This window comes from Conger conger, chromosome 12 (genome assembly GCF_963514075.1).
Source record: "Conger conger chromosome 12, fConCon1.1, whole genome shotgun sequence".
Lineage (NCBI taxonomy): Eukaryota > Metazoa > Chordata > Actinopteri > Anguilliformes > Congridae > Conger > Conger conger.
Window position 1 is genome coordinate 3,892,754 of NC_083771.1, and position 144,179 is coordinate 4,036,932.

Genomic DNA, 144,179 nt, shown 5'->3' on the forward strand with positions numbered 1-144,179 from the left:
CCAGATTCGGTAATGAGTTTAGCAGGAAAAAGGCTACCACTGTGCCGGCCAAATTCGGACTGAACTAGAACCTGTATGAGTTGTAGAAATAACAGTGAAGCTTTTCTACTGTGTTGAAAAACATGGAATCCGAGGAGAAGTTTATCCAGAGTGCAACACCTCCTCAGATTAAGCAATATTGGCACCCGTGCTGTATGAGAACTGTGTGGGTATGCCAGTGTATGTGTAACACCTCTGTGTGGAAAATATACGTCTGTTTGGGCATGTCTGTATCTCCCACCTGTATGAAGTATCACTTTCTATTTAACCCCCGTTTAAGTCCACTTTCAGTCCAGGGGGATCATTTATGAAACGGTCACGGGCGGTAAAAAGTCGGGAATAAGTGATATGTTTGAAGGAGCCTGAAAGGGTAAGTTGACAGAAGTGTGAAATGTTTTTATGATTTATGGCGTTATGCAATAACAGCCTCGCGGTGTTCTGGGCCGTGCAGCTCCCAGCTCCATCCTGGGCAAGGCTGGGTGTTGGCTGGCAGCCACTGTACGCAGTGCCGCCCCGCCCGAACACACCCTGGATTTCACTGCTCCCTCGCACGCGCATACCTTTCCCACTGCCGGCCTCTGCGATGGTGCTGAGTGCCCGCTGCCTCCCTTCAGCCTGGGAGCTGAGAGCCAGCCCAGGCCCTGTTACTTCACAGTGACTCGAGCACACTGTGTATGAACCAGGCCACCGTCGCAATGTCATCGAAAGCACTGGTTTTATTATTACCATGGCTAGAGCAGATGGGCTCAGCCCAGAACCCGGAAGATCTTTCGGATGTGACCAGTACCTGGTCAGGGTGGTGATAAGATTTAGATTTGGGGGGCGAACTGCAGGGGTTGGGTGTGAAAAGCGGCGTCCCTCCAGAGCAGCGGTGAGAAAGCGATGTCTCATCGCTGTCTCACCCAAGATAACACGCAGGGGAATGATTGGCCGGTTCGTCAGCCGCTGCGGCGGGGGGGGTTGGGAGTTCCCTCCCGACGGACAGGACAGGAAAAACGTGTTTGGCTCTTTCTCCTCCCTCCTGCCCGCCGCAGGGCGCCGGGTCCGCTCCCTCAGGAGCCTCAGTCTCGCCCTGACAGACAAGTCTCTCCTCGCACCTGAGGAACTGTCTTCATCCCACACACGTCTGCACACCGCCCGGCAGCGAAGGCAGGTAAGGATCCGCCAGGCTGGGGCACATCCTGCTGCCTGGGTTCTGCCCAGGTAGATGCGGTTTGGTTGTGCCCCGTATCCCCTGGAAACCCCCTCTGGCTCAGCTCTGATTGGACCGTGTTTAGCGTGGGACATTCCCTTGATTTCAGTTTCATGATTACGGTCATGTTTTCTCACGTTTTTATCGCTTCCTGTGGGTGTCCCAGATTACCCTCGCGCAGACTTCCTGTTAAAAAACGGGGCTTTTTACTCCTGCCTTTTGTGCAAATTGGAATATTTTTGATTGCCATATCTCCTTTTTTATTGCATGATTGCTGTTTGATGAGAGATTGAGTTCCTTCCAAGTTGTTTTCCCTTGTCCTTGTGATGAGGACATAGTTCCCAATGTAATAATCAAGTGTATGTGGTTGTCGGATCAGGCAGGCTCGAACCGTGGGAGATTTCGCGCAGCGAGACAGCAGTCTGTTGATAGCCGTTTGGAGTGAAAGCGAGCAATTAATTGAACTATTTCATCCCAGTGTGGTGTCCCATTTAAGAGCTTTCTCTTTCGAATTCTCCTAGAAAACAAAATGCCTGTTGCTTTCCTGATACTTCACTGGGTCGCCTCGTGTGATTGTTTGATTAAGTCTTCAGTTTTATGCTTCAGGCTGATTTATCGTGTGGAATCACTGGGGAATGCAGGGAGTCAGCTCTGACCACACATTCAGAAGTAGTATTGACAAGATCAGTGACTGGTGAAATAGTGTGTTTGATTACCTTTCATCCCTTATCAGTGTGTTTGTTTAAAGGTGGATGCAGTGAGATATGTGTATTGATGCAGTGGAGAGAGCTCTCCTGTGTGTGTGTGCGTGTGTAGCTATTTGCTTAGCCAATGAAATCCGTGCCATTTCTATGGCTTACATTTCTCATTTCACATATTATCCATTTGTACAGCTTTATACTGAATCAGTGAAGTTTTGTGCTTTAAGGTACGGTGGCAGTACCTCATGTGGAATTTGAACCTGCCACCATCTGAGCACAAGCAAACTTTGCCTTCCTGCTAAAATACTTGCTGTATTTGTATACCCTGGTATTTGTATACCATGTACAAGAAGAATTTGTTGGGAGCTTTTACAACATCCTGTGTATTGTGAAACCGTGTATGCATGCATGTGTGTGTGTTGGTCTGTGTGTGTGCGTGCGTGCATGTGTGTGTTTGTGGGTGCATTTGTTCTGTTCAGTGTTTTGGGATTTTTCAGAAGTAATCAGGAGTGCTTACTGTCTAGCTTTTCCTCCAAAGGAGCTCTTTCATTTTTCAAGCCCATTCCATTCAAATAAAAAAATACCAGGCAGCCTTAAGGCCATTATGAATTCCTCTGGAGTAACATCAAACACTCTCTCCATGAGTATGAATAAAACAAGGCTGACCAGATGCCAGCCAAACTAGTGGACCCCCCCGCCCCCCCACCACAGAGAAGGCGTGCACTCAGTACCCAGGACACTGATTAACCCCGTCAGTCAGGTGAATAAACAGAGCTAGACATGCTGTGTGGGCCTGGGCCTCGTTCTGGCCACTTTGGCCAATGGGACCACCAGAGCTTAGCCAATGTCGGTCACACAGCAACAGGACCACAACACAACAACACCTCTCACTGAAAAGGGTCAGTTGTGCTGCGCCGACGGCCCAAAATCTGAACTTTTTAAACATTTCCCACCATGAACCTCGAGGCCCCATCTAGTGGAATTGTAAGTACTGCTATTGCATGATGGTTCCGCATCAATGTATTCTGTTATGTTTTCCGGTGATGAGGAAGTAGAGGACGTTTTTAGGACATTGAGACAAATACGGGCGGGAGATCGTGATTCTGTGTGCTGCATTGGTTAGAAACGGGGAGGAGAATAGGTGTAAGAAGGTGTGAAGAAGTGTGAGAATAGGTGCGAAATGTAATGAGTTTCAATGGAGCATAAAGGACTGGTTCAGTTTTTGCTAAATAAAACTCCTGGACATTTTTAATCTGGTCAATCCCTTGAAGTTTTACCTTGAAAGTAAGCATATTTTATGATATTTTATTTATTTTCAATGTATTAATAGCCCTGGTGTAAAACCCAGCTGCGACCAGCTTGAAATGATCAGCTGCCAGCTGTTTCAAAACATAGCTTGAGCTGGTCAAACCATGTTGAGTACACAGCCGATTTGAACTGGTCAACCAGCTGTTTCAAAACCTAGCTTGAGCTATTTCTTTTTCAGCAGGGGGGGTAATATTAAAATATAAAACCCAAAATATGAGTAAAAATAGACTAATGTTATATGCAAGGAAAATATCCTCATATTAATGCCATGAAAATGGTACAGATTTGGGTAAACATGACCTTTGTACATTTCAGTAGCTGCTCCGTCTTTAGTATGTCATCTTTGCCCTGTTATCACACTGATTCATTGTGACAAAGTCCCTTTAACAGGCTCACAAGCCTTGTGGCACATAATTGAGCCTGTTGTGACGTCCACAAAGCACTTCCTTTGATGCTGTCTCAACAGCACAAGATTAATTTGACAGTGTAACAAGTTGTTTGAATGGTTTTTCATGAATGTTATGTAATTCAGATGAAAAGCATTATATTTTCATTCATACTGAAGTGAAAAGACCTAAAGCTAGATAAGACCTGAACAACTGTGTTTGTTAAGTCAGTCAAGTGATATTACAATTTTATAAGACAGTAAGGCATATCTTTCACTTATTTTGAGACAAAATACTTACTCTGTCAACAATCGTTTTTTTATAAACTTCCATTATGAGATGGAACAAATCCAATCTTTTGAGTGTTTAGGAAGACACATGTTGTGAAGATTTGCTCGTGGTAAGAAATTAAACGTGACACGTATTATTAGTGATGTGTAATATGGCCTGGTATCTCTTTACCCTTGGTGTAAGTGGTAGGCTTCAGCTACATTTGGGCTGGGCCCCCCCCCCTACTTTTTGGGGGCCTTTAGAGAAAGATCCATCCATTTTTTAGGGGGCTGCAAATAAGGAATTATCTACGACCCAGCATTGACTGCCAGGAGGTTAGATGATCAGTGGTACCAGAGCATGAAATGTGCCTCTGATTTGAGCTTAATTCTTCCTTAAAGCGCAGTGTGCTCATAGCTCTGCCTACCCCCCTTGATGGCTGTGCTAATGAGACTGATTGCAGGTAGCATGTTGTTGCTGCTTGATTACACAACCAGTTTAAATCAACAATGAACATTTGCCTGCTCTGTTTTTTTAGTGTGGTTAATTGCCTGAGAATCAGTTTTGGTCTATTAATGGACTGAGAGTGCTATTCTCTTGGTTATTTTTAAATTGTTCACACTTTCAGAATTCATATAGTTGGTCTACTCTACATTAAGATGTTTCATTGCATTCTGATAAGTCAGACTTCTGTTAATGTGTTCTTAAAAAAAGAAAAAAAGAAAATCCAATCACTTTCTGAATACCGGGTGCTTTTGACTGTCGTGTTGGCCACCATCTCCTGACTGTTGGGCAGCTCATTGAGGTGAACTTCATGTGTGTCCGTGCAGTGCACACAGACAAAGACTGGCTGGCCTCCTTCATTGGCTCAGCTGACACAGCTCCTTGAAAACAAGGTGGAAATCTTCCAGAAGACGGTGTCCACTGAAGAGCAGGTGACACTCAATCTCGGTCAAACACACTTATGTCTGGCTAGATTTCTCATCCCAATTCCAGTAACCTGCAGAGCACTAAAATCCCACAAAACATTTTCTGACCAGCATCGGTCATGAAGGTTGATTACGTTGATTACTGGGGTAGAAATGAAAAGCAGACTAAGATGTTTAGTCTTGTCTGGTGTTCCAGGGTTACGGCTGAGTAATTGAACTCTTTGCTTAGACTTTTCTCCAGTTATGGGGGCCTCTTTTCAGGTACCCGCTCCAGACACAAGGCTAGACTTCTAACCTGCAGGCCTTTACCTAAGCCTCCCAGTCATCTCTCTGATTCAGACACATCCCCACTGATTAATGACTATGGTTTCTGACTAACAAAGGCAATCCTCGGTCTGTGGAATCGTGATTGTAGTTGAGTTACTGGTTGATGGTGGAATGTAGAGATAAATGTGTCACAGGTTTCCAGGTTTAGTGTCCCTCATCATCTTTGCCAAGAATGCAAGTAGGCTAGTTTATCATGGTGAGGATGTGTCAGTTGCATTCTGGCAATCAAATGTGGAACAATGTGTTGTACCTGAAGTGTCCAGAGGAGAGATCTGAATTAGTGATAATTGTGTGTATGAGCCATTCGGTGCTTCTCGTTTATTGATTGTCAATTAAACTATGAGGTGAGAATGGATTTGTGCAGACATTGGACTTTAATCAAGTTAATCAAAGAATCATAGATTTGTTCTCCAATTTTTCATGTCAGAAATGTTGGTCACTGAATGTATGTTTGAGTGATCAAACTGTTGAGTGCATTTGAAATTAATATTAATGACCTACCTTCCAATATACCGGAACAGATTTTAAAATGTGATACTTTTGAAATTCATATTAATAAATTGTACTTTGTCAGTAAAATGTGAAAACTCTTACTTTAAAATACATTCGTTAAAATATGTATGATGTAGATATGAGGAGTGAGTCATGGGTAACAGTATGTACAGGTCCTTGTTTCCCAAATTGTTCTCTACAATCATTGAATGTGTTGTCAAAAGAATCACCCATTGAATTGAAGTGCAATTCATACAGTGAAAGCAGTTGAAAGTTCTGTGGACAGATTGACAGTCGCACAGCAAGAGCCTGCCTGCTTCATGCCCCAAACACACCCATCTGGGTGTATCCCACATGCATTCAAACAGCTTTCAGGCGTTAGTCATCCCAATTGCAGTCAGGTTTCCATGAAATGCCATGAAATACCCATGACTAAGAGAACGCTGAACTTATTCCCTATTTAAACACATAGGTGTCATATACACTGCCACTTTCCTAATGCACATGTAGTGGTAAGATAAGTGAACCTTTTTTATGTATGGTTTATGAAGGTTAATACATTGCATTAAAATATATTGCATCGGACATTAGAACCGCTTGGAGCTAATTGACGAACCATTTGCTGTTACCATAGTGAACAGCTGAAGCTGTTCTTTATTCTGAAGCTGTAAGAGTGTGTGGCAATACGTATGTATAATTATATATGTTTACATATATACACACATATCTACGTAATTGTTCTTAAGTTGTAAAACATGATTGTATGTATATATGCGTAATTATGCTGAAGCTGTAAAAACATGAGTGTGCTTACAGTATATACAATAGGTGTTATTATTCTGAAGCTGTAAAGCAAGCGTACTTTATATAAATTGCCTGTCATTATTCTGAAGCAGAAAGATGTGAGTGTATATATGTGTCTCCTAACAGAGTTCAGAGCACCGGGATTTCCTTGGGAGCCATTTTGCCCAGAGTCGAGAACTCTCGTCTCACCTGAGCGACTTACAGAGGAGGACAGAGCAGGAAGTGGGCCGAATCCAGCAGCAGTAAGTCCTGTCTCGGGGGTTTCATCCCGACGGCGGTGGGAGCTCGATTGCATAAGAGCAGTTACAGTAGCCGTGCATGGCAATGCAACGCAGATCCTGCCTCAGCATGTCTGAGGGAGCGAGCTGTTCATTTTCACTGTAAATCTACATGTGTCGGTACCGAGAGCCCAAGGCTTAGGTAAATACGGATTACAGGAGATTCTCAAAAATATAGGTGGGGCACTGCTGGTAAACGGACTTGCAGGTGCTCTGACAAGCCGTAATGATTTCATTTCTGTTGTGATTCCCTTGAGAGAAATGCTTTTAGTCTCCTTACATCCGAAGGTTCAAATGCTGGAGTGTTCTTGAGACAGAGCCCAGCTTTTTGGAATGTTCTTGAGACCCAGCTTATTGGAGTGTTCTTGAGACCCAGCTTATTGGAGTATTCTTGAGACCTAGCTTTTTGGAATGTTCTTGAGACCCAGCTTATTGGAGTGTTCTTGAGACCCAGCTTATTGGAGTGTTCTTGAGACCAAGCTTTTTGTAAAACACAGAAACAGAATACTGGTAACAATGGGAATAAAATGGATTTGACTGTGTTGTGTTATATTTGTGTTGTATTCGTAGTTTGTTGGCAAGGGTGATGTAATGGAAAAGATAACGCAGGAAGTGTTTAGCCTTAGGTACTGTATCTATATGGTCAGCTTCTTCCAGAAGTGTTGTGTCAGTCACAGAAAAGGATATGTATGATCCATATACATATGGTTCTGTGGATTATTTCAGTACACCATTATATGGGGCAGCATGTAGCCTAGTGGCTAAGGTACATGACTAGGGCAGCCTGTAACCTAGTGGCTAAGGTACATGACTGGGACCTGAAAGGTTAGTGGTACAAGCCCTGGTGTAACCCCAATAAGACCTGTACAGTTGTTGGGCCCTTGAGCAAGGCCCTTAACCCTGCTTAGTCTGATGTACTGTATCTCAAAAACCTTGCCTGTGCTCACAGAGATGGATTTTGGCATGTTTCCGTTTCTAAAGAAATACACAAAGCAGTGAACCCTGCAGGAACGCAGTTAAAGGTGTGTCAGGTATTTCCAGTAAGCACTTGGAGTGACGGTCCTTATTAAGTGCTAACCGATTCCAGCGTGCTTGCTCAATCACTTCTAATGCATTCATTCTGTACTCATGTTATATCCCTATTTTTGTTTTATGCTCTTTAATTTATGCCTACATGTAGTGAACAATAAAAACGGAAGCAGCAATGTAAAGTTGCTTGGCCCATATTTGACTAAAGATTAAACATACTATGTTAAGAAAATTACCACCAAGGTCATTCTGTTTGGTGTAGAAACACTTTGTGGCTAATGACTAAATAGTAGTTTGTCACGTAGAACCCACACTGTAGCCTGGCTTATACATTGGCCGATATGAAAAATGTCAAAACTTCCACTAAGTACATGAATGGGTTAATAAGGTGTTAACCACTAGCAGTTTTGGGTGCTCGATCCCCAGGTTGGGATTTGTGGTCAGCAGATTTGCACCAGTTTAGTCTTTCATTTCCAGTGAACACGCAGGCGTCTTCAGACTGGAGATAAATCTGGAGAGTCTCGCCCTCCAAGTTCCACACTGACATCACAATACACTTACAGTTAGCTGACGCTTTTATGCAAAGTGACTTGCCGTTGATAAGAGGGGACAATCACCCCTGAACCAATGTGGGTTTAAGGGCCTTACTCAAGGGCCCAACAGCTGTGTGGATCTTATCGTGGCTACACCAGAGCTTGAACCAGCAACGTTCTGGGCCCCAGTCATACAGGTACCTTAGCCACCAGGCTACAGGCTGTCCATAATCGCTGCATCTGGGCACTGTCGATTTTGACACATGAGGCATCAGCAAGTTGACTGATCTGGAGCATTGAAGCTCCAGCCAAATGCAGCCCAACAGTCACCCCTGTTATAAGGACACCGACCTCTTTTAACCATTCTCGACAAACAGATCTGCTTAATTGTCGTAGCCTCTGCTTTGCATATACGTGTTGCACTTTTTTATTCGTTCACTTCCCATATATGCAAAGTTAGCCTTCCTGATTTAACACCAGCCCTGTTGCCGATGAGAGTTTTAACGACATAAACTGACATTTGAGAGCTCTTAAACGATGCGTTTCAGTGCCAGAAACCTCGCTTACATCTGTTTCATTGCATAACAAGCATGAAACGTCTTTCCAGACCCGAAGTGGTAATGCGATCCACCCTCTCCGGTTCAAAGCTGGGCTCCATTCATCACTGCAGCGTCGGTAATTGCGGTTTACACAAGTTGAGGCCTTGTTCAACTCAACGCAATCACTCTGCTTTTTGTTCTCAGTACGACAAAAACAGTAAACTGCCATCTTGGGAACACACACACACACACACAAAGTGTATGGTGCCCCGGGTTCCCGGTACAAGGTACTCCTAATGACATTGGGCCTTTATTTCAGACATATGCCTCGAAAGAACCTGTCCTCCACAGATGTTGAGTGCTGATAGATTAAGAACAATGCTTTGAAGCCTTGCGCTGACACACATATTGGGTATTGCAGTCCCCGTATTGACAATATCCAATTAATAGTCTCATTATTTAACGTCTATCACATCTTATTCACTGCTTCAGCATCTGCGCATTGCAATCTGCCAACTCTGAACTTAAAAGCTTACATTTTGTTCACGCTGATTTATGTGGATACTTGATACCGCATCAGCGTAATTGGAGGGCTTTTACACAAAGCCATTTTGTAATATGGGACTATTAGTTCATGCCTGAAGGGGTACAGAACATTAATCGCGACTACAGGTTTTAGACAATCACTCCAAACATCTTTTCTGTTAATCTACAAATGTTAAAACATGTATCTCTTGGCCATATTCGTTTAATCCAGACAAAATTGCTCAACTTTTGTAACATGGAGGACATCACCACGTTTTACATATGTCTGTGGACCTTATTACCTGTCTGAGACAACATTGCCTGTGATTGAATTTTTAATATTTCAAGCCCAGTGAGCCTGCCATGTACTGCATGTGCTCATAGCAGACAGTATACACTGTACATATCTGTATACTGTATCACCACACCTGCTGTCTATGTCTTTATATACCAAATAACACTATGCCTGCCCTTGACTGTATGTCCTCATAGTACTGTATATACTGTAATGTCCTCATATAACACTACACCTGCTTACACATTTACCTGCTCACACACCTTACTGTACACAGCTTGGGCCAGTTTCACACATACAGATTAAGCTTAGTACTTTTTATATATTTGTATGGAGAATCTCTATTGAAAGTGTAATCAAGGACTAGGCTTAATCAGTGTCAGTAAAGTTTTACTGTAGGTCATTTTACATTTTTTAGCAAAGGTCTTGACAGAGTGGCACATTCTGAAAATGATATTTGCATAGCGGCTAAACAGCAATTAAATACTGTAACAATGGCACAATCTTATGCAGTACAATAGTGTGTTAGGTATCACATGAACCCAGTCATACCTTGAACTTCCAGAGAAGGATGCTTTCCTTTGCTTTTTGCATTTTTGCATGTGTCCTTAGTAAGCCTAATATAGTGACATATTATGTGTACTATATCTGTAAGACAATTGCTAGAGTATTCGTATTGTGTGTGATATAATTCATGATTGCCGGTGCTTCTCTTTGACAGTGCCGTAATCTCTCGTGTTTGATGTTAAATTCATATTCCCAAACCCTCACGCAGTGCAGTCGTATTCTGTGTACATTGCCTAAGTGGGGGCTCTCATTGGGTCTGCCCGTCAGATGTGCAACAGAGCTATCAAAGTAATTCTCCAGCATATGCACAATCAATACTTCTGAAATGAAATCATCTATATGACTGGCAATCTGTGTTTCACTGACTGTCTGATGGCAGACTACGAATATAAAATCATTTTAAAAAAAGGTTAATGAAGAGTACCATGCATTCTGGTTTACCCTTTTAGCAGATGTACGCCGATTTTCACCCGTGCCTTCTAACTGGGCACTTAGTCAGAAGAGTTCTCGTGCAATGACACCTGTGGAACATATTCTCATTCGCAATCATTAAATTATGTCCGACACTTTCCCTAAAAGCCTGTATCTGGCCTCCTGCGGGCAGTATTCTCTGCATGGCTGTGCGAGTGGCATTCGCTTCTTATTCCAGTATTTACACAAGCTGAATCTGTAAAGGTGAATGAGGGCTAGCTGCGCCCTGTTTCCAGTGTATTCCCCTGCATTGTGGACAGATGTATGCGTTTACCGCGGCACCATCACAGCAGAGTGAAAGTGACTGTCCTGCAGTCCGACAGGGCGATGCCATCGGGGATGTGTTAGGTCTGTTCCTTTGAAGACCGCGGCGAACAGGATTTAGTCAAAGCCACATGTGACACGGAGGCAGCTGGACAAACCTGTTCAGGAACGTGTGCTGGAGTTAGGCGTTAGCTTTCCCAATGGCTATACACTTGAGAGAGGGAATATGGTTTGTCGACGTATATGAAGCTGTAACAGTGAAGACTGTCTGCGGTCATGTAGGTCCTGCAGAATGTACACATACAGTGTTAGTAGGCCACTGGACTGTAGATTGTGCTATAGAATTTGACCAGGGTTAGAATTTGGGGTAATACGTTCTCTGAAGAAACAACATACAATTACCTTATACCTTCCTCACGATGCACTTATAATGCACAACAAATGCTCCTATAAGCACTCATAGCAACTCATGGGTTGTTATAACAGTCTTTATAATGTTTTATAAACCATTGCTATGACAAACTACAGTATAAGGGTATAATGTATTGTACCCCTGCACGCTAGCAGAACTGCGTGTAACGGGCGATTTAATGTATTATAACAAACATCTGAATGATATGCGTCATTAATTGTACGCTCCTTAGAAAGTGTTACCGAATTTGGTTATGACTGAATGACCCTGCCTTTAGCTAGGAACGATATTTAGTAAGCTTGCTACATTATGTGTTGTCGAGTTGGCTACGGTGCTTGTAGCAGGTAGCGTCCACAGGAGCTCTCCAGATGTTATGTAATAAAATGGCACCGGAAGCAGTAGGAAGCCATTTTGGAGTCTCAAAATGGGCAAGTTCTTAGCAGGGAGTGTGTAGTGGCTGCAATTTAAATAAATGGTTTTGGCATTTAGCCAACACTTCTATCCAGTGACCTGACTTGCGGAGATTACAGTCCATTTATACAGCTGAATATTTTATTTATTTATTTATTTCTGTACTTCAGATTCAGTGCCTTTCTCAGGGGTTACAACAGCAGCGCACCAACAGGGAACTCAAACTCTCAACATGTGAGCTCCTAATTATTGTACTATACTGCTGCCACAGTTAGTAATGTACATACATGTCTCTACCATTGTGCTGTAAATTCATGTTGAGACACTATAAGAAACTATACTTTGACCGACCATACATTTATTTACAGTATATTATATTAGCAGCCCGGATAACACTGTACATTCATTCTGAAATGAAGATAAATGCTGTGAGCTAAAAAGCCATCTCCACCCATTATGGGAGAGGTTGAGACAATATAAATACGTATTCTATTTAGACCGAAAGGAAGAAATTGCAGTACAGTATGTTCGATATATAATATTGCTGTAGAAAAAGGAAAACTCAAATCTAGTCAAATCAATTTTATTTATCTTGCGATGTTTACAGAAAACTGTCACAAAGACATTTTTCAGAGTAACAAAAGGGCAAAAAACATTACGTACATTATAAATAAAATAATGCAGGTTGTTTGAGCTTTTAAATGAATAATGAATGCACACTAATTAACCAAGTGAACTGCAAAAGATTTCTCAGATTGAGTTCTATATCGAGAACAAGGGCTACACAAGGGCATCGGTTAATGATAAATTCCGTTTCAGCCAGGTTTTTTTTTACAGTGTTGAGGCAAAGAGCCTAGGAGTAGGCAAGTGTAGGCCTGAGAGGATGACGATGATCACCGCAAATGGCATGTTCTCATAATTATGTATTCTTTTGTTCAGATAATGTGACACTGTCATTGCACCATGCAGTTTTATCTGTGCTGTCTGTACTTATGACAAAGTTCAACACCTCTCAAATGTGAAAGAAATGCATAAACACACGTATTGTTAGTGAGAGAGGTCAGAGGAGAGGGGCCAGACTGGTCAAAGCTGACAGGAAGGTGACAGTAACGCAAATAACCACACATTACAACAGTGGTGTGCAGAAGAGCATCTCTGAACAACGCGTCAAATCTCTTAAGTCAATAGACTACAGTAGTCTAATAAATACCTAATAAAGTGCTCAGTGAGTGTATACCAAGCACATGGGCACAGACACTCACACAAACAGATGTACACATACATAGCTGTATCTAAATATATAAAAGTTTTTCACTGCCATTTTAGGTCAGTGGTTCTAATTGTTAGTATCGTTGCTCCCTTTAAAACCTGGTGTACATTTCCACTGAATTGCTGCTTGATATGAGGCACTCATTGCAGTTAATGCTGTGACAGGCCGATTTGTGTAGAATATTCTGTTTGAGTTTGTCGGTTATAATCTACATTATTGAATACCACCCTCTAGTGGTGAACGAATTGGAGGACTAATTCATAGTTTTATTTCAAACCGTGTTTTTGTTCTGCCGGAAATGTGCTCAGGGCTTGCATAATAACCTGCACCGTGACAGTTCCTCACGGTGGAAATGATTAACCACTTACCTGACATGCACTTGATTAAATATCTGGCATGGCTTATCTGGAATGGGCTTTCTCTGGCCGCTCTGTCAACAGGGTGACCGAAACGAAGAGCACTGGATCAGGAAGTCAAAACTTACGTCTGACACTTGTATCTGGAGAGTATTTCATCAGGACAAAAGAGATGACAGGCTTATCTACAGTATATAAAGCACAGGGAGACAAGGGCAGGGAAACGTGACCTTTACGATGGAGGAACTCACTTCACACTGTCATTGTCAAATTACAGTGTGTGTGTGTCTGTGTGTGTGTACGCGTGTGTCTCCGTGTGTTTGTGTGTGGACGCGTGTGTGTGTGTCTGCGTGTGTGTGTCTGTGTGTGCATGTGTCTCTGCGTGTTTGTGTGTGGATGCATGTGTGTGTCTGTGTGTGTGTGAGAGTGCATGAGTATGAGTGTATGAGTGTGCATGCGTGTGTGAGTGTGTATCTACGCATGTGTCTGTGTGTTTGTATGTGAATGCATGTGTGTGGACTTACGTGTGTGTGTGAGTATATGAGTATGAGTGTCTGTCTGTGTGCCTGTGTGTGTGTGTGTGTGTGTGTGTGTGCTTGTGTACTGTATATCCCTGCATACACGTTATGAAAAAAGCGCATGTTTTGAGTGATGTGCGATGTGTTTCAGGCTGGGAGAGTTGAGACAGCAGCAGGACGTGCTGACCGTAGAGCTGAGAGACTGTGAAGCCCAGCAGGCTGACACTGAGGCCCTACTGCAGGGATCCCCCAGCCCTGAGGACAGGACTGTAAGTCACCCGCAGCCAACCGTCGCCCTAAAGGTCCCATATCGTGTGTAAATGACATTTCCCTTGCTATGTGGAGGGTAGTCGAAGGTCCTATATAGACACTGTGAAAGTATCAAAACGCGGTCCCCCCCAATTAAATCCACACAGGCTGTTTGGACTTCCGTGAAGTTATGACATCACAACGATATGCTTGTTTGCTTCAGCGCGGCCTACCTTGTAGCTTGAACGAATCCAAGCGCTCAGCGCAGACAGCGTTCAGCTCATTGGAGCACGCCAACCAATCGGAACAGAGGTAGATTGATATCAGTAAGCCTAAAAGACACAGTCACTAAAACAGCCTGCTCTTGGTAAAGCTCATGAGAGGCACTGGATAATGGGCATGAAAGGCTATTTTTGGTACTTGAAACCACACAAATGTCTTCTTGTGGATATCGGGACCTAAATAATTAGCTGGTAAAGGTGTACAATATGGGACCTTTAACATCTCCACTGCTTCCTCTCAGCTGCACAGGGCAGTGTGTGGGGTGCGCATCGGGAGCGTGGCCTGATTGGGGGGGTGTTTTGTGGGCAGGCTCTGGTGCGGGTGCAGAGGGAGCTCCAGGAGACCGTCAGGAGGAGGGCCGAGCAGGCGACAGCTCTCAGCTTTCAGGAGGAGGGGCTGAGCGCCCTGCAGGTGATGCTGGGTGAGGACCTCCAGAGGTACCGGGAGGAGACACAACGTCTGCACGACTTCTCTGAAAAAATGTCTAACGGGACGCAAGAGGAAAAGCAGCACAACTTTCTGGAGAACAACACGGTAATCATCATCATCATCATCGTATGGTCATCATCCCATGAGAGAACCACCAAGCCACTGCTTACCCTCACTCAGAGAGAGCCGCAGGGTGTGCTGGGGTCCTCACTCCTGGTCCTGGAGAGCCGCAGGGTGTGCTGGGGTCCTCACTCCTGGTCCTGGAGAGCCGCAGGGTGTGCTGGGGTCCTCACTCCTGGTCCTGGAGAGCCGCAGGGTGTGCTGGGGTCCTCACACCTGGTCCTGGAGAGTCCTAGCTTTTGTTGTTACTCAGCACTTAATTAATCAGTGAAAGCAGTTGATTACACAGTTAACTCACCTCACCTGGTTTCTTTGGTCTGAACTGGTTGCTGATATTAAGGCAAAAATCTAAGCCAGCATGCCCTGTGGCTGTCCAGGACCAGGAAGGAGAACCCCTGCTCTAAGGAGAGGGTAATTTCTTTGAATTCAAATACTTTTCTATGCTTTTCTGCACTTGTCTGGTGTACTGGAACCTATGAAATACTGTCAAAAAGTACAAACCCCACCTTGGCCTGGTCTTCTTTGTCGGCTCAATTGCATCAGGCAAGATCAAGTGAGCACAGACATGTATTTGAGTTCAAATTACTGCACGTTTTTTTACCCAGGTCTGAAGGAGAGCCAATGTTCAGTAGAAACTTCAAAAAGAAAGTACCTGCATATGAACATTGTTTACAGAGTGACTCAGACAGTTTATTTTCCTTCAATTTATGATGACAATAGATTTGGACGTGCTCTTCAATGCAGAGGATATGCTTTTCACAGCGAACAGGCGAATATCCTACAGTGTGCATCCATAAATAACAGTAACCCGATATTATTTTTCAAATGGGAAAGGATTCTATTCTCAGCTAAATTGTTGCACCTAAATTGGAGGCATTGTGTGCGGGAGGGAACATCTGTCTCATCACCTGCGTCTCTTTATCACATTGTGCCTCCATCTTGTTACGGGATTATTGTAGATTCAGACGTGAAGCACTCCTGACTCAGCTTCAACCTTTTATTCAAAATGAGCTTGGTGAGAATTATGGGTGGGAAAAATGTTCTTGAGTCCCACATCGAACAGATGAAAAACATGTTCATATTAAAGAACAAAACGGCCTTCATCTGTCTATCAATCAAGTAATGGTCCCAAAATAGCGTATGTATGCATGCCCTGTTATTAATGCTGTGCTACCTAATTTTGAAGGGAAAAAAACACTCTGATGTTGTCAAGACTCGCCAATGCCGAGTGATAAATAACCGAATTTTTTGGCTGAAAAAGAAAGAAGCAAACATCTCTTACGCAGAAGGCAACGGAACATATTGTGTAGCATATTGCTTCGGGCAGAATGTTCCGGAATGTTTTGCCTTGTGCAGAGGAGACACATCAACTAAAGTGTTTTTCTCTCATTGGTTTTGCTGAGGCTGTACACTCAAATATTTCATTCAGCCTGAACGTGGCAGAAGTCCTTTGTTTATAGTTACAAGTCAAGGAAGAAGGCGGGTACGCTGCGGCTTGACTCCTCCATCTTGTCACTCCGCTGTGCTAAGCTCGACTACCGAGGCGTCTGTTCTTGTTTTAAAAGGTGTGGCTTGTGAACATATGCATATTCAATCCTGAAATATTTTCTTTTTCCCAAGCACACCATGTAGTAAACAATAAGTGGAAACATTTAGAGGATGGCAGACACAAAATTTGTAATAAGTTGAATTAATTTAGTATAAAAAAAAAAAAAAAAAGCACAAACACACATACGGCTCGTGTCACTGCGGATCTGGGTCAGGCCATGTTGCAAACCCCCCACCATATGCTGCTCCGATGGGGCTCCGAGGATTTGCGGCTCCCTTCTCCTCCGCTCCCCCCCGATGCCCCCCGATCTGCGCCGAGGGGCTGCCTGCCGTCACTTTGCAGAAACGGCTTGGGGGGGCCTGGATAGACAGTGTGGAGGCGCCTTGGGAATGAGACAGATGTACCGTAACGCTCTTCTTTGGGTGACTCAGCCTGGATGGGGTTTAGGCCAACAGCCTGCAGCCAAGCAGCCATCCGATGGCCCGTTTCAGCCCACCGCTCGGGCAAGCATGCCCCTATGGGCTAGTGTGACCCTATGGGCTAGTGTGACCCCATGGGCTAGTGTGACCCTATGGGCTAGTGTGACCCTATGGGCTAGTGTGACCCTATGGGCTAGTGTGACCCTATGGGCTAGTGTGACCCCATGGGCTAGTGTGCCCCTATGGGCTAGTGTGACCCTATGGGCTAGTGTGACCCTATGGGCTAGTGTGACCCTATGGGCTAGTGTGACCCTATGGGCTAGTCTGACCCTATGGGCTAGCGTGACCCTATGGGCTAGTGTGTCCCTATGGGCTAGTGTGACCCTATGGGCTAGTGTGACCCCATGGGCTAGTGTGACCCTATGGGCTAGTGTGACCCTATGGGCTAGTCTGACCCTATGGGCTAGCGTGACCCTATGGGCTAGTGTGACCCCATGGGCTAGTGTGACCCTATGGGCTAGCGTGACCCTATGGGCTAGTGTGACCCTATGGGCTAGTGTGACCCCATGGGCTAGTGTGACCCTATGGGCTAGTGTGACCCTATGGGCTAGTGTGACCCTATGGGCTAGTGTGACCCTATGGGCTAGTGTGTCCCCATGGGCTAGTGTGACCCTATGGGCTAGTGTGACCCTATGGGCTAGTGTGACCCTATGGGCTAGCGTGACCCTATGGGCTAGTGTGACCCTATGGGCTAGTGTGACCCCATGGGCTAGTGTGTCCCCATGGGCTAGCGTGACCCTATGGGCTAGTGTGACCCTATGGGCTAGTGTGACCCCATGGGCTAGTGTGACCCTATGGGCTAGTGTGACCCTATGGGCTAGTGTGACCCTATGGGCTAGTGTGACCCTATGGGCTAGTGTGACCCTATGGGCTAGTGTGACCCTATGGGCTTGTGTGACCCTATGGGCTAGCGTGACCCTATGGGCTAGTGTGACCCTATGGGCTAGTGTGACCCCATGGACACCTCAAAAAGGACAGTTGGCATAGCAACTGGCATCTTGTAGCTCCAAGGTACTGTTGAGCCTGAAATGCTGGATAATCAACAGTCCTTTTTGAGGTGTTGCTCTGCGGAATTACGGTTTAATTCAGAAAGTAATCTGAATTAAGAATTCCTTGTTTCTGCTCATTTCTGTCATGGAAATTCCACTGTCCTTCCGAGTGTGTTGGACAGCCAAAGCTGGTCATACAGCTGAAAAGGATGAGCGAATGCCAGTGAGCTCATACGTGATTGAGAATGATTTTTAGATAAACTGATTATTTCCGACAATAGCCTTAAAGGAAGAGAGTGATTACCGGCAAGTCTAATTCTGAGAGAGGCCTGGCATGCTCTGCCAGCAGAGCACTCAATGGTGGAGAATGAGGGGCGAGGTCTAGGATTAGCGTAGCCATTTCTCTTCCAAATCTCTCAGGCCGCTAATCAGCTCCTGGACACCGTCCAGTTCATTTATATAACGAGCATTAGCATAATTGCACCATTTGAACATTAATTGGGGCCCGGTTTGAGTTTTTGGCAAAATTGGAAGTTTATTCATTTTTGTCATTCTTGTCTGTTTGGAACTCTCATCTGAAATGAATGTCTCTTTGCGTGTTAGGATGAGGTGACGAGGAGGTTAGATTTGAGATGAACGCGCAGATGTCGAACGCTCCCAATAGGGACTGACATCTAAAGAGTGTCACTCTTTTTAAATTTACCTCCGCTACGTTTTACCGCTGCGCTTTGGGCCTGCTTTCGCACGCTTGGGTGAACCCAGAACGTAAATACGACAGTCATCTCGTTAATTAAACATAACCTGCCAGAGAGGGGAAGACGGCTTATGTAATTTGAATTTGTAGCTTTTTTTTTTTTTTTTTTTACTGTAATCCCCCTAAGCGTGGAAAATATGCGATAATGCAATTACATTAGGCAAAAGAACACGGCCATTGGCTCCGATCTTCCACATGATCACCCCGATTATTGTTTTGAGCTCATGGTCGGTCAGTCAGAATTAAAAGAGACTTACTGTAAACACACCAATACACATTTCTATCATTCATCGACATTATGATAGCCATGTTATGCTCAGGACAGTTCCATTGACCAAGTGGTGTAATTTAAATGAAATTGATTTCCATAGACAGTGATGCTGAAGTGTATTGCCTGTATTAATTTAAAAATAAAATGCATTTGTTCAGTGTAAAATATTGATATGTCATTTGCGATGGGAATATCCAGGATTGCGATCATTTCCCGAAACAAGCCTGTGACATGGTAGGTACAATATGACATTCTCAGTTTTTAAACAGAACCGGTCTGTCTTTAGAAAGCCACATGGCCTGTTACAGAACCTGCATGAGTTTCAGTAAAAGAGTGAGTGGAAGAGGGCGTGTAATAATTCCATCCTCAAACACAGAAGCAACATACAGGTTTTATGCTGCTCAAAAGTTACCGAGTGCATCGCTGTCTCCCACATTGGCTCGACTGATAAGAGATCTTATCTCAGGAGATGTCTTGGCCACAAAAAGGTCAAATAAAGTGCATTGTGTCTGGGTCATGAGGGCTCAGTCTGTATGACATTCTTAGACTGTTTTTAAACACAGCCAACAGAAGCATAAACATCCTTTCATGAATAGGATTCCTGGGGTTTCCTCGTTCTCACATCTCGACAAGGCCTTAAGGTCTTTCTCTTTTTGTTTGTTTTCTTTTGTTCTTTTTTTCTTTATTGTTTTTTGCAACCTGGACCTGAATGTGTCGCACAGCAGTTAGCGAATTTGGCAGCCATACACTAATACAAGTTAAACACTGGTCTTTGCCTTTCATTTTGCTGACCTTGCTGAAATCTGTGAATGCTATTGGTCTTCAGCTGTTTCACACAGATTACTGAAACAGCATGCTGTCCACTGAGAAACAAATTTCAATCCGCAAAAGAAAAAAAACAAAAACCTTTTGTATCGCGGTGGAAAAAACAGGACGGAATTTGGCAGCACAAAAAGGAGACTACAGGCTACAGCCATCCTCTGCATGCCCACTGTTCCCTGTTCCCCTTTCCCCATAGTGCTATTGCTGAAATGCTAGCTGATTTTTCCCCAGGGAGCCGTGCGCAAGGAGGCTCGAGGAATCTCAGGAATCGGCATGCAGCGGTTCGCCAGTCTCTTTAACGAGCGTGCTACGGTTTTGCCGTGGAAAAGCGTACACCCTAACGGACGGTCCGTCATCAGGTCTGAGGACAGAGCTATGCCTGGACAAAGACACAGGACAGGCCCCGGGGCTTCGGGATCCAACCTAAGACGAGCAGGCAGTGTCAAAGATCTGATCCAAAGGTTCTCCGGTCCCGAGAGCGGGCCGACGTCCCCGGGGAGGTCCGCCCCATCGTCACCGACCGAGTCCCCAGACATCAGCCGTGGAAGCGGGACACACACAGGGGAGAGCCGCTTAGACTCTGAACTGACTGTGTCTGAGATAAGACTGGATACACGCCCTTCCTCGTTGAGTAGCGGGGATGGGGAAGTGGCCGTCGGACAGGGCCCTTTACCCGCTACGAGGGTGACGCCTCCACTAGAGGGAGCTCAATCCCACAAGGAACAGGCAACTGGGCGTCCCCGGAACTCAACACACTACAGCTCCAAGAGCGGTTCTGAGAACATTGGGGGGCTCCTCAACGGATCGGTGACTGTTGATGGGGCTGGTTCGGTAAGTCCTCTGGTACCGGACCGGACTTAGACCCGACAGTACACCGCGGCTTGCCTGTTCACAGCCAATGCACAGCCTGTGTTTCCTCTGCACAGGAATCCACCTGCATGGCCTGTTTGTTACTTGTCCTTGTCCAACCCATCCAGTGTGCACTAACCGCAATCACTCAGCCTTAATTGTCCTCCTAGTGGGACCCCTCTCTTCGCCAGTTCCAGGGGCACAAATTTTTGAATGTCACTGTTTGATTTTCACACCTTGCTTGGTCTGATGGCCTACACAGCCCTGCAAAAGGTGTTCATACAAGGTCCTCTGCATGAATTGAATCATTTGCAGGTTGCAAAGTATCTGTGGTGTGTCTGTATGTCTGTCTCTTCGTTTAGTTGCAGTATGTGTCCACCTCACATGCTGTGTTCAGTTTGGTTCACTTGCTGTTTTCCACATTACAAGTTTCTCCCAGTGCAGCATATGGCATGATCAAAAGACATCATTCAGCACTGTTGATTTGGTATTGCGTTAGTCATGGAACTAATGTCCAATATGGTCCTATTTGATGTGTTATAATCCTCCAGGAATCAGACTTTGATCCAAGCAAGCAGCCCGAAAGCCCGTCAATTGAGACGCCATCAACCCCCAAACCCAAACAGAGCCCCAAATATCAGCTGTTCCTGAGCTCGGACGTGATTGGGAACGGGTCCCCGGACACGGACAGAACGGCCAGAGAGAACGGGCCCAGGACCTCCCACTGGGAGAGCAGCAGCGGGGGCTCCAGATTCGGTACAAACTACCGCGGCTCTCTGGAATCTCTGACCTCGCGGGAGTGGGACAACATGTCGGACCGGGTAGGTGTGGAAGCTCGATCAGTCCCCTGCTCTAAGACCAAGTGATTGATCCAGGGGCGTTATCAGTGGCATATGGGTTAGTAGGGGCCTTCTATGTCTACCAGTAGGTTCAGAAAGAGGTTATCATCTATTCACATGATTGGTCAGTGACACAAATCCAAGAAGACTCTAGACTCTAGAAACAGGTGTCTAATCTAATCTCATCCTTATCTATTACACCCGTTTTTTTAATGTTAGCACTCCATTGAATGGGTGTTATAGTGGATCCTGTATTCGTATCGTTGATCAACCATGTGAATAGACGATAACATCCTTCTGAACTTACTAGTAAGCGTAGTAGACTTGTAACAGTGTAGTACACTTTTAACATGAAATGCCCATGTTTCTTTGTTTCAGGTGGGGGGCGTTGAGAGCCCACGAGTGTTCAACAGTCCCTATGCAAAATCCATCGATTTTAACCCCAATTACAGAATGTCAGAGTTTAAGGTAATACGTGTTCAATGTTTTTTGCTTAATGGAAAGTGTTTTTAATTATCACCCTGCAAGAGTCAATCAAGGGTTTTGAATCACCGCTGATGTGGTATGCTAGTCACACAGTTTTCCTGTGAAAAGCTAGCATACGCCCTCACACTGTGTTATTGGAGCTTGTAGTGATTGTGCGCATCTAGGGGATTGTGTTGTGTAGTGGCTAAGGTTCAGGACTAGGACCTAGAAGGTTGGTATGGGGTCAGAGCAAGGGCCCTTAACCCCTACATTGCTCCCCAAGCGCTGCATAGTAGCTGCCCACTGCTCCCAAGTAAATGCTCCTAAGTAACTCAAATGAGGACATATATAACTTAAGCAGATATACATACAGCTCTGCTGAAAAAAACAGCTCAAGCTTGGTTTTGAAATAGCTGGTAGCTGGCTGACCAGGTCAGACCAGCTCCATACTTAATAGCTCAAGCTATGTTTTGAAACAGCTAGGCAATTTCAAGCTGGTCATTGCTGGATTTTACACCAGGGAGTCCATACATATTTCTAGAGGACAGCTTCAAAGTAAAACGCCTTTTATACCTTGAGCCCACACATGTGGTAGTTCAAAGATATGAAGACAAAAACATTGCCCTCCTATCTTTTTTTGTCTAGGATGTGCTTTCCCCAGCCACATCAGAGATCAACCTGTATACTTACAACAGCAGGAGCAGCAGCCCAGTGATTGGATCAAATGCCACCCGGCAACGCTTCTCTGCTTACGACACCCTACGGAAACGTGAGCGTGAGGTGAGTGTGCTGTACATACGTAAATAAATAAGTATTCAGAAATAAAGTGTCAGTGGAGGTACAGTTTTTGTTTTTCAAGGATCGCATTTCCCAAACGTACCCTGAAAGTACAGTATTGTCCTCTCTGGGTACAAATTAGTACATTTTCCAAGCAAAAAAGGGACAAATTTGTTATTGCTGGCTAGGGATACAGTTGTATGCACCTATACAGTGACAAGCATTTGGACATTTTAAGGCACTTTCTTTCGTATCTTTATTCCTGAGGATGCTCTGCCTATGTATGCTTGGTCATAAGCTTAGTAAGCCTCTCGCCTTCGCTCTTTTCTCTCAATAATGTTGTGTGGTCCTTTCCCTGCTCTTCCAGGTCATGCCCAATATGCAGGTCATGCCCAATATGCAGGGCATGCCCAACATGCAGGGCATGCGGCCAGGTGCTCCCAACAGGCGGGACTTCATCGAAGAGCTCACCAAGCAGCTGGATGTCTGTCAGAAGGTCTGAGCTTCAAAGAACATATTACATTACATTACATTACATGGCATTTAGCAGACGCTCTTATCCAGAGCGACGTACAACAAAGTGCAAATTAAACACAAGAATAAGTGCAAAGAGGACCTGAGAGGACAGTATAGTTCCGAGTCCTAGTGTAAACATGCAGAAAATCAGAACCCTTTAAGAGTGACTACATATTCACATTTCACATTTACCTGCAGATACTGTCAGCGCAGTCTGAAGTACATTAGGGGCTGCTCATTTCAAAGCATTTCAGTAAAGGTTATTTTTTGGTTTTTGTGTAGCTCTGTGAATATCTGTGGGAAAAATATCCAAGATTTGATTAGACTGTTGCCAATTGTTGTTTAATTTAAACTCCAGGTATTCTGTGCAACTCCAAAAACAACACAACATTCAACAACAGTAGTAGATCTGCTTTAGACTGTCTGTCTGGTGAAATCCAGTTTTGAAAGGGAAGGTCCTTGCCGCGCGTGTTTTTCAATGGCTTTCCCATGCCCACCCGCACACAGAGGAACCAGTTCCTGGAGGCAGAGAGCATCGAGATGGAGAAGGAGCGGAACCAGATCCGCTTCGAGATGAGGAACCTGCTGGTGACCAAGGAGGACCTCCTGCGGGCCAACAGCCAGATGCAGCTGGAGATGAAGAGGACGAGGGAGATGATGGTGGAGCTGCAGAAGGACAACCAGGCGAAGAGTGATCGCCTCAGGCAGCTAGAGGTACGCCATTGCGCTCTCCCATGCATACAGCTTGAAATACTTTAACATGGCAAAATTTCTTCATGACATTGTTTTGACATTACATGTTGGTGAAAGGAATCATTATATACCATTGGGACTGTCCCACCTTAAATATATTTTCTAACTATAGTAAATAGTGTATCGTTATAATAGTATTGTATTTCTGGCTAAAATTAATTAATTAAGCAAATCAGATTTTATGGAAACAATGGGGAGTGGTATAAAAGTACCCGTATCCAACATTGAATCGGAAGTCCCAAAGTTGACCACCCGTGACAGACAAGCCCTTTGCCACAGTTTGCACAATGTCTCTCCCTGCATACGTGCCGTGTGTGACCTTAGCTCTGCTGTGGTTTTACAGGTGGAGGTGAAAGAGGCCAGAGAGGTGATGGTGGAGGCCAACACTCAGGAATTAGCCTTCAACTACCTACAGCAGTCTCTACAGAACAAAATACAAGATTCTGAGGTATGGCCATCCACGTCTTTATGATCCACACACTACAACAGAGGCCATCTATTCTGACTACATCTATAGCTGCTTGGCTGAGGCACAGCTCAGCGAGCTGGGCCTGAGGTGATGTCTTGAGGCTGGCCACAGGCATGTCCATGGCCTGTTTTTGTGCGTTTGTTGACCTGTTGCTTGGTGTCCATTTCCATTTCATAAGAGTGAATTAGCTGACACCTTTCTCCAAAGCGACTTACAGACTTACCCCCGGAGCAATATGCGGTTAAGGGCCTCGCTGCACAGATCGTATCAAATCTCTTGAACCACCCAGCTTCTGGGTCCCAGTCATGTACCTTAGCCACAAGGCTACATGTGCCCAGCTGAGTGCGGGTGGTCATTGCTGACTCTCGTCCTCACAGGAAGGTCTGGAGAAGCAGGCGGAGCAGATTCAGATCCTGTCGGAGAAGCTGTGGCAGGCAGAGCGGGCCCTGGAGCAGCGCGATCTGGACCATCAAATGCGGGACAAGAAGAACGCCGACCTGGGCAACACCGTGACGCACCTGGAGTTGCAGGTGCGTACAGCGATGAGTCCGGGCGCGCGGAGGCCGGAGAACGCGGCAGCTGGAGAACATGGCCGCTGCCTCAGTGTGTGGTGAAGCCTGGATGGGTTCTGCTCATTCCAAGGCTTTTGGATGGGTCCTGCTCATTCCAAGGCTTTTGGATGGGTTCTGCTCATTCTAAGGCTTTTGGATGGGTTCTGTTCATTCCAAGGCTTTTGGATGGGTTCTGTTTATTCAAAGACCTGGATGGGTTCTGCTCATTCCAAGGCTTTTTAATGGCTTCTGTTCATTCCAAGGCTTCAACTTTGTCTTGTTCTAAAGAATTATTATCGTGAGATGCTAACTGATTTTTGTATGTTCACAACTTCATCAAGTCACTTTGAATCTAAGGTGTCCAGATCCTGTTCAGTTGATTCTTATAGGTTCATATCCTAAATGCTCAGTTGTACTTTCCCATTTCTAGTTCAGTGTCTCTCATTGCAATGTAATAGAATGGTTATGCCTTAGAATAAGGTACATATTAATAGACATGATGGGTTAACACCTTAATTGATACAATGGAGTAACATGCTTTAACATTACAAACTAATTTATTGATTAATTAACTGAACATTAAAAAATGTTACTGTTGCTGTTTTGTGCCATCCCTGTACTTTATAGTATGAGTGGATTGCTTTGCATTAGTATTGTTTTCTATTTGCAGTTGCATTGGTTAATTAAATGTTTTATTATTTTCTGAAAATAATATGAATTCAATCTTGAAATGGGATCAATATTACACAATTGAGGGCAGGGCAGTGCAATACAATATCTTCAGGAAATGCTCCTGGAAATGAGTCTGGTGCATTTCTATTTCAGTGTTTTTTAGAAATATTAATGAGAAATATTTTCCTTTGAAGGGCTTTATTTTTATTGACTTACACATGGGCGAGAGTTAATTAATATAATTAATTTGGTGTCTTAGCCTGACAGAAATGCTTCATTTCACAAAACGATGACCTCCGAAAACTAAAATTTCATCTTGGTTGTGTTTTCCCAGTCCTGAAATCAACCAAAAAAATGTAAATGCAACAAAGTAAAGCTGCTTAATTAATCATTATGTTGCATTGCGAATAAGCCGCTGGGTGTACCCCTCCCTACTGTAATAATAATTGGCGATGCATTTATCCAAAGCAACTTACAGTTGATTTGACTAAGCAAGGGACAATTGTGCCTGTGGAGCAATGTGGGGTTAAGGGCTTTGTTCAAGCTGTGCACATGTTATCGTGGCTACACCAGGGGGCTTGAACCAGCAACCTTCCGGGCCCCAGTCATGCACCTTAGCCACCTGTGTAGGGGCGACATTGTCTCAGGCAGTAAGAGCAGTCATCTGGCAGTCGGAGGGTTTGCTGGTTCGATTCCCGCCCTGGGTGTGTCGAAGTGTCCCTGAGCAAGACACCTAACCCCCAAATGCTCCTGGCAAGCTGGTTGGTGCCTTGAATGGCAGCCATTCGCGGTTTGTGTATGAGTGTGCGTATGAATGGGTGAATGAGAAGCATCGATTGTACAGCGCTTTGGATAAAGGTGCTATATATATTTACCATGTACTGTGTCCTGTGTGTCTGGCAGCTCGAGGAGGCGCGGCAGGTGTCCAATAAGGTGTTGGCCGAGACCAGCCTGCTGGAGAAGCTGAAGCGGGATGCGGAGGCCAGGGTGGAGGAGCTGGAGGAGACCATGATGGAGAAGAACCTGGAGCTCCAGAAGTTCCATCAGACCGTCAGCCGCCTGCAGGGAGAGGTACGCACATTCAAATCCTGCATGTGTGTGCGTATCTGTGTACTTGCATGTGTGTGTCTGTATGTGTGCGTGCCTGTGTGCGGGTGTGCATGTTTGTGCATGTGTGAGTGAGTGTGTGTGTGTATGTGCGTACCTGCAGGGTGTGCATATGCGTGTACGTGCATGTGCATGTGCATGTGCATGTGTGTGTGGGTCCACATTTAGCAAATAGTGTAAAAGTGGCCCTGAATGCAGAAGTGCGCTGTGTGTGTCCAGGTGTCGGGGAAGCTGATCGATAAGGAGCGCTCTCTGGAGGAGGAGATCCAGCTGAGGGAGCGGGCCCAGCTCCAGTGCAAGCAGGCCGAACGGACCCTGGAGGACCTGCGCATGGAGATGCAGACCCTGGCCCAGTCGAAGGAGGACGTGGTGAAGCAGCTCAAACAGGCCCAGGTACAGGCAGGCCAGGGGCCGCGGTCTTCCCCAAATACACTCGGAAAAATTATGAAGTATCTTGGGACGAATATGGTTTGTGTAGAAAGAGTACCCTGTGGTCCCATTCTGTAGAGATGCCACAGTTCCCTACTCTGAATCACTGTCTCTGAGAACGTGCCTAAGACACTGTGAGAGCAGAGTATGTTCACGTTATGTTTGCTAAGACGGTTTGGCTCATCAGATTAACCTACCAGGTCCAAGTTCTTATCTCTCTGGTCATTCCTCGAAGTGTACTTCCTTCTTGGGTTCTTCAGTGCACTTGTCCCTAGTTATGGTTGTGCACTTTCTTGTATGTCACTCTGGGTAAGAGCGTCTGCCAAATGCCTAATGTATTGTAATGTATAGGTGTTCCTCCGTGCTGTTTGTGTAACAGGAGAGGATGATCGACCTGGAGAGTGACCTGGAAGAGATGCATGACAACGAGCAGAGGTGGGCCAGCAAGCACAAGCGGGCCCTTGAACAGGTGAGCACCTCCCACTCCGCCCTCCCCACCATCTTACGGCTCAACTACGCACAATACACCATTCATAATACAGGGGAGACTGCCAAGTGTTTACTGAGCCTCTCACAAAATGGAGGACTTCAGAAGAGCACAGCAGGTGGGCATCAGAATCAACACGTTGAGACGTTGAATCTAAGAGAGAAACAACGTGCCGTTTTGGTGAAGCAAGCTTCCAGGAGTAATGTAAATAAACCTTGTCATATGAGCTGTGATAAAACGACGGTCATGAATTCACACAAGTAGCTGTTGTCCGTTTCTCGCCCATGTAAATTCTGTTCATTTAACGCCTCTGTCGCAGACATATCTGTAGTGAAGCGGTGGATTGTTTTACTTATCCTGTATCCGTGTGCTTTTCAGACTGAGCAGCAGCAGCTGAAGCTGTTGCAGATGAAGGACTTGACCGAGCAGCGGGATTGTGAGAAAGCAGTTCTGGAGAGACAGGTACGCTCCCTACAGCTACAGACATCCACCAAAGCTCAACACCAATACATACTCATAAGTCAGGACAGAAAACATCCTGCAAGAGCTGCATACTGTATGTCCGAGTGTGTTAATTGAATCAATGGAATAATCAGACTCACCCTGGCATACAATGAAAATACAACTAAGGGAACTAGCATTTTTTTTTAAATTAGATCAGTAAATGGTTAGAGCCACCATATAAATCTCCTTTTTGAGAGAGCAATATTTTGTTGTGTTTTTGTACTCTGAGCACATTGACGTTATCAAAGTTTGGACAATGCCAAAGAAGACTTGATGTTATTAATGTAATGTCCCAGTTACTTAATGGCAGAACACATACCTGTGTATTCCATAAAAACAGTATATCAAATTCTTTTCTCAAGATCACATCATGCATTGAAGACTGTTTCTGATACAGTCTTCAATAGTATATACAGTATCCAGCTAACACAAAATGTTGTTACTGGAATGTTTTGCCAATGTTATAATGACATTGCCACTACATACATGGCAGCAACTTTGTGAGAACGTTCTCTGTTAGCAGGGAAATTAAACACGCTGTATGATTCAGAGATGTAAAGGAAAGTGAAGTGCCAAACGGCACTGTTGTCAGGGGTGTGTAGCGGTTGTGCGGAGTCGTGAAGAAGCTTGGTGTCTCTGCTCTGTGACAGATCCGGGACCTGCGTGTGGAGGTGCAGGAGCTGCAGAGCTCCAGGGTGCAGGAGGACGTTATCACCAGGGCTGAAAACAGGGTGAAGGACCTGGAGAACACCATCCGCACGGAGGAGAGGTGAGAGAGGCATCGGTGCGCTCTCTCTGGTCTTAGTCTCCAAAACGCCCGCAAAACGTTCGCAAAGAGCAGTGACGCAGTTGCTAACACTTCCCCCTCCTGCAGCCACGCTGCCTGTTGTGGTTTTTAATTCATATCATTGTAATAGAACAGTGTTCATTTTACATGGTCCCACCCGTAGTAGTTAATAGAAAGTCTTCCTTTCATTAATTCTTTACTTTTTTAGTGTTACTACAACTGTATGCCCAAACTGTAGTTTCGAGGTAAATTATATTTTTGTGAATGCTGGTAAAATCGCTGCGCTGTGCGTTGGCAGGAATAAATTGGCGCTTACGAACGCCATTGGGAAGCTTGAGAGGAAAATCTGTGAGCTGACAGAGCAGATGGACGAGGAACACAAGCTGGCCACAGAGCAGAAGGATCTGGTGAGAGAAGCACTCACACACCACAGGGTGGCGATAGAGAGCTAACTGTAGCTTGCCATGTCTTCTCACTCCTTCCTTGCAGGAAAGAATTGGTTCTGTGTTTCATTGTTCTCTGCTGTCGTAAACTGTATGAAAGTATGAGTCTAATTAAAGTTCATTTGTTTTTCAAAATCTAAGTACATTCATATAGAGCAGTCCTGGAGAGCCACAGGTGTGGTGTGGTGTGCTGGCTTTCCTTGTTACTCAGCACTTAATTGATCAGTGAAAGCAGTTGATTACACCGTTAACTCAACTCCCCTGGTTTCTTGGGTCTGAATCGGTTGCTGATATTAAGGTGAAAACAAAAACCTGCACACACCCTGTGTCTCTCCAGGATCAGGAGTGAGAACCCCTGATGTAGAGTGTTCAGTAAAAGTATGTGAGGGCAGGTAAGTGACCTCTGACCCTTGCGCTTTGCCCTCAGATGGCACAGCGGATCCGCTCTCTGAAGCGGCAGCTGAACGAGGTGGAGGAGGAGGCGAGCCGCAAGGAGACACAATACCGCCACACCGCCAGGGAGCTGGCGGACGAGAGGGAGACGTCCGCCCGGCTGCAGAAACAACTGCTGGACCAGCACCTTAAGACCAAGTGAGAATTTACACACATACACATGCGGATATACAAGTACACACACGTGCACACACACACTCGCACACACAAACGCACACACGCGGATATGCAAGCATGCACACGTGCACATTCACACTCACACACACACACACATACACACGCTCACACAGGCACACGCGTGGATGTGCAAACACATACGTGCACATACACACGCACACACCCATGCTTATACACACAGAGACACACAATCACTACACAACAGCTGTGCAGATCTTATTGCGGCTACACCGAGGCTTGAACCACCAACCTTCCGGGTCCCGGTCATGCACCTTAGCCGCTAGGCTACAGGCTACTGATTTGACCATTTTGCGCAACCACACTGAAATGTGGCCCTGGTGAACAGAGACAGGAAGTGACACGTGTTCTGTGCCCGCAGGCGGAGTGAGGCCCTGTCGGTGAGACAGACGCTGGACAACCTCCGATTGGACCTGAGCGATGACGACGAGCCGGAAACACTGGGTATATCCAGTGCTGTCTAAGGCGTCAGAACCGGGCCTGTTCTCCACCGACCAGTCACATCCTACCCAGTACCTGCAGACCACTGCAGAACCAGCCAATGAGCATGTGCAATATGCTGACCCAAAATCTTCACCATTATCCAAACATATGACAGAAAATTATTTGGAGTGATCTATGATTATCAGGTTTCAAAGTTTGGTATGTTAGAGGAGGTAGGAGTTACGGGGGGGAAAAAAAACATATTTTATCTTCATTTCCTGCCTGTTTGTGTATTCATTTTTCTTGTTACACCACTGAAATGGTTGTATTTAAGGGAGATAATCAGGTTCATTGAAGCCATTAGGGTTGGCTTCATGATTACTGAAAAATAAGCTTATTTTATTTTTGCAGGGATATGTACGTATTTTCTTGTACTCTGTAATTGGATGTAATGGGAAAGGGAGATTGATATTTTGATATTGTCAGTTTTTTTAACTCTACAGATAATGGAGAGGTCTTCATCTGCCTCACTCTGGGTATTACAGTATGTTTGCCTGGGTTACCCATGAATATGCGTATGTACAATAGCTTCTTTAGATTTCTGAAATATTTTGAAATAGGATTCAAATGTAAAGCATTGCAGAGGAGCAGTTCTGTGATTCGGGACTTCCTAAGACACTGGACATCTGATTCGGACGGATTAACCACCCATTTGGCATTGTGGAGTACTAGAAGAAGGAGAGAAAAGTCCTCTGTTGGGCACATGAGAACTTACAGTTCATGGATGTGGACAAGTGGAGTTCTACCACACTGCTCCACAGGAAGTTGAGTCTTTGGGACCACACGCACGTTCGGTGGAGCAGAGTCTTTGGGACCACACGCACGTTCGGTGGAACAGACTAAACGGACAGTGATGCGCAAACTCTGACACAGTGCAGCCATATATAAACACACTACGGGGAGAGGGTGAAATAATGGGTCTGTATCTTATTTTCATGTCACTAAACTCTCTGTATGGAGAGACGGTGTTCCCCTGAAGAAGAACATAGAGTCCACAGCCGTGGATTGTAAGATAAATGAATGTATTTTGAGTATTTTGGGAAGATTTGGTGTATATTACGAGCCACTTCATCTGTTAGACTTAAGATCCTGAAAAGGTTGAAAGCTGCAAAAAATTTGCCTGTGTGAACCTTCTGCTTTCTGTTTACAGTACGTCGGCATTGAGCCCAGCTTACCATTTGTATAAATCAAGTCGAGGTGTTTCTTGTGGTACTCCTGACAGTACCACTGCCTTTAATAGATTTACATTTAACATCAGATGTACACTGGCAACACTATTCCCCTGCACTATCATGCATTTGATGGAAGGAAGTGGTTTATTTAATGTATGAAAGCAACTTTCAATATATTTTATCTTCTGTCAACCAAGCTCTCTAACCTGTCAATTTACATGTACAGGATATCTTGCAAATAATTCTAACACTATTTTCTGTTTTGTACCATTGTAGCAGATATTTTGTGTTTGGCTGGGTATGGTTGTGATTTTATATCTGTATATGTTGATTTAGGGTGGGTGTACATTACGCATTTTGCATTAAGTACTGAAAGCCCATGTGTTTTCAATACCACAAATAACCACAATTGTACATTCACACATATAGTCAAATGTCGAAAAACAACTGATTTAGGAAACAGGTCAAACAGTCCTCTGACATGTAAGGCAATTGGATTTGTCATTTATATTTAACGGATGGACCAGCTTTGGGATCTCATTCTAAGCCTTATGGTCTACAAGGCATATCAAAACATGGCAATAAGCAAACCACTCTCACCTCTCAGACACTTGCACTGTGGTGTTAAATGGTGATAAACAGCTGCAGGTATAACAGTGTAATGGTCTTCATTTGAACAGTAGCTCCTTTCCCCCAAATTACAATCTGAATCTTGAAGCAATGCTACATGAATATAGTGTGTGGAGGGACTTGGACCATGAATTTAAGGATACCTTTATTGTGTATTACAAAAAGGGGCCTTAATGTATTAGGTAGCCAACACAAGGCCTAAAGGGGTACTGTGTAACACTATAATGCTTCAGAAAGCGTTTATGCTGTTATGATAGTTCTTGTACCCATACTCTGTAAAGACATGTTTGTGATGCCTGTTGCTTATGAACATCTGTAAGAATATTGACATTGTTCTACAGATTTTACACGAATGACTATGAACTCTGAAACTGTTTACAAGTATTGTGTGGGCTACATTAAAATGTAAAAACTTTAAACAGTTGTTCTTCTAGGAATGAAGTGCCATATTTGCACTTACATAACACCCATTGTTAGTGTGGTATCAAATGGTTAAGCGTCTTAGTGAATGCTGATATTCAAATGTGTTTGTTAACAGTTTCCATTTGTAAAAAAACAACAACTTTGTTTCCAGATGAAAAGACAATTGTATGAGAAATGAGAATAATAATTACTGGAGTTATGTGATTGCTGCATAAGGTGGCTGTTTGAATGTACGTTTTCATAATGATGGTTGCTTTGTATTAATGTCTGGGGTCAACAAGCCCACCCCTTCCGTACCCTAGAGTTTCGGTTGCGCTTCAGAATCTCCCGCTGGGTTGACGTGGGGGTCGAGATGGGTCACGAATGTCACATGAAAAAAAAAGTCCAGCAGGCAAATTAAACTGCAGTACTACAGCAGACAGAGATGGAGTGTAGCTGTTTTCACGAGTTTAAAAAACTAGTAACACTGTAAACTACAAATCTTAACATATGACAGGTTATGTCTTTATAAGGTACGGGTCTCAGCGAATGTATTGGTTCATTAGGTGTGCCAGGGTTGTGCAAGTCTAGGAGTGGAACTTCAGGGCCGAAAGGATCTGCTTTCTATGAGCTGTGAGGTGGTGGTTTGTCTATTTTGCTATTTTGCCAAATAATAAAATGACTAATTTTGTAAGAATAAGCATGCAGGTCACAAAGAAAAGGAACAAAAGGATAATTTGCAAAAAAAAAAAGGTATTTTTTATATTTAAAGGTCTTATGGCATATTTATTACATTTTTTGGGTGAAGTGAAATAAGCTTTCTCATTAAAGAATTCTAACTGCACTGTATGTTTCCATCTCTCTTGCAACTTAAACTTTTAGCAATGTGTACTCCACACATTTAGATTGGTAATCAAACAATTCACACGTGGCTCACATTCTCACCTCTTATTTAAAGGTATTTTTGTATAAGCCCTACATTTCAGGGCATGTAATGTTTGGGACATATTGATGTTATGTACATAAATAAAAGTAGTCATGTTTAGTACTTTGTTGCGTATCCTTTGCATACAATGACTGCGAGAAGCATAAACATCAGCAAGTGTTGAGTATCTTCCCTGGTGATGCTCTACCAGGCCTGTACTGCAGCCATCTTCAGATCCTTGTTTTAGTGGCTTCTTGCCTTTCATTTTCCGTTCACCATTTGAAACGTGTTCAATTGGATTCGGATCGGGTGAATGTCTTGGCTAGTCAAGCAGTTTTTGGCTTTTTTTGTTTCTTCAGCAATGTGTTTGGGATCATTGATTTGCTGTAGGATCAAGCGCTGTCCAATGAGTACAAGGAAACACACTGTAGCTACTGATAACATGGTAATCTATGATTAAAGTACAGAAATTAATGCAAATTCAGCCAAAAATCTGACGTGGAATCTCTCTGCAAGTGGCTTGGCTTAAATCGCTCTGTAATAATGTTAAAATTACGTGAAAATAATTTACCATTTTAAAGTGCTTTTACGCTAGTTGCTGTAGTTACATTTTTATTGAAATAAGTAAAATTACATTTATGGTCAGTTTTTGACCAATGTGACCTGCTACAATATATACAGCAGTTGTTGTCATCAAAATGAACACATATTACAGAGGACTTGCATCTGCGCCTCTAGTCGCCCGAAGAATACAGCCAGGAGCTCATTTCACCTGAAATCGTATTTCTGCTGTATTGTGTACCTGCAAGTGATAGACAATGACTATCTGAACACAAGAAGCTAGACTTATATCTGGTACTGATCCATAGTGTGACACTGCTGTTGAACTCTCAACATGACGTGAACTGCTTCAGTACACACTGTCTGCATCTGTATAAATGAATTATGTGTGAAATGTGTGCCAGTCACTGTGGATACGGTGCAAAAACAGATACATAATGTTTTTTAAATAACACATGGCACAGTGCTAGTCCTCCAGCTGTCAGATATAACACTGTTATATCTACGGACCCTGTGGAAGTAACACTGTTCTGCGAGTCACAATAACACAGTGGCAGCGTACAGTTCTGATTCAGGCTGCTGGGATTATAGACTGCTCATGGCATTCACCCTCTGTTTCTTAAGGGGACTGTTAGAACCAAATAGTTATTATGAATTTGTAACGACATATGCCGAACATTAATAGTTGAATTATTAGAAGGAAGGCCATTGAATGGTATTATTAGTTATTCATTTTATTAGCGATGGCTCCCCCTTGTGCCTGGGCCTGGTACTGAGCCAAAAGGAAGTTTATATAGGTAGGACGTGAGGCCCACCAACACAGGGGTCCAAGGTTAGAAGGGGGAGCAGTATTGGTTTTTGACACCATTAGCCGTAGTTTATACAAGCAGTGCCAAATGTTTTGTTGCACGATCACGCACACAATAGCCTTCATATTGCACATTATGAAGAATTAGAAACTATTAAAACATATTTAGGTAGAAGGCCTTTTGTTGTATATGCTTGAAAGATGAAGCATCGTTTTGTTTATAAACCTGCGATCTGATGAATTGTTACAATAACTAATGCATTACTGGGGCGCAGTGCTACTGAATGTGTCCAAAACCGCTCCTCTCTCGCCGGCATAATGGTCATATTTATTAGAAAGGTTTTGGAAATTATGCTACTATAACAAGTCCACATAAAACCGGTAGGAAAACTTCGCCAAGGAAGTAAGGAAAGCCGCGGTGCACACGCGAATTACCGCCAAATTTATGAATGATTATCGGTTCGATGGAAGTATGTGATCAAACAAAGGATTGAGTGCGTCAGAAAGTTTTTCGAAAGACGCTTTACGTAAAAAGCAGTCTTATCTATGTGGTTAGACACTTTTGTTTACACTGTGCGGAGGATGTAAACCACACAGTTAAAAGGTACAGCCTATATCTCTCAGCACTTTGAACTTCAGCAATTTTGTTTTGGAAATGAACAATAGGGTGAAGGAGATGTTTTCTCGTGAGGTGACATTTTAATCAGTTCTTCCATTATTGTTGCTTGTTTCATGCACAATCACATAAGGGCAAAACACCCTTTGTTTAGCCTGGGTGTCATAAGTAAATGGTCACACACACACACACACACACCTACAGTAAACACACACACTATCCTGATGCACAACATAAAACCTGTCCCTGAGGTCCTGTGTAGATGTGTGTGAAATTGGTAACAGTTTTCTCCTGTCTCCTTATTTGTATTCCCTAACTAATTGCTAATAAAAACAGACACAAGAAGAGACTGTGCATCTGTCCAACGGCGTACGTGACAAGTTGAAACATATTGTGGGAAAAGACCTCCTTGACAACGAGATGGATTTAATTGAACACAAATCCAGATGGAGGCTGTCAGTCCTTCCCAGCCCACACACGGTGCCACACGCGTGCATACGCACACACAAACACACACACACACACGCAAGCAAGCCATTAACTTTGTTTAAACGCCAAAGACACGTCTCGTCTTTTTAAATGTGACCTGATCCAGAAGAGCCAGTCAGACAGGGAGCAGCAGCACATTAATGACAGATTAGGATTCAGGAGAAGCACATTCCTGTCCCAGCATGCCGGCCTGTGATGATCAACACAGCTATGGGGGAGGCACACAAATACAAAATGGAGTCCGCTCAGAAGGAGAGTCGTCTACCATTGAGAATATGCTCAGACTAGTGCACATGTCTCTCTGTGTAGGGCAGATGGAGGCTGAAATCTTGCGGAAATCCTCCAATGCGGAGTTTCATTTGCAGCAGCCATGGCAAGGCAAATGGCTCCTGTGTCCAATTGTGACAATATTGTGACATACACAACAGTGTGTTTGGACTTTCAGACTAGACATTATGCCAAGTGGCCGATTCCCTGGGAAATTGACAACATAGGCCTTGCATTATTCTGCCTTTTTACCCTGACAAACATCCATCCGTCCATCCATTATCTGAACCCGCTTATCCTGATCAGGGTCGCAGGGGGGCTGGAGCCTATCCCAGCATACATTGGGCGAAAGGCAGGAATACACCCTGGACAGGTCGCCAGTCCATCGCAGGGCACACACACCATTCACTCACACACTCATGCCTACGGGCAATTTTAGACTCTCCAATCGGCCTAACATGCATGTCTTTGGACTGTTTATTTGTCTTTATATTTTTTCTGGGTGTTGTACATCATACGCTTTGAAAGATGTTCTGTGTGGAGTAGGGCTGCGTGATATGACAAAAATATATAAAATAAGACGACAATATGACTTGCGATAAATAAAACAAGTTTGTTGTTATAATGTTGTTCTGCTTTAGGTACACTGCTAACATAGACCCTAGACGATTACTAGCCTATGCCCACTGCATAATTGTTCCAGAAATGTCTTTCTCCTCTGAAAGAGCACGAAGAATACATTGGCAGTCTGGTACATTTTCATTGTCTGATGAGGACTTTGTGAAATCTATGCTGAGCTGATTAGTTTTATTAGACTCCAGTGTGTCACCTGTGGCCATGAACACCATTGTCTGGGAGGCATTGAATGAGTATGCATGGGGACACATTACGCCTTGCACTAAGCATTGGAATAAGTGCTCCAAAAAGCCTCAACTGATTGGATCCTCCACCTGGAAAAACTTCTGTTCAATTCAATTTTATTTGTCTCGTGATTTTCGCAGAGGACTATGACAGACGCTTGACATTGTAACAGAAGGGAAGAAGACATATTATGATATATTAAGATACTTACCAAACACTTTATTAGGAACATTTTTACTTTGTTACAACTACTTATTCATGTGATTATCTAATCAGCCAATTGTGTGGCAGCAGTGCAATGCATACAATCATGTAGATACAGGCCAGGAGCTTCAGTTAATGTTCACATCAACCATCAGAATGGGGAAAAAATGTGATCTAATTGACCTTGACCGTGGAATGATTGTTGGTGGCAGACAGGGTGGTTTGAGTATCTCAGAAACAGCTGATCTCCTGGGATTTTCACACACACTACTCTCTAAAGTTTGCAAAGAATGATGCAAAATTATTATTATTTTTTAATCCAGTGAGCAACAGTTCTGCAGACAGAAACGCCTTATTAATGAGAGACGTCAGAGGAGAATTGCCAGACTGGTCGAAGCTGACAGGAAGGTGACAGTAATGCAAATAACCACAGTGGTAAATGCAAAGAAGCATCTCTGAACACACAACGCATCATAACTGGATAGGCTGTAGCAGTAGAAGTCTAAAAAATAAGTAATAAATACCTAATAAATGCTCACTGAGTGTATATTATAATATCCTTCCCCGATGTTTATAGACCTACGCAAAGGTACATACCAGTTGTAAGATTGGGGGGTTGGGTTCAATATGGGAGGTTTGGAGGCCTTTCAGTGGATGGGCATTAACAATGTGACTATGCAAATGTAAAACAGATTTTTTTTTTTTTATGCAAAAAAATGATACACTATCCTCCGATGAGGTGGTGGTTTAAGAAAATAAAAATAAGAGAGGCTGTTTCCCCTCCTTACCACACGTACCTGTACCTGGTCAGGATGCAGTATTCAGTCTCTCAGCAGGATGAGAAGTCTACAGCAGCTGCTTGCAGGTTCACCAGCTGCATCATTCCAAAGCTGGGACAGACGCATCATAATATCAACTAAATGGTAAATGGTTGGCATTTATATGGTGCCTTTAACCAAAGCGCTGTGCAATTGATGTTTCTCATTCACCCATGCATACACACACTCACACACCAACAGCGTTTGGCAGCCATGCAAGGTACCAACCAGCTCGTCAGGAGCATTACTTCAACACACCCAGGGTGGGAATCGAACTGGCAACCCCCCGACTGCCAGACGACTGCTCTTATGTCACCCCAGTAAGAATGAACTAAGAAATGTTTTTTTTTATCCTCTAAACCCCGTAAATGGTTAGTGATTGCATCAGTGGAAGATTGTACTTCCTTCCTGTTCACTATTTTACTATGTTGAATCTGTTACTCTTGTAGTTGGAATCTGATTGGTCTGGTTTCCTTCTGGATTTTGCTACATAATTCCCAGCCCAGCTTCCTGTTTGTCTAATCCCATTTCATCCCATTTCACTGTATCAGACCTGCATTACTTCCATACTGAAATATGATTCGCACCACCATGAACTTGACTCATATCATCCAATCTTCCTGCTTACCTGCACCAGAGAGATGCTCGCAAATGAAGGATTTATTTCAAAAACGCATTTTTTGTCACCCTTAAGAATCGATTTCAAATCTTTTGTCCAATCGCACTTCTGCAAAATCGCTTCTCTTTAGGTTCAGTGATGGGCCTTTATTTGGGTGGATGGGAATATTTCACTCAAATAAGATGTATGAGAAAAATATGTTGTAGTGAATTTTGCAATGTAAAACAACTGCATCCCTCTAATGTGTAATTAAATTGCAGAAAATTCTAAACAAAACCACCTCCTGCACAAGTGTCCTCCTGGATTATCCAACACCCTCATTTAAATGTTAATGTTTGTTTCTAATCAAGATTGACAACCTGGCTAAGTGACAATGTTTACCGTACATGTGGGTTGTGTATAGCCTTGCTAATGCCTTGCTAATGTCACTTGTGGAAAAACAATAATGGGAACAAAACTGTTGCATGAATTCATTTGTTTTTAGGAGGTGCAAAGAAAGCTACAATAAACAGCATATAATAAGTACATGGCAGTCAGTATTTATATGATGTTTAAAAATACAATTCTTGTAAGAGAGCAAATGGAACTACATAACTATATTCATTTCTTAAATTCTTTAAATAAAAAATGTAATGATCATAATAATTTGCCTAAAAGACGTCTTTCATGGCTGAAGCACGCAGTACCTCTGTTTCCGTACTGCAGACATCTAAAGGTTTGACACACTACCTTTTCTTTAGCACCTTGTAGAATGGAACCACAACAATATCCCATCTAATTGTTTTATTTCCAAATATCTAGAGATCCAGATCTGAAAAATACAGAAATACAGAAATAAAATGGCCAAGTTCACCTCCTGGAATGTGTCAACAGTTCACCCTTTGCCCTCATAGGTACAGTAGATTACCAAAAACACGGCATTAGCAATCTTCACAATCATCTGGATGCTGTAGGCATTCACTTAACAGACATTTGTCAAGATACAGTGTATTAGTTTCAAAGTATCTGTACTGAAGTGTGACCATGATGTAGGTCGTATTGATGTGGCTGTCAGACTGTCTGCCAGAGATCAATATGAATTCACTCATTAAGTGCAAATATCCAGCCAACCACCGCCCTGCTTTTAACTGTGCAGTTGGCACCACATGGAGGATCACCATGGTTTTCCAGCTAAACTTTCATTTAAGCACATACAGGGACTTTCACGGAAATATTAATGCATTTCTAGAACGAGGTTAGTCCTTAGAAGAATGTATAACATTTAAATATTTTAAGAAGGACTTGCAGGAGCAGCTCATTATGATGGTGCCCCTACATGTCTTCTTAAAATATTCACACTTTAAATATTATAATATTTGAATCTAGTAATTTTACATTTACAGCTTAAATATTATACTATTATAATCTTGTCGTCTCACAGTAAGCAGTTTGCCTGAGCGTGATAATAATGCATTCAGGTTGATCGTGTTTTAGTTTGATTTACCTCTCTATGACATACTCTAAAGACAGGGACATCGGTCATATCATAGATGTGCTTGTCCACTGGATAGGAGAGTATACGGTGAGATTTCAAGGGCTGCTGTTCAACTCTCACGATACATTTCACAAAAAACATTCACCCCTTAAACTAGATTATAGAATATGAAACAGATGGATCACTCCATTACAGAATATCTTCAGATAGAATTCAAACTTCCAACATTTAGTGAGTTTTACAACACCGCATTTCCATAAAACAGTGTACTTCCCTTAACCTACACTCAGTGAGCACTTTATTAGGTATTTATTGGACTGATTTTTTTGGACTTATTGATCTTCTGCTTCTGTAGCCGATCCTCTTAGAGTTATGATGTGTTGTGTGTTCAGAGATGCTCTTCTGCATACCACTGTTGTAATGTGTGGCTATTTCAGTTACTATCGCCTTCCTGTCGGCATGAACCAGTCAAAAGCTTTAATGCACTGAATTGCTACCACAGATGTACCTGATAAATTGATCATTTCTGACCTGAAAACTAAATATTTTGAACTGTAAATATTAGACGCGACAAAGGCTCCACTTGATAAAGCACCATGTGGTGTTTAAAACTTTATTTGAGTTTTAAAAAAGAAATAATTTTTGTGTGTCACCTAAAAAAAAAAAAAGAGAAAAAACTAAACAAAACTCCAAACATATGATAATCTAGCTAAACCCACATCTGACTAAATCATCTCACAAAACAGCCTCAAAAACAAGAGGGAAAAGCTGACATTTGCCACAAAACTTCATTCAATCAAGTTAATGAGATCAAGCTAACTGCATTAGTCATCTTCTCTTCAGCTTGCCTTGCAGCCAGTTTCAGTGCAAGTAGCTCCAGAGAGAAACAGACTTCAAGGGGACACACTGATATCATAACACTGGCTATTTCGAAGCTCACTCCCATGCTATTGGTGCATTGAAACATTTAACAACCTGGCAAAATGTCATTAGTGCACACACTTAAGAAACTGCAGGCATGTCAATATTTAAAGCATGTTTTCTTTTTTTCCAATACATATGGAACATTTTTAAAAATAATGCTCTTCAAGATACCAATTCAAACTTGCTATTTAGTTACGTATATCTATGTCAATGCATCATCTCTATATATAAGTATTTATATATATAGTTTTGCTTAGTATTTTTCTGCATTAAAATATTTAATAGTTCACAACCTATACAAAGGATTATACAGGATATTATTGGTCAAAGAGCATTACAGGCACGCAACAGCAAAGAGGGAATCCTCCGTACAATGTAAACTTTCAAAAATGACAAGTTCAAACGACAGTAAGCAAACTGTAGACCTTTCCTTTTCTTAAATCATGTAATCAGTTTGCTCAAAGTTTTGACTGGAAAAATAAATCCACATGCTATGTAATAGTTCTGTAAACATGTGAGCCGTAGGTGGGCGAATAAGACTCGGTTGTCCACTGGGCACTAGTCATAATAACCTTCCTGTTGTTGTTGGCAGAAGGTGCCCAGACTGTATCTTCATACGGAGACTGAGGGCGGAGGAGTACAAAAGCATGGATCAGTGAGAAAAAGTCTGAAATTTGGTCCAAAGATTGTCATATTTAAAGGTATTTCTTACGCTTGACTAAGGAGATATGCCATTCCCCGGGGGAATCTTGCAGTTTTCTGGCTGCACAGTGCGCACTGTTGCAGACGTGAATAAAACCTTTCACAGAGCATGTCAGCATTGAGTCTCATGGCCCTCATGTGACCTGATGCACGGAGATCAGGCCTGTAATGACTTCTTGTGTACCGAAACAACGCTAATGTTCCCGGGAGTGCAAACATGTCACCATGTGGCGCTTTTGGCAGCAGACTGTGACATTTTCACTGCCTTTTTAGTCTCACAACAGTCCTTATTAATTAGGGAAATTACACATACAACGACACGAGTGTTTGAGACTGCAGAAAACAGGCATTTTCCTCCCAACGAGGATGTTAGGAAGCAGAACTAGCTCAGCACGCAGAGGGCAGGAGCTAGGATCTAGATGCTAAGACAGAAATCTGCTGTACATGGAGAGGTGCTTTAGCATGCTGTAAATGGACCAAGTAAACTACAACATAGCCTGGCTATGGCTTAGTCAGCTACAAAACCTTCACTTTTCAAACAAAATGTAGCCAGGTTTTCACCTGATTTCACAGATTTTTCACAACAAAATTGTTCACTGAGATATAACGGTCTCACGGTAAAGGGACCATACTAGATAAGAACTATTTCAGAAACACTGCAGTCTTCCCACATACATTACAAGTGGTCATGGCTGAACTTGTGATCACAACAGACTTTGACTATGGCCTACCAGTCTCTACTGTTTTTGGATCGCTCCCGTGTCTCAAAATGGCGCACGCTTGTACATGGACACGCAGCTGTGTCCGACTGTCCAAGCATGCCTCTAGAACACTCTAGAAGGCTGCTTAATGTTTCCCGGTGGTAAGATTGCTGCTTATTTTAACATTCTGTTCATCTCAATATTTTTTTATATGGATTCTATGCTGTTTATTCATATTTAGATTTAAAAATCCACAGCCGATAACACTTACCTATAATGTGCTTTACATTTATTTGGTCTCGATTCATTCTGTATTGATACAGCATACATACAGACTATATCGTACTGGCTATAGGCCATTACTTTTGTTTCTCCACTAGTTATACTGTATACGGATGATACTGGGCCTAGTCTCATCACATTCACATGCCTATAGGATATGCACACAGTCCAACACATTTATTTCTGGTTCTGTTCTAAGAGAAGAGAAAATTTATAATACATTAGTTCTCAAAGATATGGAAATCTAAGATTTCCATACGCCTTCTAGGGTCATTCATCAATTCTGATTTGGTTGGATAAATTAAATGGAAACTAATCCTTCAGTGTCAGTTGTCACAAATCACAAATCAGGCGGAATTAGACAAGTGAATGTTCAAGGTATGGGGAAGATGTTTCAATCAGATTCTCATATATATTTATATGTAACTAATATTACTGTTATTTTGTGTACAGTTTACAGAAACCCATTTGAAGACAAGCATTCATGTCCCAAACTGGAGGCCATAATTCTGGTAAAATAGTATCTAAAGTAGAAAAATACCGGTGTTCTCATCTTCTTGACATGCAAACAGAGAATATTCAGTGTTTTACTGGTAAAATCCTTAAAGAGAAATAGTCTGTTCAAACACATACAGTTACACATCATGGGCAGCCTGAACAGCAATACTAAAAGAAAAGTCGCACAAACTTTGCTACTACTGTAAACTTACAGTACATCACAAAACTTGGATCTTTAAAAATTTTAAATGTTCTTACATGATTGATTTCACACACAATTCCCACTTCGCCCAATTATAGCACAAAGATTACACTTGAACACCTTTCTTTTCAAAGAAGAACATTTTTCAGAACTGTCATTTTTGTTTTGTCTCCGACGCTTCCACGTGATTTTAAAGTCTCAAAAGAATACTGTAGCTTTACAAAACCGATGCAAGTGAAGGGAGACCGTCTCTGCAGCTGCATTCAGGAATACCATGAGGCGGATGAATCTTACAGTACACAAGAATGAATTCAGGACTGAGGTGTGAGGTTCTGTAATACTTCCAGTGCTAGAGAAAAACGTGTGCAATATCTCCATGCTATGTTGGTTGCTATGACACTGCAAAGGCCTCGTGTACAAAGGCAGATACTGCTGAACTAACTGTAATAAAAATAGGATGAGTTTTGGCACAAAAACAGCAGTTGTCAGTTATTAATCTAGGCAGCTAGAGCTAAAGAGGTCCACTGATTCGGCAGTGTTCCCTTAAGCAGTGACGGACATACAGAGGCCATGTTAAGTCTCTTGGCAGCTTATACATAAGGACATTTAAGGACGAATCACTGTCTTGCAATGATACCCTGTCACACTCTCCTTAAACGGTGGCAGACACAGAGGTTCACTCCATTATAGAACATGAAACAGATGGAATTCTGGGAAACTGTCTTGGTGTCTTTCACATTAAGAAACTAAAGGACAAATCACGGCCCCACCATTGGTTAAAAGCACACCTATTTACAAATATTTAAATGCAAACTGCCTATTGGAGCATAGTCACATGATCTTCATTACATCACAGCGAGAAACGTTAGATTTTTTCTGTAAATCATTTTTAGTAGATGACCTCATCTAATTCCAAGAGATACTGGGTTCCCTAGTGGTCCATGTGAGAACAAATGCTGAAAGTAAGACGATTTTGCCCATATCATAGATCGTATAGTAACACATTCTTGAGTAATGGGCACTAATATATAACATCAAATGCGTAAAAAAACCAAATATAGTATGGAGTCAAATAACAAGGCTGTTTTCAAGTCCTAGAGAGGAAATCTACAGTTTTAGCAGACTGACATGATTCAACAGGCAGGCTCTCATCGTGGTGGAAAACGGCAGCACGATGGACCTCATAACTACTGTTAAATAGTGGCTAAAGCAAGGGGTCCAAACGCACCAAGAAGCCAAGCCCAAACAGACAAGAATCTTTCAAAATGGCCGTGCCTCTGTGGGGTGAAGTGTACGTGTCTCGTGAGAGGAGTGTATCTCTGTACGTGTGGAGGGGAGGGGGGTGAGGGTTCGGTGGAGTGTATCTCTGTACGTGTGGGGGGGGGGGGGGGGGTGAGGGTTCGGGGCGGCGGTGAGGGGGTGTGTGTAGATTCAGCCTAGCATGCACACTTTTTCTCGCTGGGCGGGGGAGCCGCCAGCTTGCTGGCTCCGTCCCCGTTCGGCGCCTCCTGGGCGGGCTTGTCCACACACTGCTCCATGCGCTTCATCACCAGGTCCAGGAGCGTGATCACCGCTTTGTCCACTTCAGAACCCGTGGCCGCGCTCGTCTCGAAGTACGGGATCCTGCCAGAAACCAGAGGGAACGGGGTGTGGACCTCTTGTTCATGTTCTCCGAGCGCTGCTGATGGCTTCGGTACACTACGTGGGTTGTGCACAATACGGCTCTTTTTGCAGGGACAACCGAGTCAATATGAGTAAAGCTGATATTTATTTTCCAGTAAATACTTTCATGGCACTACTTACAAGGATGCTAATGCAGCTAGAATATGCTTAAACGATTAAGTATTGGCCGAATAGAAGAAAGTGCATTTAGTTTTAGTTTAGACTGCTTTCTTTACTCATCCTTATCAGGTGTGGAACATTTTTTGTGTGACATGTTTTCATAGTATTGTTGTTATCATGATATAATCTTTTTTTGATAAATACAGTATGATGCTTATGAGCTTTACAGTTCGTATCTCATACAAAGACACTTTTCCACTTCAAAAATCACAATAGGTTGTAACAAAAGCATTCATAAAGATCTGTAAGCAATTCAAGAAGTTGAGGAAAAAATTATGTGTAATGCGTACCTTGGTGTTGCATTGTAAAAAAAACAAGGAAAACGTTTTCTGGATACTAAACTGTTTTTTTCATATCAGGCCAAATATATAGGATGTCAAGATATACAGTATAATGCAATTTTTTAATATATCTGTTCATCACAGAATGGTTCACTATTGATAACAATATAAAAGGCTTTTAGAATCAATGCCTCTTTCTTTACCGCTCTGGCATTTTCATCATTACGGTTGCTGTGGAAACTGACATCCAACGTTTAAAAGAAGCGTTCTTTTTGTAAATGGTAAACGGTTGGCATTTATATAGCGCCCTTATCCGAAGCGCTGTACAATTGATGCTCATTCACCCAATCATACACACACTCACACACCTAAAAGCGATTGGCTGCCATGCAAGGCACCAACCAGCTCGTCAGGAGCATTTGGGGGTTAGGTGTCTTGGGACACTTCGACACACCCAGAGTGGGCTTGAACCGGCAACTTCCTGACTACCAGAAGAGCACTTACCGCCTGAGCCAATGTCACCCCCTTTTGTATTTTGACAACTAGTCAGTGTCATTCTCAATGGGAAGTGAGAAATGTGCCCAGTTTGATGGGCGTTCAGTTGTATTCATAGTGGTAGAGTATAGGCCCCACTTACCCGTACTTGTCCGCTAGCTCCTTGGCTTGCTTCTCTTGTACTTCTCTCTGATCTGCCAGGTCCGCCTTGTTGCCGACTAATACTATGTCTGGATTTTCACAGTACGCATTGGCCTGGAGCTGACCTGAAATGCACAAATGAGTCGTGATTCATTTGGTTGTTTGAAACAATGATATATAAATGGCATAAAAGACTGAAAAGTTGAAGAAGAAGAAGTGACGTTCCATTTTAAGCAGAGGCTTTCATGGATCTAATATTCCCATTTCTGTTCACAACTCATGGATATAATATACCTGTGCACTGTACTTAAATCATAACAGTCTATCTAACTGTTATTGTTCTGTTATTTAAAGCTAACAAGCTGCATTACCTTATGACTGGAAAGCAAAACGCAAAGGTAAAACATCTTCAAAGTATCAATTTGAAATGAGGGGTGGCACAATTGTGAGGTCAGCTGCACTGTCGCCTCACAGCAAGAAGGTACCCAGTTAAATTCCTGACCAAGCTCCTTTCTCCCTGTGTCAGTGTAGGTTTTTTCTGGGTGCTCCGGTTTCCTCCCACAGTCCAAAGACATGCAGACTAAGCTAACTGTAGACTCTAAACTGCCCATAGGTGTGAATGTGTGAGTGAATGGTGTGTGGGCTTTGTGACTGTCAGCCTGCTCAGGGGTATCCCTCACTCTCAGAAATAAAGGCATAAAAACATGCTGTACATTATGTACAAATGCTCGTGGTAGGGGTATCCGCAGTACCCTGTAGGTGCATATAATTGTGCCATTATCCAGTAATAGAGTATATCATTCATTTGTAAATTATGAAATTATGAAAACCTACTAATTTGTACCCAAAGAGAACATTACTGTACGTCCGGGGTATATTATGTGAAATTTGATTCTTGAAGAACAAAAATGTACCTCCACTGTCACTTTATTTCTGAGAGTGCAGTCTCTTGCCCATTTACTGGGATAGACTCCATCTCCCCAGTAATACTGACCAGGAATATGTGGTTTAGAGGATGGATGGATGATGGATGGATGGATGGATAGATAGATAGACAGACAGACAGACAGACAGACAGACATGAATGAATTTCATGGCCTTAGAAGGCAATGCCAATCACAAATAATTAAAAGCATAAAAGAAAAGTGGTGAAGTAGCATGTTTGACATGCGCTATTTACAGTTGATGACATAGCGTGTTTTGACCCTCGGGCTCTTGCGCTATGTGACTTACTCATCCAGTTCCTGACATTCAGAAAGCTCTGTTGACTGGTGAGATCGAACATAAGCAGGAAGCCCATGGCATCTCTGAAGAAGGCCGTCGTGAGACTCCGGAATCTGAAAGACACGGAGAACAGCTGTCTAATGAAAGGGCACTGTGCCACTCCATAGTACATTACACTGGCACAACCACGGTGGTTATACGGTGTAATCGCTGTTCAAGTAACCTGGCCATGCAAATACACACGTATGGATCATTTCTGAATGCTCACACTGAAGTAATCTGTGTGAGCGGTGTGACAGGAAAGGGCATGTCTCATTCGAGTCCCTATGGAGTCAGTGTGAAATGACTGTAGTGTTTGAACTCCTTCAGAGGAGAATGTTTTTAGCATCCTCTCACTTTTGCACAACAGGGACATTTCGTCTGTGTGCAAATCCTGAACTCGGGAAAATGCACAACTGAATGACTCCAAACACTAGTCAGGGTGGCAGGTTATGCTGCATTTAACAACAAAATGTAAGACCGGTCATACTAAAGTTCTTACCCAGGGAACCTGAAAAACCTGGATAAACCCACCAGGAAAACTTAATGAAAATCAAGATGATAAGGAATCTGAATTTCTCGCTGAAAATTCAGACTAACTGGCCATTAACATACATAGAATTCAGTACACCCAACTTAATTAAAGAAGCTCCAAACAGAAAGTGATTCATGATCACAGTTAAGAGCGAGACAGTGTGAGCCCCTTAACCTCTGCATGTGGGTCGCATTGTGGTCCGGTTCTGACAGTGTGACCCCCTTAACCTCTGTGTGTGGGTCGCATTGTGGTCCGGTTCTGACAGTGTGACCCCCTTAACCTCTGTGTGTGGGTCGCATTGTGGTCCGGTTCTGACAGTGTGAGCCCCTTAACCTCTGTGTATCACGGTCACGGTCCCGTTCTCTGAGGATAGCTACCTCTCCTGCCCCGCCGTGTCCCAGAGCTGAAGGTGCACTTTGAAAGTCTTCCCTGTGGTCCCATTGGAGTTGGTTGCCGTGTATACCTGAACACCCCCAGAGAAACACACAAAAATAATTACATTGCAGTTATTTAGCTGACGCTTTTATACAAAGCAAAATACAGTTGATTAGACTCAGCAGGAGCAATGTGGGGTTAAGGGCCCAACAGCTGTGTGGATCTTATCGTGGCTACACCGGGGCTTGAGCCACCAACTTTCCGGTCCCAGTCAAGCACTTTAGCCACTAGGCTATAGGCTGCCCCAGTCAAGCACTTTAGCCACTAGGCTATAGGCTGCCCCAGTCATGTACCTTAGCCATTAGGCTATAGGCTGCCCCAGTCATGTACCTTAGCCACTAGGCTATAGGCTGCCCCAGTCATGTACCTTAGCCACTAGGCTATAGGCTGACCCAGTCATGTACCTTAGCCACTAGGCTATAGGCTGCCCCAGTCATGTACCTTAGCCACTAGACTACAGGCTGCCCCAGTCATGTAAGTTAGCCACTAGGCTACAGGCTACCCCAGTCACGTACCTTAGCCACTAGGCTACAGGCTGCCCCAGTCATGTACCTTAGCCACTAGGCTACCGGCTGTCCCAGTCATGTACCTTAGCCACTAGGCTACAGGCTGCCCCAGTCATGTACCTTAGCCACTAGGCTACAGGCCGCCCCAGTCATGTACCTTAATCACTAGCCTACAGGCTGCCCCAGTCATGTACCTTAATCACTAGCCTACAGGCCGTCCCAGTCATGTACCTTAGCCACTAGGCTACAGGCCGTCCCAGTATCAACAGCACTTCCAGCGCACTCCAACACCCACACCAGTCTCATTCTTTGCACCAAGATTTAAATAATCAGCTGTGGATTTTTAGCAGGACCTATACTGTAAAGGACTTGCTAGAAAACAGTTCAGATGATGACATTTAAGGTGAGTCTGATTATGTAATGATAACACAAGCAATATGCGGCATATGAAGCACAACTACAGTGCATTTAAGTGTTATTACTGTAAGTTTCAAGAAACCCGTAATTACTAGAGAAGATTTGTTGGAGAATCCCATAATGTCAGAGGTACATGGGTAAAATAAATAAAATAAAAATATATAACACTGTGAATACTATTCATTATTCATACATCACAATGCATGTAGAACTAGCTACGAACAGTCTTGATTCTCCATTTTGTTTCACTATGATTTTTATAAACTAGCAAAAGTAATAAGCACAAAGTGATTAACTTGATTACCGTTATTAGCACACAAATGTCTTTGACTGGAAAGAACACTCAAATTACAATACTGAGTATAAAACCAGAACAGCTTTCAGAAAGCTAATCCTGTTAATTGGACCGGAATAATATTTTTACACTTAGTTCACATTTGTGGGACTTGAGGCAACCCATGTACGTGTTTTCACCAACCCTGCCTACATGATAACCTACAGTAACCCTGGCAACAGTGTGTCACAGACGCATGACGCCAGTGGCAAACTGCGCAGGATGTCAACGGCAAAACATGTGACTGGTGTTATAAGGGAATGCAAATGCTCTCTCATTATCGCAACGTGTGGACGAGGTGCGAGGTACGAGGTTAGTGCGCCCTCTAACACTTTCACTCTGACTGCGGAAACGAGGATGAAGAACGGGAGAATAATAATCCTAACCCGTGAGTCACTGCACTAATGTATTCATCCGTCGAGAACAGGAGGGATAAAGACAGCAATGTTCAAGACTGAAGGCCAATACGGAGACCTACACACACACACAGGTATACGTGCAAGTCATTCCACCGGCTAACTTTGTGTCCGGAAGTAAACCTCTGTTTTTACCCTGTAATTCTTTAGAAGCATCCAGACCGAGCTTCAGTGTGTTCTAATGGGGGAACATTAAGTGCCCAGGCTTGGGAATGTATTCTGAGTCGATCCCCTTGTTTCCATGGGTCTTCTAAATTGTCTTTGCTGTAGAATTGAGTTGTATCTGACACTGTATCTATACCGCACTTATTTTAGTCATAACCTATACCATACTGTACATTGCTATATACATATAAATAGCCATTTGGATGTATACCAAACATTGTTTTATGATCAGTGGTCCAGTGCATGGCAGTGGTCCAGACCACTATGGCAGCAGTGTAGTATAATGGTTGAGGAACTGGGGATGAGAGTTTTATTTCTAACCGCGATCAAGCCTTTCTACAAGGTACTTCTTGTGCAAGGTACAAGATCTGGCCTTGAGGAGGTACTTAGCCTGCATTGCTTGAGTAAAAATACCCAGCTGTAAATGGACTGTATTTATATTGTGCTTCTATCCAAAGCGCCCCACCGTTCAACACAACCAAGGTGGGGAATTTACCTGCTAACCCTCCAATTGCCAGACAACTGCTCTTATCTCCTGAGCTGACACTGCCCCCCTATTAAATGGGTTAAAGGCGTTTTGACATACATCCAAGGCTCTCTGCATACAAGCAACTGCTAAGTCTGGGTTAAAATCCACAGTGATGTTACGCTGAAATGTGCAGACCTGAAAAGACAAAAATGAAGGGAAAAATCCACTTACCACTCTCTTTTCCCTAAAGTCTATTCCCACTGTGGTGATGAACTTGGGGTTGAACTTGTTGTCTGTATACCTGTAGAGGAAGGTGGTCTTCCCCACTCCAGAGTCCCCAAGAGCTAGGAGCTTGATGAGGTAATCATAGTCACCATCAGTCATAGTGCTGACTGTGCAGAACCTGCGCGGAAGAGAACACGGGCCAATCACTGCGAGGTAGAGAACACAGGCCAATCACTGCGAGGTAGAGAACACAGGCCAATCACTGCGAGGAAGAGAACACAGGCCAATCACTGCGAGGTAGAGAACACAGGCCAATCACTGCGAGGTAGAGAACACAGGCCAATCACTGCGAGGTAGAGAACACAGGCCAATCACTGCGAGGTAGAGAACACAGGCCAATCACTGCGAGGTAGAGAACACGGGCCAATCACTGCGAGGTAGAGAACACGGGCCAATCACTGCGAGGTAGTGAACACAGGCCAATCACTGCGAGGTAGAGAACACAGGCCAATCACTGCGAGGTATTCTCTGTAGCTCCACCTTCAATTCAGCAACTAACAGTAGGATGGATTCAAATGTATGTCCATCAAAATAAGAAAGAGGAATAAATACTTGATGAACTTTACTGGGTTTTCTAAATGTTGCTGCATGCGAAGTGTAAAAGGTTGAAGCCAAATTTTGGCAACGCAGAATAATTGCAACATTAGATTACACTGTAGTCATTTAGTGCTTGTCCCTTACAAATAAACCAATAAATCAATTAAGATAATCAGAAGTCATGCCTGTTCCTGCCTAGGAAAAAAAACACAAAGAAAACAAAAAGACATGTAGGTCTGTTTTCTCACAAATGGAGGTAGCTAGAGGTTACACCAATGGTCCCCCAGTCTAGAGAGCTGGAATACAACAGGAACATCAAGTTGCTTGACCAGTCAGGACTGAAAGAGAATGATAATGTGATACTGATGGTGATTCCAATGATCTCAGTATTATTGATGTGGCTCAAGGAGGGGGAATTAAATGTTAAACTCAATTCCTCGGGTGATGAAGTTGTTAGTATTTCAGTTTGTATTAAACACCTGTTCCAAAATCAATGTTAACCTGCTCACAGATTATTAGTCTTGGATAAAAGCAAGGACTTCACTAGGACTAATTGTTCACTCAGACACACTTCACATACTGTCAGCAAACATCAGAAAAGATCAATCTCAAGCCTTTTGTCTTTGAACACACACAACTTGGAGTCATATACGGGCTAAATGACGCAAGAGAGAAAATGGAAGTCTCATGACTTGCTTTAAAAAAAATGACAAAAAAATCCCACATATGTTTGAACCCAAATGGAGGTCAGGAAGCAGGCTTGTGGAAGAGAACTGAGCATCCGCTGGAAGAAGAGGGGGAAGAACGGAGGACAGCTCCCAGCCCTGCGTCCTCATGACCAGCCGGGAGGGCCTCACTGCGCAGACAGAACTGCACAGTTCACCAGTATATCACAGGCCTTTGTCTAATACGTTTGGAAAGTAGCCAGGCAAGATGCATTAAAATGTGACGCATCGACATTGACTTCATTATACGTTGTGTATTTTTGCATTGTCACAGTACTAATAAGGTATTCTACAAGGCTAACTTAATTAGACCTTTGTGAGAAATATTGAATTTTCTCTCAGAGGGAGTATTTCTCAGACCTTCGTATAAGAGCTCACATTTGTGCTGTATGTAAAACAAAACCAAAAAAAAAGTAAAGCACAATAATGTCAGAGCTGGACATTTAAAAACAAACCTTGGAAAAATCAAACTGAAAGATCTTGTTTTAGATAAAGTCATTATCTCCTCATTAGTTCAGTGCATACGGCGTTGTTATGGCAAAGGCCAGCAGATAATCTCAGTGGCCAGGGTCTGATGTATGCTTCGTTTGTCTGGCTGCGTGGCGATGCGTGGTATATTTAGACTAGATCATGCGACGGACATTCCTTTCCAGCCACTGAAACACACAGACCCTTCTCATGCCATACTGCAGACCTGCTCACATGCTGTATCATAGGGCTGCTTCCAGGTTCGGAAACAGCTGGGCAGCTGGTTGACCGGTTAGACCAGCTCCATACTCAACATGGTTTGACCAGCTCAAGCTAGGTTTTGAAACAGCTGAGTAGCTGGTATTATACTATAGAGTAGCTGATGATAGCTGGGTGTACAAAGGAGGGCTACAGATTAATAATGTCTCCACGCACATGGTTATGGTTGCAGCTTGCAGGCCTCACAATTGCGTTTGGGGCAGTGCTTTAAAATGTGACTGTCCCTAAGCCCAATGGGAAACTACACTACAGTGTAAAGTATATACTGGCTGGAGGGCTGTTATATAATGAACTAAATGGTCATGTTACAACACCCATAAGCATTAAACATTCAGGCTCATTAAATACGAATGGTCTTTGAGTTGGTGAAAATGTGTGATAAGAATAAGGCGACTGAATGAGAGACTGATGCTTCGCTGCTACGGAAAAGAAGAATTTAAGACTTGGGTGAGACATAGAAAATCATCTTTTTAGACATTTTCTTGCCCAAGGAGTCAGTCTCACTGCTTATTTTTATGGAAGTGGCCATAGGAGTTCATTCATATTAAATCCAATGTTGAATATATAATGCGATCTTGGGGCAGTTCATACTGTAGTATGTAGCCTGTATCCCATCCAAAGTGTAGAGTTTGGAAAAAGGTAAAATATGCATTTATTTATTATTTTATGAGGGGATTGAAGAACAAGACACACCCTGCACTGCAGTAAGTTGGTCCATTCCCTTCGCAGTGCATCTTACATTCTCACTACAGGGGGCAGCCTGTAGCCTAGTGGCTAAGGTACATGACTGGGGCAGCCTGTAGCCTAGTGGCTAAGGTACATGACTGGGGCAGCCTGTAGCCTAGTGGCTAAGGTACATGACTGGGGCAGCCTGTAGCCTAGTGGCTAAGGTACATGACTGGGGCAGCCTGTAGCCTAGTGGCTAAGGTACATGACTGGGGCAGCCTGTAGCCTAGTGGCTAAGGTACATGACTGGGGCAGCCTGTAGCCTAGTGACTAAGGTACATGACTGGGGCAGCCTGTAGCCTAGTGGCTAAGGTACATGACTGGGGCAGCCTGTAGCCTAGTGGCTAAGGTACATGACTGGGGCAGCCTGTAGCCTTGTGGCTAAGGTACATGACTGGGGCAGCCTGTAGCCTAGTGGCTAAGGTACATGACTGGGGCAGCCTGTAGCCTAGTGGCTAAGGTACATGACTGGGGCAGCCTGTAGCCTAGTGACTAAGGTACATGACTGGGGCAGCCTGTAGCCTAGTGGCTAAGGTACATGACTGGGGCAGCCTGTAGCCTAGTGGCTAAGGTACATGACTGGGGCAGCCTGTAGCCTAGTGGCTAAGGTACATGACTGGGGCAGCCTGTAGCCTTGTGGCTAAGGTACATGACTGGGGCAGCCTGTAGCCTAGTGGCTAAGGTACATGACTGGGGCAGCCTGTAGCCTAGTGGCTAAGGTACATGACTGGGGCAGCCTGTAGCCTAGTGGCTAAGGTACATGACTGGGGCAGCCTGTAGCCTTGTGGCTAAGGTACATGACTGTGGCAGCCTGTAGCCTAGTGGCTAAGGTACATGACTGGGGCAGCCTGTAGCCTAGGGGCTAAGGTGCTTGACTGGGACCCGGAAAGTTGGTGGTTCAAGCCACGGTGTAGCCACGATAGGATCCACACAGCCGTTGGGCCTTTGAGCAAGGCCCTTAACCCCACATTGCTCAAGGAGAGGGATTGTCCCCTGCTTAGTCTCACCAAAGTCCAAAGCGGCAGCTAAATAGATTAAATAGATTTTGGGCGAGGTCCCTCTCAGCTTTCCTCTCTGTCAGATGCACTGTAGGCTCTTCCAGTTTGCGGCCGTCTCGCTGAAGTCACAAGCATTGTGAAAACACAAGCATTACTGACGGTACCCCTGGGGGTAAAGCAAGAGTTTTTTTTTGGGGGGGGGGGCAGTGGAATAAATGAGGTGTGATGCCACTTTGACCTAATTGAGTTTGTTCTGATTTCAAATGGCCAGTAATCAGGAAAGGGGTCCAAATGAAAATTTCTTCGTGAAGCAGCCTGATACTGCGGAGCAATAAGAGCGGGGCAATCCGTGAGAAACACTGCAGTCTGTAGGAAAAGCAATAAAGGCAATACAACCACACTGGACTGGGAGGGATTGTACCTGTTACTAAATGCAGTTTGAACAGTCATGTCTAATACAACATAACATGAAAAAAAGATTTTTTTAAATTTTGTTATCTGTTATCTGTACATGTAAAATGAAGCTGCATATAAAAGCTACGGTACATTGAAAATCGGCAACAAAAAACAAACAAATGATTAATTGCATGAACCTAAAATTTTACTTCAGTTGGTTACACCTCATTGAAATTAACCTAGAGATTTTCAACTGAGAGCTTACAAATATAGGACTAACAAACTTAAGTAAATATTTTACATTTATCCAGTGATAAACACCGAGGAAGGATTGTGTCTGAAACTCGATTAAAGGTTGTTTGCAACATATAGTACGGTAAATGGTTGGCATTTATATAGCGCCTTTATCCAAAGCGCTGTACAATTGATGCTTCTCATTCACCCATTCATACACACACTCACACACCGACGGCGATTGGCTGCCATGCAAGGTGCCGACCAGCTCGTCAGGAGCATTTGGGGGTTAGGTGTCTTGCTCAGGGACACTTTGACACACCCAGGGTGGGGGATCGAACCGGCAACCCTCCGACTGCCAGACGACTGCTCTTACTGCCTGAGCCATGTCGCCCCTATGCAGGAGTTTAATCTCTTTTTTAATTTTCTTTGTACATCAGGTGACAGGTCATGAGGTAGTCACACATCAGGTGTTCAAACCTTATTCCCTATTTAAATTTATCCAATCAAACTTTTTTTCAGTGTGGTTTCTCAGAAGTTTCCCACAACTAAAACTGAATAAAAACCCCCCAGCCACTTACCAAGTACCTACTAAATGCCAAGGTCAGGTATTAACCTTTTCAAGTGCGTACCCTTCGGATGTAGAAACTCTGGTCTATGTGTATGAATACAGGAAAACTGTATTCATACACTTGCCCATGGCCCTGTCATCCTGCCCTTTCTTTGTGCCATTACTGCACTGCACTGCTATATTGATGAATACAGAATGTGCAGTATTACCATGTTAATACCAGAGTCATTCGCTGTTTACCAAAGTGTGATCAGGCGGTCTACACTAGAGTAGATAACTATGAATTTGATGATTTGATGAACATATACACATTTGTAAGTCATGTGATTGAGAGTAATACATTGAGAGTAATAAATAATAAACGTTATTATTTTTTTCTGATAAATGCCTGCTTATTTTCATCTGTTAAAAACGGGAAGATCAGTTTCCACATGTCCTGGCGGATTACGTCCAATGTCCGTTTTCCTTTCCTAGGTTATGCGTTTCAGCTAAATCTATAAAGAGCAGAAATCATCTAATGCTATCATTAAGAAAATTTTATTGACAAAAACTAAAAAAAGAGACCAAGATGAATGTAAATGAAAATGAATGCAAGTATGCTTATGCAGCAGTGATTTGGCTTTCAACCGCTGAGAATATTAAATAAAGTTTCGGTTCAAAAGAGAGAGAAAAAAAAGGGCCACTGCTTCCGGTTCCTTGCCATTCCCTTGAGGAAATGCGCGTAAATCCATGTTTAATTTTTTGCAGTCAAGCGACTATTAACACATAGAATGTTTCAGCTTTGAAAGCGTGACTAAAGAATAACCCACGGGCCCCGTGTCACTTCCATCTTGGGTTGAGAGCTTTCTTCCATTACATAAATCAAGCGTACGGAGGGAGGTACTGACTTTCTACCACATCTCATTACCCTGCCTAAGTGTTCCCAAAAGCACAAAAGCACAAAAGCATAATCTTGTTCTTGCTGTTGCTGATTTCACAAGTGAAAGAGGCCATAAATCTCCCAACGCTAACCCACAACCTGACGAGTTCCTGAGAAGGCTGTAAGGATGTTCATCCACAAAGCTAGAAAGGCCTGGTGGCAATTTCAGCAATATTCCTCCATCAATCATTTCAACACAAAGGCTTAAATGTCTTTGTAAGTACCCCCTGTCCCCCCCCCCCCTCACAAGGCCAGTCACTGCATACATGTTTATGTGCCACATGCTTATTTTAAAGGATTGCCTGAACCAGAATGTACCATGACGAACTAAAAAATATAGAAAAATACTAGGAATTTGTAAATGGTTAAGTACAGTGTATCCCATACTATAGTACAGCAAATTACTACAGTACATTGTGACCATAACTGAACAGCACCCAGTTAACCCCAAAATAAAAATAAAAGAATCTAGAAAGGAACATCACTTGCACCATTATTGCATAAAAGCTACTTACTGCCTCTTACAATGTACTTAGGGTATGATAAAAGAAAATATTATTATAAAATGTAATAAAAATTTTTTATTGATATACTGTACATCTTTGGTCCTTTTGCTGAAGCAACAGCCCCATTATGAATCAATAATCTCCATCAATAACTGTTTAGCCTGGTGTCTCGGTGGCGCAGCCTGTAGAGCACTGACCGCATGCTCATTGCGAGCCGCGACGTCGGCGGTTCGAATCCGACCGTCTGACATTTGTCGCATGTCTTCCCCTCTCTCTCGCTCCCATTCTTCCTGTCTCTCTATACTATATACTGTCCAATAAAGCAGAAAAAGGCCTAAAAAATATCTTAAAAAAAAAAAAAAACTGTTTACCCTAACAGTCCTGGAGTCAAGAAAAGCTCACCACTGCCATGGTTTTCTTGTGTGTATTGTTGCCCACTTATCCCCCCCCCCCCCCCCCCCCCCACACACACACACACACACACACACACATGCAGGCATACACACGCACACAGTTACATAACACCGACGGGCCTGCACCGTAAACACTCCGGCACTATAAGAGACGAGGCGAACGGGTCTCTGAAGTGGACATGATGGAGCTCTAACGAATGCTGCCGAGTACAATACAAAAGCACATTTCAGCCTTGCACATGCGATTCTCGCCTGGCCCATTTTGATTTGTTTGCTGATTGGATTTTTGAACATCGCTTTGTCCTGTTCAACGCTGCTGCTTGTCCGGTGTATTACTCGTACATGACCCTTGACCCTTGCCCCCCCCCCCCCCCCCCTAACGTTCATGTTGCTTTGCCCCTCTGCTCGTCGTACAGTGACTCCGGTCATTTCAAGTGTTTCCAGCTGGAGCGCATCCTTCCGTCAGGACACGATTTGTCATTTTTCAAGTGCATGAAAGTATTACGACAAATTGAGAGTACACTAATGGAAGTATACAATAATTATTTTTCAATTTTTTCTAATTGGTGAAGCTATTTTAATGCCAGTTTAATTTGCATTAGTACTATTAGAGGTGTTTTTGATTTCACCTAGTTGTTTGACTTAGGTGAAAATGTGGGAAATTAGCACTTGTCCAGGATATTTAAAGAAGCGCATCGCTGTTAACACCATCCCTTCCAATGTCAGTGCAAATACACACACTTTAAAACGGGGAAACTGCCAGAATCAGAGGTGGAAATGCTGTGCATCAGATTAAATTACCATACGGTTCCTTTAGGCTTTTCTCCAGACCGAAAGTAACACCGATTATATTGACTGTTTAAATAGTACAACTTTGGCAGGAATCCGCTTGCTTGAGAGTCATTTATGGGCACAATTTGTTTTTTAAGCATGGATCTTAAAATAAAAGTCCCTATTTATTTGTCATTCATGAGCTACGGACCATGCCATGAATTTAATAAGTGCAAGTGTGTTTATTGAGCAGGTATTTGCTATTAAGAGAGAGTGTGAGAGTGCGTGAGTGAGTGAGTGAGTGAGTGAGTGAGTGAGTGAGTGAGTGAGTGAGTGAGTGTGTGAGTGAGTGAGTGAGTGAGTGAGTGAGTGAGTGAGTGAGTGAGTGTGTGAGTGAGTGAGTGAGTGTGTGAGTGAGTGAGTGAGTGAGTGAGTGAGTGAGTGAGTGCGTGAGTGAGTGAGTGTGTGTGTGTGTGTGAGTGAGTGAGTGAGTGAGTGAGTGAGTGAGTGAGTGAGTGAGTGAGTGAGTGAGTGAGTGCGTGAGTGAGTGAGTGAGTGAGTGAGTGAGTGAGTGTGTGTGTGTGTGTGAGTGAGTGAGTGAGTGAGTGAGTGAGTGAGTGAGTGTGTGTGTGAGTGAGTGAGTGAGTGAGTGTGTGTGTGTGTGTGTGTGTGAGTGAGTGAGTGAGTGAGTGAGTGAGTGCGTGAGTGAGTGAGTGAGTGAGTGAGTGCGTGAGTGAGTGAGTGAGTGAGTGAGTGAGTGAGTGAGTGTGTGTGTGTGTGAGTGAGTGAGTGAGTGAGTGAGTGTGTGTGTGTGTGAGTGAGTGAGTGAGTGAGTGCGTGAGTGAGTGAGTGAGTGTGTGTGTGTGTGTGAGTGAGTGAGTGAGTGAGTGAGTGAGTGAGTGAGTGAGTGAGTGAGTGTGTGTGTGTGTGAGTGTCTGTGTGAGTGAGTGTCTGTGTGAGTGAGAGTCTGTGTGAGTGAGTGAGTGAGTGAGTGAGTGCGTGAGTGAGTGAGTGAGTGAGTGAGTGCGTGAGTGAGTGAGTGAGTGAGTGAGTGAGTGAGTGAGTGAGTGAGTGAGTGAGTGAGTGCGTGAGTGAGTGAGTGAGTGAGTGAGTGAGTGAGTGAGTGAGTGAGTGTGAGTGAGTGAGTGAGTGAGTGAGTGAGTGAGTGCGTGAGTGCGTGAGTGAGTGAGAGAGAGTGGCACCTGAAATAGAAATGAATAAGAAAGAAGAGGCGTGGTGGGCAGGAAGGTTGCAGGTTGAAGGTTTTTGGGAATATGCAGAAGAGGAGTGTTTGAGGCATGGTTCTGTTCCTGAGCCTTCGCTACCCATAGCTCCATTTCCCATGTGATGTCATCACTGGTGTCCACCAAAGACTCATTCCAATGCCTTATTTTACTTCTTATTCTATATCTTTCCTTGCTTCTGACCTGGAAATCGAAGGTCCGCCATCTCTAAGGACATTCTAACAGATTAGATGTTCCTTCTAGGGGCAAGAAGTAGAAGTTATGAACTCCAATCTTGCCTTTGAGCAAGGAACCATCAGTGAATCCTTTGCGGAAGTTGTTTGCCTAATTCACATTTTCTCAATTTCCCTGTGTTCACTTATTTTTCCAGCCTCTCTCAATGGCTGGAGCTAGGAAGTAAAAAAGGAGCAAGGAAAAGAAAAAAGAAAAGGAAAATAAGCGATTGAAATGAGCCCCGTGTGTATCATCACATGGGAAAGTCTCTCTTAATTGCTCTCCAGACTGTCTACATGTATTTACTGTGTGCACCAGGGGACTTTCCATCCCTCTGTGGGGGCCGGGCCAACACCTGTAGCAGCACCACCTCCAGTCAGGCAGAAAGGTTAAGCGCCATGTGTCTCTGTGTGAGATCGATTCTACACAGAGATGGAGCACGGATGCCAGCAGGCCATGGCGTGATGAGTTTGGATCAGTTTATCCATTTAGGATAGTTCAGGTTGTGCTGGTACTGACGTGCTTTTAAACAAAACTTGAAGGCGACTTGTCAATGAGCAATTCAGCATGTGCAGTTGGTCTCATGGATTTTGTATTACACCAGCAAATGGCTCACGATCCTTACTCTTGCCTAGTTTGGCCTGAACTTGTAGCCAACAGAACCTGAATTCCAACTTGTGCTAAATAGCATTATTGATTGGCTGGAAATTCAATACACACAATGACTGGAGCAAGACCTAAACCCTATCGATACTAGTTCAATGAATATACATAGTTGTGCCATAGAGTTCCGAATATAACCCACAATAGACAAGTATAATATATACGTTGACCATTCAAAACCAGTTGTCATTTGCAGAGATTTTACAGTTGGTCAGTGACCAATCCCCTCATGGGAAGATGTATGTGTGAAGGTGGGACTATACCAGTATACTCCAGTATACTGGGCAGCCCCAGGGGCAGCCTTTAGCCTAGTGACCTAGTGACTAGTCGCCTAGCCCGTTTGATTTGTTTGCTGATTGGATTTTTGAGCATTGCTTTGTCCTTCTCAACAATGCTTCTAGCCTTAGCCCTTTTTGGTTTGTGAGGTGTATTACTCGTAAACCAACTGTAAGTCGCTTTGGATAAAAACATAACATATTATTATTATTATTATTATTATTATTATTATTATTATTATTATCAAATGTTGTAACTCCTACCCCATTTGAAGCCAAAAAAGAAGAGGAAAGATTCTGCACCAGTCAACTTTGGACTATGTTTTGTCTCAGTATTTTGCCACAGAGGTTGAGTAGGGGGAACTTTTCTACTTGTTTGCTGCAGTGGCCAGGTGATTCTGTTCCTGCTGTTGCTACCTGTACAGTCTGAAATTATTTGAAGACATTTTATATTGACACTGTACCAAACATTATTAAAAATCTGAGCATGATGGCTTGGAATTTGGAAAATGTCATTGCTTAAAATCCAGCTTATTCTCTCAAAACTTTGGATATTGGTTTTGGGACCGGGTCACTGTAGTTATAATTCAATTCATTACTTAAGCCTCTTTCCAGAGGATTGGGTTTTACATTTAAATGACTTAGTTTTCTCAAGACCACAGAGTTATTCATTATCTAGGTAATAAATACAATTCAACATGACAGCTAGGGTATATGATATACACAATATGATATGATGGAGCCTGGCATTTTTGAGGAAAGGCTCTCAAAAGCAAGCGAGAGCAGCTGCTTAAGAGGTGTGTTTAGTATGACTGCAACGCTCAGTAGGACACTCTCCGCCATTTTCAGTGACATTCACTGAGCCTTTATCCGCTAAATCACTCATAAAGCACGCTACGTGTTCCGTATGCCGAGGTGTGAAAGATGAAGAGGTCTACTGTCTAAATGCAGTATTTATGCTAATTATAGGGCAATTTGTGTGTAATTAAGGGTTTTATACAGACCAAAATGTTCCTGAAGCGTATGAATGAACAAAGCTTAAATGGTTTTGGCTGTACTGCTCCTTTTTCTTGAGAGTGCACAGTATAAAAGTAAATGTATGTTGAATGCAATCTCAGATGATGCACAAGTGGAGTTATATTAATCAGACCTAATTCTGCCAGGCTCCACGAAGCAGCATGTTTGACATTTCATTACATTAATGGCATTTGGCAGATGCTCTTATACAGACCGACGTACAACAAAGTGCAAAGTGCATACCCATAACCAGGGATAAGTGCCCTAGAGGGAAGTACCATTTCAACTGCCCAAACAAACATTGACCAAACAAACCCACAATAAACGGGCTGAATGATGAGGTCGAGTGAGCACCTTCTTTACGGTCATTCAGAGGTCAAAAGGCCATTCCAGAATGATCTATGACTGAGAAGCGATTGAGAGGGAGAAATTAATTTAAAATGATCGTCTCACAATATCGGCTGGCATTACACGTAACACCTATCTGCTTTCAATTCAAGTAGATTCAGCGGGAATCTCAATCTAATTAAACCGTGACGAGATCAGAAACAATCAAAATAAATACGGAAACCTGCAAAACACTAAAACCGTAATAATGCTCTTCATTGCTTATTCATCCCCATGGGGTAATTTGTCCTCTGCGTTTGACCCATCCTAGTTACGTAGGGGCAGTGGGCAGCCGCTGAGTTTAAGAAGGGCCTGTTTCCTGTCTGAGGGGGCTCTCTCTCCTCACAGATGCCCCCCCTTTCTGGTTTCTTTTTGGGTTTTGTGCAAGACAAATACTTTTCACACATCCACTCATCTACACTACTGACGATAACGACTTTCACACCACATTTTGTCTTTGTGTTAATTTAGTTTAATTTAATAAAGTCTCTCTTTAACTTGTAATTTCCCTGTGTGGTCTCCCTCATTTTGTCAGGTTGGACCATAACACTACGCTACAGGCTGCACCATGACTCATCATAAGCTTTGTAAAATCAGGCACTGGTGAAAGTACTCGGCCTATGGGGGCCACAATGCTAGCCCGCGATGAACCCGACCCTGATTGTCCCAATTATGACTGTGGTTGGTAGTGGCGCAGAGCAACACGTGATTGGTCACAGCAGTGCCTGGGAGGCAGTTATGCCCACGCCAGCAGTGACTGTATGTGGAGAAGACTGTGGTCTTAATACTGCATTCAATAATAATGATAACAATAATAATAATAATAATAATTACTTGTTTATCTGAAACTTTTATCCAAAGCGACTTACAGTTGATTAGACTAATCAGGGGACAATCGCCCCTGGAGCAAAGTGGGGTTAAGGGCCTTGTTGAACAGCCGCACGCATGTTATTGTGGCTACACCGGAGCTTCAACCATAAACCTTCTGCATCCTAGTCATGTACCGTAGCCAGTAGGCTACAGGCTGTGTTCACATAGTAGCGGTATGCAGTCGTTGGCAAACCGGGTATGCAATGTATTTCAAGGAGAAAGCTCTGCCTCTGCCAGTGTTTAATACCTCACACCACGACCCCCGTCTGCCGCTAGCTGAATTTTCCCAGCGTTTAGCTTCCTTCCGTAGCAGAGGGACAAACCGGATGTTGTTAGAAGCAACATGAAGAAATAATAATAATATAATTTTGTTATCTCTACTGTCTATTTACAAGCGCAGGTAATATTAAATCAAAGAGACAACAAGTCCTGTCCTACCTGATTCACGCTTGTATAGTACTAAGCGCCTTTTCAGATTAATAAAACCATCCCACCGAAGCGCCATAGTAACGTTTACCGCGTTTGTTTTCTGCGGTCATCACATATTCCGCATTAATGCACGCATTTTTTCATTGTCAACATGCAAGTGCTGCCAACTACCTCTGCTCCTCACTGTACTCATAGTGTTCAGTATTACAGTATGAGCTCTCCTGAGCTGAAGGAGGATGTCACTGGGATGAGAGTGGTCTATGAATGCAAACGGCCACTCAAACTTGGCAGGAAACCAAAACAAATGGAGCATAAAATTGGTTAAAATTTATGTTTATGTTTTGATGTTAAATATAACTATAACTTATAACTATAATAATAAGTTCCAACGTAATAAGCTCCAACTTAACCACTCGGCTACAAGGCAGCCTGGAACCCCACATTGCTCCCAGGGGGGGATTGCTCACTGCTTAGTCTAATCATCTGTAAGTAACTTTGGATAAATGCATCAGCTAAATACCTGTAATGTAATAACTGCTTGAGTGGACTCAGAGGCAGTGGCTGGCTGCATGCGCACTGGATCATATGATGTTCTGTTCTCACTGGAGCTGACCGAGAATGTGAGAGATGAGGCTGATAAAATAAGACTCGGGATTTCAAAAATTTGAAGGAAAAATCCATCAGGAATGTCTGAGATATTCAAACCACCCTGTCTGGCACCAACAATCATTCCACAGTCAAAGTGACTTGGATCACATTTGTTTCCTATTCCAACTGAGTGAATATTACTGTTATTACAGACATACAAAGTATTCTTTAGCCTGAAAGGCAGTCTTATCCAGGAGGACTTGATTAACATGTCTCAGATTTTACCCATCTATGCTGCTGGATGAAGCAGTTTAGTGTCACACAATGCTTAAAGATACAGGCCTGTATTTAATCAACATTCATCCATAACTTTGTCTGAGGCTTTTTCTGTACAAACTCAGCATGGTGAGGTGTGTTTTTGAAGAGTAACATACTACTTGCTCTCAATTGTCAAGACTTAAGGACTGTTGATTGAATCCAAATTGAATGCCAGAGACCCATTTTTGGCTATAAGCCCAATTAATTCACAATGAGCACCCCGCAACTGATTTGTAGTTCTCATTATTCAGGATATGACGTTAATCGAAGAACATTTTATAACTTTACTCAAGGAAATTATTAAAGGTTATATTGTTGCAAGATAGCAACCTGATGCATTTTATGAATGACTGACGATTTAGCTTGTGATCTATGATCTATAAATCATATGATTACTCTTCAAAGCACAGACTGTACCAGCCAGGCTCAGTCCTATAACAGAAATGTGTTGACAGTTTTTCTGACAACAATTTTTGCTGTTTGGGCTCAGCACTTTTGATTTGAAATAAAATAAGGAATATGAGGTAAAAAAGTGCAGAATGTCAGCTTAATTTGATGGTATTGCAATGACTGTGTATAAAAAGGGCTGTAATTCCTACACGGTTCACCCAATATGGATGTAAGTACTCTCAAATGAATGCTGACAGCCTGCCCTTTAACCCAATTGTTTTATTTACAATCCAATGTGCAGGAGTACAGAGCCAAAACATGAAAATGTGTAAGACGTAGAGTTACGTCATACTGCTTTGGAAATGTAGCACTTGATTTACTACATTAGAGCACAAGTCAGCCTTTCGCACAGATCCCTTTTTTATTTTTATTAGAATATAAATACATTTCTTTTAATCTCCACTCTCTGCTCCATGGTGAATTGTTGTGTAGGTAAGCTCCAACACTGAGGTGCTTTCATATAATAAGTAAATAAGTAAATAAATACATATAAGTAGTGTAGAGCAGTGGTCCTCACTCCTGAAACCTGTATCACAAAGCAAGATTATCCACTGGAGTAAAACCCAGGACCCTCCCAAATTTGGAACATGACTGAAGTTAAAAGAGCTGTTCCGGGATTTACTCAGTGCAGTTATCCAGCTAAATCGGTAATCCTGCTTCACGATACAGGCCTCTGGAGTCTCAGGATGTGTTGGCTTGTGTTGCTCTTAGTTGATCAATTAAAGGCGTTCATTACACAGTAAATTCACCTTGAAGAGATGGTGACTCAGGGCGAAAAGAACTTCAGAACCAGCAGCCTGTCGCCTTATATTACTTAAGTTTGATTGCAAATTAGGGTGTAAAGTCAACACTAACTGTTACGCTGCAACTAGTTTGTCTTTGTTCGGTTGCACAATTCATACTTGACCATAAGTTGGCCATAAACTAAAACATTGTTTCATACAGTGACGTTTCTAATATTGAGACCAATCACACAGGATTACAAAACGAATCGCTATTCTCGTATGCAAATTAAAGGGGTCATCTTGCGGAGAATGCGCTGCTCACTTATACCGCGCTGAATTTCTCATCCAACGCGTTTCCCAATCTTTCAAATTGATGCGGCTTTCAACAGCTGTTTTAGGAATTACTTTACACCCAGTAGGGAGTTGATGTAATTTAGAAGTTGTATCTTAACTCTACGTGGGAACAAAATCTGTTGGTGCAACTGGTTTAAATTAAGTTATGGGGTAACACTGAATTTAAGCTCAAACTATCCTACGTTTGAACTTCTGTTATACTGGTGCAACAGGCTGCTGGCATGATGACCACTGGTCTGGAGTGCACATATTCTCGTCTTCGGTTCTCGTCAGGAACACGTGGTGTGGCCAGCTGCTTCGTTTAATGCTCAAGACTACAGCTAATCTTGCACAGGGTAGAGTCGGAGGAGGACCTTTCATCTGCAGCTTTCACATGCAGTCCAGAGCCAGCAGGGGTGGCTAGATACGGATGAACACAGATCCCTATAACTGACCGGACCCTCCCACACACAGTCGCTAATTGCACATCGCCTGATGAGACTTAATATTTTGTTGCAAAAGCGATGTTCTACAAAGTTCTTTTTCGGCAATAACATAAATAAATCACTGTAATCTAAATGTGCAAGAGGAAATAAGGAGGGGCTGTGGTGAAATATTTCAAGTGTTATGCTTTACGTAAGTGCGTTTTTTCTTTCTGGTCCTAAATAGTTCAACTAACTCAATAAAACCACATTATTTTCTGCCGAAGTCACACGCTCGTATGAACAACATTAGGGCCTCTGTTTCACATAACAATGTCTGGCTTTCCATTACTACTGCAGACCATTGTGAGAAATAACTTTATTTGAGAGAGGGAAAGTTTTAACACTATGCAACCCACCATATGAAAAACACAAAAATAGAAAAAAGAAAAAAGATATACAGGCTTTGTAGTCAGCAAATTTGGCATTATTTGCTGTTTTTTTTTGGTCTGGAAGTCTGTTTCACAGCTATAAGTACCGGTAATTAAGTGGGTCACAAACAAGTCTTTTTCTGTCCTGCAGAAACAACACAGGCAGTCTTTACAGGCGGTCACTATGTCACATGCTTTTATTCACGAGAGAGAGAGAGAGAGGGAGAGAGAGGGAGAGAGAGGGAGAGAGGTTGTTTTGAAGTGACAGGCTTACTTAGTGAAACTGTTCATTCAAAAAGTTTCCTCAAAATAGTCAAGCAATCTAGTATGATAACAAGACACTTGTACTATAAAGTTCTCAACTGCTATTTCTACAATGAAATTGTATAATGAGTATCAAAACAGCCAACAGGCTGTACAAAGCTCTGAATGAACAATGTAAATACATTACAGACAGCAGTTTCCTTTGCATGGTACTTTACAATAACAAGAAATAGCAAATAACAGGTATATAAGATTAACAATCTTTGTTTCTCATTAATCCAAGTAATCCTTGGAAAGACAGTCATCATACATTGTCCCAGATCAAACAACTATCAACTTGTAGAATAGGGTGTGATCCCATTTCCAAATATTCTAAAGAACGCTTCAAACAACTATCCCCCACTGAGACATGCCCTGGAGACTTAAGTCAGGCTCAAACAAGGACGCCTCCCTTTCATTTTTTCGAGTTTGCTCTCTGCCGTTAGATCAGGAAAAGTCGGTCCTTACCGTTTGTTTTGGCCCCTTTAATGAAAACGTCCTTCAGCAGGGCAGATTATCTGCAGTGGAGGTAATAGAGGAACATCCAGCTGAAGCGATAGACACACCCCCGGCTGAAGGCGAACCCGAACAGCTCATGACTACTGGAGCTTCTCTTCCTTCTGCCATGGCAGTGGGTGGAGTCAGCCGGGGGGGGGGGGGGAGTGCAAGGCTGCCTATTGCACAAATCACCTTAGACATTCCCCTTTACAGCAGCGGATGCAGTCAGGGGCGGAATGGATCACTGTTTTCCAGTTCAACGTTGCCTACAGGGTACAGTTTGTATGAGGCTAGTTTTCTCTGTTTAATCCCCACACTTCCCAAGTCAGAATGGTAAGTGCAGAGCCTTCCCGTGCTACAGTGTCCTCTGCCGTCACCTGCCACTTCTGCTCTCTCTGCTATGAATCCCCAGCTATAGCTGGCGTTAGCATGTGGAGGGTATTAACTGTATTAAACCCAAGCACCGCATTTTCAAGCCCCGGTGTAGCCACGATAAGATCCGCACAGCTGTTGGGCCCTTGAGCAAGGCCCATTGCTCCAGGGGGGATTACCCTAGGGGGGTTTGCCCTATGGCAACTGTGGACGTGCTGCAGTATTTTCAAATGTTGTACAGGGGCATGATGTGTTTTTAGAAGCAGTGGGAAATGTCCACATTAAACATGCAAGCAGTTATATAACCTTTAACTTGCACAAATGAAATAAATTGATGATTCAACTAATTAAGTAATACAACTTCAAGTAGAATCATGTGCCTTAGTGCTGCTCTAAAACAAAGATCTACAGTACAGCTACAATGGCCTGATTTGCATCGGACACCCCTGCTTTATATGATGCATTTGTCTTTTTACTGCAGTGGCACTTAAGTGCTGGTTTTTGTTTGTTCTTTGAGATTGCTGACTGATTCAGACCCGACGCAAGCTAACTGCGTAGGCCACTGCTTTAAAGTAGTGGAGTTCTGAGGAACAACTCCATGTCCAGGAGTGAGCACCACTGGATCAAAGACATGCTTTTCATAGCATTTAAACTTCCAACTATGGTCATGTCCCTCATGACTCTTCCCATATTAGATCAACCAATTGGTTTTTAGAAATGTCTCTATTAGAATCTCAAACTGTACAATTAGTCACTTGACTGTACTGTAGGGAGTGTCTGTGCGGCCCCCTGAAGGATAACCAATGTGAGTTTAAATCCCTGCAGGTCACGTGGTGGAGACAAACTGGTGGCCTTTGCGATTGGGACAGAGACAGATGAGTCCGCTATTGAGACAATCCAGTTATGAAAAGGGTATACCTTCATACGGACACATGACCAAACTTCGTGATTTACTGAAATACTACAAATAACACTTATCCTCCGAGACAGTCTGTTTCATTTCATCAAGCCATATCTACCAAGAGCTCAAAATGCCCAGGTTGAAAGTCATGCTTGTGAAGTTAATTCTGTAACCAAGGTGCCCCACTATTGTCATGCATCTTAACTTCTGTTGCATTCTGTAGTACACCATTATTCCCTCCAGTGTCTGTCCATTGTATTTTATTACATCCTACTTACCTATAAGAAGATATAGAAATGTTGAGTCAAACGGACAGACTCACCACCGAGACAACTTAAATAATTTAATAAAATGACCTGTCAGTAAATAGTCCATTTGATTTAGCATTGACGGCTAACTGACAGCCAGCTATGTTAATTGCTGATTACAGAAGACCAACAACCAAACCATTGGTTACTGATGAAAAATTAATGACAGTCATGCTTTATCTGACATTTAGCAAATTATTTTATTCAGAGTGATGTAGAATGCAATCAGGTATGCAAAGATCAGGGACTGAAGTGCAGTAATTCCCTTGAGGTGGAAAGTATTGTTTTTTGAGGGGTATTCAGAAACATACATTTTATAAATGTAATCTCAACCACACTCTGGTCAAGGTAAAGTATGTCAACTAAAACAACTGTCAGGGGACAGGACATTAAGGAGCGCATAGCTACTGCCTTTCCAGGAATCTTTTTTTTTTAAACTATGCTTTTTGTAGTTCGTTGGGAAGCTCATGTGACCGGGTTGCTGTGTTTAGTCTCGTTTCTCAGAGGCCCAAGAGTATTATGGAAAGGTCTACCCGAGGGAAAAGGAGACGACAAAGGCGAAGCCCTTTAAATTAACCATCGCCTTCCCCTCGACTGCTCCGGAACAACACAACGCTCCCGCCCCGGGCTGCCTGTTTCACGGCTGCACTGATGCGTGAGACGAGACACCAATTACTGCAGCTCGGCTGGGAGCGCCGTGAATCGGAGGTCTGTCCGTCAGCCCCCGTGCCCGGCCTCGCCGTGCCGTCCTGCTAAACCGTGTCACGTCCTGCTCGTCCACCCCCTCTCCTCTTCACACCGCCCAGCATCAGCGCATGCAGTGGAGTCTTTCCGTGTTTGGACCGTGACACAGTTTCCGTTCTTTGGGCTCTGCGTGCCAGCACATTTCATTTCAAATGAGATGATGAATGTGATGTTAAAGTGTAGACTGTCTGCTTTCATTTGAAGAGACTTGCATATTGGGTGATTGGGTGTTTAGGAATTACAGCCTTTTTTCTATAGTATTAGTGTCTAGTCTCGATTCTTAGCGTTTTATTCCACATGAGGACCAGAGTTGTGCCAATGAAAGTTAAGGAAGCCGTTATAAGGTTGGGAAATAAGAGAAAAACTCTGAGGCATAGGCCAACAACAGGCTTAACAAAATCAGCTGTTAGGAACATCGTATGTCCATGTGTTGCTCCTCCTTATTGAGACACACACACACGATGATTGGCTGCCATGCAAGGCACCAACTTGTCAGGAGCATTAGGGGGTTCGGTGTCTTGCTCAGGGACACTTCGACACACCCAGGGCGGGATCGAACTCTTACCTCCTGAGCTAATGTTGCTAATCACTAATGTCGCCCCCAAAAGACCTGAATGAGTTAGCATGGACACACCTCCATGGCACAGTTTCCTGCAACCATGGAAACTGCTCATGATATTCAGCCACCACTACATTTGGTTCGTATGCTGTTTTCTTGCCAGTATTTCAGGATTATGTATATACTTTTCTACAATTGTTTTTAATTTTGCCAATGTTTAGATCAGCGCTACTCAACTCATCGTCCTGCGAGCCGCAGTGCCTACAGGTATTTGCTCCGACCTTGTGCTACATCACCTGATTTTACTAATTATTTTACCTGCTTGGTTCAGATAAGCTAATTAGTGAAATCAGGTGGTGTAGCACACGGTTGAAGCAAATGCCTGCAGGCACTGCGGCCTGCAGGACGTGTAGTTGAGTCGCCCTTGTTTAGCTTGACGTTTACTTGGTATTATTTATAATACAGTATGTCTTGCATTGTATACTGTTCTTCAGATTTTGGATTCCTAATGTTCTGAAGACCTGTCTCACTGCTACAACTTCTACTGATATGGTACAAGCTAGCGTTGCCTCTGCTTCTTTGTACTTCAGTTGGGAGTATCTTGTAGTCCTTACAGTATGGTTTTAATTCTTCATGGGCTAGTAAGGTGCTCAGGATATGATCAGTTTTCCAGATTTCCAATTTATCCAGGTGACCCTGAATTTTGTGAATGGCATTGTGAATGTAGGGGTGTGGAGAATGTCAAGCCTTTCCCTATAGAAGCTCAATAATATCTAACAGGGCAGCAAACTGATACTTTAGGCAAGTGGTTTGGTATATTTTCGGTACTGTAGTTCCTCAAGTTATAGTTGTCTTGGTATGCTAGTTAACAGACTTTCTACCTTGTGTACTGGACATATATTTATGGCCTTACAACCAATCCTATATGAATTGTACCTTATCTGACATGTTCTGTTGTTTGGTGTATGACCTTGATATGCACTGTTTTGTATGTCAATTTGGACAAAAGTGGACAAAAGCGTCTGTTAAATAAAATGTAATGTAAAAGTGAAAAGTAACATGTTATGGCAAGTTGCACAAGTAGTTTGGAGTGATACTGATCTCAGGTCTCATTCTCATGAGCAAGGATCAAAATGGGTTTCATACCAAACAAGACTAAGAAAATTAAAAATGAGGATAAGGGTTGTGGTTGTGCTGTGGAGGTGGTCAAAGAATATCAGCTACAGTTAAGCTAACTACAAACTAAACACTGCAATGTGAAAATATGCGAAGCATTATCACTATTGTTCCGTTCCCTGAAGTCTGGTGTTTAAAAATTGAGGGTGTTTGTGTAATAAAGTCAGTGGCATCAAGAGAAAATGCCATGGTGGCGGCCAAGAAACATGGCAAGGCTACTTCATCTTTCCAGAGGTGCTTGTAAGCAGTCCCTTGGCAATACGACTCTTATTGCGGCTATCAATTTGACAGTGCAGCACGGAAACTAGAAAATGGGCAAAGATACCGAATGAATGACCACCAGGAAAAAAATAAAATAAAATAAGCAGACCAAAATTATTCTTGTTTCTCTGTGATATGAACTGTCTGTCATGTCAAGTGTCTGCAATAAAAGCTATAACTGACTTATTTTGCACCATGCATACTGGTGAGTAATCTCACAAGAAACTTACAACTGAATTTCTGCTATCATTCTTTCCAGGAGTCTATGCTGTGAATTCAGGGAAAAAAATATATAATTTGAACTGCCCATCGAGCATTATAAGGAAGTCATGTCCCCATGTTAAAACAAGGACATGCCCATGATAATGCCAAAAATTCAAACTGCTTCATGAAGTATGAGGGTATAGTGAAACACGGAAAAGCAGTACCTGCCTTAACAACCCTCAGAAGTCTGGTTGAAGCTGTAATTGTGGAATTATTGGGTGAGTGACATAGATTGAGTTTTACATGTTATCAAATTCATGCTGTTGGGTGACTGTTGGTGATAACTAGATTATCAGATCCATTGTGAATCACATTATTGAAGAGAACAACAGAGGAGATCTTTGAGCTTCAACCAGCAACCTTCTAGTTGCCAATCCTGTTTAGAAGTAGCTATGCATGGATTCCAATGATGTATTTTTGTTTTTTTTATATATATATACCCTGATGTAAAATCCAGCTATGACCAGCTTGAAATACCAGCTACCAGCTGTTTCAAAAAATAGCTTGAGCTGGTCAAACCATGTTGAGTATGGAGCTGGTCTAACTTGTCAACCAGCTAACAGCTGTTTCAAGACAGTTTGCACTGGTCAAACCATGTTGAGTCTAGCTGGTCAACCAGCTACCAAAACCTAGCCTAGTATAAAGGCTTGATCAAGTCTTATTTGGGCATGCACGTCACAATTTCAATCAAAATAATTATTGCATCAGACATCCAGTCAGGGTGTTCGTCTGTACTGTTTTAGCTACGGTCACGGATAACCTTTCTGAGATTATTTCGTCCCACACAATAAGGATATATAAATTGGAATAGCAGAGTCATACCAATAAGACACTGAAATTGTTTTTATTCAGTATGGTTTAAAGGGCAACTTCTCTCTTAATTGTATTGTATTTTATTGAGCCCTCCACTTACTGTACTTGCTACGTCCTGCATTCAGAACACACCTCCTGGACTCTGCTATGCCTTATGTTATGCTCTTGTTTTCTCTGATCATGTCATTGTACACTTCACCAGAAAGCCGGGGAGAGTCTTGACTCTTGGTTTTGGACATTCCGCTCTTGAAAAAGAAGAAGAAGAACATGAATTAAGGCCCTCAGTTCAATGTTTTGTTGAAGGGGCAGCACCCGCGTCCTGTGTAACTACACTACCACTATTTATCCAGTAAAACATCAGGCAGGGCACTCTGAACATCAGAAGCTCTTTTGTACAGTATATAAGACCACGGGGGGGGTCTTCCATTCTTCATAGAAGTCGTCTTGCTCACACAAAGCCATGTTTCACTTACGATCAGAGGCAGTGCCCCTCCTGATCAGCCATGCATAGTATCCCGCTTGCTTCACTATTCCTCTGCACAGGAGGCAGCTACTGCGTATGCAGGCAAACATTTGAGTTCCCCAGCCGACCCCGCAGGATCTGTGCTCTGAGTAAACCTTCATGCGGTGAATGTGAATTACTGACTTGTGTATCACCGTCAAAAATGGATTTTAGGGTGAAGTTGTCCTTCAGCAAATATGATAGCCTGGTGTAAAATCCAGCTATGACCACCGTAGAATACCAGCTACCAGCAATTTCAAAACATAGCTTGAGCTGCTCAAACTATGTCCTTCAACAAATAATATACCCTGGTGTGAAATCCAGCTATGACCGGCGTAAAATACCAGCTATCAGCTGTTTGAAATCGTAGCTTAAGCTGTTTTTTTCAGCAGGGTACTTCTGTGCTATTACAAGCATCTGCTTTTTTTTAATGCCGTTATGTTAATATTAGTAAAATAATCAATGGCTATTGATTAATGGCAATAGAAATACTATATGATTATATACGATGTTTGCTGGACATCACTTGATGGACACAGTGTGTCTCACCTGACCTGGGATCTGTCTGAACAGTTATCAATGGATGACACAGGGCTGAAAAGTCATGCACCCTGAATTACCTTCAGACTGCCAGGAATGCAACTTATTTATTGTTGTTCTGCAACATGTGACCCTAGCGCTTTTTTTAATACCAATCCTATTGTGTGGTTTCGTTTGGTAATCCACAAGCCGACTACAATAAATTATTGAGAATAAACTTGACATAACAGTTTTAGAGTTTGAGCAGAGCTTTGGTAATGGTGAATATTGCAAAAAAACACACATATTTCATTCAGAAATACACTAAATTCCTATGATGATCAGAGTAATGGAAGAAAAATAAAGTCTAGATGAAGAAAATATGAAGTAACATCCAGTAAACCGTCTGAAGCCAATGGCTTAATCTTGTGACAGAAACCTGAAAAATGAACGTTCATGAAATATTTGTTGAGATGAGTCACTAAAGCTGTGCAAAGGAAATGCGTCATATTTCTGAAAATTAAAAATGTATAACTACAGTGAACTCTGTTTTGAACAAAGACATGTATCACGTGTGGTTAATGTGCAGATTTTCTGCTTTCATGAAAGGGTATTTTTATGTTATGTATGTTGGTTTCACCATGTAGAAATGACAGCCCTTTTATACATAGTCCTGAAAACGCATGGTAGCTAACCCCCGAATCAGGAAGGAGGAGATGAAGAAGGCTACCGTACAGGCCTGGCAGAGCATAACCAGAAAAGATGCTTAGCACCTTGTGACCTCTCTCATTAACAATGTATTTCTGCCCACAGAACTGCTGCTCACTGGATGTTTTTGGTTTTTCGCACCATTTAGAGACTGTTGTGCATGAAAATCCCAGTCTGACACCAACAATCATTCCACGGTCAAGTCATTTAGATCACGTTGTCCCTATTCTGACATTTGGTCTGAAAAACAGCTGAACCTCTTGATGACATCTGCATGCTTTTATGCATTTAGTACAGGTCTACCTAATAAAGTGATCACTGAGTGTATGTTGTATGCATATGAGTACTTCATAAGAACATGATGTAAAGAAAATTAATGCAGTCTCTCATCTTGCCTTAAACCATGCAAATACAGTATAATCTAATTGTCAATCTCTGATCTAGTTTATATTTCTTGAATAAAAATGCAAGAATTAAATATTTAGCTTGTGCAGCTAAATTGCAATTGCTTTGGGAACCTTCTATTATAATATATACTGTATATATATTATATTATAATCTGGAGTAAATCAACTTTCCCCTGAAAGTTAAGAACACTTCATAAGGCACCTCTTGTGCTTGCCACCCAAATTCAATTTGGTCGAAAATGTAAATTGTGAAAAAATTTAAATTAATAATGAGGAAAAGGTCCAAATACTCTAGCCGCCCTTCTTGCTTTCTTATTGCAAACCCTCTCAGTTTCATGAAGCAACTGTTACAGCCTTTCTACAGAGATGATCCAGTCGTGGGTCCACCAAGGCAACATTTGTGACCTGGTTATAGCACAAAACCCAATCACTGTTGTGCTGGAAGCACTACGAGGTACAACCACCCTCCAACCAGTAGATGTGCAGTTACAGTCTCTGAGTATTGAAATAAATCTTGTCACAGAGGAGAAATGGTCACAGTAAAAAAAGGGAATTTTCTGATATGTGATTACAATATGATGCAGAAGGGGATATAATTGTAAGTCTAGCATTTTTAATTAACCTCAAATTCTTGTTGAAATTGATAAATGGGTCAATTATCCACTTTTTAATTTCCTCGAAAGCTACAAATTAAGACGGTTTTAGAATGCATATTAAAATTGAAGTACAGATTACTCAGTAGGCTGTCATGAAGCCTTGCATTTCTTAGGGAAAAGGAGGCAATACACTGTAAATGCAGTCAGACTAGGTCGTGGACATGGAAACTATGTTATGAGCAGATAACATAGTTAAATCCTTTACTGGAAAACTTAGATTGGATCTACCTGAGAATCTACCACGGTAATGTGAAATATCCAAATTCAATTGAAGCCTACCTCAAAATTCAGAAGATTGAGTGGGTCTTTTAAATGGAGGTACATCTCCACTGAAAGACCTGAGCATTTAGCATTTTCTGTACAATCAATTTATTTGAAGCAAGCAATTATTTAAAGTGAGCATATTTAATCTGCAGCTTTTGAAGGGACCTAAAATAAATAGAAAGAAAAAAGATTGGACTGTCTCCAATCTCCAACCCCCATTTCTGAAGTAGTGTTGACCGTTCTCAGCTCCCATCGACCGTCTTGTTTTCAGGCTTGTTGATTTGCATGAATGTGTTCATGCAGCATTCACCTGAATGCCCTCGCGTCAATCCATTTTAAAGGGGAAGCAAAAATGAAATATTTAATTAATTAACTATCTTAATTTTGATTACACCATCAGAACAGCATTGAGTTCTTTCACTGCATAAGAGAAGGATGGTTCTTCCAAGTTGTCACATTTAATGAACATTTTGTATTATTAATAAAATAAAATACAGCAACTTAATCTGCATATTATCAGAAGCAAGTGCATGCTTTCCATTAATTATTGATTGGCGGTCAGTCTGAAAGATGTTGTAACCTAGAATGTGGCTCTGCCTGATTACAGTAAAAGAGCTTGTTTGGAGTTTGTAGTCATATATAAAAAGCCCTTATATACTATACATGACTGCAAAATATATATTGTTGGTCCTGCTCAGGGTCTTTGTCGATGATCGTATTACATTATTACAAAGGCCAGGAATTAAAAAGACAACGTCCAGCAGGCTGTGATTGAGTTTACCAGCCATGGACAACCCTCTCTCCGGGCAGACACTGAGATAACACAAGAGTTATGTTGGAGGGGAACATGTAAAATGACCAGAAGAATGCAGCATCAGTTTCCTTCTCTGGTAGCCATGTTTCCCCATGCAAATTGTGATAGTCTTAGGCAGTGAGTCGTTTCTTCCCGACCAACTCTAGTGGAAGGAGTTTGCAGCATCGTTCTGTTACATACTGGATTCCTCTCATTGAAGTGGGAGGCAGCTCAGCGTGTGACCCTATCTAAGCACACCTACACAGAGACGCTGGGTATGCTGTGCCCTTCTGTACCTTCTAACATGTACTGTACATGTTCAGCATTCTAGGAGATAAGGAGCTCCTAATAAATTCAAACCACGGCAAGAGACTTCACCTCTAGGATTCGGGGGGCTTACTGGTGGGTACTATTTCCTCACACTATTAGGTTGACCAGGGGTTTGTCACCAAAAGACACCTGTCTCTAGCTAAGTAAGAGACTACCTAATGAGGAAATGGTGATTAAGAATTCCCCCCTGGAGGTTCCATTGAGATATCCCACATTCTGCCCTACACTAGCGGTCCTGGTCACAGTGAAGGTACACCTACAGCACACAAGAGCTCATGAGGGTTAATGTGGCTTTGCCCCCTAAGGTAGGAGCTATTGACATGTGGAGCTACCCCGAGGCGGTCCACTTTAAGAACTCTTTCTCCACCAGACAGGGTTCGCTGTCGTGCGGTTCATGCTACACTCTGTTCCAGTGACATTTGCACAGACGATAACGCGGAGTCTGCTGTGCCCCGGATATAATCTGCCCTGTGCTCTGATGACCTGCTGATGGTCAGACGCCAGGGAGTCGTCGAGAAAGCCCGCAGGCTGCGTCTCGGAATACGTCTACTGTTTTCCCATGATCTTTCCCAACTCTGGCGCCTGACAAACACCGTTTGTGGTGTTTCAAATATGTAACATTCCATATGGAATTAGCTGGAGCGGTACTGGATTAGGGAATTCTAACTCAGTTTGTACGCAGGATGGAGGATCTCGGGGAGGATGAAAATGCTGCTTGTGAAGTGAGACAATGAATCAAAGACAAGCAGAGATTTGCGAGTGCCTGCCACTCATATTTCCGGGCAATCGTACATTTTTCAAGAGAGAGCCTGGTCTGTTTAACATTCCATTTGAATTTGGTAAAGAACCATTCATTTGTATAAAATAAGTTGTTGGAATATTGAGATGAGACATGGTTTGGCCCCCAGACTAAGCTGTGCCCTATGTCATTTTTATTATTTCAATTCCAGCTCTCAATGCAATAAAAATGAGGGTCATCTTGCAATGTCTGCCCTTTTGTCACTGCTGTTTGAGTTAACATGAAGCTCGTGTTGCATGCTCAGTTGTCTAATGAGAAACAGACAGTAACATGTTTAAATGTTCTCACTGCCCAAATAGAATTGAGCTCAGCCAGTTGATCCTGTGTACGTAGAACATTTTATTGGTGAGGCTTCTGACTGGGACCCACAGTTTATCCATTAAGGAGCACGTCAGCTGGATAAATTGGTCACTTGTCCTCTAGCATTTCAAAATCAATTCCCTCTGTAACTCCGTTGCTTCTTACAACTGTTGCTAATGATTCAAACGCATTCACGAATTATAACCGTAATCATGGATTTTTTGGATTGTCTTGTAACTTTTGTCAAAACAAAAAGCCCCTGGCATCGCATTAGATCTGGCCAGAGAATAAGATAATCACATTCTAAAGCTATTTTTATCATATTGGATGGACAGATTACAAGACCACAATAAAAGTGGATCATGTTCTATAGCATTTATAATAGTAGTAAGATAAACTGCTATCTATCTAGTGTGTTAGCATGCAAAGATTGCATTTACAGTCATTTACTGTAGCTGACGCTTTTAGCAGGCGGCACGGATGGTGCAGTGGGTAGCACTGCCGCCTCACAGCAAGGAGGTCCTGGGTTCGAATCCCCGTTGGCTGATTGGAGAGTCTAAATTGCCCGTAGGTATGAGTGTGTGAGTGAATGAATGGTGTGTGTGCCCTACGATGGACTGGCGATCTGTCCAGGGTGTATTCCTGCCTTTCGCCCAATGTATGCTGGGATAGGCTCCAGCCCCCCTGCGACCCTGTTCAGGATAAGCGGGTTAGGATAATGAATGAATAAATGAATGACGCTTTTTGCAAAGCGACTTACAGTTGATTTGACTAAGCAGGGACCAATCCCTCCCTGGAGCAATGTGCGGTTAGGGGCCTTTCTCAAGGGTCCACAGCTGCACAGATCTTATTGTGGATACACCGGGGTTTGAACCACAAACCTTCTGGGTCCCAATCAAGCAACTTAGCCACTAGGTTACAGGCTGCAAGATATTCATGAGTCTGTTAACCGCTCTCAAAAGTACATAACTGAATGTGACTGGATGGAGCCCCAGTATCAGGTCTGAAATCCCGGCTACTCTGGCTGGCAGCCCTGTATGGAGGTGCATAACTGCCTGTAACATCTCTCTGGGGGGGAGGAACCCCATTGGTGGAATGACCATGACTATGCACACAGTGTCAACCCTCTATGACCTGCTGGGCTCTCTCCACACTAGCTGCACATGAAGAGTCCAGCTCATAATTAACATCTGCAAGCTCAACTGCTGGGCAGAAAGGAGTAGCGACAGTTTGCATGCGTTTTAGAGAATGTTAGTGTGTTTTAAAATTGGATTTTTAAATGAAGACATACTATTAGAATTATTTATTTTTTGCTATATACTGTATGAACCTGTGTAAGCAAGTACACCATTGTATCTGCCATTTTTAGTTACTAGTTACTAATTTCTTTTTTTTTTCTTCACAACAAAAATGTAAGAGTACTGCCCACTACTGGATGATTTGGCATTGACTCTTGAAGAGTTTGTTTACGACATCATTATCAAGTTGATCCACATAAATGTTGTTTTCACGAATCAGTGGTAATGGGGAAATCTGGCTTATTATAGAAGTATGCTAATGCCCCTCTGCTACTTTACCAGTGCTGACTGTATCACAGGGGTTTGTACGGGCATCATGACTTGCTGCCCAAGCCACTGTCTGAGCATGTGTAAATTTAATGGACATTTTAAAAGTAAAGAAATTACAAAGTGATTACACTGAGTTATTTTTCACTGTCCAAAATCTACATTATTCCTTACTTGCTGAATACCAAACACACAACTAACGTAGGGCCAATACATTGAGCTATTTATAATTGTATTTTTATCAGCAGGGCATGTTTCGTTTAACTAAACTCATAGAATTGTAATCAGAAATAAAAAATTTGTTTTCAAAATTTACAGTGAACATCTTAGTCATCAAAAACAATGTAACGCTAATTTTATCATTTGCTGAAATAAAATATGGCAGTTTACTTTTACTGAGTAGCAAAATGACAGCTTACAAAAAAATCATCCTGCTGCAAAAACGACTGTTTAACTAAGTTGAGTTTACTAGGTCATTGTCACTTAAGTTACAACAACAGGTGTTTTATTTTCTCATGCAATTTGTATATGATCCAGAGAAGATCTCCCACTTTATAAAGCCTAGGGTACTACACTGCCGTGGTACACTTATATATGGTACGAAACCTGCTTCTCCCTCTGGAAAATGGAATCCTCTAATCAAATTTATGTAATCTAATACATCAGTGATCCCTGTAAAATCCATCGATTTGTTGATTTTCTGCCATCCCCTACGCGACAGCAAGCCTCTGTGTGTGCGACCATAAATATTTAAAGACAAGGTTTTAAAAAAGATCATTTTTTCCATTCTGTTCTAAAAAGGTCAATTTCATTTGCCATGTCAGATGAAAGATCTTATGAAACCATCTCTGGGAGGGTGCACCTCAATAAAAATCGATTTTTCTAGATGAGAAAAGGGCTAGTGGAAGATGAAATTCAAATTTGGGTTCAAACGCTGTGTTTGAAAAGTGAGCCTACTGTATGGGATTGACATGGAAATGATTTAGAGTTCACTTTAAATGGGCTCCTGTATGAATGTTTTGCTGTCTGTGAAATGGCAGTGGCGAATTAAGTAAGGTCTACGCTGATTTTGAATTCTGAATCCAGTATAATAAAATGGAGCAGCATTGCTTAGAATATACTAGACTGCATCATTTTTACATGTAATTTTCATTTTGTGTGCATTATGCTTTCCATAAAATAAATCTGGAGGCAGGGGGACAGAGGGGGCAGCCTGTAGCCTTAAGGCTAACCCGTTAGGTTGTTGGTTCAAGCCCCGATAAAATCCGTCACAGCTGTTGGGGCTTTTGAGCAAGGCCCTTAACCCGCATTGATTGACCTCATGCTTAGTCAAATCAACTGTAAGTCGCTTTGGATAAAATCATCTGCTAAATAACAAATTATTATTATTATTATTATTATTATTATTATTATTTTATTATTATTATTATTATTATCGTCATCGTTATCGTTATCATTGTCTCTGCCCCCAGTTGCTATATGAGAAGGCCTTGCTTGGGGACATGGTGAGACATTGGTGAGAGCACTCTGTGCTCCAGCGGGAGAGGCAGACTGTGGATAAACAAAGCCCACTGGGGGAACGCTTCCTCAGCAGCTGGGGCCTGCTCTGACCTTTCACCCCCTGGCGGGACACAGCAGGCCCACCCTCGCTAATTAGCCACAGCGCTGGTCCAGGCCTGCCGAACTAAAACTGAGCCACACAACTGCTCCAGGTTCTCCTCTATCTCGCATCTCTCTCTCTGTTTCCACCCTTCTATCTCACCTCTCTTTCTGTTTCTCCTCTTTATCTCACCTCTCTCCCTCTCTGTTTCTCCTCTCTATCTCACCTCTCTCTCTCTCTGTTTCCACCCTGCTATCATGCTGTAATACCCCCACCAACCCCAGTCGGATATGACTGAGCTTTTCCCAAACTCTGCCTTTAATCTTAGTCACCAAGGTCTCACTTGTTCAGACTAGGACTTGATGGTAGGTAAAGAAGCAAGCACCTCCACCGAGGCAATGCTGCTATGCTGTGGGAATCTACATAGGAAGTGTCCAGGGTCAGACAGTGCTGGTAGACAAACTGCTTAGCAGTAAATATACTAAAGTACATGACTTACAGTTATGCTGTACAGATACATTTGTGAAATTGGAGACAAAGGCTGAAAACACTTTGGAGGAGCTACAATTATACTGTGCATTTCTTTAGTTCTGCCATATTGCGCATTTCAAAACCACTAATGGGACAGCATGGCTTCCCACATTTCATCCAATGTTAAGTGCTACAGTACCCAAGATTTGGTCACTTTCTCATTCTCAAAATAACAGCAGCAAGAAATGGAAAAAAGAGGGCACTCACAATAAAAAATTATCCACAAAGAACATTAAATGTTTTTTAAACCTCAATCAGTTCTCAACTTCTAGAAGAAGAAGCATTCCAAACTCCTGAATCAAATTCTAATGGTCACCGTCAAGCATGCTGAATACTGATGTGCCCAAAAAGCTAAGCATTGATCTTTTACTGATTAATTAATTAATTCCATTGCAATTGGCTGTTGATTCTCATGCAGTGGGGGACGGTTAGAAATTGAATTATGAACATAATAAAAGATAACAGCACTTGCGACATATTGAAATGGCAATAAAAGCTGCGGCTGCTAATTACTACACGCTCACAATTCCTTCATTGTGCTATGAATTGTGGGAAACACAGGCAGCTGTGCATGATGGCACACAGACAGACAGCGATTACACGAGCCCCGCATCTGCAGGAGGAAGGCTAATTAAAAAAAGCAATGACTGTCAAAAACTAATTCTGAAATAAGGGTTTCAGAACTAGGTATTCAGGGGCCATCGTTCAAGGACAATGAATGGTATTAGGGATGCACGGTCAGCCATATTTGTATGTCTTTTTTATTAAGACTACGGATAATTTGTTGTTGCTGTTTGTCCTTCAAACATATTCAGCCATTTTCAGTGTAACATGGTGGCTAAGAAAAGTTCTGTAACCAGACAATCCTTACTCTTGCACCTTTAAAAAGCATTTAGTGTTTTAACTTAAGTATATGAGCAGCATTGTACAGTACGATTTATCCAGTTACATCGAATAAGGAATTCTGCCAAACATGACATCTCCTCTTTCAAAGCACAAGTGTACAACATTTTGTACTCAAATGCACAATCAATTGAAAATTGTCATCTAACGATTGCGTGTTGCGGTGGAACGGCTGGAACAATGAAATGAAACAATGCTGTGTGAGACTTCCAGCATGGAGTAATCATCACGGGATATAAAAGGCAACTGGAGTGTGGAAATGTTCCCAAGAACTCACTCATTTCTGTCTCAAACACGATCCCTTTCAGTAGCAGTGCCGTCTGTTCTTACGCATCGTGACTTGAAAACATTCTCATCCCTTCTCCTACTGTATACACTAATGTCCTGAAACCTCATAATTTCACAAAAATCGTTTCAATTTGTGCTGGTTGTATTAATGGCGGTTTAATTTTGCAAGGAAGACAAAATGCTTAATATAAATATTCAAGATGAAAGTAGACACCAAACATTGCCAATATTAAATACAACTGCACCGCTCTTTATCAGAGAAATGCTGCATTCTTGTCTTAATACAAACATTGTACTATTTTAGTGTTTGTCAGAATGAATGAGAATTAAATCTGTTATTTTTTTATGTTAAGCATTCTACCATTTTATATTGATGTGACTCATTGAGTAGTTCTATAATACGGTGTCCTTATAATAATAATAATACACAGCGCAATGATGTGCCCTGCACAATGTAATAAAACGATCCTTCCAACAGAATTACTATCAGTTGGATGAAAACTGGTTTTACGCTTCAGTTGAGTAGGGAGGGGCTAGCTACATGCTCAATGCATGTTTCTTAGCATCTGCATTTTAAGGATATTATGTCATTTTAAGTGTAATGTCTTATTAAATTATTGCTCACATGCAATTCAAGTGCAGTCTGATGGCTTCTACAGTAAGGCAGACAATGAGCAATGAACAAATATGCCTATGAGTAAAACATACAAAATAAAAATGAGCTCTCTTAGGTTTTGTACTCAACCTAATAGTTGACATATATGCGGCCTACAAGACGAACACTTCATGGACTCCTACACACTAGGACTTCACCCAAGCTCACTTGTTTTCAGAAATATGATTTCTAAGCTCACCTCCAAACACACCTGATTGGGGCAAAATTTGTTTCCTTTAACCCTTTGAAGGCATGACATTGACACAATGGATATATACAAATATGGTAACTGACTGACGGACGGATTTCCTTTACCTTGTAGACTACCTTTCTGAGCAACATCCATTGTTGAATTTGGCTTCCCATTCTACCAAAAGCAGATGTTATTGCTCTTAAGTGACGTGTAGTCAATAATCCATACAACCACAACAAAGCAGTGGTAGTAGCCTTTATGCTTAACTGAAAACATGTTAGGACAGCTTTCTTCATAACTAAATTCCCAGCCTACACGTATGTGTAGTAAACAACTGATGTGAGTTATCACACCTAACATGCTGCTTCTCACAATTCTCTCCAGCCAAGAGGTGAAAGCAAAATTCGCCTAGCGAAGTAAAATGGAATCTCTCTTGTTTATTTCGGCTTTAGATCTGCGTCATCTGTAAACCAAGCAGTCGCAAAATAACTAACTTTACACCTGTCAACAGGTTGCTGGGCGTTGATTCAAAGGCACCGAAGGAGTAGACAATATTCAACGCCTCGGATAAGGTGGGGTGGATGGACTAGGCTACGTGTTGCAGTGAGATATAGCACTTCCCCGTAACATCGAAAATTGTGACACATCCAAACAACACTGCTATGGCATTATACATAGTAGTATAAATGTAATTCGCGTTATACATTTTCTATCGCTATTTATTCCAGCACTCAGCGATGTGCAACGCATTCAATCTCAATTCACCGGCTATGTGCATACGGGGAAAAGAAGCTAATAATCGCGAAACTCGAGCGACTCGACTCAAATCTTTCCCATCCTATACGGCATTAAATGCAATAGCCAAACGAATGTGTGTGTGCGCGTGTGTGTGCTCTTGATAGCGAATTTAGAACATACCTTTAGCAATTGCTTGTAAATCCGTTATGCTGTGATGTTGTGCAACACAGTAATGGTGCAGCTGGTGACTACGGTATTTCCGAACAAGTTACCATCACGAAGGCTTGGTATGACTCAGAAGCTGTGGTGGGGGTGAAGATGAGAACTGTAGCTTACGTTGTAGCGAGAAAAACGTGCAAATATCATAAAATGTCACGTTCAACAAAATCTCTGTAGCTCGCAACTGCAACCGCAGCATCACATACTCAAATATTCAACTAAACGTGCTGCCATGATAATAAGAATAAGAATAATAACAATAACAATTATAATAACAATAATAATAATTACAATAATAATTAGTTTACATAAATTACTTACATAACAATAAAATGAGGCACAATTCTTGCTTGCAGGTGTCTGCCTAGCCCATTTCTCCCCAGCGCTGAAGCATTTTCATTTTCAAAGCCTGGAAAAACCAAAGGGTAAGATAATAGCAAATAATGGTTTATATGGTTCAGCGTTGGATGTTTTTTGTCTAGTGTACAATATAAATTGTTCGCCTTAATGTAGCCAGACCCCTACATATATACATATATATTTAGTTTGAAATTGCCCGTACCTCATACAACCCGTTCGATCTGCATGTTGCCTCCTTCCTTGTGTAGCTCGCCAACACTTGAACGTATAACACTTGGTTGCTGTGATCAACCAGGGTCCTAGCGCCGATGCCACCGCAATAGAAACGGTTCTCAGAACGCAACAGGTTGTGTTGGCCTTGATGCGTCAGCCTGTGAGTCCACGGGTGAATCGGTTTCCAGTGAAGTCGCTTGACTACAGTATATAATTAGAATATAATTCGTTTGTCTTTTATTTCGTTCGGCGTTTTAAGTTCCTTTGGATTTGCTGAAAAACATGTAGGCTAAACATTTATGTCAAAATCTACGCTGATGGAAATGGGTTAATAACAACACGATTAGCCACCTAAATTGTATTTTGATAAGTTTTTCTTTTCCCAAGGCCTTGCACACACGATTACATCGTGTCAAATGGCATGCTATTCATACCTTTTTTTTTTTATAACATCTAAATTTGCCTGCTTCTGTGGATATACAGGATCAACAGGTGTTACAGTAAGTTACCAGTGCAGCACGGAGTAGACTGAAATACACAATGTGGTAGTCATTACCTCTGAGATGCCAAATGTCACAGCATGCACAGTCATTTTTCGCAGCATGGAATTTAGCAGATTTCTTTTTCTTCATCTTTTGTGTTTCTATGGAAACATTTAGAATGGAAACTTCTTGCCTCGGCTTATTTTGTTACTGCATGCTGTTCATTTGCAACTTTCCTGCAGTTCCTTCAGGGAACAGGGAAATAAATGTGCCATTGTATCAGACATCTGACAACAAAACAATATTCTTTCCCGGATTTCTTTGTCAATGATTATCTTTATATATGTATATTTATAAAAGAAAAATCTGCATTACTTAAGTTCACATATTTTACCATACGTGTGCGCACATGCACTTGTGTGCGTGTGCGTGTGTGTGTGTGTGTGTGTGTGTGTGTGTGTGTGTGTGTGTGTGAGTGTGTGAGTGTGTGAGTGTGTGAGTGTGTGAGTGTGTGAGTGAGAGAGAGAGAGAGAGAGAGAGGGAGAGACAGAAAGACAGAGAGAGAGATATTACAGTGTATATATATAGAGACAAAGAATGAGAGAGATGTATGTACACTCACTGAGCACTGTATTAGGTATATCTCTACACCAGTTTGTTAATGCAAATATTTAATCAGCCAATCATGTGGCAGCAACTAAATACATGAGAGCATGCACACATGGTCAAGAGGTTCAGCTGTTTTCCAGACCAGATATCAGAATGGAGAAGAAATGTGATCTAAATGACTTTGACCGTGGAATGATTGTTGGTGCCAGACAGGGCGGTTTGAGTATCTCAGAAACTGCTGATCTCCTTGGATTTTCACACACAACAGTCTCTAGAGTTTGCAGGGAATGTTGCGAAAAACAAAAAACATCCAGTGAGCAGCAGTTCTGCAGGCAAAAACACATTGTTAATGAGAGAGGTCAGAGGAGAAGGACCACACTGGTGAAAGCTGACAGGAAGGTGACAGTAATGCAAATAACCACACAAAGAACTTCTTGTTTCTTCTTCAATACTATAACTGTTTCGCTGCTGGAACTTCAAATCGTGTTTCAGGAAAGAAAGAGTCGTTACTCGAAATTCGAGGGTGTAAGACAAGTTTCAGCTCTTTATTCGTGGTTCCAGGTAGTGTGTATGTTCTCCTGAGCTTTCACCAATCTTACACAATCCTTACTGGGAATGACAGAGTTTATATCAGTATCTGAAAGGAAATGCTTCATCCATGGTGACAAAACACTCCTTTAGATATGATAATGTCTATTGACAGGTTCCCTGGTTAGGCCAAATGGTTGTGCAGACAAATGGTTGTCGGCACCTAGACCTCAAATCAACACCAGGAAAGGAAATGTAAATAGAGTGGGGGAAAACAGGGTGATTGTGGGGATATGCATTTGAATAGGAGCAGAACTTGCGTGTCAACTTTTTAGCTCAGTTACATCTTGAAAACACTGAAATCTAACATTTACATTTACATTTTAGTCATTTGGCAGACGCTTTTAATCCAAAGCGACTTACAAGTGCATAGGTTCTACCATAAGTCAGAGCATCAGAGCATCAGAGCATCAGTAACAGTATGCAGAAGAGCATCTCTGAACACAAAACCTGTCAAACCTCTATGTGGATAGGCTGCAGCAGCAGAAGACCAATTAGTCAAAAAAAAAATAATAATAAATGCCTCATAAAGTGCTCACTGAGTGTGTGTTTGAGATGTAAGACTGAGTGATAATATGTGTGTGTATCTTTAACATTTCTGAAGGTTTGTCAGAACAAGGAGATATTCAGAAGCAGGCTAAGTTTCCATGACAACTATAACTGTTATAATAAAGGTTATGGACATCAATTTTTCCACAAACTTCCTTTCCTGTGTGCTTCTTAGTTAATGTGATTTATGGTGCAGAATTTATAAAATAAGGTCTAAACTGTGTTTAATTATCAACCAGACAGGTTCTGATGGCACATTAATATGCCTTCTCACTCAGCATGCAATGCCAGAATCTGCCAAGAGCAATCAAATACAAATTAACTGGAAATATTTACAAGTTCTGAAAATATATACCCAGGTCTGGTTTAGAGAGATACTGTCTGAACCGTACAGTAAATAGCTGGATCATTGGACGAGTCCTGTACATATTACTTCACTGTTATTATGTTGCTGGATATATGAAGCCAATTGTAAAACAAAAATGAAGATGAATAAATACGGCATCATATGAATCCAATATTTCATTTACCGATGAGGTACACTTTATTGTTCAACATATCAAAAACATGTGTTCTGTTAGCCGGAGCAATAGTAAATTACACTGAATAAGAGACAGTCTTACCTTGCTATTTTTATGACTCATCCAATCTTTTTCCCCCCATTTGCAATAAAAAGGAGAGCATTGTGTGGATAAGAAAGGCATAATGTTGCTCTGCTGCAGATTGTGTCCTACAATCAGGGATGACATGTGGTCTTAAACACTGGAAACTGTTAATGAAGATCTACTTTTGCGTTACACAGGATAGTTACACTGGTGTTTTACCACATAGAAATTATTTATGTACAAAAACAACAAGCTATTGTAGGTTGAAAAGAACATTACATAAATTAATTAATAATTTTCTGAATTAGGATTAATGTGCAATGATTAATGGTTAAAAATGGTTACACCCCATAATTTTCCTTGACAAAGAACTGCCATAACAGCACTGAAAGAACCATCATAAAACTGAAGATATTTGAAGAAATGGAACTTGTGTACACTAGACCTACAAGCTTTTATGCTCTAATGTAATATTTTGTGCTTTAGGTCTTTTATTCTTGTGAGTCACTGTAGTTTATGATTTTTTTCTCACACATAACTAATGAGTGGATGATTGGCATTTAACTCTGGTTGGCTCGAGAACTATTGGCACTAATGACACTATATTATTGATAAGATACTAAGGCTACATATACTATCCATCCATCCATCCATTATCTGATCCCGCTTATCCTGAACAGGGTCGCAGGGGGGCTGGAGCCTATCCCAGCATACATTGGGCGAAAGGCAGGAATACACCCTGGGCAGGTCGCCAGTCCATCACAGGGCACACACACCATTCACTCACACACTCATACCTACGGGCAATTTAGACTCTCCAATCGGCCTAACCTGCATGTCTTTGGACTGTGGGAGGAACCCGGAGTACCCGGAGGAAACCCACGCAGACACGGGGAGAACATGCAAACTCCGCACAGAGAGGCCCCGGCCAACAGGGATTCGAACCCAGGACCTCCTTGCTGTGAGGTGGCAGTGCTACCCACTGCACCATCCGTGCCGCCCTACATATACTAAAGAACACAAAATAATCTATATGGTATGTTCAAACATGTGGGAAAACTTGTCCGTCCAATATATTTACTCTCATGTTTCAATGTTTTGTCATCTAATTTTTTTCTGGAAACCATAGGCGTCTAAATTATTGGCCCTCCTAACAATTATTGTAAATAAAATTAAACAAAGTTAAATTGGCAATATATTTTTACTGAATTAAATTCATCTCAGTTGAAAGGAGCTATATTGTGTCATTCCATCACTTCCTGCTTCACTAGAGTATAAAAATGAGGTAACAAGCATAACAAATCCCTTTGTCATCCATCAGCATGGGTAAAGCCAAAGAATTGTCAAATCAAAATAGACAGACGGCAATGGACTGTCACAAGTTTGGTCCAGAGTAGTATTCTTTTATAGTATTCTTTGAGCAAATGTATCAAGGGTGCCAGTAATTCTGGACCTGACTGTAGATAAAAGTGCTTTTCAGAAGGTTTAGGTAGGTCAAATGTTAACCTTTGAAAAAAATAATCTGACTCTAGTCCACAGGTGTCAAACTCCAGGCCTGGAGGGCCACAGTGTCTGTTGGTTTTCGGGTTGTTCTCAGAACTTGTGGTTCATTTAAGTCATTGATTGGTTAAATAATTGACACACCTTGTTCTCGAGGCCTTAATTGACAGCTGATTGAAAGGAAACCAAACAAACCTGCAGACACTGTGGCCCATTGGGAATTCAGTTTGACACCCCTGCTCTAGGGGTGTCAAAAATTGTGTGGCTTAAAATAAAACTTTCTATTCTTGAGTGCCAGCTGAATTGTGGTATTGGGTTCATGCTGACATAAGCTTGTGTTTATCATAAAAATAATAATCATCACAGGACATTACAGTATGTGACAAGCTTATGTCAGTATTAAGCCAGTAATATAATTTAATTGACACACAAGAATGGAAAATTCTACTAAAAACAACTTGTGACTTGCTGTATTGTGCTCCTGGATTAGATAAAGCCGTTATTAATTATTTAGAAGTATGCAGCAGCTTCCCTCTGCTGCTGTGTATCATAAATCGATACTGCCCAGCCCCCAGCACAATGAAATTAGGTTGAGGTTAAATCCCAATGTAGAAAATTGAGATATCATGACGCTCAGTTGTAACTGCCTGAGAGAAGTACATCAGAAATGTTCTATGAATGCTTGGTAACATTCAGCACACTCAGCTACCAGCTTGTTAATGCAAATATCTAATCAGACAATCATGTAGCAGCAACTCAATGCATAAAAGCATGCAGATATGGTCAAGAGGTTCAGGTGTTGTTCACACCAAACATCAGAATGAGGAAGAAAGTAACTTTGACCATGGAGATGGGAGTGCATCCTGGCGGTTTGAGTATTTCAGAAATTCCTGGGATTTACCCACACAATTACAATTATAGCAAATGGTGTGAAAAACAAAAAACATCCAGCGAGTGGCAGTTCTGAGAGCAAAAACATCTTGTTGATGAGTGATGTCAGAGGAGAACTGACAGACTGATTCAGGGTGACAGTAACACATTTAGTGATATGCAGAAGAGCATCTCTGAACACGCAACATGTCGAACCATGAAGTGGATGGGCTATAGCAGCAGAAGACAAATAAGTCCAAAGAATATGTTAAATAAATACCTAATATGGTGGTCACTGTGTGTATATGATTCTTGAAAAAAGTATCCTTTGGTGGTAGAACATTTTAATAAACATCAAGATCATATAATGGTCAATTTAATTTTTGATATGTGATTATTATTCCTAACTTTAAATGAGCAGATAAATATTTTAGATATACTGTATACTTTATAAACTAATGACTCTTGAATGACTGACTGAAAATTATAACTGTGACTAGTAAATAGAAATGTATTCAGATGAACGTAATACACGTTTGTGTTTGTTTAATAGCCTAGCTCACAGTGAAGCTTTAGACATATACTGTAAAACTACTATACCATAAAATGTACTGTGTTCACTCCTGATATGTACTTTGTGGTTCACTTTTTGTCCTTAGGGTGAATATCAATTATCTATTTAATGTCCAATTATTACAGGTGCAATAGCACTAACCAGATCCAGAATACTTTTCCAAATTGAATAAACACAAGCTTTAATGCCTATGGTATTCCTGTAATATAGAAATGACATTACAGTTTACTATCAATGGTAATTCTTTGTTCTTTTTTTAATCCTAGCAATTGGTTCTGTTTTCTGATTTTAAAGATTCCATGTACGTGTTCCAAAGTACCCCATTAAAGAGATTACTTTTATGGTAAATTACCACGCCAGTGATTGCATGAGGCTGTAATACATTATCTCTTTATTATATAGGTTTTAGTCTAAAAGAAAAGGACGGCTCCATGTCTCTGTGTGCCTTTAAACCATTCAGGGAACTTTCCTCTCAGCCTAAGCAATAACTCTTTCGGTATGGTCAGGCCATATTTGTTAAAATTATAGTGTCTGTATTGAGTTGGATTATTTCCAAAAAACCTAGCTACAGTGCCATTACAGTAAATGACCACAAATATATTCAGTCTGGTTTAATTATCAGTAATTATTTTTGCTGTCCTGATTTTCAGTTGTATTTTAGCTCTTTTTTTAACCCCTTAAGTGTGGGCTGGTGTGGGGTTTTTTTTTTGCATTCATTTCTCTTTTCACTGTGCAATTTTCAATCACTATGGGAGGATATACCATCTGCAGGCATTTTAAGATGCCATTACTTTAGCGACAATAGTTCCTTATTTTGTAACATGTTGGTGGCAAAACAAGCATGTGGGGACCTCACATTCTCTGAATTTTGCAAATCCACCGACTACCTACCTTGGCAAGAGTCCTGCGAACCAAATGCATAATTCTAATTCTAAAAAGCCACAATAATCTGTATCTACTCAAAAACAGGGAATATTTTCATTGAGAAAAAAAGCTTTTCATTGAGAAGAAAAGCACACTTCCACTGTGTTCCAGCTTCTGTAACATTGTTTTAGTAATATCTAGAGTAATTCTGACTGTTGCAAAACAACCCACAAAGGGTTACGTTTCAGAAGAGATTATGTCTATAGTTAAAATGGTAACCATTTTATATTGGCTATGTCATGGCTATGTCATTTTCAAGCTTGCGTTAAGAAAAGGGGTCGATACTTAAGGGGTTAAACACCCTCGGTAGCAAACATGAGAAGGAAAGCTCGTTCCTCAGCATTAGCGGTGAAACATTTATGAAGTCGCTGGAAAACGTTACTCTCATCAGTGGCCTGGTTCTAGCCGTGGGGGATGGATCAGGCCGTGGCGAACAAATCGCTCTGACAGAGCTAGAAAACCAATACCTACATTTCTTCCCTGCACATGCACATTTAGGAGAACAAAGAGAAGCCCTGCAATAAATGTTCCTCTCTTACCACATTACTGCTTTAGGTTTTCACAAAACAATCCAGAATTTTCTCTACCTCAATTACTGTGAGTGAATAATTGTCCTGTTCAGTACATTTTCTCCCAGGATACGTGGGGTCAGGTCAGTTATGATGTTTAAGACGAACTCCCAGTTATTATTGATCCATAAGGAAACATGCCTTATTCCCTCCTAATGCTTATTTCAGGGACTGAAATGCCTTCTGTAGGGTGCACTACACCCATTGTGCTTCAAATATGTTCTAATGTAATGCATCCCATTACAGTCTGCTTATAATGAAATTTAACATTTTACAATCCACCATTGGTCATATAAAAGGGAAGTAATTCGTACAAAAAGCATTGTCCTTTTCCTTATTTAATTCCTGTTGGCGGAACATCAAGACAAGATATGGAACAAAAATAAATATGATTAGATTTTTTCAAAGAAAACCTGTAAAGTATGTATGAAGAAAGAAGGCAGATGCATCACATGACTTTTTTTATTATTATCACGTGACCTTGATTTAGATCAGGGCTCTGTGGGTCCCAGAGAGCCACAGGCACTGCTAGCTTTTGTTGTGACTCTGCACTTAACTGATCAATTAGAGCAGGTCATTACGCAGTTAATTCACTTCACCTGGTTTCTTGGGTCTGAAATGGATGCTGATTTTAAGGTGAAAACAAAAACCAGTTGAGCCTTTGGCTGTCCAGGACCAGGGATACACACCACTAATTTTGATGATGGCCATCACATACATAATTAACTAATTTTACAATGTGATACATGCACATATATGTACTCTACAGTATCTGTTTGTGCACGTATGTGTGTGTATATACTGAATATGTGCTGTACATATGTACACACACACACACACACACACACACACACATACTGCGTGGAATAACAAAGACTGAAACTGGAGGCATTAGTATCCTTGGGCATGTGTGAGTCTCTTGTTGACAGTGCTGTGATTGAAGAGTGTAATTTTTTTGATTGTAGGAGGTTGTGTCCAGTGGGCTGCACTAACTGATGTACTGATGTACTTCACGCTCACGATTACTGTCTGTTCTGGCTCCACGGTGGTGGAACGAACTCCCAGTTGAGGTCAGAACTGTAGAATCTCTCCCCACCTTCAAGCGCAAGCTGAAGACACACCTCTTCAAGCTGCACCTCTCCCCATCCCTCCCTACCTCCCTGTGAACCTTAATTGTTGTCTCTGTGACTTGCTTTGTGTATCGGAATTTTTAGTTGGCTAGGTAAGCAGTGTTTGGATAGTTAACTTTGGTCACTTTTGCTCTGTTTGTTTGTTTCTTTGTTCTCAAAAAACTTATCCCTGGTTATGGGTATGCATTTTGTTGTAAGTCGCTCTGGATAAGAGCGTCTGCCAAATGCCAATAATGTAATGTAATGTACTGTAAGTCATCTCTAGTATTGCATTGTGTGTGTGTGTGTGTCTCTGACACTAAACATCTTTGTTCTGAATTGTGCAGCAGCTCTCTTGTCTGCCTTAAAAAATATTTAACTCATTTTAAAGGTACAATAGGTAAGAGTTTTGTGTTAAAACATTGTTACAAGACCATTATAAATCCCTTCCTATCATTGAAACAGGCTCACTGACAAGTTGACTCATCCTCTGCCTAAATTCGTGCTTCAAAATATACAGTTGACGCACCGACACTCTGTACCAAAACATTTAAATATCAATAATGCAAGCCCATTGGTTGAAAGCGGGTTCTAATGGCCACAGCCAGTGTTGTGGTTTGAGGGGGTTTGTTGCTGCAATTCCTCTCTTGACCAATAGGTACAAAATGACCTATTGTACCTTCAACTCATGGGACATCCTGGTTAAATAAAAGGGTAACACTTCACAATAAGGTCACATGAACTGCCATTAACTAATGCAGTTGTTAACAACGTACTGAAAATCTGTACAGCTTTAATGAATATGTACATCATTAATTCATATTAACTACATAAGTTAATGTCAATGCTAATGTATTTGTTAATAGCTAAATAATTATAAGTTTATCCTATGCTTTGCTAGTGTATGAATAATCATGTAATCATGTATCCTACAGTACAACATTAATATATTAATTTACCACCTAATGAAAAATTGATTGAGTTATTAATGTAGTTGTACATCATTAATTCATGTTAACAACTACATTGACTGATGCCAATTAATGTGACCTTATTGTAAAGTGTTATCAGTAAATGTTTAAAAATATATAACTTTTATATCATTTCCAACTTTTTGGCCTCATGGATATTATATAACCGTTTCACCTACGTACATTAATATTACTGTGTATGAATTCAATAAAAACAATATGGCTGAATCATAAACCAGAATCAGAATCAGGTTTTACAAATATTTCTACTTTGATGCATTGGTAATGCATAACGAAAATATCAAAGCACTGATGTAGGCTACCTACACTGACTTAATTTGATTGTACCCCGATATCCTCGTTTGCTTTATTCAATCCATAGCGCTGAACCATGAATAAGAAGACCATGATTGATAATGCACGCTACCTACACTGCGTTAATTGAGCTATCATTTGCGCCGGGGCTTTGATGGCAGACTTGAATTAGTAGCCTATCATCTGCATGACCTTCATGAAATCTCCCTGTACCGAACGCAGTAAAAAGACGAAAATCTGATCTTTTTTTTTATTTTTTAATAAGCATGGCTTTAATAAAACCACCGTGACGAGAGTTAGAGTTCCTCCTTGAGCTTAGCTACTGCAGAGTCCTTAGTCATGTGAGGTAAAGCGCCTCAATCACATGACGGCCATGAAAAAGCAAAACAGGAAGTAAATATCAGAAGGTTTAGTATCGTACGGTAAGCGTGTTATTATGCTATGGAAATATCAATTTAATGAATCTAGTATTGCATTACATGTCAGCATGTAAATAACTAAAAGTGCATTGATTAAAAATAAAAACGGTTTTCATAGGAATCAGTCTTAGCAAGCTAACGTTACCATCTAGAGAAATGTGATGCAAAGATTTCTGAAGAACTAACTTAGCTAGCTTGCAGCCAGCGATCACCCAAACAGATTTAAAGCGCTGTTTTTATGCGAAATACCCGTTACAATGTATCGTACTCGCCAAGTTAGTCGGGTCTAGCTAACTACCTTTTTATTTCTTGACATTTTGCAGTTGCATGCACATTCTAAGAAACGGGATGCATGGCTCATCAACTAGTTCATTGTTGGATAAAATAAACTACCGAGCAGTTTATAAGTTACTTTACGACAGCAGATAGTTAGTTAGGCATTGGAATGTAAGTCATTGACTAGCTACAACCGACTTTGTGTAAAGTAGATTGTTTGTTTCGCTTATGCAGGAAGAGGAAGCGATGGGGTCAGCGGTGGAGAGGATGGATGAACTCGTAAAAGAGTACCTAACATACCGCGGTTTCACCAGCACTCTCAAGAACCTGGATACTGAAATCAAAACCGACAAGGAGAAAGGATTCCGAGTAGGTCATTTAAATACATTTGTCCCTAACTTGGAGCCAACGTAATATACTAAACGGTACACAATACGAAGGCATTATGGTATAGCAAACCGAATTGATTCACGTGATGTCTTGGAAAAAAATGGATACCACATCACAAGTGTGTGATACCAGTATCGCATTCATTTTCTGACTTCTGAAACAAGATTACCTAAAATTGGATAACGTACATTCTTGAAATGATGCAGATGTATACTACCGGTCAGAAGTTTTAATATACCCACAATTTTCAAGCAATCAGACATAAAAGAAGAAATAAACAACTCTTATTAAAAAATACATCTAAATCACTGATTCATAAAAATAATCACCTTTCCAGTAATAACTGCTGAACAGATGAATGTATTTTGAAAGTTCACACCAATGGTGCATCGCTTGTCGTCTGCTTCTCCTTGACCCTTCTGTTAAATTTGGTAGTTGTACCAAAGTACGTAGCCTGGTTTTCCTTAATTTGTGCGAATTGTCACTTACAGAAGCTAAACTATGTAAAGTTCACGAAAAAAGATTTTTTGAGTACTAAAACACAAATGAAGTTTCCTAAAACTTTTTAACTGGTAGTGTATCTCACAAACAAACCTAAAATATCCCTGTGGGTTTTTGCTGTGAAATAACATTGCCCTCAGCTGCCCATTTGATGCTATGTACTCATTGTGTGTTTTAATGCAGGTGGATAAAATTATCGACCAGCTTCAGCAATTCATTCAGAACTACGACCTGTCGGCGCTGAAAGACTACTGGGGTCATCTGGATCGGAAGCTGTTCTGTCGATTGGAAGATGTCTATCGACCCACCATTAACAAGCTGAGGACCAGTCTCTTCAGATACTACTTAGTGTACACGGTGCAGGTAACCACCACGCCTGACCAGTCAACTTTTGCAATGGTTGAGTAAATGAGCCTACAACTAATTCATTGTATTTGCCAGTATTGTCAGACACTCTTTATAATGAATGACTAAATTACTGAAAAGGCTTGCACAGCATTGTGCATGAACAAGTATATTATGGCCTGCCCAAACAGGGCTGGATTTTGGCAAAATGGCCTGTTGTGCTGCAAGGTATGAACCTATATAAACAAAAAACTTTCTATATGAACCATTGCTCTATATAACTTTCTGTATACAATTAAGTCCTCTGGGATTGATAAACCATCCCAGGAAAGAAATGAGGGAATTCATTGTGTACTGTATTCAAATCAATTATAAATGCATATTGGGCCGTTTTTAACAGAGATTTGATTAGTTTTGTCCTGGACTAAAATTAGTTTTGTATGGAGAATCTCCATTCAAAATTGAATTTAGTCTCAGACTAGGCTCAATCTTGGCCTGTGAAAGTGATATATTTATTTATTTATAGTAATACTTGTTTTTGTAATATGTTTATTTGTCCTGTTCCCTGTCCCTCCAGTCGAACCGGATGGAGAAAACACAGGAGTTTTTCCAGAAGCAGGCTCTTGAGCTGCAGGGCCAGCCCGAGTGGCGTGATTGGTTCATCCTGCCCTTTGTCCCCGCCCCCGAGCAGAACCCCGCATTCTCCCCTTACTTCTCCCGCCAATGGGCGGACACCTTCCTGGTTTCCCTGCACAACTTCTTAAGCGTTCTCTTCCAGTGCATGCATATCCTTTCTGCTCGGGACCCAGTTGAACTCAGGTCCCTGGAGGCAGTGTCACGGTTTGCGGCTAAGATATAAAGGAGGCAGGCATCAGTTTGTTGCAGTTGCACACCGAGGACTGGGGTTCGATTCCCAGTCCTGCCAAAGCTGAGTTTGGCCGGCTCACATCGCCACTCCGAGGTTAGTGAGATCGCCGCATACAACAGCACCCCGGGCGCCTCGGAATCACGGTCACAGCTGGGATGATGCGGCTTGGAGAAGGCCTGTTGTTCTCAGGATCACCTGATCCATCCGGGCCGCCGAGGGACGGGGTGTAGGCGGTTTATCCCTAGCTAGCACACAGGCAATTGGAAAAGATTGGGTACAATTGGCACATTGGGCCAGTTTCACAGACACAGATTAAGTTTAATCCTGGTCTAATAGGGTACAATTGGCTACTAAATTGGGAGAAACAAATCTGAAACAAATATTTTTAAAAAAGAAAAAAATGAAATGAAGGAGGCATTCATTCATTCCAAAACAGTATAATTTGATCTTTAATGGGACAAAATGGATACTCTTGCATTATTCATTGTGTATGCCCGGCAGGTTAACGATGTTAATTCCTTGACTGTCTCACCTCTGCCCGTGCTGCTCAGCTTTGACTCAGAAGTGCAGAGGACCATCGGCCTGCAGGAGGAGAACGAACAGCTTCGGCAAAAGGTGAGGCACTCTGGAGATATCGGCGGACCGCAGGAGTGGCTGTTCGCGGTTTTTGCACCGAGGCACACCGAGGCGAGAGCTTAAACCGACCACCCCTTTCTCCTCCAGCTGTTCGCCCGTCAGGCCGAGCCCCGCCCAAAGATGGAGGAGACGATGGTGCACCACAAGCTCCCGTCATACGTGCAGAACATGGACCGGCTGGGAGACACGGAGCTGTGAGGGCCGGCAGGGGGACAGGGGGATTTATTTATATTTATGTCTGAGATAACAGAGTTATCGGCGTTTGCACTGAAGTATCCAATCGACGACGGATGGAACTTTGTATATAATATTAAGTGTCGTGTATGTGTGTGTTTTTTCTGTGGATGAGGACAATCAAATGCAAATAAACAATTCACTTGAATTGTTATTTTGTTGACCAAAACCCATGCCTCATGTTCCATTAAAATAGATTTTAAGTTCACCACAAACTAATCTCCTGATCTAAAACAGGAAGAAAAAAAAATGTAGACAAGTTACGCAAAGTTCTTCAACAAATTCTCAAGATTCTGTACTGAACGTTCCTGATCTGCTGGTATTTATTCAAAATCTTATCTCTGAGATATTAGAGCTGCCTGTTATGGACTGCCTGTAAAAATGAAGAAGAGATTGCTCGACTCCCACTACACTTTATAACAGTCTCAGTTGAGTCATCTGGGCCAGACCTAGATAACGTGTTTTCAGATAAGTTCTACCAGTAGGCCACAGGCGGTAAACACAGGCGGCCTTACAAGGAACATTTTTTCCATATTCTCACCTGATATCAAAGGAAGGATGTTTACTCTACAAACACACATGCTGCAATAGCCTGTTCCTTTCTAGTAGAAAGGGATATATTGCGAGGTCCTGAACAGGGCCAGTGCTGTGGTTTAAGGAGCGTGAGAGACAGTGACGCAGTGTTGTTGAGACAGATTACCGCGTCCCGTGTTTCCACGGCTGAACTATGTGGGTTATTTCTCCACAGGGACCTAGTGTCCAGCCAGCGGAATCTCAGCCTGGCCACCCCGTCTCGCAACTTCTTCTCCACATTCCTCCCCCAAGGAAAACGGGTGCCTGGCAAGACGCCCCTAGGAGCCGGGTCCTCACCAACACAGGCCTCAATGGGGCGGAGAGATGCTTCGGCCAATCATGTGAGCCCTCTAGATAACAGGAGCCTATTGGTCCGAATACATACATGTAAAATAAAAGTTTGAGAGTCCCAGCAGTCTCTAGTTAGCCAAAGCACTGGTCCAGTGACCATAATTTAGTTACTTGCTTATATGTATATGTGTTTTATTATAATAATGCATGTTAGCAATATGTTAGTTATTGTAATTTTGTATATTATGTGTATGTTATTTTTAACAATGTAAACATGCGTAAATATAAGGTATAAGTGAATGTTTGGTCAGTGTATTAAATTTGTAGTGATGTTGGTTATGCTATGTCTTTGTATGTATAAACAAACAAGCTTTCAGTTACATAAAGATATGCACTGCTCAAGGATTAGTGAGTCTACATGTAATATGCTATACATATTTGAATGCATATTTAGGATCTTGTTTGTTCTTCACTGTATACGTTATTGTATGTGACACTCCTCCACTCGAGTCGAATAGTGTTAGATTGGTAACCTCTGTGGTACTGTGAATTTTAGTCAGTGAAGCCCAAAGATCCTCCTCCCTCCAAAGACCCCAAGATGGCAGCCAGCAGTGGAGGAGCCAGCGATCAGCTGGTCAGGCAGAGGAGGCACCAGGACCACGAGAAGGAGCGCAAAGAGCTGCTCTCCAAGCCTGCCACCCAGGTAGGCCTCCAGACCCATGGGCAGGGGAGGGGTCGATGCCCACCCCGGATAGGGCCTTCATTCATGTCAATGTGCTGTAGCAGTGAAAAAGGCAAACAGGATGCTAGGATACATAGCCATGAGTATTGAGTATAAACCTAAGGAAGTTATACTCACCTTAAACAATACCCTTGTCAGACCACATTTTGTTAGCAGAACGAGAGGGCATGAATGGAAATTTGCAAAGGATAAATTCCACACAGATATTAGGAGGTATTTTTTCACACCGAGAGTGGTCACTGTGTGGAATAGCTTGCCGGGACAGGTAGTGGAGGCAGAAACACTGGGGGTTTTCAATACCAGGCTTGAAACGGTGCTAGCATTGCTAGGCTGAATGGCCTGTTCTTGTTGTTATATCTTAAGTTATGTCTGTGCTGTGAGTGGGGCGGCGGGCAGCTAGCGGGTGGTACCTGTGTTCATACCACACATACTTTTGTTGGGAGTGTGTGAATGTTGTCACAAAAACAAACCAGATTTTCCCATTGCTTGTGTGAGTGACGTTGTCCCTAAAGACCAATGTCAGATCCACCTGTAGGGGTGTTACCTTTATCTAATTTGAACAAAATAGGTTTAATATCATTATATGTAAGTATTTAAAAAATATTTCATACGACTCAATTTGGATTCACCTGAAGGAGCACTGCCAATGATGAACTTAAACCATAAGCTATTTTAATCCTGATCGATCATATAATACCAGAGCTGTCAGTCATCCCTGGAGACATGCATTCTTCACCAAGCTCAGTTGTATTCTGCCACTGCAGTTTACATTTATTTAGCAGACGTACAATAAGTGCATATCGAAGGAGAACTATGGAACACTACAGAACAACTACAGAACACAGGTTGTATTAGTTGAATTAAGTCTCAGTTCAACATCAAGTCTAAGTTCACATGGTAAAATATAGGCAGTAAATGTCAGTTCTTTGTTAATTTGCCCAGGACACAAGGGTTGATAGCCATACCAAAAAGTACTTTTAAAAGTGCCCTGGCCTCTTTAATGACCACAGGGAGGACTCGGGTTAGCATTTCGTCCAAACACACCGTAATGCACACGGCACAGTGCCCCAATTTCTGGAATTGTGAGGCGTCGTTTTTCTTTTTGATCAAGGGGGAAGAGTGCCCTCTACTGATCCACTGGCAGAACTTCCAGCACTAACTTCATTTTCAAACCAAGCCCAATTCACAGCAGTTTGCTGTGGGATGGGCGTGTGGCGGTTTGGCTGCCAGACAAATCCAGACAATTGCCACAGATCTGTTCAATGAAATGTTCCACTCATGCGATGTGTTACACGGTCCTGTATTGGTGCTGTTTCCCATTTTAACCTGCACATCTTTAATTATTGTTATTTTTTCCTCTGTGGCTCGTGTTTAGTTGAGCCCTCCCAATTTACCTTGAAAATCAGTTTTTACTATCTAAGGCTGGATCTCAGAATGTTTAGCCTGTAGCTTCGAGACTAAGGTGGCTCACGTTTTGCTGTAGCCCTTGAGCAAGGCCCTTAAGGCCACTAACCAATTGTAAGTCGCTTTGGATAAATGCGTCAGTTATATAACTGTAGTGTGTAGAGAATAGACAGGTGTGGTTGAGATTTATCATTGACCCTTTGGATAAAAGTGTCAGTTAAATCACTGTAATGTGTAGAGAACGGACAGGAGTGCGGTTCAGATTTGTCACGACGCCTCCCTGTTTCCCGCAGATCGTGGAGAGGAGGGGCGAAGCACCCGACGCGGACCCCCACCCCGAGGGTCCCGGTGATGTCACGAACTCCCCGACCAGCCACACACGCACGGTGGGGGAGGCGGCGGGGCTGGTGGAACAGCCCTTCATCAAGCTGAGTCAGGAGGAGTACGGCGAGCACCACTCATCCATAATGCACTGCAGGTGCGGGCCGCTAACGCACCTCTCCCGGTCTCCGGAGGACCGGCTAGCTGTCTGCCGCTGTGTCGCGCTGAAGCTAAGGTTTTAGAGAAGGCCTACCCCCACCCCCCCCGCCTTGTGTCTGCAGGCTTCCTGTCACAGGCAGGCTCTTCAGTGTGCATTTCACCAGTCGTTTCATTTGCCTCCACTGGTTACAGGGCTGGTTAAGGTTGCCAGGGCATAGAGTGGAGGCAGAAACACTGGGGGTTTCAAGATCTCGCTTGGTGCAGTGCTAGATACTATTTAGCTTTTTTAACGATGCAGTAGGTACACTTTAGTGATAGGAGAAGGCAAGCATTGCTGGGCTGAATGGTCCGTTCTTATGAAAAAAAGAAAAGCGTAAAGAAAAGTTAATAAAAACCATTACAGTCCATAGGAATGAATGGGTCTGTGCTACTTGACAACTATAGAAATGCGTTACATCATGTATTGTGATTGATAGGTGTGTACAATAACTATATTCTCTATGGTGTTGATGCAAGCATGATTTATATCATAGTGTTGTAATCATAGTTATTCTGCTTTTGGGAAGAGGGTACTTGGCCTGTTAGGCACAAATGGAGAGTGAGACTTGAGACTCAAAAGAGCTAGGGGGGCTGCCTGTAGCCTAGTGGCTAAGGTACTTGACTGGGACCAGGACTTGGTTCAAGTCCCTGCTTAGTCTAATCAACTTGTAAGTTGCTTTGGATAAAAGCATCAGCTAAATAACAAATTATTATTAACATTATTATGACTTCTGCCCCACCCCACACCCTTCCCCACCGCTGCTCTTCCTCTTCCTCACTCTTCCTCCTGTGATTCAGGGTGGACTGCTCGGGCAGGAGAGTGGCCAGTCTGGATGTGGACGGAGTCATCAAGGTGTGGTCCTTCAACCCCGTCATGCAGACCAAGGCCACCATCATGTCCAAGTCCCCTCTGCTGTCCCTGGAGTGGGCCACCAAGCCTGACAGACTGGTGCGTGCCCCGCAGGGCTTCCGCTCTTCCTTACCCACACACGTGGGGATTCAAACGCAAAGGTCCTTCTCAAGAACTATTTTAGTCTTATAATTACATATAAATTAAGTCTTATTTCTACGTTTTTTGGCAAATAAAATACAAATATCGCCAATGAGATGACACAGTTTGGCAAAAATCCATTCTACATTCATTCAGGTCAACCGTAACTTAAAACAGGCTACTTGAGAGAGAAAAAAATGAGACTCATTACAAGACTAAAACCATTGTTAAGACAGGCCTTTTTTTTTCTTGGAGGCCATCCAACATGGTGTTTAGTGTGAAGCTTCTCATGTGCGTACCTGTGTGTGTGTGAGATAATTGTGTAATGATGTTTGCCCGTCTGCATAACCTGACGGTCGGCTGTGGTAACAATTCTCAGCTGCTTTTGGGGAGCGGTGTGGGGACCGTGCGGCTTTATGACACCGAGGCCAAGAAGAATCTGTACGAGATGGCCATCGACGATGCACACCCACGGTAAGTCTGCGTGGGACGTTCTTTTCCTCATCAGTGCAGAAGTCTGCCTTAACAAGTGTTCTTGTCTCCTAATGAGATCGACACTGATCCCTTGGGTTGTGTGTATAAATGGAGTGAGTGGATGAGTCTTGAACAAACCTGGCACAGTGTTGTGTTGTTTCAGGATCCTGTCCCTGTATGAATGGAGTGAGTGGATGAGTCTTGACAAAGTGTTGTATTGTTTCAGGATCCTGTCCCTTTATAAATGGAGTGAGTGGATGAGTCTTGACACAGTGTGGTATTGTTTCAGGATCCTGTCCCTTTATAAATGGAGTGAGTGGATGAGTCTTGAACAGACCTGGCACAGTGGTGTGTTGTTTCAGGATCCTGTCCCTGTAAATGGTGTGAGTGGATGAATCTGTAGAAACCTGGCACGTGTCTCCTGTGTTGTTTCAGGATCCTGTCCCTTTATAAATGGAGTGAGTGGATGAGTCTTGAACAGACCTGGCACAGTGGTGTGTTGTTTCAGGATCCTGTCCCTGTAAATGGTGTGAGTGGATGAATCTGTAGAAACCTGACACTCCTGTGTTGTTTCAGGATCCTGTCCCTGTAAATGGTGTGAGTGGATGAATCTGTAGAAACCTGGCACGTGTCTCCTGTGTTGTTTCAGGATGCTGTCCCTGTAAATGGTGTGAGTGGATGAGTCTGTAGAAACCTGACACTCCTGTGTTGTTTCAGGATCCTGTCCCTGTAAATGGTGTGAGTGGATGAGTCTGTAGAAACCTGACACTCCTGTGTTGTTTCAGGATCCTGTCCCTGTAAATGGTGTGAGTGGATGAATCTGTAGAAACCTGACACTCCTGTGTTGTTTCAGGATCCTGTCCCTGTAAATGGTGTGAGTGGATGAATCTGTAGAAACCTGACACTCCTGTGTTGTTTCAGGATGCTGTCCCTGTAAATGGTGTGAGTGGATGAGTCTGTAGAAACCTGACACTGTGTTGTTTCAGGATCCTGTCCCTGTAAATGGTGTGAGTGGATGAGTCTGTAGAAACCTGACACTCCTGTGTTGTTTCAGGATGCTGTCCCTGTAAATGGTGTGAGTGGATGAATCTGTAGAAACCTGACACTCCTGTGTTGTTTCAGGATCCTGTCCCTGGCCTGCAGTCCCAGCGGGACCTCCTTCGTGTGCTCTGCCGCAGCCCACAGCTCTCGAAGCTCGAGCCTGACGGAGGGGGGCAGCCGCGTGGTGGTGCCTGTCTCAGGGCAGCTGCTTCTGTGGGACACCAAGACCGTCAAACAGCAGGTACAACGTGTCATTGTTGTTACAGCTGTGGTGTGGACTTTCCAAACTACATATTTATAGTTTATTGTTAGAGTTGGCATTCTTGGTGTGGAAGGGCCTTAACTGATGCTCGTTCTTCTTTGTCTCCATGGCATGCGTCCACCTCGACCCTTCCTTAGCACCAGTTCTCCCTGGAACCGGGCCCAGTGGCCATAAACTGCACCTCCTTCAACCACAACGGCAACCTGCTGGTCACAGGGGCTGCCGATGGCATGATCCGGCTCTTCGGTGAGTTTTTAGCCGATCCTTTCAACCGTTTATCAGAAAGCCTAGGCTCTGGACTGAAATGTCAGCCACTGTCAAACAGAGATCCTTCAAAGCCAGTCGCTTCATGTGGACTTTCTGCTTTACCTGCTAGTTTAATACCTGAACTGTTACCATCTTAACCTGTAGGCCAGCGCAGGATGGGCCTCCCTCTATAGCCAAGTTCCTCCCAAGATTTCTTCCCATCGGGGAGTTTTTTCTCCCCACTAGTTTTTTGGACCTATAATATCTGGGGGGCTTAGGGCTGGTATTTCCCCTTTTTGTTTCTCTCTCTCCCGTTCTGTTAACATTACTCGTCCTTGTCACAGTCCTCTGTGAAAAGTGCTACACCAATAAAAGTGAATTGAATTCCTCCCCCCCCCCGTGTCACTCCTTCCCCCAGACATGCAGCGATACGAGACAGCGATGAGTTGGAAAGCGCACGACGGCGAGGTGTACAGCGTGGAGTTCAGCTACGACGAGAACACCGTCTTTAGCATCGGGGAGGACAGCAAGGTGAGTCCAGCGCCCCAAGAGGACATCTCACATTGGGCCCCTGCCACCCCTGGGCCACCCTGTCCGTCCCTGCACAATTACAGACAGCTGTTTGAGGGCACCTTGTCAGTCAAGAGTCTTGGAATCCCCCCTCCCCCCGCACTGTTGAGAACTGGGCATTCAGCCTGCAGAATGGACCTGGAAAATATAGATTATACGCGAATGTAGATTGATTGAGTAAGCACCATGGTTATTTCCTAAAAAACAGAACAATTGAACAAAATAAACTAAAAAATACATCTTAATTTTATCTGTTGGAGTATAGAATACTGAATGTAAATTGTACAGATATAAAATGTCATTTTTTGTTTATTTTAACTTTATTATAATTAATTTCATTTTTTATTGATGAATGTCTGGATTGTAAAATAAACGTATTTCACGATTGTGGTAATGTTGCTCTGTGTGCTTCAGTTCATCCAGTGGAATATCCACCGCTGTGGCGTGAAGCAGTCGGAGTACTCCCTACCCCAGGATGCAACGGGGCCCTTCGTGCTCTCGGGGTACAGCGGCTACAAGCAGGTGCAGGTGCCCCACGGGCGGCTCTTTGCGTTTGACTCGGAGGGACAGCATGTGCTCACCTGCTCCAGCAACGGTGGCCTCATCTACAGGGTAAGACTGTGGCCCGAACCGGCTCACACACGCACGGGTGGTGGGGACCGTCAGTGTGGGAGTGGAGCTTCCTTCCAGTGTGTGAACAGTATGGTACTCTATGAGGGTTTGACTCGGGAAGGTTGGGGGTTGAAGTCCCAGTGTAGCCATGATAAGATCTGCACAGCTCTTGCCCTTGAGCATGGCCCTTAACCCCACATTTCTCTGGGGGGGATTGTCCCCTGCTTAGTCTAATCAACTGTCAGTCGCTTTGGATAAAAAGAGTCAGCTAAATAACAAATTATAAGCAGATCAAACTAAAATAAGTTGTCTGATTGTGTGTGGCCTGGAGTTGTGTGGTCTAGTCTGCTAATAACTGCTTGGCATCAAAAGTGTGGAAGTAAATATTTACCCTATGTGTAATTCCCAGTGGTACATGCTGCGTTGTATAAAAAGAAGCGAGCCTGTAATCTTGTCCGGATCGTTTTCTCCTTACTCATCGGTGTGGTCTTGCTTCCAGCTGAACGAGGGGGACAACGGGCTGGAAAGCGTGCTGCAGCTGGGGGGGCACAAGGCGCCGGTCGTCACCGTGGACTGGTGCTCGGCTGTGGACTGCGGCACCTGCCTCACCGCCTCCATGGACGGCAAGATCAAACTGAGCACGCTCCTGGCGCAGAAGTCCTGAGTCTGCCGCCTGAGTGGGACATCACCAGTGGGGAGGGGGGGCGGGGCCTTACGGTAGCGGGCCAGTAGCAGCAGCATAAGGCCGTCTGACAGACTGCCTGTCGTAATTAATTTCTATTAGGGCTCACCGTGTCCTTTTCAGGTATCGTTAGTGAAATGTTTTCTGCCAATTATTTTCCTGTTTTGGGGGATGGTCAAGTGGGCTGCCATGCCTGCATCTTTAGTCTTTACTAATACTATTTTTAATAGTATTCGTAATCGCAACCCTGCGTTGCTAGGACACAGGAAATTACCCAGAAAGATATTTTTTCTCTCGGGCTTTATATTCCATTTTGCTACTCTTTCGAAATGTAATTGATCTCTGTGAACTGGGTAATAGTGCATTACAACAGAAAGACAGGATTCCAGACTTTAATGAAGTTAATGTGATTTTTAGAGAGCTGAAAGCATGTTAACCACTCACATTCAGAGACCGTTCAGAACGCTGACCCAGTGTGATACAGTAGTAACTTTATCACAGGTGTTAATTTAACCATGTCAAATGCAGCATGAATAAATATGTTCATTCCACATTTCCTTGCTTGTAGCTGGGACGTTTGAGGCGTCCTGGTTTAGTCACTGTAATATGAGCCAGGATACCCTGTAGGTAAATAGGCTCACTTCACTATTTCAGGTTTAACATGGGTTGGGCCATGAGTTGTCCTTGGAAACATTAAACTGTACATTACATTACATTTAATAATTGTATCGCTACAATTGATGCGCAGCAGAAAGTATGGAAAGCAAACATTTGTTCGATAGAGGTGGATTAAAGTAGGTCTAATTTGATTTTGTGCAATGGAAAACGCGGTGTAGCTCTTCATCGGAATTCCGCTATTTTGCGTTAGGCAGGTAGCCTGACGACTTTAGATGGCTTCAAAGAGCCTAGATAAAGATGTCTCAAACTCGGAGTGATTGGACACAAGTGGAGATGCTGTTTCTGAGTTTATTTGTCAGTGAAAAGGCGCATAGCTATAGCCTACCTTGCAATAGCAATACACAGCACAGTTAATACACTGTTAGTGGTTTAGCTAGAAACCGTTAGTTTAACTTATTAGGTCTAAGAAATATCCAGTGAATAGCACCGTTTCATAACGTTACTCTTTAGCAAACGTAATGATTTCAGTACGATTGATGCGCATCAGGATGGCATTATTACGTCAAGTTAATGCACTACCACCATATTCTCTTAATTGAAAACCATTCAGAGGAATCTTAAATCCCTACAAAGCGATACAGACACTAATTCGCTACAAAATGTAATGGAAAAGAGGCTATGTTCAAATGAACATAATTGTACAACTAAGGACTGCTTGAAGAGCTTGTTACTGTTAGGGACTGTTAGCAAAAAATAAACAGAGACCGAAACAATATGGGAAAAAATTACTTGAAGATTACAGCAGTATCTGTCTGGTACACTCCTCGATGCACCACAAAAGAAAGTCAGCATTTCAAATCATCAACACACTAGAAATTTTGACTTGAAATGGAGGGCATCTTCTGTCTATAACCAAACCAGGAATGAGTGTAGAGAGGTGGCATAACATTATGTACAACCTGACAAAAACCCATCCATCAGATGAACTGAAAATCTAAAAATATTTTTTTTTTGTGTGCTGTAGCCAAGCCTGTGAGACATGGTGGAGCAATTCCAATTGCTTGTCAACGTGTGGTGTTCATATAAAACAGTGCTAAATAGCTCATCACAAAAGAGTGGAGATGTTACAGATGAGTATTCGTATGCAAGAAAAGGTTCAATCTTCCCCTTTTTAGTTGTTTCACAAGGGTTAAGAACTGACAATGGTGCACATCTACAATGTATCTACAATGGAGTACATCTACAATGTATATCTACAATGGTGCACATTAGTACACATCTACAATGTGTATCTACAATGGTGCACATTAGTACACAGCTACAATGTGTATCTACAATGGTGCACATTAGTACACAGCTACAATGTATCTACAATGGTGCGCATTAGTACACAGCTACAATGTGTATCTACAATGGTGCGCATTAGTACACATCTACAATGTATATCTACAATGGTGCACATTAGTACACATCTACAATGTGTATCTACAATGGTGCACATTAGTACACAGCTACAATGTGTATCTACAATGGTGCACATTAGTACACAGCTACAATGTATCTACAATGGCGCACAATGTGTATCTACATTCTATTAATTGTTCCTTGGTGGCAGGGGCCATTCAGAAAAGGCGATTTTAACAACACCAGTAGATTTGTGTGATAATGTAACCTACAAGTCTTAAGTGACGTTCTGTGAAATTCAGCTCATTTTCATTGGACATTACAGACTGATTATTTTTTGGAGGTTGACAAGCTTGTTGGAGCTGGCAAAAAACGTTTTCAAACATTGCCCTACGAGGAAATTATGGCATAAAGAAAATCTTTAACACAAATCCTTCAGGAGACATTGTTATCTGCCAATACATTTCCATCTGGCTTTGCAAAGTATGATGGGGCTTATTCACCACTTGTGAATAATGAGCTGAAACACCAGTTTTATTTTTTAAACATTAGCCCATAATTATATAGTAAGCTTAATGTTTGAGGGGGACTATGTATATAGGAATTCCTGCGTGATGAAACCAGAATGTATAAAAATACCCATTAATAATTTCTGAGGATCTGTACTTTATCCACATATGAATTATGCACTCCATCTTTTGTGGAATCCAGAGCCCAATCAAGAAAAAAATGTCTGTCCCAAACTGTACAGATGTCACTGTACATCGTTATACACAATTTAATTAGTCATGTTTTCTTTGAGTCAGTGAGGATCAGTGATTAAGCAGCATTGTGGCTCATGTTTTATAGGGGGCAGGTGTTATTCAAGTAATTTCAGCATTGCACATTGAAAACTGAAATGTAATGCTCAAATGTTTGAAAAGTTGTTAAAAAAAGACTGATTGGTTCAGCTTTATTCTGCGTAATTTCCAGACCTTTGCAAATACCGAGTATGAACTGTAAAAAATAGTTAATGGGTCAGAGGTGTAACTCATACTATCTGAATTCCTGACATAAGTCATGAGATGTCGGTACAGGTAAAAGAATAATGACAACCTTCACTGTCAGTACAAACAGGACTCTGCTGACAGAGGCAGTAAAGGTGTCATCTCCACCACACAAAACCTGTTGAAAGTCTGGTAGATGAGTAGACGGAACTGAGAAGATCTGGCCATCTGGAGATGCTGTGAGTCTTCCCGAAAAAGCTCAGTACAGTGAGTAATCTATGCCTTACTGCGTGATCTTCACTTACCAACGACAGTACATCACTCAATTAGCATTTGGAACAGAACAGCGTCAGAACATTCACAATTCTAAAAGAAGCTGGTGTACGGGCACACTGCTAAGACGAGCTTGGGTCTGTGGCTAGCTGGAACCGCTGGCTTACTGCAAGTTGTGAATTTTGCGGAAGTGCTTTGCTGGACGACGCTCCTGGCCAGAACTGAGCACTGTACACATCTCAAGCTGAGGAAAGCACAAGCAGTGCAGCTGCATGTCAACGAGGACGCATAACTTGACATGAATTGAGTAAGACTTTCTGAACTATTGCAGGTTGCCATCCCCAGTAATATAATATGTGTGTGTGGGGAGAGGGGACTGGGTATGTGCGGCAATGGGAATATACCATTATTTTCTTAACATTGGTTTCTCCCATCCAGCGCCTTCTAGTCTCATAAATAATCCACCAGCTAAAAACATTAATGCAGTTTTGAGTTGTTAAAAGTACAGTATATGTATTTCTCGGTCTGCCATGCCACTGTTCTGAGATGGTGATGAGATTCCTGACAGCTTGAACATGTTTTTGGTGATCAGCGCACCATTATTATAACACCAGGATGCGTTGGCTTCCCGGAGTGGGGAAGATAAATAATTCATAACGTTATTTTCCAGCTTGCTGTTCACCATTTCAGCTGCTCAGGGGGAGATGAGCTTGGCTACCTTTTTGTTAAATTAGTTGGGCTTAAGAAGATGATAAAATTCATTCAAATTCATAGCCTCAAAATAAAGAATGTTATCCAGGACAAGGCAGGAGGAAAGGGACCAAAAAAACCTAAATGTAGGTCTTTTATGGTGGAGATGTGAAATGCTCAGTTAAAACATTGAAAAACCTATTAATACTGTATGGTTTTATAGTTCATCAAATACATATGGATAAAATGTAGGTAATACTTAGTATTACAGTGTGTTTATATTCCAATCATTCCAATCCCAGTCATCCCACCAGGATTTAAAATCTTGGACGATGGTGAAATTGCAGCCTGTCTATACTCCAATATGCTGCAAGCAAAACTGCCAAGTACAGTGCAGCCCGTAAGTATTTGGACAGTGGTACAATTCTGTTATTTTGTCTCTACTCCAGCGCATTGGATTAGAAATGAAACCATGAATATTTACATTTACATTTTAGTCATTTGGCAGACGCTTTTAATCCAAAGCGACTTACAAGTGCATAGGTTCTACCATAAGTCAGAGCATCACATCCAGAAACTAGCAAAATACACAGGAAATGCTGTTCTAAACATAGTTGTCATCATTTGGGGGGGGGGGGGGGGGGGGGGGGTTAGACAAGGATAGGGATATCAGAAAGGAGGGGCAGGGGAAATCAGGAGGGAGGACTAAGGTAGAGTTTGAAAAGGTGGGTTTTGAGTCTGCGTCGAAATAGGGGGAGGGATTCTGCTGTTCTGACAGTGGTAGGCAAGTCATTCCACCACTGAGGAACCAGAACGGAAAACAGGCGTGAACGTGCAGCTCGACCGCCAGGTGCACGTAGAGAGGGAACCGTAAGGCGACCAGAGCTGGCAGACCGGAGTGGTCTAGCTGGGGAGTAGGGAGTGATCTGGGATTGTATGTAAGGTGGGGCAGTCCCCTTAGCAGCCTGAAATGCCAACACTAGGGCCTTGAAACGGATGCGTGCGGCAATGGGAAGCCAGTGGATGTTAGAGTGCAGACTGTCAGACTTTAATCTGAAGGTATTTATACATATCGGGTTCATTACATTACATTACATTACATTATTGGCATTTGGCAGACGCTCTTATCCAGAGCGACATACAACAAAGTTCATCCATGTATCCTTCTTTACGCATTGTCCCCCATTTTAGGGGACCAAAGGTAATTGGAAAGTTGGCTTCTCAGCTGTTTCTGATTAATCAGGTGTATTCAATCGCTTCCTTAGTGCAAGGATAAGAAAGCTTTCAGTATCTATTCTTGATTTTAGGCTCTTGATTGCTTTTGTGTTATTAGTGTTAACATTGGTTGACATGAGGACCAGAAGAAAAGAACAGCCAAAAGAACAGAAATTGTACCACTACCCAAATACTTATTGACTGCACTGTATTTTGAATTACAAATATTTGTACATTTAATAGTTATATGAAGACAGCCTGCAACAAGGAGAAAATCAGAATGGAGAAAGTAAAGAAAATGAAAGAACTAAAATTATGACTTAATTAAGATTAAGTTACGCACACTTGGGAAAGTAATTTTAAAAAATGTGGCTGTAAAACACAGTGAAAAGAAGGAGCAGGCGAGTCAGGCTAAAACAGGGCCTGGCTGCTATCTTCCCAATGAAATGAACCTTAATTTCACCAAACCGATAAACGGCCATCACGTCCCGGCACAAAAGGAATCCGACAAGAGAGCACAGCGATGCAACACTCACTCCGTTAGCTGGCACAGGAGGGACGGGCCACACCTGAGACCTGCTCTCAAAACAGCATAACAAGCTACAACACAGCGATAAGACAAATTCAGACAAACTGCACAATGAGCAACACTGAGGTCAGGGTTCTTTATTTTATAACTAACTGAAGGCCTACTGATCTGGATGTAGCTGGCTTAGCATAGCAGCTAGTCTAAATTAAGAGATAATTGTGCTTTCAAACAAGAATCTGGTGCAAAATACATCGGTTTTCCTAGATAGATCATAATTACAGAAAATACAGATGCTTTGGCTGACATATATTAATAATAAATTGGTCATAAATTGGTCAACAAGAACAAGCAACAACAATATTTTACATACAGGTCAATAGTGTACAACAACAAAATGTAATGCTACTGTGGCATTTAAGAACAATATGGAATGTAAACAATCGGTTTTAATTAAATATATTTGAAAGTGTCACAGAGAATGCTAAGTACAGTTATATGGAAATGGGATTCGTGCAAGGCACTGGATTCTGATGGTCGGGTTTCCAACTAAAATATTTACTGAGTTCAGTCAATACACAAAATGGTAATTTATCCATTCTTTAAATATCCTTCATATATAAAATACAATCTTAGTCAGTTATTGTAGTTCAAAATATACAATTTAAGGCTTTCACAATGACAAACAGCGCACTTTCAATCTTGGCTCCTTGAGGATAACTGCTCTCAATTTAGAAGTCAGCTGAGCAAAATTACAATTGTAAGAAAAATCTCATCTACACCACAATACCATTTTCCTTCACTGTCATAAGCCTGCATTTGGACAGAACATATTGAAATATAAAGCACTTCTGTGAAGCACCAGTTACTATCTTATTTCAGTAAGTACTTTCACACAGCTACATTATACAATTACTTAGGATGTCAGAAATGGTTTGGTGTCTATATATATATAGTACGATATACTGTGTTTGCATCCAACATATTCCTGAAAAAGGCCTTGAAACACTGTTGGTAGTTCTTTTTTTTTATAACAGCCAGGAATGGTTTTAAATACAGTTGTGATAGTATATACCTGTATTAACTAGGATTAGCTTACCTCAGGCTCACATCATTTTTAATTGTACAACTGTCCCAATTGGTCCACACTGCAGTTTTGTATAGGAAATAAGTCAAGAGGAATATATGTAAAATATGTTTTCATGGCACAATATTTGCATGAATTAAAGATATAACAGTAACAGGACCTCAAATGTTACAGTTTGACAGAATTGCTTCTCAGTTTGGCACAAAGATCCAGATCCAGAAATGGATGTAGGTAGAGGGACCAGGTGGTTTCCTCACAGAGTGGCCGTGTTCTCGCACGTGACCACTCCTGAAGCTCTCTCCCTCTCATTCATGTCCTCTACCAGGTTCTTCAGTCTCCCCAGGTGAAGCAGGGCCCTGCAGACAAATCCTGTTATTTAGTGAAACGTCTTGTACTGGGACTGCTGTTCCCCATTTATGAAAGCAGTGTGGCATTTCTTACTCAAGTCAAACTTGGGGCATAGCGTAGAATGAAACACAATTACACAAGATGGTGACAGAGAGTGTTTAGATCAGGGGCCTCCAACCCTGGTCCTGGAGAGCTACTGGGTCTGCTGGTTTTTGTTTTCACCTTAAAATCAGCACCCTGTTGAGACCCAGGTGAGATGAGTTGATTAATCAATTAGAGCAGTTGATTACAGTTAAGTGCAGAGTAACAACGAAAACCAGCAGACCCTGTAGCTCTCCAAGACCAGGGTTGGAGACCACTGGTTTAGATTTTTACCATGTTCTGAACAGCAATAAAATTAGGTGTCTGCTCAAACATATACAAATTATAATATTAACACTACTATTACTATTACTAATAATAATCATTGTTATTATTATTTTTACATCGGATACATCACAAAATGCTTCATGGAACATAGGAGTAAACAAACAAACGGCCATCATCAAATCTGGACCTCAAATCCAAATCCGGCCCTGGTTTTCTTTTCTCCCAGGTAATTAGCTGAACAATTTGTGCTACCGATTGGCCAGACTGTCTTCACCCCTGACTCCCAGGTAAAGGGAGGGTGGAAAACCAGAAGTTCTCGGAGCTCAAGGACCTGATATATAGGATGTAGGAGGAGGCTCTGCTTGTTAACACAGAATTTACAATGAAATGTGTGTATTTTTTATGGTCGGTTATCGCACCAGCCAATTAACATTTCAGAGAGCACAAATTACCTCTGCAAAGATTGACCACCGGGGGCGTTCTCGTAATCCTCACAGGGGTCAGACATCTGCAAGGTAAACGCATGGTAATATGTGTCGTATTCTCAACATCTGAACAATTGTCAATAAACCATCGTAATAAAATAAGGGTTAAGTAGAATAAAAATAACATCCTTTTAAATGCCAGTCGTATAAATCGACATTCTGTCAGGCTCCATATTTCTGCCACTGCAAAAAATGCAATGCTGTCTCACACTCCTTGGGCAAGCTGGTCAATAACAGGCTAATGATGAAAACCCCGATCAGGGTTCCTGTTACACCACGCTGAAAACACTGGCATGAAACACCCCTATAATATGCAGAAGGCTTGAAGACGTTTACACAACAGGTATAGGAACACTTGAAGATCTTATCACCACAGTGGACTGAATGCAGTAGCAGTAGAGAGCTCATTGAGAATGTCACAGTTGAATTTGTGTCCCAGCTGGGTGAGACCGGATGAGCTTTTTGGAGTCCCTACCGAGCAGGCCAGCAGATGTTCCTCTGGGGGCCCTGGGTGCTGGGTCTCCGGTGTAGAGGTGTCCTGCAGTTTCCCCTCCTGCCTCTGCGTAACCCTCTGCTCCACGGCCTGCAGGCTGAACAGCATCTGCTTGAGGGCCTCAACGGGTCCTGGGTGTTTCCTACTGCTGTACCCGGAGGACGTTGATGCCGCAGCCTGAAGGACACAGAGCAGGCCTATTTAGCTTAGCAGGCCAGCCAGTCTAGCACACACACCATCAACGTCAGCCCTGCCAAAACGTATATTATCCTTTTTATAGAAGACAAAATATGGCTGTTGATTACAGAAAGCAAAAACCATTACATTGCGTTCTAGTATTGTTGTACCAGGTTGTTTCATCAATAAAATGGGTTTTCCCTGATGGATAATCCTCCAGTGTAGATGGGCATTTAGCTAACTGCAGCAGCCAGCCCTTCAGTCCAACTACACTAAAACAGGTGGTTATCTGACCAGTCACAGAGGTATGTATGATTAACATTAAACTGCTTCTAGATAGCAAGATCAATCAAGCATGACAGATTTCGGCATTGTCAGGATCGATGAAAAGCAAATTGGTGGCAGCCTTGTTCTCGTGGCAGCACATGTACCAGCCAGACAAATTTACTACATTCACTTTTTCCTTTTTTAGTGAAAATGATCCCTTTATTGATTCCCTTTTAGTGAGAAATGGTTGATCTGTGTGCAATGTTTACAAACCTCAATTTCCCTGGTCCCTCCTGGCTTGTTTACGTTGAGCTGGTCTTCAGCGCCGCCTACAGGCACTGGAGGTTTACTGCAGGGGTTTAAAGAAAATGGGAGTATGACGTTCATCAATGTGATCAATGTTCCCATCCTGCAGCACTTATTCCCAGCCAAGGCTGAGACACCAAAATCCTCAAAAACTAACAAATGTGATAAAGTTATGATTACAAAATGTTTTTAAATGCTGAAAGAAGGGGTCTAGCAGTCTTCCCTATAGAGCTACAGTCAGGAGCTTTCCTGATTTTTGTAAACACTAAAACGGGTCACATAACCGCGTTTCAGTTCTCGAGAAGGTGCTTCTGAAAACATTATTAATTGAGCTTTGGTAAGAGAATGGGGAAGTGGCTTGCGTAGCTGGTTAAACTGGTCGACAGACTGGGACTCACAAGGTAACGGGCGGGTTGTCCCATGACCGGTCCAGGTCTAGAATGTCTTCAGTGCGCGGACTGCAGCCTCCAGCCTTCCCCGCGTGATGTGATGATTCCAGGGCCTTCTCTGCTTTCAGTATCAAAGACTCAATCCTGTCATCTGCAGGAGCACAGACAGGCACTCTCTCAGAAATAAAGTGACAGCGGAGGTACATTTTTGTTCTTCAAAGATAAAATGTACCAAATATACTGCTGAAAGAACAGAAATGTTCTCTTTGGGTACAAATGAGTATGCTTTCCAAGCAAATAAAGGTACAAATTAATTATATATTGCTGGCTAGGGGTACAATTTTGTGCACCTATAGGGTACCACTGCAGTGGCAAGCATTTGTACTTTTAGGCACTTTCTGTACCTTTATTTCTGAAAGTACAGTCAATACTTTACTGACTCTGGAGAGAATGAAGCAAGCATTACCTCAATTTAACTTTCCTTAATTATGTTTTTATTTTCGCTTGCAAGCGGTTAACTGTACACAATGTGCCCTGTGTGGTTTGAGTCTAACCTCTAATGGGTTTGTCATACTGGGCCTCTCTCTCCCTCTCCATCTCTTCTACAAAGGCCAGCGGGTCTGCGCACTCTACTCTGAGCTCCCTCAGCGTTGGCGATCCTGCCTCCTCCGTTAGCACGTTAGCGTGGTCTCCTGGCTCCTCTCTCGCACTGTGTCCCCCTCTCAGGAGCGTCTCTGAGCCCCCCTGCAGCTCCTCGTACGGGGCCTCCTCCAGCACGCCCAGCCAGGACGGCGCTTTGGGCGAGGGGGGGAAGGTGCGACTGTGGCCCAGCTTACCGAAAGCCGACTTGCGGCCGGCGGTCTCTTCGCAGTCCCGGAGCCAGGTCGGGTACGTTTGGTCCGGGATGCTGGTGACGCCCGAGAAGTCCATGTCGGACTTCAGGCTGGTCAGCCACCTGGGGTAGTGGCTCGAGGAGCCCGCGTCCGGTGGCCCTCTCTGCGTTTGGTGGCTTCTTCTGGGCTGGCGGTTTGGGTGCGACCCCAGGAAGTCCTCTCCCCCCGGGGCTCTCCCTTGCGCCCTCCTCCGTTGAGAGGCACCCTGCGATGCGAGGAGGTCCTGGCTCCTGAGGGACCTGGAGGTGGAGCTGTGGTAGGCCAGGTGTTGGGTCAGGTAGGCTGAGGTGCGGGTGATGGGCATGGAGCCGTCGGTGGGCAGGATCAGCAGGTCATCCGTGGTCAGGCTCACACTGTCTGGCTCTCTTCGCTGAGGGCCCACAGGCAGGTTCAGGAAGTCCAGCTCCCCGTCAGTCAGCCTCTCTCTCAGCACTGGAAATCAACGTGAAGAGCGCCTTACATATGACAAAATAACAGTCAATTTATAATACTACTCAGAACTATTACTAACTACAGTGCAATAATTGTTTTCACATTTACAAGTTCAACATGCGAATGAGGATATAAAACGAAGTGTACCTCATATGTAATGAGAATGTGTAATGTTATGTAATGTAATATTATGCATGTTATATGTAACCTACTGCATATACACAGCTCAGTACTCTGACACTTATCAAAGCTACAGACAATCCATCCTCTAGTCTTACAACCAGTCAGAGCTTTTAATGAAGAGAAATACAAGCAAATCTTACGAGTAAAAAAAAAAAAAAACATTTCAGATCCCTAATCACCTATTATTATTATTGTGTGGTGGTTTCCTTCACTGTTCAAAAAACCTTAAGTCTCGTTTTTCCCTCTAATTTGTTAATGTATAAATGTTGCGTATTGATCGCTCACACGTAGGCCTACATTGTCTATGGCACTGACCGGTCAACCTACCCCAAACTTAGATTAAGAAAATGTATAAATGGGACTTGTATCCTCTTTTAAGCCATATTTGAATTATCTTTTAATACAAAATACAAATCCCAAGCATGTATTGCTGAACAGAGTTGAGGAATCTGTGCATTGTTTACCATCCTTGTTTCTGAACCTGGTTCTTGAAAGAATAGGGGGGACTGGGTCCTTTGGTAACTGTAGCCGCCCTGTGGACACTTCTGGGGTCCGTAGGCTCCTCTGGAAATCAGCAATGTAGGCATCCAGGGCCTCCGAGGCCGACTCGTACTCCCTGTCCCGGTATCGAATGGAGCGTCCTAAGTCGGACGACGAGGAGCTCTTTAGTTGCCCAGAGCTGGCTAACAGTGAAGTAACCGTGGATTCAGGGGAGTGAAAGTCGTCGGTAGATGTCATTCTGTGTCAGTGCATGACAGTTGATGGCGTTTCAGCCTGGAAAATGAACATGGGATAGGTTATGGGGAATAATCTCAAGAAACACATTTCATGCTCGATTATCAGTAACGAACTAAAGTTAGCTAACGACATTTCTAGCTAGCTTACCCCGAAATATATGTCAGTGCTGATGCAATGAGAACAGTGAAAGCGGGAAAGATGCTAGATACTTCTGACCGTGTCGAATAAGCCAAACCGGGCTGAGACAACGCAAACTGCACGGCAACGATGGTCAGCAGCACTCTCACCTTAGCAACCTCAGCCATCGAGGGTCATCCTTGACATCTTTGAGGCAACACGGTGTCAAATAAATTAAGCTACAGACAATGACTACGTTTTAGCTGACTTAAGTTACATGGGTACGTTCGGGTTTTATACTTTCAATTAGCTACCACGCTCGATAGGTTGGCTAGCTACCCACATGACTATCCGATTGACAGGCTATGGAAACACAGTTGTCTTGGTTACGTGGCTGTTAGGTTGGTGTCCGTTGGCTAACGTTAGTAAGTTAGTGAAACTGTGAAAGTGAAAGTAGCTGGAAAGCAAGAAACTTGTCAATGGCTCGTAAATGAATCGGTCTATTTAAAACGAACACAAATAGCAATTGCAATAGCAATCCAAACAAGTTAACGCTAAATTAGCCAACGTTAGATAGCAAGATAACAGATTGGATAAAACAGCTAACGTTACGTGCAGGAAGTCCAACCAGACATTTAAATTCGCTACCTTGTAAATTGGGGAATCAGGAAATCTTTTCAAATGCCTGGTAGGATTACGTTAGCAAATCACGCTTGACGTTCTCTTGAATTTTTTTTCTTCTCCCTGGCAAGGGTTGCCATGTTGATTAAAATTTCAACCGAAGTTACGCCATTCGCGAATAATCACGACATATGACGATGACACTTTAAAACCCGTCCAAAGAGTTCACCATACACAATACACCTACAAAGGCGAGTATCCCAGATTATTTTTTTCTCAGAAGCGTTCATCGTGATATCTTTAGTGAAAATGTTTAGAAAATATTTTCTGGGGTAATGGTATCCTGTCAGCTTGGTTTTCAACGACGTTGAATGAGTCTACTCAATTCGTTCGAGGAGATTGATTGAAAAGCCGAACCTGGCAGCCCTATCCCCGTCCCCAACTGACAGAAAGGTCTGCCAAAGATGGTGGGGAAATTTACAAGATGAAAATATTAATTCGCAAGTCAAATCTGACATGATGAATTTGCTGTTTAACCAGATAAAGACAAATTTCAAACCTATTTAATAACTATACACATTTCAATAAATAGATACAATATTTTACAATGTTGCGATTGGGTCATCTAAAAACAATGTTCACAAAAATAATTTATTGACCAGTAAGGAGCACTACTAAGTTACTGAAAAACATGTGACTCTAGCCAGTAAGCAAAAAAAGCTCACTTGTGGCAAGTTTGGGGAAAAATCCCGTGGGCTACATTTTTCAAGTCTATTTCTATTATTCTACACAGTTCTGTAGTTCGTATGGACGTAAAATACAGCTAGTTTAACCTCTCAGTACCGCCTTCCTCTCTGTCCCCACCGTAAACACTGAAAACCCGCCTCTTTTTCAATCTGAAAAGCGCGGAAGGTTCCCTGGGAGGAGGAACTTGTCTTGTTGGGGATATTGAATGTAACATGAGTGGATACATTGTAATATAAACATATATACTTTTATCTGGTCACCTCACCAAAACTAACATAAAATCTGGAAAATGATTAGTTCAACGCAAAGCAAATGGCTAAACCTGCATGAATAGCATTTTACACCAAAAAAACTTTTGGGAGACAAACAATTACACGCTTTAATTCCAAATTACACTTGCTTTTAATATTATATAATTTAATATAATATGCTTTCCATATGCTTTGTGACCGTGCAATAATGCATTAAAGATACCTTTACTTACAGGAGTTATTCTGTTTCATAGTCCTAGATGATTTTCACTCTCATGTAATGTCTGCTGAATGTTGAGGATTGTGTGTTATCAGGCCTTTTGGAGGTTTATTGTTTATAAGCATCAGGACCATGTTCCTTAAGGATGTCCCTTGCTACTTTGTGGTATGTGCTTGAGATGTTACATACGTAGATGCCCCAGCTGAGATACCACGGACCGGTTCCAGTGAGATATTTTCTGTGGTTAATCTGAACAGGTGGCACACATGGAAACAATGTGAGGAGCAGGTGCTCTATCTTGGTGTTTTCTCAAGATATGAAACGCAGAGCAGCAACGTTGTTGTGCACCAAACCGGTTTTTCCAAGATTTGCTGGTGACGCTTCCTGTGTGATCCCAGCATGACAACTTCAGTCAGCGCTGTCGTAAACTGTGCAGGTGTAAAATGGTGCCATGTTCATAGTGAAGGTTGTCTTGGAACTAGTTGGAAGCATGTGTGATGCAGTTGAAAATTACGAGCTTATTGATGCTCTTTATTTTAAATAAGGCCCTGAACCTTTGCAATTGGCATTAGTACAGTGCCATGGATATGGCATATATCCATGGCACATACAGGCTGGATTACTGTAACTTGCATAAGGGGACATGAAAGGAAAAATCATGAAAGGCTGTGCCACACTACCTACAGTAGGCAGCTACAGGATGCATATAGTTTTGAATTCAGACCATTTGTTTGTAAGTAGCCTGAGGGTTGTTGAAAAAAATACGGTATCTCTTAAGTCAAAACATCAAATATCTACCTCTGTCCAGCTAAAGGAGCTAGCTGCCATCACAATATGATGTACAAACATTGTGCAAGTACACCACAAGAACAATAACTCATTCATTTGATAAGAATATAAAATTTCCTGTTTATAGCTTCAGAATTTATTTTATCGAAACTGAAAGCCTTTATGGTTGTTGGCACAGTGACTGTATATATCCATGATTATCTCAGTTCAGGCTAGTTTTAGTTGAGATATCACCCCAGCTGGCTGCTAAGCATTCTTTTAATTATATATACAATGCTAAGTGCCACGTTAATCACACCTGAAGGCTCAGCTAGGCTTTAAGTACTGCAAGACATTACCTGAGTGTGCCTTTTTTCCTCTCTTTGCTGTTTTTCCCACAGCTTTTAAAAAGTGTGGAGTATGGACCATCCTCTTCTCCCTTTTGGATTCCAACACAACAGGATATCTACAAGTATGCATCCAGAACAAGTGCAGATAGTTGGATTGTATTTAAATAGGCTAAATTAATCGATGGACACCTTGACCCCTTACTTCCATATGTGGCAAAGCTTTGAATGGCTTGTACCTCCTTCAAGCTGTTCATTCTAATGGAACGTAATGTTCTGAGTATGGTGCACTGCCATTGGCACTTTCTTCCTCCACACCTGGGGATGAAAGATGAAGATCGGCAGGCCCACTGGGTTTGGTAGAGATCTGGATTATGGTTCTAATGCAGCCATTGATATTTTGTAATGCCAGTCTAGAATGGAATGAGAGAACAGACGTCTGGCTTGCATTCGTTCAGATGAGTGCATTAAGCAGGAGCTATCTTAACAACCTCCTCTGCCATGCTTGGGCAGACAAGAGAGGGGGTAGGAGAGGGTGCTGCTTGTGCTGTTTTTCACACTGTGTGTCTGTAACGAGCTACAACCCCATCCCCCCTTCCCCCTCCCTTTCTGTCATCTTTCACAGCCACAAACACCCAGTGGAGGAAGAGCATCTGATGTGGATCTACAGTTTGTTTTCAAAATGATGATGCATATACACTACTGGCCTTACATAAAGGTCAAAATTCAAAATAGCCTTTTTGGGATTCCGAAGTGTGGGTTACGTCTTTCTCGATTGTGCTCGGGAAGCTGCTGAAACACCTTGGGTCTGACCCCTGGAGACGGAGAGGCCTCCTCGGCTCCAAGGCGCTGGTTGCTATGGCTCCCTCTTTGCCATATATATCAGTGCTCCTACCCTGAGGCCTGGGTCGGGGGTTGGCTGCCACACATGGCTTGTTCCGCGGGGAAATGAAGCGTGCCACAGTAAGACACACCACATACTGAGCTGCACAGCGTAAACGGCCTGGATTTAATGATGCCACAGACCATTAAGAGGACTTTAACCGAATGTTGGCTCAATGCAGCAACGTTCCATCCTGGCTGTTTATAATTTCACTTAATAATTGCATAATGCACGACAAAGGGGAAAAAGGTTGCAATAATGAAAGGCCCTCTGATATAGATGAACAACTCAGGGACTCAGAATGGAAAATATTTCTGTGTAATAGCCAGGCTAGAATATTTATGTCGTTGGTGGTGTGAAGACAAGGAAAAGGTCAATGTGAACAAGCACTGAAAGCCCAAATACAGTAATAATTAAGCATTTAAGCTCATTAAGATGTATGTTTCTCCTTAGGTAATGCTAAGACCACCTTTAGGGAAAATGTTAACCTGTCATACCTGTGGAATATGACAGATAGGCTAATATGTATGTGAACCAAGTGCCTATGAAGCTCCGACAGTAGGAGGTATTTTATTGAAGATGGCTGTAACAGAGCCCTTGCTGATTCTGTACTTTCTCCATAGGCCTGCTTATCAGGGTGAGGTGAAAGGGCATATTTTTTGTGACATTAGACTGAATAAATGTAATAAAGTATGATAATTCCACACCTGTTTGTGCTGATTGTGTGTGTGCACCTACTGTACGTGTGTATAACTAAACGTTGAGTGTCCTAGGTAGCTAATTTGTGCTTTCAGCAAAGCGTATGCATAATTCGGATGATTCAGGGTAATGTCTGATAATGGTGTTCCGTTCAGAGTATAGCACTAGTATTTATCGATAACGAGGTCCTTCAACAAAATAACTGACAGAAAGCGGAAGAGAAAGATCACTGACTGACACAACTATTATTGCACAGAGGCTTTTGTTGGTGTGTCCCTTTGAATGAGTAAACAAACAAATATAGGCAAATCATACCAAATACATCCCGGTGGAGGGAAGAAACCATAATTTCCAAAAATACATACCAAATGGTTAGAACCATGATTTTGGCTCAACAGTGGAGCAGCAAATCGGAATGTGAGTTGTGCGGCATAGGTTGTAAAGCAAAAATGGTTCAATTCTAGTGTGAGGAAGCAAAGGTCAGTTGACGATAAGGTTCAGCACTCAAATACGGCGGGAGGTCACAGAAGGGTAACGGTGCTGACATTTTTTGGCAGGACAACATTGCAGATCTGATCCAATTGGCAAAGTCTTTACTGCTTGGTGCCTGGATAACCAAGTCCAAGAAATGTAATAACAGCATATTTTTTTTAGATGAAATGTCAACCTTAAGGAACTTGTGGTACAATGCATAATTTTGCCTACTTGTTTATATTCTTTTTTATCTCAATATCTAGGACCATAAATCGTCTAACTTAAAGTAAAAGTCCATCAAAAGTAAGCGATCCCAAAGGATAAATATAGAATAGACAGAAAATAAAATAAAAATGTGGCACCCTGCACTGAAAATATGTTAAAGGAAATATAGTGCTTATTTATTTATTTATTTTAATGAAGAAATGCAAATGTATCTATTTGTATTACTTAATTTGTGTGCTAAAGCATAACTAATTTTATATTAGTTTAAAGCAATAGGTGTTCTGTGTGTTCTCATAGGGTTATCTTCTTAATACATCCAATGAGTCTCACTATTTACTGCTCAGGGCCAAACATATCTCCACAAAATTCCAATTAAAGTTTCTCAACCAAAACCTCCCTTTGTAATTAATCATCATTGCTATGGAATTACAATGAAAAAGGAACATGGTGCACATTTAATTCGCCAAAAATGAATCCATAGGCAAAAACTTTTAAGCTGAGATCTGGAACTGTCGTGACCATTAATTTAACAGTCAAATAATGTATGGCAGTGTAGAAAGGAGAAAAATCTGTCCACATTTCTGAACACTGGCAAATGGAAGGTTCAGCCCCTTAGCAGCTTCCATGCTCCGGTTGTTGGTGTGTTTGGTGGATGCTGTGGCCTATCTCCCTAGCAGTGCCATAGGAAACACCTGCAATGCCATTCCTCCACCCCTCAAATATGCATGGTTGGCCAACAACAATAACACAGCTGCACTCCCTCTGATCATCCCAATCCAGTTGCTAGGAAATTAACTTCAGCCAATCGAAGAAAGCATGGAAAATAGTAAGTAATTCAGTTCAAATCTTAGACCTGCGCTGTTCCTTGCTGCTCAGTTCTACCTCATTCTATTTTTTTGGCACACCTATTTGTCAAATTTTACTAGTATTTCAACTCCAACGTTTTATTTTTGGTCGTATTTGAACTATAGCTATGCCTACTAGGCTAAATAGAACACAACCAAAGGTATAATGTTGACTCTCGGCACCTCTTCCATGTGAAACCCAAGGAACAGTTTGGATTACATTTTTAAATGGATTTGGACTGGGAACAGTTCTATTTTTGGAATGAAATGGTGACTGGAGCCACAGACCTATATTTAGTAATTGATGGAGGAAACAGACTTGGCACCATGCATGCTGTATAAGGCCATATTGTCATCCAAATTACCATGACATTCTTCACAGGGGTCTTCTTGCACCCTGCATCAATTTGAACTTTCTTCTGGCATTGGATAGATATGTATAGAGTGCAGTCTGTTAGTATTTTAACAGTGGCTGTATAAAAAGGGCTGCAATTCCTACATAGTTCACACAGCATGAATGTAGTAAATACCCGCAAATTAAAGGTGACAGTCTCCACTTTCACCTCATATTCCTTGCTTTCACATCGAATGTGCTGGATTACAGAGCCAAAAAGGCAAATTTGTACCACGGTCAAAATACGTACAGACTGCACTGGATGTCGCTACACAGAACCAAATAATTCAATAAAGAATAAACAAATAGGAGGCAGTTCAGGATATTATACAGTATGTCTTACTGCTGAAAAACCAATGCATTGTATTTGGCACTCACTTACACACTTGCCCTACATAAAAATAAAATAAAATACGAAGGAAGGAACGATAGGTTACAGGTGACTTAACGACTCCAAACGATGCCAGACATCTGTTGATATGAATATATGAATGCGCCATCGCTCTAACCACAGTACCACAACTGAGTATATTCTCTAATGGTGCCTTCCTTCCTTTTTCCAGCCACAACCGTTGCAGGCTGCAAAGTGAAACATCGCACGGGGGCTTACGAGCGGCATACACATAATTTTCGTAATTTCAATTGAGACCTTTTCCCATTAACGGCATAAGGCTTCTTCGTATTTGGCAAAGATGAAATTGCCGGATATGCGTCGGGAAAGAAACTGCTATTCACAATTCTGCATTACCAATAAAGAGTAGCCTATCATCATAACGAAATAAGTACAGTAAATGGGAATATGTTACTGTTTATCTATATGGACTCATTGCATATTGCGATCTTCATTTTCAAATGAAGCTGCACACTATTTGTGGCAGTTATGTACGTTAGCCACTAGGCTACACGCTGCCATTTTTTTGCAGCCCCACATTCCCAATTTTATTTTATTCATCTAATTAATCTGACTTATATGTAATACCTCGAATATAGAGATGATTGATCTATGAACACTAATTGTTGCATGTACCTAAAAGAAAGCCTCCATTTTTTGGATCTCTTTGTGAGTGAGTGTGTGTTGGGGGATCATGGCCCTTCAAAACAAGGAATGTCTGATATCATATGCTAAGAAGAAGAGATGTGCAGGCACTGAGTACTTGTCCTATAATTGATTTAATCTGTCAAACAAATGATATTTTAAGTGTCTGGAAGCCTGTAGCAATGTTGAAAGCTGCTAAGGATCTGGACTAGATGTTAGTTCCAGTCACAGTGTTGAACATAACCATTAAATTGTCAGGATGTCAGTGGGTCAATGACTCCCTAAATTCTACTTACTCACCAAGACAGCTTTTTTGTTCCTATGTTTAAAGAGTACTTCTATGGGGGATATTTAAATGTGTGTAAAGTAGATTATGAATTAGAATTCAGAGTCTCGAGCATTTTACTTCTGCATAAATATTTTACATAAAAGACCTGCATCTCACTGTATTTCAAACGAAAGCTATTATGAAATATTAATTGTATTGTAAAGTTAAGTGTCACATTGCCTATAATAAACATTGCCTAAAGATTAAAGCTGGGTTATTGATTTGATGGACATTTAGGCTATAGCCTGTCATTGTTGCTTGTAAGATTTTGGGGGATGTATGCTACCCTACAATGTTTCATGTTATTGCTGACGAGGCAGATTACATTTAAAGATGGAAAGATACAAAACGACAGCCTGTCGAAAGTAAAAGCCAGACAGCATCATTGTTCTAGTTACGTTTGTTTTTAAATCAAAAATATATTTTAAAAAAAAAGTGCTTTCACTTTTACCCATAGTCACATCAGAACAGGTAGCCAAAGTTGTCATGTAACGTTGTCACGCATGACATACGTCAGTTTCTACGACAGTAAGCAACAGGAAACTTTTGATTGATCGGGCAAGTACAAATTGGCAGCGTTGGTTGGCTAGGCTATTACATGCTAGTTTCAGCGATGCGCGTAATGTATGTGATGATACACAGCAACTTCGACAACCGCAGAGTTGTCCAGAATATCCGAATAATGTCAGGTGGAACTGCCAACCCGAAGTAGCTTGAAGCTTCACTTCATGGCGTTTGTCTATACGCAACCATGCAGCTAGTCGAGCGCTGGGCACCCATGATCAGCGGAATATTAAGCTACATTCTCTTTTCCGTTCACAAAGGAACGTTCGAAAGTTGGTTTCAACCTATACTACAACATGAACGTTGTAGTGTTAACCGTTTGTAAAGCCGTTATTTCTGGGTGGCTAACGTTAACTGTTAGCTAGCTGTGATAAAGAGTGGAAAACACAACGAGCAGTAAAGTTACAAAATAGGAAGCTAATACTACGCGATGCATTCCAGAGTGGACCAGGTTACACCGAGATGTGCAATGCGCTCTTTCTGAAATAGCTGGCTGCCTAGGGAGTAATGTGGCATCGCTGTACGGACTTAAATCAGCTTAGTTTGGAAGCAGTGACGCGGCGGAACCCATGAGAGGCGGGGCTTTCGTTCTGAGCCAGTGTGTGTTGCCAGGCGCTTGGTCAGTGTGTGGGAAGTGCTGCAATTTCATAGCGTCACAGGGCTTTACGCTGCCGCTGCCGCCGAGTGCTGGAGGTGCTGCCGTGAGTGTACGCTAGCTAGTTGCTGATCGGAGAGTAAAGCTACTTAGGGTCGGTAGCAAACCTGGACAGGACCCCGTGAACAACCGGCAGAGGTCAACTATTGGCAAACTTTATTGTATAACGTTATTGACCGAGGCCACATCTTCTGTTTTTCACTGCTGTTGTGTCGCAAGAGCTTCCCACATTTTAACAGCCTTGGCTGGGGTAATACCCTCTAAGTGCAATAGCTAAATGATCATGGAGAGGAAGAGGATGGACTGCCCAGCTCTGCCCCAGGGTTGGAAGAAAGAAGAAGTGATCCGGAAGTCGGGGCTCAGTGCTGGCAAGAGCGATGTCTACTACTACAGGTAAATCTGCCAGTAACAGGAGTGCGTAACAAGAGTTGTCAAGATTGCGGGAGACACTGATGCACTATTTGTTACCTATTTTCTCTAGCTATGCATATTCTCAAAGTTAAGTTACAGCTTGAACAAGACAGCTAGCTAATCAGTAAAGCTGCGAGGTAGCCTTGCTACCTTGTTAGCAGGGCAACACGAAAGCTAGCTACTGTGGCGAGTTAGTCGAGCTGGCTACATTTGTAACCGTTTCTGTCAAAGTGTATTCTCACAAAGAAGGAGGCTGGTAGCTGTTACTGGGTGTTAACTTCTAGTCAACTGAAGTGTATAGCGATGTAGTCCATTTACAATTGCCACTCGAGGAGCACTTTTTATATTTTATCTTTTCGAGTGTTTTGTCAACTTCAAAATACCGAACAAGTCATTAGTTCCGCTGTGTTTTTTGGTAGCTAGGCTACGTGACTGAATTTAAGCTGTAACTACCCAACTAACATCAATACGAACAGCATCTAGCTAGCTGTTAAAAGTTATACGGTTAATTCTTGGAACTCTTAAAAGCTTTTAGTTCGTGCATGAGCAGTGGCTTCTCATCTGCGTGGTCAGAAGGTCACACAGAATAAGTGAGAGAAGCCTCCAATAAGTACACGCTTTCTGTGTGACAGTGCTTCTCAAAACTGGGCCGCTCAAATGTTATTTTCAGTACAATTTCACCCTGGGTCCACAACTCAAATGCATATGACAATCTTGCACATCGACACCTACTTCCCTGGTTGAGCGAATAAGTATGGACACTTCCTAGTGATCTAGTTTTTAATTTAGTGGCCCACACCCCACCCCTTTCTCTTAACCTGAAGAGACTGCATTAATAATTTAATAATGCAATGTTGTTATTTTGATGTCAAGGAAGAAGACCATTGTGTTTTAAATACTGGCTTCTGTTATTTTCACATTTGGCATACATTTACATACATTATTGTTGAACACATTTGCTTGCTGGAGCACTTTGATGGAACACTACTTTGAAGTGTGCAATAGCTAGGGTCTTTGCCTTAATATGTGGTGCGAGGATACACAATTATTCACATAATGTTTTACGCTATTCTTTTAAAGTTGCCGCAACTTGGTTTCATATCAGCTGGAAGTGACCAGATTATTTTCATGTTTAGTGGTCAGTTTAATTTTGATCGGTCTGTCATTGTGCAGGATATTCAATCAATTGCTGAAATGCATTGTTCATCGTTTGTCTATAGAGCCTGCTGTTATTTCCAGGAAGCCTGCCTGGGTCACCAGAGGTCCTGCTATAACTATGTACAGCTTAATTTTGCTTCTTGCATTGTAGTGTGGTTATGATGCAGTATTAGTGATATCACTGGATGCAGTAGTGGAAAAGCCTTCTGAGAACTTGATAAAGAAAAGTAAAGAAACATAATCTTCAATGTCAATTTTTTTATGTTCTCAATAAAGGGCTACTGTTATTTCTAACTTACTCGTTTAGGTTCTGACTTTTAGACAATAATACCAGATAAAAGAGTACCTCTTTTTGTCATAGAATAGAAAATTAAGTTTACGGGGACGTGACTTGAGGGGGGTGCTTTCACCGTGTTCTCGGTTTTGCCTGGGAATCGAAACGCCGTTGCTCCCGAAAGGGGCAGGAAGTGTGAGGCAAGGCCCTTCGGCGGCGGCCGGCCCTCCTGACTGTGACCGCGGCCCGCCGTCATCCCGGGAGGGCCGCTTGTGGAAACGCCTCTCATTCTCATTCTCATTCTCATGACGTGCTCCCAGCACGCAGGCCGCGCGGCTCCGTGCAGGTCCGGGCGATCGTGCAGGATTTGGGTCTGAGGTGTGGCCCTGGCCCGGTATATTTGGCGTCTCTCTCTCTCTCTCTCTCTCTCTCTCTCTTTCACATCCTTTGTTCGGATGCCCGTCTGTGTTCGTGTCTGGCGAAGAGGGACGTGAACCAAAAGTAGATAATTACATCAATTTCTTTACGTAATCAAAAAAGCAATCGCACCGGCGACGTGACTGGGAGCCCGTGAGCTCTTCAGCGTTCGCCATTCTGGATCCGGGGCTCTGGTTTCCCTTGCGACTGTGTGTTCTCGGTGTGCTTCGCTGCAACCGAGTGCGCGTTGTCCTGGTGGCAGGAAGCGGGCTGTAATGAGGGATTTCTCAGAATGACTCGCTCTGGTTTCTGCAGCGGTTGTGACGGGCTACTTTTGAGCAGCACCGTTCAAGTTGTCATTTCTTCTCTCTCTCTCTCTCTCTCTCTCTCTCGCTTTCTCCCCCCAGCGAATCCTGTTCACGCTGATGTGGCCAGAGGGGGAGGGGTGTTTGGTTTGTTTAAGGTGCCGGGGTGCGGAGGTGCGGAGGAGCTGTAAACCGATCCCGAGCCCTGCATGCACGCTCCTCTCCGGTCTCTTTCGGTGACCGTTGGAAATTACGCGGGGGCAGGGTCGCCATGGCAACCCAATCTGCCGTCCTGGCGACACGCCGGCGACTTCTCACGCCGTGCGTTGAACCGCCGCGGCCTGGCCCCTCGATTCCGCTCCCCGTTTTTCTTTCCGCGTTTTCGCGGACGCGTTCAGGTTTCTCGCCGCTTCACGCAGACTGCTTCATGCTTTCTGGGAAAGGGTGAGAATTGTGCTTTGTGCTGGACACCCGGCCGAGTCGATAGTTTGTTTAAGAAAAGGCAAGGATACTGTACCACATCTCTGTAAGGCAGCCATTGCGAAAGTAGCTGGCCTTCACCACAGTCTTCAGCAAACCGCAGTCATCTTGATATGCGTAGAGTCATAGATTGCTCACGTAGGCTAAGGTGACTGTTCAAAGTTGTCGTGAGTATTATGGTTGACCATGAGCTTCATCCACAAGGTAGAGTTGTCTTTTATTTTTTTGTGGTCCTACGTACCGGGAGAGGGAAAGAAAACGAAAAAGCGGGGTAATTCAGATGAAGTCTCATTCGCCCGGTCGTGTTCGATGTCCCATTAGCCCGGTCCCGTTCGAGGTCCCGTCAGATGCGAGCCTGAAAACATGTCCTGGCTCGACTTGGCAGCGCTCTCGCTCCCTTCCTGTAAGCTCCGTCTTTCCGCAGAACTTGTTGAAGATGTGGGAAGGGGCTGGATTAGACCTCTTCCGGATAATCTCCAGACTGAGGAAGGCCTGGAGGGGGTGGGAGTTTGGGAATGTTTGCTATCCTTTGCATAGTCTGCATGTTTCCTTTCTCGGGCCAGACAGGGATGTCGTTATGAGTCACTCTTGAGTCACCCCTTGGTGAACTGGCTCCTCAAGACAAAGTCAACGCTCACCTCGCAGTCCTGGGGTCCCAGGCTTTTGGGCACCCAGCATTCAGACCCCTAGACCTGCCGTCTGGCGTTAAAAAGTGGGAACTGGAGAGTGCGAAGGAGAGGGTGGCCCCTTTGGCGAGGGAATGTGCGTATGGTCCCTTTCTGTGTGAGCGAGAGGGAGGGAGGGAGGGAGGGAGGGGGGGGGTGTGGGGCGGCCCGGGGGGGCCTGGGTTGTTATTGTCTGAGAGAGGGTCAGAACGACTCGTAGTTCGAATCAGGGAAGGAGGGGTGGATACTGGTTGTTATGCAGGTTGCTGCGATCAGAAAGACCAAACCCTGGGACCCGCCCCCCCCCTGACCGGGAAAATCTCGTACGGTTACCGACCCATCCATTTTAGGACTATCTACCACTCGTCCCCAGATACTCAGCTTTGTCAAGCTTCCAGTTGTGACTTCCACAACACACTGATGACTGCCCATGCCAATATCGCCTCCCCCCCAGGACCTGGACCATCTAAGGTCTGTAGCGCCTCCCCCCCAGGACCAGATGTATTTAAGGTCTGTAGCAGGCAGGAGATGAGAAGGGTTGCTGGTTTGAAGCTCAGCCACCGAGCGCCACAGGGATTTCTCTCGGGGAGCTGGCAGACGGACCTCGCGGGCAACGCGTGACGCCGGGTGAGGAAGGCACACATATGACAGATGGGACGGGCGGTTGCGATGCTGACTGTGTCCGTGCTGCTGCTTTTTCTGAAATGCACGGGAACGCCAAACGCGGTTCGCCTCAGTGCAGCAAAGGGAGGAAGTGTGTCCGCTCGGGTGGAAATAATCGGGCCGATGTGCACCACAATACTCTTTTTCACAAGCTCTTTGTAGTCAAGTTCAATGCCAATACATTGAGTTTGTTTTTTGTTATTGTGGTTGACAAATGTGTATGTTAAATGTAGTACACGTCTCAAAATGCATTAAGCAGCAAGCAAATGAAGTTGCTTTCCTTTTGAAATGGGTTTTACATTAGGCATATTTACAAGTGATATGGAAGATAGTGTCAGCTTGGCTTGTAGTCCTACAGTTGGTCCAAACTGGCCCTTGAAAACCTTGCAAGCGCTTAATTTTGTTTTTTGGAAAATTGGATGTTGTCGAAGTGCCTGGATTTTGCAACGGCTGCGAAATCCTTTGGTTCATCTGTTTTAAGAAACCTTTTCCATTGCTGTTGGCGAGCGTGGCGGGCGAACGTGCAGGTGAACTTAGTCACTTACGTGGAGCGTAGGCTACAATCTCCTTGGTGCAGGGTGGTGATAATAAGCAATCAGGAATATATGGTCCATGATAAGATCATGTAGGCGTTGGTATGAATAAGTACTCAGATCTTGCATTAATAATTTTGCAGGCACACTGTGGTTATGTAAACCACGGTGGTTATATATCACGCTTTGTGTTCAGCTTCACAGTAAAAACGGGCTGGACCTCCTGACGGGCGACGGGATGGGGCCGCTCCGTGGGGCTTGTCCGCTCGTTGGCCCCGGGAACCGTCCTCTGGGTGCGCTGCTCCCACCCGCCCGCCCGCCACGCTCGCCAACGCTCCCCCGGCCGGTGAATGATTCAGCCGCCTTCCTCTCCCCCCGCCGCGTGCGGCGCTGACGGGGTTAAATTCTGAGCGAGCAGAATCCTCCAGCGAGTCCCCGGCCCCCCTCCCCCACCCTGTGAAACCACACTCCTCCTGCCCACGCCCTTTTGCACTCGCACATCGGGCCCAGCCGGGCCCGCCCCAGCCAGCGCTAGGAGATCCGCGCTCTCCTCTCCCAAAGAAACGGGCCTTTTTCCGCGGGCTGGGCGATGCCGGCCGCCGGGGGGGTAGGGCGGGGCTCAGAGGCCTCCCTCGGCGTGTCCTGCCTTTCCTCCCTGCCCCCTCCCCGCCCGCCCTCCTTCCCGCGTCTTTGTTTTCCAGGGACGGTGCGTCCGTGACGACGCTGCACCGGAACGGGGCGGTCGCCCGTGCGGCTGGCTGCTCCGGGCGGGCCGCGTCGGCTGAGGTTACGCGGTGTGAAATGAGTCCTCGGCTCCCGTAATCTAATTTCACGATGAGCGCGCAGAGAGGAGCTTACGGGGGGGTGGGGGGGTTGTCGTCTTTCTGCACGAAAACGGGGGAAGACTCTTCTCTTACTCACGCCGAGTTTGCTGTATTAAGCAGAAAAAAGCCCTTAGTCTAGACCCCCACGCAAAAGGGCCAAAAGTGGATCCTCATGCGCAAACAATACTGGTTTTGGAATATTCATTAGTTTAACAGTTGAAGGGCTTTTAAGTCAACGGAAATCGCCAACGTTTCTGCGGCTGTCGATGAAACGAGAAATTCTGGTTAATCAATACCTCACCGTCTAGCACCTCGGCAGGCAGGAAGCGGTCTCTTTGGCAGAACACGGACGGCAAAAGACTTTCGGTTTCTCCTGAGCAGGGCCGACTACCGCGCAGAGCACACCTGGACCCTCCGTGTCTCCCACACCAGGTTCGCCAATCCGACGCGGCGCAAAGTTCACTTCTCCAGCTCGCGAAACGTTTGTCCCGGCATTCTCTGAACTTGCTGCGAATGGGCTGCTGCCGTATCGTGACTTTAATCTCCACATCTCAAAGCGTTTGGCAGCGGAGGTGGGAACGGGGCACATCGGCGGTGCGTGTCGCCCACCTGGGCTGGATTCACGCCAGCCTTTTTAACTCACGGCTGGAGGCCTGCCAGCGCTCCCTCTGAGCCTCACCTTGGACTGTGAGCAAAGAGACGCAAATCAAACGTCAAAGAATTCAAACACGACGGGGGAAAAAAAACCACGCATGGAAAAATACAAATAACGGACGAAGACGCTGATTGAAAGTGTGCATGATTAAGCGCACGCCAATGCTGTCCTCCTCCAACGAAATGTTTACAGAATTTTTAGTCTTGAAGCTTTAAATATATTTCTCGAGTTGTTTGCTATAATAGTCCTGGCAGTATGAATAAAATAAAGATTTCAGTTGTGTTGCACATACGTGTTATGTGTAATCTAACCATTCTATATTGCCAAATATTGAAAATGATTGAGTTGATGAGGGGATGTAGAAATGTGGGGATCTTCATTACCTGAGACAAGCGGCGTTCCCTTAACCTCGACGCGCTCAAACTGCCAGTGCGGTGTGCTAACGCCCCCCTGCTCAAACTGCCAGTGCGGTGTGCTAACGCCCCCCTGCTCAAACTGCCAGTGCGGTGTGCTAACGCCCCCCTGCTCAGCTCTGCAGACATTGGGGTTGGGCTTTGGCTGGACGGCTAGCCGTCACGGCCAGAAGTCTCGTCTCCGTACGGCCTGCGTACGACTCTTCCCAGCAGGCCCTGCTGAGACAGGCCTTCTGAGCGGTAACCAAGGGTTTTAACCTCCCCCCTCCCACCCACCCCCAGCTCTGACTCATCGCTGAGTCATGCGGCCCAGCTCGGCTGCAGTCAGGGACTGTGAGCACCGCCTCGCACGCCGGCGTGCTCCTTCCAGTCCGTCCACCGGTCGCCCTAACGGCGGTGCATGGAAATAATTAGACCGCGCCGTCGAAGGACCGCCCTTCCTGCCTTCCGACCGGCCGGCCAACCCTCAGACGCACCGTGTGCTCGGGAGCTTCTCTTTCCCAGAATTCAGTTTAGATAACAGCCCCCCCCGCCCCTTCTGCTCAGAGAAGGAGAAGATAGACCTGCTGTTTTTTATTTTAACCCCCGGTTAAAATATGTTACAGTGAATCTGTATGTGGTCGAAAGCAAACCTCAACTCTAAATGGAGTTAAATCTGCAAATTTTAAAGCAAGATTGCTTTTTATTTTCATTTCTTACTGTTCATAATTTAATTTCTTTTAAAGGCAGAGGGCCCTGTGTAAACTTTTTAAAAAGATGAATACAAAGGCCCAGATTTAATTATAAGGGCTTTAATGAGTCAGGTGAGTATAATTCCAGGGCTGAACATTTTATTCTGAAGTAACTCCATGCCTTCTAAAGTATCCAACTGCAGTGGCTGTTCTGTCTGGTGTTAACAACCATGGGTTTCTTGAAACTTTTGTAGAGAAGCCTTTGTAGAGAAGAACATCCATGGATCCATGATGCTTTGCGGTTGTGTGGCAGCTGGGGGCACAGGAAATATTGTGCGAGTGGAAGGAAGAATAGATTCCACCAAATATCAAGAAATTCTAGAGGCGAATGTTCAAAGGTGTCAGTCCAGACATTGAGGTTGAAGAGAGTTTGGGTATTCCCGCAAGACAATGATCCAAAGCATACCCCAAAATCAACCATGAAGACGGACGAAGGTTTTGGAATGGCCACCGCAGTCGCCAGACTTGAAGATAGAGGTGTTCTGCCAGGAAGAATCTAGAAACATTCCAAAAGCAGGAATTGAAAGGCTCTTAACTAGCTACAGAGTCTTTGCAAACTACTATATATAATCCTACACTCATTTGTCCACATTTAAGAAAAACCCTTTGATCATTACATGAAACTGGTAAAATTTGCAACTCTCTTTTAAAAAGGAAATTTTAAAATTCTTTCCTATTACAATATCCCTATGCCGTGGGTGTCAAATTCTTTCCCATCTCACTGGTTTGTGCAGGAATTTCACTACAAAAAATGTTGACCCAAAATATATTTAAAGCAACATGCCTCAAAATGGCTGTCAACCTTCCAAAAGTAGTTAAAGTAGCAAAAGTACCCTGTGTCGAAAACTTGTTGAAGATCGCACATTTACCCTTAGAACCTCATTGAAAGGTAATATAAAATAACTCTGATTCTAGCGGGAGCCCGCTTCTTGCAGTCAGGCCTACTGTCTAGGCGGGAGGTTCCTGTAAGGGAAGTGCCTCTGTAGCACGGGAACACGAGAAACGAGAAGCGAAACTAGCCCCGAGATCAAACTCTGCGCTTCGGCCTGGCCTTTTTGCTTTTTACGAGGTGCGGGGCTGTAAGTCACGGAGAGGTAGCCGCGCACACACACACACGCACACGCACACACACACTGGCACACACGCACATGCTCACACTGACACATGCACACACACGCACACGCACATACACACACGCGCACACACACACACTGTCACACACAAACACACACACACATACACTCTCACTCGCTCTCACACATACACTCTGCCACACACTCTCACTCTCTCACTCACATGCACCACACACACACTTGTGTACATGCACGCACACACTCTCACACAGACGGCGCACACTCAGAGCTAGGTCGTAGGGCATCCCATCGGCTGGGGGGGAATGCACCTATTGTGCGGGGGTCAATAAAGCGGGGCCCTCCCCCCTCTGTGATGTTTTGTCAGGGGAGGTGCGCACTTTCAGGCATGACTAAGGGCACCATAAAAGAACCCCTCGTTTTGGGGCTAGCTGCCTTAGCTGGTAATAACCGGGATCCTGGCCTGAGTACGCGTCTCACCACGGTACAGTCAAGCCGCCTATATGGTCTTCAGGGTTCAAACACTTTAAATAAACAGCATTGTGATTGGTTGCTTCAGCTTGAGGAAGTGGGACAGATCACATTTCAGCCCATTAGCTCTACGGAGAGAAATAAACACAGATTAAAGTCCGCCATCTCTCCCACACAGGCCAAAAACATATCCTTGTGATAATATTGTGGAACTGCATTTGGCTTTTCGTATGAAAATGGCCCAGCCCTAGGTAACTCAGAACAATGTTGGCGGCCGCTTTTTGCTGATGGCGGTTATGTTTTTTCTGGTAATCCACCTTCATCCCTGGTATATTGTTCCGCCGTATTTCAGTGTGAAAAACAGTCTGGACTTTCCCTTCAGCTTTCTGCTATTTTTAAAGTTTTGGTTCCATCTTAAGATCTCCCTGAATTGTCCCTGCTGAAAAAGTAATTGGGTTCTAGCTTTCAGGCACACTGGTGAGCCTGGTTGTATTGTCTTGTCTGACAACCCCTCTCTCTCTTTCTTTCTCTTTCTGTTGCTCTCTCTCGCACTCTTGCACTCTTGCTCTCCTGCCCCCCCCCCCCTCTCTCTCTCTCTCTCTCTCTGATGCAATCCTCTGACCCATCAAGCTTGAGCCCCCACCCCCAACTCCCTACCGCATAAAAAAATATAATTTACAAAATATGTTGCGTTTTACATAGTCTGTATTTTTAGGTATGTTTTCTCTATTTTTAATCTAGGCTCCACTACTGCTCAGCTTAATTGTACGCATGTTGACGTTGAGAATTTGCAAGATTGTGCCGTCTCGAGGTTGCAGCCTAATCTCAAAATGACTTATTTCCATTTGAGGGCTGTTGGGTAATACCCGGTGTTTGTGTGGGCTTAACACAACAGGCGCCACTGGGCACCACTCAGGCTGTGCTGTTGACGGAGAGAGGGGACTTTCTGGTAATACGGGGCGCACAAACATTTTGGGGGAAAATAAACAGAAATTTGGTGTTGCCTTGGCGAGCATTTATTATCATAGCGCTAACCCTTTGCACGTGGGGCTGTGTAGCGTAAGCCAGTCGGACCCCAGACTGCGTGTGTAGCGTGCAGCTCTGCAGTCTCGAGGAGAGGCCGGACCCGGCTATTTGCATCTGTAATTACGCTAATCTGTTTACGGCGCAGGAGGTCAGTGCTATAAATACGAGCCCTGTGCCCCACGTCCACCGCGGGCATGAAATCTGCAGAATGCATCTGAAGCGGAGCTCATGGGGAACATGTCTACCTTGTGCTGCCCATCGGTCTGTGTTTACAGGTCTCCTTCTCAGGAGGCTGTGATGTCACTTCCCAGTTCTGGTGATTTTGGTCACACCTGAGCTTGGATTAACCTTGGATTAACCTTGGATTAACCTTGGATTAATTAGCGTAGTGGTACAACACGTACAGTAAGGTACATGACTGGGACCCGCAAGGTCGACGGTTGATCCCCGGTGTAGCCACAATAAGATCCGCACAGCCGTTGGGCCCTTGAGCAAGGCCCTTAACCCTGCTTTGCTCCAGGCGAGGATTCTCTCCTGCTTAGTCTAATGAACTGTATGTCACTCTGGATAAAAGCGTCAGCCAAATGACATTAATGTAATGTAGTGTAACACCTTTTGCCACAATGGCCTTTTTAGCAAACCGTGTTTTGCTGCTGTGTGCTGTAAAAAGGTTTCGAAAGTTCAACTGATCTGGTGAATGCGAGTAACTCCCTCTAATTCAGATATGTTTGAGCTCAGTGTTGATTACTACTGCCTGATTTACTGCCTTTTCTTGAGGGCTTTTCTTTTCTCTTTTATTTGATGGGGATAGTATGCATTTCAACATACTAGATGAGGGAAAACATATCCAATGCATTGTACCGCACCATTTGTAGCGTTTGCGTGATACGTCTTCTCTAGACAAGTTTTTCAGCACACATACAACACCAATTAGAGTGTGTAAAAAATACGAATAAATTGTAAAAGAGATGTCTAAGCATGTTTTCACTTTCTCATTATGGGTTATGGTGTATCGATTTCTGGGCGCAAATGGCAATTTTATCCATTTAAAATGAAATCTTCAGCACAGTAAAGAGTGATGAAACTGAATGGGTTGAATACTTCCTGAAGCCGCTGCATATCTGTGGGGTTTTCTGTGGGGATTGACCTTGAGGGAAAGTACCTACAGCCGTGTCTGAAGTCCCTTCCCATACTGCACCTGGCTGCTGCACTCAAAGCCTCCCATGGGTGCGCTTCATGTCCGGGCGAGGCAGGAACGCAGGTGTGCCACTGTGGGGGGCGTGTCTCCCCGCCAGCGTCATGGCGACCGGCGCTGTGGAGCGTGGACTCGCCATAGACGCTCTGCTTAGCCGGGCTCTCAGGTCCCAAGGACCCTTAGACAGCGGTCCTCAGGGTCCTCCAAGGCTGTTCCTGGGGCCCCACATCCTAAATAACAAGGCTCTATAGGGGCTGCAGAGAAGTTACTGAGTTTCTTGGAAGTGCTGCACTGTGAGTTACTCTCTATGCCTTAAAGTACTGTAACCTGTGGCCTAGTGGCTAAGGTGCATGGCTGGGGCCTGGAAGGTTGGTGGTTAAAGCCACGGTAAGATCCGCACAGCTGTTGGGACCCTTGAGCAAGGCCCTTAACCCCGCATTGCTCCAGGTGGGATTGTCCCCTGCTTAGTCTAATCAACTGTAAGTGGCTTTGGATAAAAGCGTCATTATGATTCTGCGCGCTGACGAGTGCCGCTCTCCCCTCCAGCCCCACGGGGAAGAAGTTCAGGAGCAAGCCCCAGCTGTCGCGGTACCTGGGGAACACGGTGGACCTGGGCTGCTTCGACTTCCGCACGGGGAAGATGATGCCCAGCAAACTGCAGAAGAACAAGCAGAGGCTCCGGAACGAGAACATGAGCCTGTCCAAGGTACGGCCACACACCTGCAGAACCACAGGCGGGAAAACCTCACCACGCACTGCGCCTTTAAGAGGGCCAAGTGACGAAAAACCCAGGGAGGAACGCACGCATTTCTCACTAATGGATTAGGAAAGAGGTCCAATTAGTTCTTTAGAAAATGGAGGACATACAAGTTAAAGGCAAACATTCTAAAACAACTACCAGAAGGTTCACAAAACCCAACAAAGTGACTTGTGCCGTGACTCCTAGCTAGCCAAGAGAACCCATTTGCACTAATGTGCTTTAAATAGAGAATAATAGTTGAAACCTTGCTCATGCTTATTTCTTTTTAGCATGTTTTGTTAGCTATAAGAAAAGCCGTACTTCCAATGTAAAGCACTGCTCTAATATTCTCGATATTTTAATTTGACTTGGGAGGTGGACCATATGTAATGTACAAATGTTATTGTTTTTACTGTTAACTGGTATGAAATGGCCCGTGAGTCTTAGGGCAAGAGCATGCCCCTGTCGTGGGTTCATGAAATGTGCTTCCAGTTTTTAGAAGACTGATAATGCACCAGAGCACAGTGGCACAAAGGTCAGAGTTCAGCTCTCAGACAGAATTAGATTGGCAAAACCAGGATCGAGGCAGAAGACATGAATCTCAGATGTGGAAGAAGCGGTTATTTATACACTTTCAGAAAGTCCCACCGTCGCTTGTTTGTTATGGTAATATCACTCATGGAACGCATCCAGGGAGTTTTTCATTGTGTCTTTCGGAGCACAGCTATTGCTTCATGGTTATTTGGGGAAATAAACGGCTTCATGGTACTCATGGTTTTCCAGAGTGGAATGTTTGTGTGAAATTATTACAGAAATGCACTTGCAGCAATAATAGTAATACAAATAGTAATACTGCGCATAATAATCATAATATAATACAATAAAATTTTGTATTTTCATCAGCCTCTACCAGCACGCATTGGCCAAGCATGTTTGACTTTGTCACTGAAGACGGATGTTGTGGTGAAATTTGAAATGTTTTGTACTGGAGAACACATCACCCACAAGGAAAAGCACTGGGCAATTAAGCATACGGGCATTTTGAAATCTACACCACTCTAACCGAACGCACTCTGTCAAAACAAAGGCCAAGCTTCAGTTGTGTGTTAAATGGTGAGCATATGCCCTTTTTTCCAGCTGTCTGACTTCTCCTTTAAAGTAGGCCTTTGAAAAGCTCCCTTCCGCGTGTTTACCTTCTGTAAGGCCCAGCAGAGCGCTGTGGAGAGCAGAACCGGCAGCGAGTGTTGCTCTGGAGAAGCACACGCAGCATTAGCCCTGGGCCAGGGGTGCTAACGGCGTGCTAACGGCAGGCCTCCAGCCCGGACCCAGCCTGGACTCTGATTTGTAGGCGGTAACGCAACACCCCTCCCCCCCCCCCTGCTCCGGCTCAGTGACCCGACGGGGTCGGATTACGGCCTGCGGTTACCGCGCGTCGCCACCCGCCACCTCCTCTCACACTCGCTCCGCGCCGGCCAGAATAACCGCCGAATAAACGGGGGGGTGGTAGGTTTGTGGCGCTCCGTCGTTTGCAGGTTTTTTCCCCTCGGGCGTTTGGGGAAATGCGCCAGACTGGGCGTAGCTGGGTTTTTTCTGACGGCGGGGAAGGCCCGCTGCTGCCTGGGCTTCAGCTGGGACGGCCTGCGCGGTATAAACCAACGCGGGGCGGGGTGTGATTGCCAGCTCGCCAGCTGTCGGGAGGTTGGGAGGATAAGGCCCGCGATGCGCTTCCGTTTCGCGCAGGGGCGTGCCGGCAGACCAAATGTCTTCGTTCCACTTCCTGGGTTGACGTTGCTGTTCAAGGCCCGCGCTCTTATTCTTTGTTTTTGAGCTTTTCGTATCGTACTTGAGCTTTCGGTTTACGTTCCATGCCGATTCAAGTACAACAATTGCAATTTTGGGAGAAGTGTGCGTGTTTCAGGATCAAACGGAACATTTTTCGAGCTGCTTGTAAAACTATTTGTTCCACGTGACATGGTGTCTGTTTTTTTCAAAATTATCGGATGACGTTGCTAAATAGAAACGTGTGAGCCCATCTAATCTGCTTCTTTCAGACTGAGCCAAAAGCCTTTTGAGAGCCCTGTTGATCTTCTGAATTAGTTTGTTGTTAGTTGGTTATTTCCCAGTTATTTTGCTCCTTCTTTCTCCTTGTATTCTCTCCACTTACGCTACACTTATCACTGTCCATGTTAACGGAGAGCTGACTGCAGGAGGGGCAGTGGAAGGGGTTAGGGGGGAAAAAACCAAAATGACCTACGTCCCTGCTCTTTGCGAACGTTTTGTAGGAAGGGACCAGGAAGAGGACGTGTGTGTGGGCCTTTAACTGCTCGCTGGCCCCCCGTGCCGGGTCTGTTTTCGCCGCGGGAACACGCTGAGCGCTGGAGGCGGACGCAGGCGTGTAACCGGCCGCGTACGTGCCCAGCACCGCCACTCTCCTCTGTTCGCACGGAGACCTCTCCCAGCGCGCAGATGATAAGAGGCTGGTGGATCTTTATCTCAAACCTGCACCCTGCTCCAGGTGTCTGCGGGCTGTGGACGTAAGGAGCCGCCAGTCGCGGTACATTACAGTTAATTAGCTGATGCTTTTATCCAAAGCGACTGACAGTTGATTAGACTAACAGTCCTCCCCCAGAGCAATTTGGGGTTAAGGATTTTGCTCAAGGGCCCAACAGTTCTGCAGATCTTAGCGTGATTACACCAGGGCTTGAGCCACCAACCTTCCGGGTCCCAGTCACGTAGCTTAACCACTAGCTTGCGGACTGCCCCATAAACAACACAAACGTGGCGTTCTTGTGGTCGGCCAGACGTCACGCCCAGCTCAGTGAACTGGCCTGGTTGGCTGGCTTACAGGTTTCTGCTGCAGAATAGTGGGAGTGATAGAATAAGTGCAAGGGAAGAGGAACAGTCTAAAAGGGTGTAGACACCTTCTTTGTGCCGTATGTTTGGCTAAATAAACTTTTCAGTAGTATGTTTTGGAGGGCACCTTGCTGTTTCCTGGGGCCCCCACATCCTTAACAAGAGCGCCCAACATCTATTGGCCTGTAGAGAAGTGACTTATAGCCTGGAAGTGCTGTGCTCTGAATCTCTCTCTCGGTGGCCTAAAGTATTCCGCTCGCTGATAAGTGTGCTGCTGTCGGCGGCTGTGCCTGTGCCTTCTGGAAGGTTCCGTGGGAGGAAACGTACAGCACTGAGTGTGAGCGAGTGTACAGGGGAAGACCCCGGCTCCTCTGCGTCGTGTTCGGCGCGGCTGTACTCTGGGAAACGGACTCTCTCCGGCCGTGGGGACGGGGTTGACGAGTTTACGAGGGC

The 144,179-nt window shown here is 43.2% G+C and overlaps 5 protein-coding genes across 9 annotated transcripts in view; 3 read left to right on the top strand and 2 right to left on the bottom strand.

Annotated features, from left to right (window-relative positions):
• The first annotated feature begins 961 nt into the window (after positions 1–961).
• LOC133141447 (uncharacterized) lies at positions 962–33,888 on the top strand. Its single transcript, XM_061262019.1, has 21 exons — positions 962–1,192; positions 4,727–4,831; positions 6,575–6,690; positions 14,068–14,185; positions 14,757–14,981; positions 20,092–20,691; positions 21,261–21,530; positions 21,927–22,016; positions 22,659–22,793; positions 23,158–23,286; positions 23,814–24,020; positions 24,403–24,507; positions 24,906–25,058; positions 26,655–26,822; positions 27,078–27,251; positions 27,667–27,756; positions 28,153–28,236; positions 28,929–29,047; positions 29,364–29,472; positions 29,936–30,099; positions 30,518–33,888. Exons 1-21 carry the CDS (start codon positions 962–964, stop codon positions 30,618–30,620), a joined length of 3,495 nt encoding a protein of 1,164 aa, XP_061118003.1. The 3' UTR covers positions 30,621–33,888.
• An 11,316-nt stretch (positions 33,889–45,204) lies between these two features.
• Positions 45,205–86,065, bottom strand: rab27b (RAB27B, member RAS oncogene family). Of its 3 annotated transcripts, XM_061215616.1 has the most exons (8): positions 86,018–86,058; positions 85,777–85,864; positions 85,417–85,537; positions 51,325–51,496; positions 48,729–48,814; positions 47,787–47,890; positions 46,555–46,678; positions 45,205–45,417 (listed from the first exon to the last, which is right to left on the bottom strand). In XM_061215616.1, exons 4-8 carry the CDS (start codon positions 51,475–51,477, stop codon positions 45,231–45,233), a joined length of 654 nt encoding a protein of 217 aa, XP_061071600.1. In that variant the 5' UTR covers positions 51,478–51,496; positions 85,417–85,537; positions 85,777–85,864; positions 86,018–86,058; the 3' UTR covers positions 45,205–45,230. The 3 variants fall into 3 exon arrangements, with proteins under 3 accessions (XP_061071600.1, XP_061071599.1, XP_061071601.1); XM_061215615.1 differs by lacking the exon at positions 85,417–85,537 and having other exon boundaries at positions 86,018–86,065; XM_061215617.1 differs by lacking the exons at positions 85,417–85,537; positions 85,777–85,864; positions 86,018–86,058 and adding an exon at positions 68,058–68,174.
• A 9,916-nt stretch (positions 86,066–95,981) lies between these two features.
• On the top strand, positions 95,982–108,320 carry wdr91 (WD repeat domain 91). The gene is made up of 16 exons (XM_061263129.1): positions 95,982–96,115; positions 96,623–96,757; positions 97,463–97,642; positions 98,202–98,408; positions 99,024–99,107; positions 99,216–99,322; positions 100,111–100,276; positions 100,783–100,929; positions 102,666–102,850; positions 103,690–103,840; positions 104,262–104,356; positions 105,479–105,638; positions 105,797–105,905; positions 106,324–106,436; positions 106,890–107,087; positions 107,587–108,320. The coding sequence occupies exons 2-16, from the start codon at positions 96,635–96,637 to the stop codon at positions 107,749–107,751; spliced, it is 2,190 nt and encodes a 729-aa protein (XP_061119113.1). The 5' UTR covers positions 95,982–96,115; positions 96,623–96,634; the 3' UTR covers positions 107,752–108,320.
• A 5,286-nt stretch (positions 108,321–113,606) lies between these two features.
• Positions 113,607–120,521, bottom strand: c12h18orf54 (chromosome 12 C18orf54 homolog). 3 transcript variants are annotated; one of them, XM_061263406.1, is made up of 8 exons: positions 120,414–120,521; positions 119,375–119,684; positions 117,957–118,727; positions 117,412–117,553; positions 116,981–117,056; positions 116,246–116,440; positions 115,738–115,793; positions 113,607–114,924 (listed from the first exon to the last, which is right to left on the bottom strand). In XM_061263406.1, the coding sequence occupies exons 2-8, from the start codon at positions 119,646–119,648 to the stop codon at positions 114,822–114,824; spliced, it is 1,617 nt and encodes a 538-aa protein (XP_061119390.1). In that variant the 5' UTR covers positions 119,649–119,684; positions 120,414–120,521; the 3' UTR covers positions 113,607–114,821. The 3 variants fall into 3 exon arrangements, with proteins under 3 accessions (XP_061119390.1, XP_061119391.1, XP_061119389.1); XM_061263407.1 differs by lacking the exon at positions 120,414–120,521 and adding an exon at positions 119,936–120,405 and having other exon boundaries at positions 118,239–118,727; XM_061263405.1 differs by lacking the exon at positions 120,414–120,521 and adding an exon at positions 119,936–120,405.
• An 8,208-nt stretch (positions 120,522–128,729) lies between these two features.
• Positions 128,730–144,179, top strand: part of mbd2 (methyl-CpG binding domain protein 2) — a 46,680-nt gene continuing 31,230 nt past the window's right edge. Inside the window, exons 1-2 of the mRNA XM_061262464.1 lie at positions 128,730–129,215; positions 140,681–140,840. Of these exons, the coding sequence (XP_061118448.1) occupies positions 129,100–129,215; positions 140,681–140,840 (276 nt within the window). The 5' untranslated portion in view covers positions 128,730–129,099. The remainder of the gene's footprint in view (positions 129,216–140,680; positions 140,841–144,179) is intronic.

Coding starts and splice junctions, on each gene's coding strand:
- LOC133141447 (XM_061262019.1), top strand. CDS start 962: ATGATTGGCCGGTTCGTCAGCCGCTGCGGCGGGGGGGGTTGGGAGTTC. Junction 22,794..23,157: donor TACGGAAACGTGAGCGTGAG/GTGAGTGTGCTG, acceptor CTGCTCTTCCAG/GTCATGCCCAATATGCAGGT. Junction 23,287..23,813: donor AGCTGGATGTCTGTCAGAAG/GTCTGAGCTTCA, acceptor ACCCGCACACAG/AGGAACCAGTTCCTGGAGGC.
- rab27b (XM_061215615.1), bottom strand. Junction 48,815..51,324: donor ACTTTAGGGAAAAGAGAGTG/GTAAGTGGATTT, acceptor GGGGGTGTTCAG/GTATACACGGCAACCAACTC. Junction 45,418..46,554: donor GAGCTAGCGGACAAGTACGG/GTAAGTGGGGCC, acceptor GGTTTCTGGCAG/GATCCCGTACTTCGAGACGA.
- wdr91 (XM_061263129.1), top strand. CDS start 96,635: ATGGGGTCAGCGGTGGAGAGGATGGATGAACTCGTAAAAGAGTACCTA. Junction 105,906..106,323: donor TGGCATGATCCGGCTCTTCG/GTGAGTTTTTAG, acceptor TCCTTCCCCCAG/ACATGCAGCGATACGAGACA. Junction 107,088..107,586: donor ACGGTGGCCTCATCTACAGG/GTAAGACTGTGG, acceptor TCTTGCTTCCAG/CTGAACGAGGGGGACAACGG.
- c12h18orf54 (XM_061263406.1), bottom strand. CDS start 119,648: ATGACATCTACCGACGACTTTCACTCCCCTGAATCCACGGTTACTTCA. Junction 117,554..117,956: donor GTATGACAAACCCATTAGAG/GTTAGACTCAAA, acceptor GTGCTCCTGCAG/ATGACAGGATTGAGTCTTTG. Junction 114,925..115,737: donor GGTGGTCAATCTTTGCAGAG/GTAATTTGTGCT, acceptor ATTTGTCTGCAG/GGCCCTGCTTCACCTGGGGA.